This window comes from Natrix helvetica, assembly GCF_964273705.1.
Source record: "Natrix helvetica genome assembly, chromosome: 6".
NCBI lineage: Eukaryota > Metazoa > Chordata > Lepidosauria > Squamata > Natricidae > Natrix > Natrix helvetica.
This window is the reverse complement of record NC_138553.1, coordinates 57709248-57846737: the sequence shown is the minus strand read 5'-3', so window position 1 is coordinate 57846737 and position 137490 is coordinate 57709248. Positions and strand designations below refer to the sequence as shown.

Here is a 137490-nt window from a genome sequence, read left to right as displayed (position 1 = left end):
CTCCTAGCCTAACAATGTTTCATTAGTCCCATCTTCTAATTTATTCATACATATATATTGCCCCACCCTCCACCCTAACCCTCCCCCACCTCCCACACAAACCCACCCCCCTGACTTCCGCTGTATACCACTCTAACAATTCCAAACATCCCATATACTATTTACTCTGATCATCTATCGGTCTAAACATTCTTACCTAAAGGCTAGATAATAACTCCTAGTCTGGTATTTATTCTGTATATAATCAATCCATTTTGCCCATTCCTGTGTGTAATCCTCCTGTTTCTGAGCTTTTAAGAAAGCTAGAAACACTAGTACTTTTGATTTATCATAGTTAATAGCCAAATGGTTTCCAGCACAGTAGGACCCAAATGCAGAAAGTAATCTTTTCAGTCCTGGCCTTGACAATGAAAGGAGAACTGCATCGTCAGCGTAAAGAAGAAGCGGGATCTTTGTAGTTGTCAGCTTCGGGGCATGGGACTCAATATGTCCGATATAACCAGCCAGGTCAGATAAAAATATATTAAATAGAAGAGGAGCCAGAACACATCCCTGCCTTACTCCATTCTTAATCGGGATAGGATTAGAAAGTTCTCCCTGCAGACCACACCTGACCTGGCTGGAGGTCTGATTGTACAAGGACCTAATTAAGAACAGCAAACATCTGTCAATAGAACTTTTAAGTAGTTTTGACCACAACAAACCCCTAAGGACTGAGTCAAATGCTGACTTTAGGTCGATTAAAGCAGTGAAGAGTTTGCCACCTGGTATAGTGGTATATTTGTCGACCAGGTGCGCTAGGGCAAAGCAGTGATCTAGTGTGGCACAGCCCACTTTAAACCCAATTTGTTCAGCGCCAATGATATTGGATTCCTCAACCCAAGTGAGGAGTCTGCGATGGAGGTATTTGGCATACAGTTTCCCAATAATGGAGAGCAGGCTTATGGGGCGATAGTCAGCTGGGTTGTTTCTATTTCCTCGTTTAAAAACTGGCACAATAATTGCTAAGCTCCAGGAGGAAGGTACTCTGCCAGAGGAATTAATATATGTAAAGAATCTTGCCAAAAGAGGAATCCACCATTCAGGGTTGGATTTTAGCAGATCAGGGGGAATAGCATCAGGGCCAGGAGCTTTGCCTGACTTAAGTTCGGAGATAAACTCGGTGATCTCAGCATGGGTCACAGGTTGCCAGTCAGGGGCTACAGGAGATAGCTGTGGGTCAGGCACGGTTGAACTTGCTGACGCCTGGTAAATTGCCAAGAAATGGTTTTCCCAGTCTCTGTTAGAGATGCAGCATAGAGGGAGTTCCCGATGGCCCGGCAAAGAGCTGGCAGCAATTTGCCAAAATAATCAGGTGTCCTTCTGCTGGATAGAGAGGAGAAGTAAATCCCACTTCTCTCTCTCTTTAGCTTTCTTTTTCTTAGCAATTAATCCTTTGTACTCCCGCTTCAGGCGGTAGTAGTTCTCTGGCAGGCGTTGGTCCCCTTGGTTGCGGTAGAGCAGGTAAACCCATTTAATCTGGTTCCTAAGCATCAAGCAGTCTTTGTCAAACCAAGTATTACTTCGTGATTGATATAGACCACTCAGCCCACAGACGGCTCCAAGCTCCCTTTGGACACTGTTAATTAGTGATTCAAAGGCCAAGACTATCTCCGAGCCACTGCTTGCTAGTACCTGATTGTACAGATTGAGACACTCCGAAGATGATAAAAAGGAGTGAAACTTTTTTTCAATATTGGGAGACCATTTGATCCTCCTTGTGTACGAGGCCACATAGGGGTCTAATAACTGAGGGCCCCTAGGGAGATGTATATTTGAAAAAAGCTCAATGATTGTAACCAGGGGGTAGTGGTCACTCTGCGTAAGGCAATCCACATAAAAAGCACGGACTGCCTCTCTTAAGTGTCGAGATACCAGTACAAAATCAATAACACTACTCCCACATAAGGAACTAAAAGTAAATTCGCCAACCAGATCACCTAGGGTACTCCCATTAAGAATTATCTTGTTGTGTTGGGCTGCTAGAAGGGCTAACTGGATGCCAGCAAAATTTGTTAATTCATCCTTAGAATGTCTGGCTGAAGTCAGATGGCCTATGGCCTGGAGGGTTTCTTGGGGGTAGAGTGCCTCTATCGCTGGAGGGACTTGAGCTCCCAGATGGGCATTAAAGTCACCCCCTATTAGGATGTACATTGCTGGGAACTTAGTTTCCATACAGGTAATATAGTTCTCTAGCGTGCCCCATTGAGCTTGACATCGGCTTGCTTCCTCACCGGGGGAAGATAAACATTGAACACTAACAGTTTGCTACGTCCTTTCTTAATTAAAAGCGCCATAGCTAAAGAGCCACAGGAGGGTAGTTCCACTGTCTCCACTTTCAAAGAAGTAGAGACCAAACAAGCTAGACCACCTTTAGGCCTCCCTGCCGTAGATTGTCTAATAGCGGCCAATGAGATGGCCGTAAACCCTGAAAAGGATATCTTATCAACAAGCCCAGGTCTCCTGAAGCAGGATCACATCGAATGAGTGGATATAGTTGGCAAATTCTGCAGTGCCGCATCTTCGCCCCCAGCCTGACATGTTCCACGAAAGGCACTTGAGTAATACCCATTACTACTTACTAACTATATATACATACTTAACCTCTTCTACATGGTTACAATTACAATTACAGTTGCATAATGTATTGCCTATATTGCCTATTATTTCAATCTATGCATCCTTGTGCTTGCTTGGTCTGACTTCCCTTCCTTAAATCCAACCAAATCCATCTATCCCAAATCTCATAGTACTCTGTCTCTCCTTTGTTCTTCAGTTCTAGCATCAGTCTATCACATTCTGCACAGTCAAGTATTTTCTTTGTTATTTCTCTTTCTTTAGGTATGCTTCCACTCTTCCATTGCTGGGAATAAACTATTCTTGCTGTTAAGATATGCAGTGTTAAATATATTAACCCTTTGCTTAAATCCTTTTTGATAATTCCTAATAGGAGTATTTCTGGTTTGAGTTCCAATCACCGTCCAGTCATTTCTTCCAACCACCTTCAAATCTTTTGTCAATTTCTTTTGCTTTCCTACATGACCACCACATGCTGTAGTCATTGGCAAAAGACTATGGTATCGTGCTCTGGAAAGAGGTCCTAATGCAGCATCTGGTGTGGCTAAAAAGTCCAATTTGGGAGTGGTAATCTCTTCCACACTGAGGGCAGATACATTCTGTCCCCTGCCCAGCCCCCAGATTTCACTGGTTCTGGGACTGCCTCTTTGCCTCGCCTGCCAAACAAGTGCCTCTTCAAATTGGAGAAGGCCATGCTGCGTCTTTAGCCTCCAAGCTGAACGATCAGAGGGCAAGATTTCCCAGCTATTAATGTCCATTCCCAAAGGAATTATGTCTTTCCTACCAGAGGAATGCATACCATTCTGCTTGTATATCATGACCCTCTAATGTTAATAATCTTTTGTTTCTTAAGGTTATCCATTCTTTGACCCAGGTGATCACTGTCACTTGGTAATATAATTCCCAATTGGGCAAACCAAACCCTCCTCTTTCTTTGACCTCCTGAAGTAGTTTCAATTTAATTCTTGACTTTGTCCCTTACCATACATATTTAAACACAATTTTATTCAGATTGTCAAAGTACTGTCTCTCAATTTTATAGGCATATTTTGAAATAGGAAAAACAATTTTGGCAGAACACTCATTTTAATTGTAGCTATTCTACCCATAAAGGAGAGGTGAATGGCTTTCCATTTTTCCAAACCTGTCTTTATCTGATTTAATAATTTAATATAATTATTCTCCTTAATCGATATGCACCTTGCTGTCAAATGGATCCCTAAATACTTCACCTTTTTTGTTAATTGAATCTGTATTCCCTTGGTCAAATCATCTTTCTGTTTGTTAGTCATATTCTTAGCTATCATTCTAGTTTTTTCCTTGTTTACTTTTAGTCTGACTACTTCTCCATATTCCTCCAGTACCTCCATGAGCCTCAAACCCGATTGTAATGGTTCCTCCAGAATCTTCTGCAAAAGTTTGCAATTTGTAACTTTCTCCTTTAATTTCCAATCCTTTAATCTGTGTGTCTTCTCTTATTATTCTTGTCAGTACTTCCAAAGACAATATAAATAGCAATGGGAATAATGGACACCCTTGTCTAGTACCTTCCCAGATTTTAAAATTTTGTGTCACCTCTCCATTCACTAACACTTTGGCCTCCTGTTTGGAATATATAGCTATGAACATATTTAAAAATTTATCACCGAAATCCATATATTTTAATTGTTGCAGCATAAAGTTCCATTTGACATTATCAAAAGTTTTTGGGCATCTAGGAACATCGATAATGCTTGTGTCTTGCTATGTATTTCATAGTATTCTAGCGTATCAAGTATTATTCTCATGTTATTCCTAATTTGTCTTTTTGGCAAGAAGCAGTTTTGATCCACATGTATGAACTCATTTAAAAATCTTTTCAGTCTTTCAGCTATTATTACCATAAATATTTTATAATCTGTGTTCAATAATGAGATAGACCTATAGTTTTAAATTAATATTAAATCAGTATTTTCTTTCGGAATCAATATATTTGCCTCTACCCATGATAGTGGAATCTTTGCCTCATTTAACACTGCATTGTATATCTCAAGCAACACTTGTCTTAACATGTCAGAAAAATATGTTCTCTATATATTTTGTATATATTAAAGAAACGGTTGAGGAGACTATGATCAACAAAAAGCATCTATTTATTTATACTTGTTCAAGTGGATTCTCAATCCGAGAGAAAGATAATGCCTGATAAGCACAATGTTTAAGCACAATGTTCCAATAGAGTTTTTGTGGCGTTTCATCAAGGTGTTTCATAATACGGTTACATAATTGTACGTGGCTACTATGATAATAGTTTGGCTATCATTACAATAGTTAAGCTAAAAGCCAAAAAGCCCCATCTTCTGTTCACATGTGTATTTAAGATGCATGACATTTTCAGTTCTTGTTACAAACAATATAAATTTCCCATACATGACAATAACAAGATAATTAATCAATGTTTATCAAGTTCTTGAAAACATATCTGATGCCAACATCCCCTTGTTTACTTCATTTTAGGACAGCCAGGAGATTTCCAGCCTCCCATCTGGGCTATTTTTGACAAAAGTCGAAATGACCTCCTAAAAGTGCTTCTGCCCGCTAAATAGAAATGAAGCTAAGGCTTGATAATATCTGAAGTCTTATTAAAAATGGAACCTGTCATGTTCATTCCTTTTTACATGAATAATCAAATCTTATTTCTCTCATAATGTATCCTGTAGCTCTTTATACATTTCTGATGGCAACCCATCTGGACCTGGTGCTTTATTGTTCTTTTGTTTTTTTTATTGCCTCAATTCTGGCATCCTTATTTCTTTGTTTAACGTATTTTTTGTTTCTTCTGAAATTTTAGGCAGTGAGGCTTTTAAAAAACATTTTATTACTTTATCTTCTGAATATCTGTCTATATCATCATATAGTTTCTTATGATATTCCTGCACTATATACTTTTTCTGCTCATTGTGATAGCAGATCTCTCCTTCCTCATTTTGTAGTTTACTAATCCATCTTTTCTCTTTATGTTTCTTCAATTTATATGCTAACCATCTCCCTGGTTTGTTTGCATTTTCAAAGAAATTTTGGTTAGTTTTTTTTATTGAAAAGTTTTAGTAGAATTTACAGATATTTCCCCTTCCCTTTCCCTCCCTCCATCCCAACCCTGCCACCCCTCCAACCCTCCCTTCCCCCAACTTCCCAGAGCAAAATACAGGATATAAACATTTAACAATCATACACTAACATAAGCTAACTAACTATAACATCTTACCTCCCTCTTGTACTTTTAACTCCCCTTTTATTAAGCTAAATTTGGATAAACTATAACATTCCTTATTCATTCATAAGCTAATTGAAGTTCCTTAGTCCAATGTTTATTTGAATATAGTCAATCCATCTTCTCCATTCCAACTTGTGTTTCTCCTCTGAATAGTTTTTCCAATATGCTGAAATTTTAGCTGTCTCTGGTAAATTAACTACTTTTAATGTCCAATCCTGAATAGTAAGCAATTCTTCCTTCTTCCAGCAATCTTGTTGCCATTATCAAATTCAGAATCAAATTAGTCTCTATAATTGTACAGTCTGTAATTACACCTAGCAAAAACAACTGAAGAGTGAACTTTGTTCTCTTTTTGAGAATATTTTAAATAATCCACCATATTTTTATCCAAAATGCTTTAGCTTCTTTACAAATCCACCATACATAATAATACATAGCATCAACACAATCACATTTCCAACATTTAAATTATAAATTGGGATACACACAAGCTAACATTTTAAGATCTAAAGACATATAGCATCTTATAAAAACTATCAAGTTTTAATCTTGCATAAATTTTTCATTTCTTACCCAAATCTTTTCCCATATTCCCATAATTATTAGACAAAATTATCAATACCTTTCTACCATTCTTCCATATTTGCATCTTTTTTTCCTTTTTTAAAAAAATCTTGATATATTTAAAGAAAAAATATAAAATTAAACAAGACTTTCATTTTATACTATTATCCTTCCCAGCAAAAACTATTGTAAGTTCTCCCATTTATCCATCTCTATCTATATTTTATGCCATAATTGTCATAATTATACTTATGTAATCTCCCATTTAAAATTGTAATATAGAGTCTTAAGTGGATAACCTTTTTTACTATCTCACATCCTGTTATTTTTCTGATTCTTCTTTTGGATTTATCCTGGGGTTGGTGGATATCCAGCCTTTAGTACATTACTGTAAAAATATTTTGCCTTCCAAACTGAATTAAGACGATATCTTTCTTCTAAATTCTAAATAATTCACCACCAATCTGGCTGGGCCTCCCATCTATACTGTATCTGGCGATTTCTAAGTTCATCAACTAAGAATGCATAATCCTTTCTGGATCTCAATATTTTAAAAGGAATTTCCTTCAGTACTGCCACCTCCTGTCCTGTAGTTTGCTTTCGTAAGTCACTTGTAATATTCCATTCCTTGTTTTCCTAGTAACAAAGTAGATTACAATATCTCTTGGTAGTTGTCTCTGTCTGGCAATCCATGAATTAACACGATAATTTTTTTCAATCTGTCAATCATATTCTGCTTTTGGTTCACCAATTAACTGAGCGAAAGCTTCTGCAAAGATTTCTTTCAATTTTTTTTGGTTATCTTCTTTCAGGCCTCTTATTCTCAAAGCAAATTCCACCACTCTGTATTGTATCATTGTAACTTCTTCCTCTGATTTTTCAATCTTGATTTGAATCTCATCAACTTTATTCTCCAAATTCACATTAGACTGAGTAATTTCTTCCACCCTGTCGTCCAATGATGTTACAAAAGCAAACAAACCCTTAAACACATCCACTATATCCTCTCTTATTTGTGGATTACAGGTTTGAATTAAGTCCTTAATTTCAGACATTTCATCAGACACATCTTTAAGGGCAGATGTAATTTTTTCTTGCAGAAACGAGGCTTGTCCCTTTAAAGCGCCTTGGAGATCTTCAAATGTCACTGTTTGTGTATCCGCTAAAGATAATAAAGACTGCAATTTAGGTGGTGGGCGGGTGTTTAGGTGGCTGGGCCGGGTGGGTTTTTTATGTCTCTCACCAACTCTTCCTTCTCAAGCATATTCAGTTTAAGTTTAGTTAAATCCATTTGTTGCTTTAATTCCCTTTTTTAAAACAAAGTTTTTATTTATTTTTTCTTACATATTTTAACTTCTTTTATAAACAAAATGTTGTCCTGGTCCCCCCCCCCCCTTTATATCTTCTATTTATGCATAGTACATTTTACATCATATTTCCATTTTACATTTCAGTCATCTTATTTTCATTCCATATTCTCCCGCTTAATTTTAATTTCTTCTTAATATATTGACAATATCATTAGTTGCCTCCAAATTAATCAAATTTAACATAGCATTTCCATCTAATATTCTGTTTTACTGTTTACAACATATATCCTCAGATTTAATTTTATATAGTAAACATTTCATTTAGTTAGCTATCTACAAGTAATAGTTTTAATCTATTTCCCTCACATTGTATTGAATATATACCATTGGCTATATTTACTAGATTTCATTTTATTCTACTAATACACCCTTTTATTTCTTTCCTCCTTTTAACCATTTTCTCAGTCTCTTAGGAACTTCATTTCTCTTAAATTATCTTCTGTCCACCCAGTTGCCTAGCTTTTTCTTTTTCTTGATCTTGAAATTTCTATATTTTTTTCTTTCCAATCTTTTTTCTCCTTTTTAATTCTGTTGTTTTAGTACCTCTCTCCAATTCTCCCCATCATCTTTCCCCAATAATCCAAACTTTGCTATTTAACTTTCCCTTTTGGGGGCCATTTCCCTCTTGTCTCCTTTGGGTAAGTAACTGTAAATCCCAGTATAATCATCTAAGTATTTTTCTTTTTCAATCTCTTTTTCTTCTATGATATCTTTCTGTTCTTCATTCAGTCCCTTTTCTTTCTCCTTCTCTTTGTTCTAAGTGTTCCCTTTGAGTTTCCACTGTTTTTTTCCCATTTAGCGTTTTACGTGCTTCCATATTGTCTGCTTATTTTAGTTAGCAAATTTTCTTTACCTTGGGTTGATCACTCTTTCATCCACGTCCAACACTTTGTTCCTGCACCGCTCCTGCTCAAATAGCTTGGTCCAGTTGCCTCGACTTTAAAGCAGTCATTAATGTGGCCACTGCTGCTTCTGCTGTCAGTTTGAAGAACTTTATCTCAGACCTTCGAGGAATTGCCAGTTCCTCTTAGTCTACAAGATGTTTCTTCTTTTTCACCTGTTCCTCCAGAATGGGTTTTGACCCGAAGGTCCCTGGCAGCGGGTGTCTGGTTGGGTTTTCGCAGAGCCTATCAGAGCTCCGCTATTTCCCACCATTCCCATCGCAGTGCTCCTGGAAGGAAGGAAAATCAACAACTTCCACACCTTTCAGGGCTGTTTTGTGATGTTTCACTGGCTACTTGTCAGCTTTTTCCCCTCCAGCCAAAGGTAGTTTTGAGCCAGGCTTAGAGTAGCAATCGGCAGCCTGATGCCCCTCCTTCCCACATCTGAAACATGCCGTTGATTTGGGCTTGGTTCCAAGCCCCACTTTTGCTGCTCTAGGGGCCTCTCTCGAAGCAGGAGGTGGGTTTTTGCTCCAACTGCTGCCCCCACAGTATCAATTTCTGGATAGGTCAATTTCCACATCAGCAGCCAGCACATACCAGTGCTGAAGGTCTCGGGGAGCCCCCCCTGTTAACACAGCTCTGATACATGTCATCATTAAGGCCATCTCTGTAGCTGTCCATCAATACTTCCTGGGACCACCCTCGCTTGTGTACAGCCAAGTTGCAAAAGTCCTGAGTGTATTCTGACACAGATCTCCGATCCTGGGTTAACGTTTTCATCCTGGTTTTTGCCTTCTGATTTGCAAGGGAGTCTTCAAAGCGTGCCCTCAGGGCTGTCATAAACCCATTGTAATCCCTTTGCTGTGGGGAATCATCATTGTGAAGCGCTACCATCCAGTCAGCCATGGCACATTCCAACACCATAGTAACGCAGCTCACTTTTGCAGCCTCTGATGGAAGATCTTCCCCATATTCCAAACTTGAGCCAAAAAAAAAAACCCCAGCGCTTTGGGATCCCCTCTGTATTTCACTCCTAGAGGAGGAATCTTTGGAATTCAATGCCTTTGGGTGACTACCCCCCCCTTGGGGGTGCCTGAGCTGCTGTGGCGTCTGGAGCGCCCACTGCCTGCCCTGTCCCTGGTACAGCTCCCAGGACCGATTCAGGGTTTGTCAGGGTTTCTGCTTCCCCCTCAGCCTGCTCAGCTCTTCCAATCTCCAGCCTGGTGTGACTTTCACACATTCTCCGATTTCCCCAAGCTTCCTGCAAAAGTTGTAAAGTGTGGGACATCATAAGGTCCTCTTTTTCGGCTTCCTGCCAGGCAGCCTCTGGTCACCGGTGCTGGGTGGCTGTAACTCCTGGAGGACTCTCCTTGCATTCATCTGTCCCACTCCCAGCAACCATCTAGCTTGGACCCATTTCTCCTCAAGATTCAGTTCAGCCATCCACTCCATTTCCAGAGAGGAGAGGATCCAACAACCCCCAGGTCCTCCTGGTCGCTGCAGGGTTAGACATGGTTGGTGCAACCCCCACAAAAGCTTTAACTCTGGGATGGTTGCAAGGAGATCTTGCTTAATGTCAGGCATTCCTCATTCAACATCCAAGAAAGAAAATCCCCAACTCCATTTAATTAGAGAAAAGGTACTTTTACTGGATATGAAATGAAAACAGCTAAAGTGAAGCAAGATTTGAAGCAAAAAAGCATGAACTTGTACATATCAAATATTTACCAAAATCCCTCCCCCCAGTTACCCTGACCCAATGTACAATCTCCAATTCCCAAAGGTGTCATGTGGGACTTATCTTCAGGTAACCTCATTCAGCTGATATGCAGACATAGTTGGCCTTAACCAAACCCAAACACGATCGATTAGTATGCACAGAAGATGGTGAGAACAAAACTCCCTTTTTTCAGACATCTCCACCAACACATTTCCCCTCCCAAATACCATGCGCCCCCTCCCTCCCTGTTACTATGGCAGCCAATAGCAAGCATGCGAAATAGAGGTTGACATAGACCCTTTAACTCCCTTTTTTGAGCCTCCCTCTGCAACTCTGCTTCAGCTCTTCTATATTCTTCTAGATGTTTCTGTCGCTGTTTCTTTTCTTTATTTTTATTCACCATATATGATATAGAGACTCCCCTCATGCATGCCTTTGCAGTATCCCATAGGTTTTGTAGGGACGTATCTTCTTTCTTATTTTCTTTTTTTTAAGTCATTTTTTTCATTGTCAGCCTGAATTTTTCCTCTTTTAGGATTGACCTAGTTAGGGTCCATCTTACCATTTTTATGTCCTTTCCAACAGACCCTCATTGGGTTATGATCTGCCCATGCATTTGTGTCAATTTCTACTTCTTTGACTTCTGCATTCAATTCCATTGACATCCATACCATGTCAAGTCTGGACCAGGACTGATGTCTATTGGAATAATACATGTATTGTTTCTTCCCCTGGTTTCTCTCTCTCCAGGTGACTTGTAAATTTAATTCATCTACCATTTTGAAAAAGTTTTGGGCAAAATTCTTCTAATTCCTTTTTTGAATTTGTTGTTTCTTTAATCTAATTCTTTGTCTACTATCGCATTAAAATCCTCTAACATACAGAGATAGTCACATTCTATATCTCAGATAATATTATGCAGTTTGTTGTAAAACTGTTCCTGTCCCCTGTTAGGGGCGTAGATTTCTACTAAAAGGATCCACTTTTGATTTAATATTGTTTCCACAATCAAAATCCTACCCTCTTCATCTTTATAAATTTGTTTGGCCTGTATTGTTTCTTTAGCATACAATGCTACCCCTCTGTTTTTTTTTGTTGTGCCAATGATACAAACAATTTCCCTAATTTGGGGGACTCCAATACCTTTTTGTGTTGTTCTTTTATATGCACTTCTTGTAGTGCTATTATATCCAGATTGTAGCTTTGCAATTTATGAAGCATCTTTTTCCGTTTTGTGGGATAATTTAATCCATTGATGTTCAATGATAGAATCTTGCTTTCCTCTTGCATTTCTCTGTTCATATATTTCGGTCTTGTCATTCTTATTATCCTAGTCTCTCTTGGTTCTTTAGGCCTTTCCCTGTTACTCTCCGGTCTTTCCTCTTGTTCTTTTTCCTTCTTTATAAAACGTAGTTCCCTTTCTTCCACTACCGGTATTTTTTTGACCCTTTCTTCTGCTCTTTCCCTCTCTTCTGGTTGTTCCTCACACCCAAAGTATTGATTATAAAATTCCTCTGCTTTGTCCACAGAGTCCACTTTATACCTCTTCTCTCACCAGGTAACTATTATACCTTCCGGTGTCAATCACCTAAAAGTTCACATTGTATTTGGTCAATATTGATGTTAGAAACTGGAATGGTCTTCTCAGCTCCTTGACTCTTCTTGGGACTTGCTTTAGGACTGTCAGTTGCTTCCCTCGGGATTTTATTGGATCATCCCTTGTTCTATGCAATACTTCATCCCTCATTGATTTCTTCATGAACTTAACATGTACTTCTTTGGGTATATTGTGTCTCTTTGCATAGTTTGTGTGTATTCTATAGGTCTATCTCTGTTAGCATTTCCTCCTTTTCTGTTCCAAGTGCTTTCACTATTAGTTTTGCCATAATATCTAGCAGGTCTTCTCCTTTCTCCTCTCAGATGTTCTGGAAGTGTATATAATCCACCGCTTTCTCTGATTCAAGAAAAATAACTGTAGTCTCTAATTCCTAGTTTGCTTGGATTAGTTTCTCACTCATTTTATCCAATATATTTTCTTTTCTCTCCATCCTCTCTTTCATCAACTGCAGTTTTTGTTCATTTTTGGTAATTTGTTGTTAAAAAAATTCAAATTTATCATCCATCTTTTGCATTTTTTCTTTAAGTTCTCCTGTATTGTTTCTCACCTCTCCTCTCTTTTTTCATTTCATCATGTTTTTCGTCATGGCTTCTTGCATTGACTGCAACATAGCCTACAGATCTTTAAACAAATTGGACCTATCTCTTTGAACCATATCCTCAATTGATCTCTGTGTTGACGGACTAGAGTAGCCGATGATGTCTGGGCCGTTTGCTTCCTCCCTATTCCTACTTTAGTTAAATTCGAAGTACTTGTCATCTTTAAAAAATTTTCTACAAACCTGGACTCCAACCAACACTCCCCCCACTTTTTCCCACCAATGGAGCCCTCCACTGCTTGTTACTTGGATTATTAATATTAGTCATTACTACATCTCTTATAAACCATCACCTAAGCTTCATAAAAATCATTGTTTAATTTGAAATATTTACATTGACATTTGTCTTGCATTTTGTTACCCGCTCGCCCCCACCCCACACTTTTTGGCTCATGCTTATTTCTGGTTTTTTCTATCACCTATTTCTATATTACCCATGTAGGGTAATATTTTTCATTTTGCTTATGCAGTCAACAGATTTTTTATTTTGTTTTGTTTAAGCAGAAGATGCATGTGTGCATGTGCACACACACACCAATTTGAAGATTAGTTATATTAGACTATGTTTGCAAATTTAGAGGCAGCTTGAGTTTAACTTGTTTAACCTGCAATAGTCCTTTTGGGTGAACACTTAGCATAGGGCCAGTTACTCTTTCTCAGCCTAACTCAATTGGTTGTTATTGTATGGAAATAGGAACATTAGGTATGTTCACTACCTTCGGTTATTTATAAGTGAGATAAAAATAAAATTAAGCTTAGCACAGTATGCAGTTCTACTTTACAATTGTTAAGTTGCTGATTTTGGATTTATTTTTTCAGACTCTGGAGAGGAAGCTAAAGACTGAACTAAGCCCTCCTGTTGCTGGGAGGGGATGAAACCTCTCTTTTAAAAGTGCTCACTTAATTCATGGTATTATTTATCCCCTCACTTTCCTAACGCTGTTATGCTGAATGTCATATATTCCATCAAAAGCTAAGTTTCTTATCTGAACAATTCTGTGGATATTTTTAATACAAGTAGTCCTCCACTAACAACCATTCATTTAGTGATCTTTCAAAGTTATAATGGCACTGAAATAAGTGACTGATGACCATTTTCACACAACTGTTGTATCATCTCTGTGGTCACAGGATCAAAATTCACTTTTGGCAACAGGCTCATATTTTTGATGGTTGCATTGTCCATGTCAATGATCTGACTAGTGAACCCAAGAAAGGCAAAACTTTATTGGCTACACCATTTTTGTCCTAATGGTACTCCACTGCTTACTTCCCTCCATGTAGACATAGACACATTAAGGATTGCCATTAAGTATGGTTTGTTACGAATCCATCTGATGGTGATGTTATCTATCCCATATTTTTCTAGCTTACCAAGAAGTAGGTTGTGGTCTACTTTGTTGAATGTCTTGCTGAAGTCTAAGTATATTATGTCCACAGTATTTTGCTGGATTACTAACTTAGTCACTATGTTGAAGAATGAAATAAGATTGGTTTGGCATGATCTGTTTTTAACAAACCCATGCTGCCTGCTAGTTATTACTTTACTCGTTACTAGATGTTGGCAAAAAAACCATTATATTTTCCAGTATCTTTCTGGGTATTGATTTTACGCTGATTGGCCTGTAGTTTCCTGGTCTGTTCCCTGCCCTCTTTCTTCTTTTTGAAGATGGGAACCACATCAGCTCTTTACAGTCCTCCGGTAATTCCCTGGTGCTCCAGGATTTTTGAAAAATGTGGTACAGTGGTTCCGAGATGACATCTCCCAGCTCCTTTAGAACTCTGGAATATAATTCATTAGGTCCCTGTAATTTGTATTCATCAAAATCAAATAGGTGTTCTCTTACTATTTTTTTTGGGGGGGGGGGTATTTTAACTTTTATTTCTAGTGTGTCTTTTACAGTTGTATTTTTGTTAGGTTGGGCTGTAGTTTCTTTTTGCGTGACAATTGATGCAAAGAATGAGTTAAGCAGCTCTGCTTTCTCTCTGCTGCCTGTTACTTTCTTGCCGACTTCTCTCTTTAGTGAACTGACTGTTTCTTTGATTTTTTTCCTTGTTATTTATATGTTAGAAGAAACTTTTAAAATTATCTTTGACATTTGTTGCAAGTCTTTGTTCGTTCTGAGCCTTTGCTTTCCTGAGTTCGTCTTTGCACATTCTGGCTATCTGCTGATATTCTGCCAGTTATGTGTTCCTCTTTCCATTTTTTATACCTGTCCTTTTTGTCTTTCAATTTGCCAGAGAGATCTTTGTGTAGCCATGCTGGTTACTCTTGGATTTCTTGTTTTTCTTTCTCAGTGGTATTGTGTTGATCTGGGCTTCTATGATCGTATTTTTTAGAGTTTCCCAAGATTCTTGAGTTGTTTTCCTCTTTAGGATTTTCAGTCAAGGAATCTTTCCCAAGTTCTCTCTGAGTTTATTGAAATCAGCTCTTTTAAAATCTAAGACCCTGGTATCATATATGTTCTATTGCTTGTGTTTGCGTTATGTTGAATTTTAGTATGACATGGTCACTCTCTCCCAAGGCTCCTGCAGCTTCAACTCCCTCTATAACTTCTTCTCTGTTTGTGAAAATTAAGTCCAGTATGGCTGTCCCTCTAGTTCTGTCCTCTACCTTTTGAACAACAAAGTTGTTAGCTAGGTTGGTTAGGAACCTATTTGATTTCTCACTTGGTGCAGAAGTATCCTTCCAATTGATGTCAAGGTAATTGAAGTCCCCCATTACTATTCTAGTGTGTTTCCTACATATATATGTTATGTAGGTTGGTTAGCAAAAAGCATCTATTTTTTCTGTTTGATTGGGTGGCCTATAGTCAGTGGTGGGTTTCTGCCAGTCTGCACTGGTTTGGGTGGACCGGTTTGTCAATGGACCCAGAAGTAAGTTCCTGCCCCGCCCCGTCACTCACTCACTCACTCACTCACTCACTCGCCCCCCCCATCCAGAAGCCGCTCCATTGCTCGCTCCCCTGCCCATCTGCACTATCCTAGCCCCGCCCACTGCTCACTGATTGGCTACCTCACCAATCGCCCCACCAGCCTCTAAGAACTCTATCTAAACCCACTTGCCTTTTTTTCCTGTTTGGCTCTCTATTGCTGCTTGCCGACTCCGAGGAGGTAAGTAAGCTGCAACTAAGCATGGGGTGGGGGGAGGGGGCTGCTGTGGCCCTGCACTGTAAGTGAGTCCGGTGACGTTTTGCGGCCTTGCAAGGATCCCGGGCTCGCTTATATACAAAATGTTTTATCGTTGACACCTACCACCAATAAGATTGGCAAAAATGTACCCAACACTGAAACCGATATGTTGGAAATGCAAAAAAGAACAAGGGACCTACTACCACATGTGGTGGACCTGCCCGGAATCGCAAAAATATTGGAAAAGAATCTGGAAGTGGGCACTGTGGCAGCCTGCCTGTCCCTTTGAGGCACTTCAACCCCCGGGAGGGAGGATGCGGGGGGGCATAACTCTAGCCTCACACACACACACATGTTGCGCAGTAACCCTAACCTAGGTAACATCATCAGTGCTAGAAGGGAGTGGGGGGTGGTGGAGGAGAAAAGACAAAAAGAGAAAGAGAGGGAGAAAGAGGAGGTGGGAGAAAGTGGGATCCTTGCTGCTTTCTGAGCTTGGTGGTTTTCTTACAGACGTTTCATTACCAAACTAGGTAACATCAGTGCTAGAAGGGAGTAGAGTGGGGGAGGAGGAGAAAGGACAAAAAGGAGAAAGAGAGGGAGAAAGAGGACGTGGATGATAGTGGGATCTTTGCTGCTTTCTGAGCTTGGTGGTTTTCTTACAGACATTTCATTACCAAACTGGGTAGCATCATCAGTGCTAGAAAGAGTGGGATATATTGACAGGAGGAAGAGGAGTGGGGGGGAGGAGGGAGACGACAGTGGGGTCCTTGGTGTTCCCTGAGCTTGGTGGTTTTCTTGCAGACATTTTATGACCCAGCTAGGTATATCACACCAATGACAATAAAATATCTGCAAGCAAGCCATCGAGACCACAGGGCATTTATTTCTTCATTTATTAAATTTATATGCCTCCTGCCTCGTGGTCATTACGATCTCCTCATCAAGACCTTCCACAATGACCAGCCTTAGAATTACATCTCCACAATCTCAAATTTTATTTATTGTGTATAGAATATTTTAATGGTTTTATTTTAATTTATTATGTGTAGAATATTTTAATGGTTTGATTTTAATTTATTATGTGTAGAATATCTTTTTTAAAATTATTTTTAGGGAAATTTTATTTATTTATTGTTTATAGAATGTTTATTACAAGAAATGTTATTCCTTTTTGTAAATGTTTTATTTGTGATGCAATATGTTGCTTTTAAGTGTACAGGTTGGTGCATGGTTTATGTGTCTCAAAGTGGCTTCTTTTCTATGGGCAGGCCAGGTTGGTGCAAGGCAGCTTTGCCAGATTTTGTGTGTTTCTGTGTGATACCTGGTTGTTTGGGTAATTGTGAGGTGGTTGCTGGTTCTGTGAGCTTCCTGGCACTGTCCTTTATAATTTCCCACAATGCCTTGATGGTTTTTATTCCAGTGGCTTTGTCTTTCCTGTCCTTCGGGTTAGGGGGAAAAACTGGTTTCATCTGCAGTCTTTTGGGGGGAAATTGTTGATTTTTGGTGTTTTCCTGGCACTGTCATAGTTTGTGTGTGTGTGTGTGTGTGTGTAGTGTCTCGCAGTTATCTACACATTAATAATGATCAAGTACTAATAATATTTCCTTATACATTTTAGTGACCTTTCCTTACATAATTGGTGTTTTCTTTCATACTTTTAGATTTCTAATTGCTGTTTCTGTTAGTTAGCAATTGATAAAACAAATCCCACGTGAAAAAGTATTCGAAGCCTTCTTGATTTTAATTGTCAATTTATTCATTCCTGCACATTATAATATTTATTCATTTTCATATCTTTGTTTTTCCACTGTTGTGCAAACACAATTCCAGCAGCTGCTAACATGTGTAAAATTAAATATGCATTGCATTCCCTTTGAAATGCAAGTAGTAAGTAGTAGCTACTTACCTTCTGTAAGTAGCTCTTTTATTGTTTTGTGTACTTATTTTAATCTTATTTAAGTAGTAAGTGCACAAAATAATAAATTTCCTTTTTTATATCTTCTTTTTGTAGATCATCCATTGGGGCAAAGAATTCAGTGACATCGTCTTGGCCACTCCCACCCGGTCACATGGCCGGCAAGCCATTCCCACCCAGTCACATGGCCGACAAGCCACTCCCACAAAGCAGGCCACACCCACAGAGTAGGTTTCAAAAATTTTTGAAACCCACCACTGCCTATAGCAGTGATGGCAAACCTATGGCACGCGTGCCACAAGTGAGGCGCTGCCCTGTCAGCTGGCCAGCACGCATGCGCGCGCTGGCCAGCTGAGTTCACCTTTTTAAAAGCTATTTTTCGCCTTTCCCAGGCTCCAGAGGCTTTATAGGAGCCTGGGGACGGCAAAAAGAGCCTCCCTCGACCCCCCGGAGGCTTGAGGGACCGTCCCTGACGCCTTCGGAGCGCTTAAAACCACCCTCCAAGCAAACTGGAAGTGACTTCCAGGTTGCTCGGAGGGTCGTTTAGAGCATTCCGAAGGCTTCAGGGACCGTCCGAGGCTTCCCTGATGCCTTCGGAGTGCTTAAAACCACCCTCCGAGCAACGGTTTGCTCGGAGGGTGGTTTTAAGTGCTCCGAAGGCTTCAGGGACCGTCCGAGGCTTCCCTGATGCCTTCGGAGCACTTAAAACCACCCTCCGAGCAACCCGGAGTCACTTCCGGTTTGCTCGGAGGGTGGTTTTAAGTGTTCCGAAGGCTTCAGGGACCGCCCGAGGCTTCCCTGATGCCTTCGGAGCGCTTAAAACCACCCTCCGAGCAACCCGGAAGTTGCGAAAAAGAGGGCGAAAAAAGAGGGCGAAAAAAGCATGTAAAAATGGGGGGGGTCGTGCGTTGTGCGCGCATGCGCACTGGGAGGTCACGCGTTGCATTATGGGTGTGGCACGCCTGCACTCAACCCCCTTGTGCTCCCCCCACTTGTGGCACGCGAGCCAAAAAAGGTTCGCCATCACTGGCCTATAGTATACACCTATGGCATGTCATTTTCTTTTATATTGATCCATATGCATCCTAGGAATTTTTTGTCTTTGGTTTCATGCATTTCTGAAGCAATATAGTGGTCCTTTACATACAGTGCAACTCCACCTCTTCTTTTATGGAGTCTGGGGTTTTTTGAACAGTTTGTATCCTTCTATCAGTATATATTTAGTATATATTTAGGCCCCAGTTTTTTACAGGGTTGCCTTAATTTCAGGTACTTTGTGTGTAAAAATACTTTATGCCTGATCTTATATATGTGTGTGCTCCCATGCATGTGTGCACATCTCCCGCATGTGCCCCACCCCCGTGCATGCATAGCAGAGACCCGAAAACCATTGGAACCATTCATCCTCCTGTAGGGCTTCTGTCAAAGAGTCAACTCCTTGTCAGTACCTGAGGAGTGCCTTGAGGCCATCGCCTTTCGGAGGTTTTGGCTGCCAGCTGCTTAGAGGTGACGATAGAGTTAACTATTTCATCCCAAGTGCTTTTGTATTGTGGTATCGAGGAGAGTGCATCTAGTAGAAAGTTCTTTCTTCCAAGTAAGTACTTAAACATAAAATTGAATCAGTTAAAATACTGAGCCCATCATACTTGCTTCGGAGAAAGTTTCTTCGGGGTGATCAGGGACTCTAAATTCTTGTGATCCGTCCATACTTCAAACAGGATCTTGCTGCCTTCTAGGAACTGCTTCCAGGTCAGTAGTGCCTATCAGACCGCATAAGCCTCATTCTCCCACATTGCCCAACATCTGTCAGTGAGGTTACAGGACATGTAGGCACACAGCTGCAGTCTTCCTTCACATCACTGGCGTCAGCTTGTATGACAAATGATTTGTCTGGATTCGGGTGTTTTAGAATTGGCTCTGCTGCAAACAGCCACTTGAGTTTCTCAAAAGCTGCTTGACATTCCGTCAGGGCCCCTTTATATAGATGCTTGTACAGCACGTTTATTAATTGCATGAATACGGCTGGGGCTCAAATGGCATCACTCAGAATTGGTAGCATCCCAGGGGGAAATTGAAAGCTGTCTTCCACTCATCTTCCTCTTTAATCCGTACTTGGTAATATGCTTCCCTCAAGTCCAGCTTGGTGAATACCTTCCCTTTGGACAGGTATCCCAGCATGACCTGGAGGGGGTACATGTTCTCGATGCACACCCTATTAATTCAATGGAAATTCACGCACAGCCTCATGGACTCATCCTTTTTCTCCTTGAAAAGTAAGGGGCTGCCACATGGGATTTCGCTGGCTGAATAAATCCTCTAGCCAGATCCATTAAACTCCTCAGATCCTCCATTTTCCTGGGGGTCATCACGTACATCTTGGGCTTAGGCAGTTTTGCCTCCGGTAATATCTCAATTGCAGTCCATGGGACAATGGAGAGGGAGTATGTCGGACTCCTTCTCACTTCTGCCAGGTCCCTGTACTCTCTCTCTCTCTGTCTCCCCTAGCCTGGAGTTTGCCAGGGCATTCATTGGCTCAGCTCTCTCTCCCTCTCTCCTCCGCGCTTGACTCATTCTGCTCGTCTTTTCTACTAGCTCTAATTTTTTCATCCCCACCTTTAAGTGCCCCTTGGCACTTCCTCCTCAATTCACCATGGGGTTCCATTTTTTCAACTGTTCCAGTATTACTTCCTCTGACATTTTTGGGGCCACTATGAATCAGATAGTCTCTTTATGGCTCCCTGAACTCATGCTTACTAGTTCAGTCAGGCATGTGGTGGGCGGGCACACACACACACACACCATGATTGAGTCATCGGCTTGTTTGAACTTCATAGGCTGTCTTAGCTTCCTTACTCTTAGTTCTAACTTCTCTACATCTGCAAACTGACCAAGCAGAGGGTGCAACCTGAGTCTATCAGGGTAGTGAAACCCCCCTAGCCTCCTGAGTGGGGCGTCATAATCTCCACTTAGGCAGTGAAAGGGGCAATGGCTCCACTTATCATTGGGTCATCCTCCCCCTCACTGTTATTTTCATAGAAGAACAGCCTGGGTTTGATGAGTGTTGGAATTCCCTCCCCTTCAATGGATTGGGAAGAGACCTCCGCGACCTGATATGCCAGTTGCATTTTCTCTTTTGCCTTCTTCGGCACTTTCTTGGTCTTTGGTTGGCTCAGGACTCTCTGGGCTGGATTCTCTGGACATGGTTGTGGCACTGGGCAAGTCGCAACCTGATGGCCCTCCTTCCTACACTGGAAACATGCCCGCATTGTGTGCTGTGGGTCTCCCTCGGGGCCAAGGGGGCTTTCGGGGGCTTCCGTTCCAGTGTCTCTCTTGGCTCCTCCGGGGTCAGCTCTCGGGCCCAGCAAGCCATTTCTACACCACCAAATCTAACATGCCGCTTCTACTCCATCAAATCTAACAGTCATCTGTATTTAAAAAACAAAGGTCACTCTTTTGAAGACAGCAAAGCCCACATTTTGGACAGGGAGGACCACTGGTTTGAAAGAGGGGTCAAAATGGCCATGTTCGTCAAAATTGAACAGCTCTCTCAGCAAAGAGGGATACATCATCATCTATCTCCAGTCTACATCACAGTCTTTCAACAGTTCCTAGAAGGCTCCACACCCATTTGCATTCCTCAGGTGACTGAGGACACAGAAAAACCTCCAGGTGGCAAGGACTCTCTAAAAGAATGCAAATGACCAGCTGTCTGCAAGGAGTATAAATCCTTTCATTCCCTACCATCCAGTCAGCTGAAACAGCTTCTTGGATGAGAAGTAAAATGTCTTCAAAGAAAAACCAGAAAGTCCAATTGCCTCTTGAAAAACCACCTTTGCGATAATAATTACAGTGATTCACTTAACAGCTTAAATGAAAGGCAAAACTCCCTTAACTCCCTGTCTTGCTCAGCAACACAACTTTTGGGTTCAATTGTGCTGGTAAGTCAAGGACTACCTGTATGTCTGGAAGCATAAATTTAAGAGTATGTTTTATTCTAGAAGCATTTTGCCAAATGTCAGATACTACTCTCAATTTTAAAAAATAAAGCACGGGATTCAACTATGTGTGACTTGAGTGGCTATATAACTTTAATAAATAGGTCATTGTTAATACATGCCCAGCTTTATTTTATGAGCCCCCTCCTCCACGGAGAAGCAATACAAGCAAGGAGAATTCTATGCTGTGTTATGCGAGGGTTTGGTGGTTTTAAAAGCCAAGGTTCCGTTCTCCAACTAAAATCGCGTTAAGGCGATTTTATTTTGCGCAGGTTACAAACATTCAACCGCTCTGCACATCTTACGAAAAACTGTAATTGTAACCTGTGCTCCGCCCCGGAAAGCCTCCCACACTTACCCATAATGCTCCTGTCACCCTCCTCCACCACAGAGATTTTCAGCCTCGGTCCTCCCGCTCGGCCCAGCTACTATAGAGATTACTGAGAGTGGACGCTCTGGCTCCTTGAGTCGGAAAAGCTCTACGGTATTTGGGCTTTGCAGGAAGAGTCCTGAAGGAAATTGGGAGCGGCGACTGTAATCGGTATGGAAAGGAGAAGCGGGGCGATGGGGAGAGGGGAAGAGGGAGGAATTAGGTGCTGGGGGACCGTTGTTATGTCGAGGGAAAGTTTTAACCTCTCTTCTTTTTCCATCGAGCTTTTGAAAGCCAGAAAGCTCCAATGTATGCAGCCAGAGGATGTATTCCTAAATGACTCTAACGCTTCCAAAGGATATTTTTTGTGGTTGTAAAAAAACTTCATGAGGTGGGGCAAACTGTTGTCCCATTGACCTGTTGGCCATCTTGTTGCTAGTTTGTGTCTAAAACATCTTGGTTTGCCAAATGCAGTTTTTCTTTCGTGAAAATATTTGGTGACATCCCGCAAATGGTATAGGGATCTAATACTGTTTGAGTTTGATACAGCTTTTTAACAGGCTTTATTATGCTAAGCACCTGTTTCCCTAGACCAGCGATGGCGAAATTTGTGGGGCTCCCGTGCCAAAAGCGGGGGGGGGGGGAGCGCAAGGGGGTCGTACGCGGGCGTGCAATACCCATAATGCTATGCGCACGATCCCCCTTGCGCATGCTTGTGCATGCACCCTGCGTATGCGTGCGCGACCCCCCCTTTTGGCCCGCAATAGACCCATTTTTCACCCTCCCCAGGCTCGAGAGGCTTTCAAGGAGCTTAGGGAGGGCGAAAACAGCCCCCCCCCCCAGGCTCTTTGCTGTTTCCCGGACTTCACTGGGGGAGACTGAACAGCCTGCTCTTGGAAATGGAGGCTATAGGTTTGGTCCTGGGCTCTTGTTCTGCCTTCCTGGGAGACAGAGCCCAGGGAGGAATATAACGGCCGTTTTGAAGGGAATAGACCAGCACCTTTCACTTACATCCACAGCAGCCGCACCTGCCACCCCCCACTGCCTTCGGAGGCAACAGGAAACCGCTCCTCTTGGTGGGGTGCTGAGCTTGCCTGTGCCGGGTCCCAAGCCTCGCGATCATCCCTCCTAGAGCACAGACTTAGTCTCTATTGTGGCCTGCGAAGGCCCGCGCTTTGGCCAGCTGACGCCCTGGGAGACCATGTTCCCGACCTGGGTTTTGGGGCAACCTCTGGGCGTTATCCTCCGTCCCCTACAATGCTCTTGCCGCCGCTGCCTCTGCCAGGCGTGTTGCCTATGTCCATGCTGCTGCCGCCTCAAGTCCCAGTAGTCATTCCGCCTGTTCCATCAGATGCACCAGAAGCATTTGCAATCGGTGTCTGCCCTGGCCACCTCCCCACGGCAGCTTCTCCTCCTTCTGGCTGCTCCAGCATCCCAGTCAGAAGCAGCACTGACAGCCACTAAGGGCGAGGAGGCGGCGGTGGCAAGCACGGACAAGGGCTTCCCTCCCTCTCACCCAAGCGGGCTACTTGCACTTCCACCCCTTCGTCCGTTCCCCAACAGCAGCTGTTGCGCTTCTGCTTCCAGCCGGAATGCTGGCGGAGGAGCTGCTGGCGGGGAGGTGAGCTACCTGCATAAAGATGCCGCCGAGGGCCTGGCAGAATATATCCCAGCTTGAAGCTCCGGACCGCGGATCCTCATCAGAGCCGTGGGCTGGAGCTGTGCAAGAAGCCTGCTTGGGCGGGGGGTGGGTGGGTGGGAGGGAGGGAAGCCTGGGACCGCCCATCCTCTCCATTGCCACCCCTTTGCCCCTGGTAGCGGCGGCTGTTGCCCTGCTTCTTCCAGCCGGGATATATTCTACCACGCTCTTGGCCGCATCCCGGTACCAGGGGTGAAGGGGAGGCGGTGGCGAAGATGGGCAGTCCCATGCTTCCCTCCCTCCCACCCCACCTGAGCAGGCTGCTTGCACAGCTCCAGCCCGCGGCTCCAATAAAAATCCACGGTCCGAAGTGCTGCCACTTCCAGGCAGGATATATCATGCCAGGCCCTCCCGGCGTCTTGGGGAAGGGACAAAGGGGCAGCGGTCGCCTGTTCTCGCCACCGCCACCCCTTTGCCTCTGGTAATGGCGACTTGCACTGCTGCTTCCAGCTGGGATGCTGGAGGAGCTGCTGGCAGGGAGGTGCGCTACCCTCATAAAGACGCCACCAAGGGCCTGGCTCGCTGATGTGGAAGCAGCTGTGGTGGCTGCCTGGTTGCTCCTGCCCTTCCCCCTGTGGCCGTAGCTGCTGCTCTTCTGGGGTGCCCGAGCCAGCCAGGCACTCCAGACTGTGGATCCTCATCAGAGCCGTGGGCAAATAGCCCGCACAGGTGGGGAGGGAGGAAAGCATGTTCTTGCCGTTGCCGCCCCCTCGCTCCTGGTGGCTGTCATACTGCTGCTTCTGGCTGGGGTGGGATTGGCTGCAGCCCCCCCCCCCCGCCCGCTCCTGCCCTTCCTCTTGTGGCTGCCGCTGCTTTTCTGGGGCACCCGAGCTGCTTTTCTGGGGCACCCGAGCCAGCCAGGCACTTTGGACCGCAGATGAGCCACTGGGGCCATGCAAGAAGCCCGCTCAGGCGGGGAGGGAGGGAAGCCCCGACCACAGCTCTACTCCACTAAGAAACGATGGCCAAGAACCCCTCTCTGCGTCTTTTGGCACGCACGGCCATTGCTCTTCCTGTTGCTGGTTTTTGTATGTGCATGGTGCCAGGAACCAGATCACCAAATGGCTGATGCGTATGTGCACCCTGGAAACAAAAATATCATTTTTCTGGTGTGCGCATGCTCCTCTTCTGCTTTCTGGCACGCCAATGCACGTGAAGACCAGCTGGCTGCTGCGCCAGAACCCGGAAGAGGAACTGGTGATGGCTCTGCGTGCCAGGAGAAATGGCTCTGCATGCCACTTCTGGAACGCGTACCATAGGTTTGCCATCACGGCCCTAGACATTTCTCAAAAGAAAGACCCTTTTAGAGAGATTGACTGCTGTGTTGAAGGTGGATTATTTAAAAAGAATGATTTGTGCAAGAATAGGATGGAAAATCAGTATTGCGAGAAGAATTAATTGACTGATGAATGATTGGGAAGTTTTAGGGTGTTGTCAATATTTCTGAAATGACTCGGGCTAACTGTTGAGTAATTTATGTTTATTTACTTTGAATTATTCTCTTGTTCTTGCAGGCATGTGCCATGAATTTTGGATTTATCATAATGTTTGTGTGCTAAATTTCTAATTTTATTGATGCGTAGCATATCTTGCCTCTATATAAGATGCTAAATCTGAGAATCTTTTGTACTTACCTAGATAACTGATCCTGTGTTTCTGGTGATCTTTTTTATCACTATATTTTTCAGAAGAGCTTTGTAACATGACACAATTATTAATTTGATGTGTTAGATTTATATACCGTTTCACAGTGCTTTATAGCCCTCTTTAAGTGGTTTACAGAGTCAGCATGTTGTCCCCAACAATTCATTTTACCAATGGCAGAAGGATGGAAGGCTGAGTTAAAACTGAGCTGGTGAGACTCGAACTGACAAACTGCTGGCAAACGGCAGCCAGCAGAATTAGCCTACAGTACTGCATTCTGACCATTGTGCCACCTCTTTAAGCTGGTATTCTCCATGCATTGGAACTACAACTTGGGATTTGGTCAGAATGATTTGGAATTTTGACAGTTATGTCCCCAACATATGCTGTATGGTTGGAGAAGGCTTTTCTAGGTGAGGAACAAGTATATTTCTCTTAAAAATCTTTATTTACATATGGAACCTGATGTATATAATAAAGTGATGCTCTTTCTTTCTTCTTTTCTAGGTAATATTATGAACCGTAATGTTTGTTTCTAAAATAAGATTTTTTTGAGGGAAATAATTTATGGACAGTTTCTGTTTTTATAAGTAATGCCAATTCAGTTTCTTTTAGATAAATATGTGTACCTAGCATTTAATACAAAACGTCTTTGGAGTGGACAGAGAACTGGAACCCTACACTATTTTTACAGACCTGAACATTTTTGGAGGATAAGCTATGCTGCTCCTTTTAGAGTGTTACACATAAGCAGGCAAAACTATAAATGGACAAGAGGCAAAACAGAGTGGCAGAAGTACCTCTATTGCCATTACTGTTTGGATTACAGAATTTCTAAATTTAGCACTTCTAAGGAATTGACCAAAAACAATCGCATGTCACGATTGAAGAACACTTTAGAATCTGTCTCCAAGGCTGTGTCTGGCACTCACAGTGAAATAGTTTCACGGTTAGCTCGTCTAAAACCTCAATCTGCTATACTAAAAAAATTGGTTGAAGCTGATGGGAAGGAGAATAGCTTTTTCGTCAGCTCAGAAAAATACAGAGAAGTCCCAAGTGAAATCTATCAGGAGGATTATAATGATAACTTACATGAGAAAAAGGCTGTGCCTGCAGATGGAATCTTAGCATCGGTCAATACCAGTCAAGCTTCTTTGAAAGATCCCTCAGAAATCAAAAATAGTCTTTTTCATGTTAGCAAATTTGCTACAAACTTTGGGGAAACACACAACTTTGTAGCCCATCATATCAACTGGTATTTTAGCACTGTTGGAATGGATCAAGATAAGAAAAGGAGTGTTCTCCCTAACCCACACAAACAAGGTGAAGAAACATTTAAATCCACAGAAGATGACATTTTAAGTGATGAAAACAGGATGAGTGCAGTATCTGCTTTAGTACCTGCCTCACAGTCACCAAATGCTGAAAAAATCCCTTCTTCAACTTCTAGCAAAAAGAGTATTTCAAGTTTTCTTTCTTATCCTAGTAACACTGTACAGGCCTTTATGGATAGTTACATTGGAGGCCTGGTACCTAAGTTACGATCTGATACAAAATCTGCTGTGCAGGAAAAGACTAAAGAACAGGAACAAGAGGACATGTTGAAAGATGATAAGGAGGCTAAACGTGCAGAAGAAAAGGAAAAGAGGCTAAATCTTCAAAGAGAAAAGGTACATGTCTTTCTTGTAGATAAGAATTTATAGCGCACTAATTGGCAACAATACTAGAAAATTTTTTATCAACAGTAAATTGAAATCATCCTCCTCATTATTATTTCAGGGGAAACTCTCAGTGCTGTGGTGGCGAACCTATGGCACACGTGCCACAGGTGGCATAAGGAGGCATTTGTCAGGGCACGTGAGGTGTTACCCTGTTAGTTGGCCAGCACGCATGTGCGCGCTGCCCAGCTGACTTCAGACTTCTTTTGAGACAATTTTTCACCCTCCAGAGGGCGAAAAACTGGCCCTACGACAAACCGGAAGTTCAGGAACGTACTTCCGGTTTGCTCGTAGGGTCGGTTTTAACCCTCTGGAGCTGTCAGGAGACTTCCATGAAGGCTCCAGAGGGCAAAAAATGACCCTACGAGCAAACCAGAAGTCACTTCCGGTTTGCTCGTAGGGTCATTTTTTGCCCTCCGTAGCCTTCAGGGTAGCCGTCTGACAGCTCCAGAGGGTTAAAACCGGCCCTACGAGCAAACCGGAAGTACGTTGCCGAAGTTCCAGTTTGCCTGTAGGGCCGGTTTTCACATTCCGGAGGCTTTAGGGAAGCTCCTGAAGCCTCTGGAGGGCCTCCGGGTGGGCAGGGGAGGCTGTTTTCGCCCTCCCCAGGCTCCTATAAAGCCTCTGGAGCCTGGGGGGGCGGGCGGACAAAGCACGCCAAAACAGGGGGACCACTGGTCATGTGCCCAGGAACGCTGGGGTCATGCGCATAGCATTATGGGTGTGGCACGCCTGCGCACGACCCCTTGCTTTTGGCACGTGAGCCAAAAATGTTCGCCATCACTGCCTCTGTGTATAACTCGAGTAGGCAGCCAAGGCTGTCCTCTGCTGTTGTAGACTTCAAGTTCCATCAATTCAGCCAGCATGGTAGATAGCAAAAGAATATTTAGAGGACATGAGGCTACTTATTCTTGGTATATTTAGAGCCATACACCCTCTCAGTTACATTACAACATTCATGGTAAAATATATTGGCATGAATGTTTACAGTGGTAACCTAAATGTGGACAAACAATTTATTTGAAGTAATTTTGTATTAAATAGACTAGATGGGCACCATCTTACTCTACAGAAGATACTACCCATGTATATGTAAAAAGTTCATTGTTGCACATCACTATCATGGGAACAGAAGATAATCCATTGTAAATGGATTTACAAAACTGGTTTTACCTGATTATTTCAAGGCAGCCTTTAGTGATCATACACTGTTTTGGACTTGGGTAATTCTGTGTTGCAGAACTGCTGTAGACTTACTAGAATTATTATGCAATATGAATATACATTCACATTCATGAGTGCAGATGCACATACAAAAATATATGTATTGAACACTTTAAGTTTTTATTGAACAATATGCTACTGAACATCTAATTTGTAAAAAAAGAGAGCTAAACTTATGTTTCCTTTATGATGTCTATATTTTGGTCAATTCTCCCAAAGACATAGCAAAACTGTAAAGGTTGTTAGTGGCCAGAAATATGATTATTTGATCACCTTTCCTAAATTGATTTTTGTGAACCTGAGAAGAATTTTTTTTGGATAAAAATTGTGTCTGACACAACTAATGATTGTGTTACCAATCAGTTGCCAGTTAGCGAGAAAAAAGCAAGAGTACAAAATCCATGGTCTTCTCCCTGTTATGAACTACAGCTCATATTACTTAGTGTGATTAGTAATGGGAATTCAGTGGTGGGTTGCAGATCCCGGTGCAACCAGTACGGTGCAATGGGGCCGGGCGTCCACATGCATGCGCATAGCATGCACGCAATGCGCGCATGCATATTTACCACCCGCAACCCCCCAGCTGCTTCTTTGGAGCGTTGTGCAGGCGTCGTATGCTCCGTGCGCGGAAGACCCGATCAGCTCAAATACCGGTAAGGACAGGTGGGCGGGTGGGCTCTCGAGAGCACCATACCAGAACGGTACCTGGTGCTCCCAGCAGGCACCGGTATGCCCGTACTGGGGCGTACCAGTCGTATTCCACCACTGTGGGAATGCCAAAAGTTGTATTCAGTGGTATCTGAATAATTGGCATAAGCACTGTTTAAAGATGTATTTATTTCATTTTATATAGCTGCTAATCTTGTGAAAATGACTCTGGTAGGTAACAACTGTTAAAACTAGCAAGAGCATATAATAAATATGTAATTAGCAGCTGAGATAAACCAACAGACAATAAACACATTCACTTCACAGGCAAACATCTTTTCTTGAAAGATAATGTTACAAAAATAATTTGGTTTAAAATATGTTTTTGATGTATTTCAGTAACATAATCTTAATATATTTATTTTTAAGCAGTGAAATCAAGAAATGAAAGCAGTAAGGCTTTATTCACATATTTAATAAGGAGCAAACCATATTAAACTCAATAGAACCTACATTTCTGAATCCATAATCCATTTATTATTATGAAAGGTTTAAAAATTAGAATTTCTATCAAGATGCACAAAATTACTGTTTCACTGATAAAATATTTAAATATATGCTACATATTTGGAGAAGAGAATAAATTATGTGTCCATACCTTCAATGCACTTAATTATTTTGCAAACATTTCCTTGATATTTATAGGGTTTTTTTGTATTGTTTCAGATTATTGCAAAGGTTAGTGTAGATAATAGAACTCGGGCTTTAACTCAAGCATTGCGAAGATCGTCTACTAGAAGAGTCTGTATTAACAGAGTTGAAGAACTGACATATCATCTGCTGGAATTTCCAGATAGTAGAGGCATTGCCATTAAGGTAATATTTGACTTTAAGGAAGTGTGATGGCACATGGTTAAAGATGCTGGGCTTGTCAGCTGGAAAGTTGACAGTCCAAATTCAAGACCCAAGCTTACTTGCCCAACTCCAACTAGCAGTTCAAAAGCAGGCATATTGAGTAGATAAATAGGTACCACTTTGGTGGGAGGGTGACAGCATTCTGTGTGCCTTCGCATACAGTAATGCTGGCCACATGATCATGGAATTGTCTTCAGACAACCCTGGCTCCCTCAGCTAAGAAACGGAGATGAATCCTCCTAGAGTCAGACACGACTGGACACGGGAAACCTTTATCTTTGCTTTATCTGACTTTAAATAGGGAATAGCTCCTAATTGTGACAAAGAGGGACAAGAGTATTTGTTCTGGAAGTCAAAGTGAATGGGACATTTTACCCGTAGCTTTTAGATGTAATGCTAAATTTGCATGCTACTTTATACCTGAATAGGAATCAAGGATTTTAATATTTTGTATAATGGTGGGCAACCTATGAATCTTCAGCTAATTTATTTGGCCTACTTGCAGTCAGTCTCTTCATTACTTGGCAATCTAAAAGATGAGGAGAAAGAGAAAAGAATTAGAGATAATAGTGTGGATCTAATCACTTTTCATTTTAATAGCTGACCCTTTGCCAACCTGCAGTTGTCCCCACTCCAGATGAATTGACTTTAAGAAATAAAATTCTTGGCAGATTTCTGTCCTCATATCAAAATTGTACCAATCACTATTTCTAGTTTTTATATTTTTTTAAAGATATAGGACTGTAGCATAAAGCATTCTGAAGATAACTGAATTCATTTCTTTGTGATAGTAGAAACTGGCTAACTATATGTGTAGTTATAGCCGCTGTATTCTTTTTAATTCAATTGTCGACTTATACTGATCTGTGATTTAAAATGTTAGCCATAATTACCGTATTTTGGAGTATAAGACGCACCTTTTTCCCTCAAAAAAGAGGCTGAAAATCTGGGTGCGTCTTATACATTGAATACAGCATTTTTTGCCTCCCAAAACCCCGCCCCCTTCACCAAAATGGCCATGCATACCCTTATGGAGAGAGCTTCAGAGAGCTTCTGGGGGCTGGGGAAGGCAGAAATGAGCAAAAAACGGGCCTTTTTGCCCCCTCAGCCCCCAGCAGTACTCTATAAGCCTCCATAAGGGTATAAGAAAAACGGGCCCATTTTCGTGAAAAATGGGCAATTTTTTGCTCGTTTTTGCCCCCCCCTCCAGGAGCACTCTGCAAGCCCCCCCCTCCCCAAGGCTGTTCATGCCTTTTTAACAAAAAACAAAACAACCCCGTTTTCGCGAAAAATGAGCCGTTTTTGGGAGGATTACAGAGTGCAAAAACTTTTTTTTCCTTTTGGAAAGCTCTTTAACTGATTGATGAGAATTGCATTGATCAAGTGCTGTGCCAGCAGAAACAAAGTCTTAGGTGCTGCAGATTGTCAGTGATTTCCTTCTCCAGCACATGGATAAATACACCTGGAAATGTCCACCTGCCTACCTACTCTCTCTCTCCCTCCCTACCTACTCTATTTCTCTCTCTTTCTCTCCCTCTCTATCCCTCTATCTACCTACCTACTTTTAAAAAAATTTCTCTCTTCAAAACCTCGGTGCGTCTTATACTCCGGTGCGTCTTATACTCCAAAAATAGGGTACACTTTTGGCAGCTGAAAGATTCCAGGAACTTGTTAACAATATATTTGTTCAGAAGTAATCTTGGCTATTTCACCAGTGTTTATTTTCTCACAAATTGCTCAAGAGTTGAGTCAAGTGTTAAATGTCCAAGGTTATCCTTACTTTCATTTTAATCTTAAGGGATCTTGTATATATAATAGTTTCATATGGTATAACAGGATTATCAGCAAAAATCTTTATTTTTATTATAGGAAAATGTTATTCCATGCTTACTGAAACTTAGGCAGACAAAAGATGAAGCACTACAGGCTGCTGTGAGAGAGGCCTTGGCTGTGATTGGCTACACAGACCCAGTAAAAGGGTGGGGCATTCGAATTCTTTCCATTGATGGTGGAGGAACAAGGTATTTATTTAATTTAGATGCTGTCATATAAACCTTTTTCTCTTACTAGCAAAACAAATTCCCATTAAAAAAATATGGCTTGAAAGGGATAATGACTAGAGAGAAAATGAAGTTTTGGTGATTTATTTTTGCATTTTTATATTATTATCTTGTCCTTGAAACAATATATTTTATCATGCCTGATAGATGTTGGGTAACATTTGGTCAATTTGAGTTAAAAAGAAAAGATTTGACCTTGTTTGCATTTTCAGTCTGGAGGTAGGGCAGAAGAAAATTCAGATGTCATTCATCTGATTCATCTGATGCTAAATGATACATTGCTAGTATTCCTCTTAGTATCTATTCATATTATTAATTTTATTAATAATTATGATGAAATTTTGGAATATTAACTAGAGGAAATATTACGCTCTCTGTGTCTCTGTGTGTGTTTGTGTATATATTCATATATAAATATTTTTTGAAAACAGTGTATTATCCAGGCACTTCATTTTACCAAAAAAAACCATGTCTATTAGTAATAAAACTAATAATATACATAGGGCTTATAACAATGATTATAGTTATATTAACTTATTTGTAGTAGCAGGCTTATAGTCATAAATAACATTCATTTTTTACATACACATAACAATAATCTTCTAACTTCTACCTCTTATATCTAACCTCTGATAAAACCTGCCTCATGTTGAATAATACCCTGTATCTCGTTTATCTTTAATTTTTAATGTCAATCTATCCATCTCTGCGCAGTCCAATATTTTCCGAATTATGTTTTTGTCTGGTGGGATGTTCTCCTTTTTACAATATTGTGCAAATACAATTGTCGCTGCTGTCAATACACGAAGCATTAGGTATATAGTCCCTTTATCATAACATTCTAGTATCTAGTACCTAACAAAAATATTTCTGGATGTATCTATCTAATATCTATGTGCTGTTTAATCATATTTTCCAACCATGTGTGTATTTTCATCCAGTATTTTCTTGCCTTCATGCATGTCCCACCACATATGATAATAGGTACCTGGTGTCTGGTTACATTTCCACCATTTGATGGACATGTTTCTAAACATCTTTGCTAGTCTTGTCGGTGGCAGATGCCACTTATAAAACATTTTGTATAGGTTTTCCTTGTATGCAGTGGCCAGTGTCAGTTTGTAATTTCTATCCCAAAGTTTTTGCCATTTATCTAATTCTATAGCATAACCGAAATTTTTTGCTGATGCTATTATTGTTTCTCTGACTTGTTCATCTTCCATTTTAAAGCTTAATAGATAACTATATAGTTTCCTGATCAATTTTTTGTCTGTCCCTAATAGTATCTGATCAAGTATTGTTGGTTCTTTATAGAAACCCCATACTTTCACGTCTTTCTCATATCTCAATTGTATTTGTAAATGTGTCCACCATGCTAAACCCACGCCTTGATTCTGTAATTCCTGTCTAGTTTTAAATTCCCCTTCCTCATTTAAGATGTCTTGGTAGGATACAATTTTTCCAAGTTGACAATATTGGATGTATCAATGTTTCCATTGTAGAAAGCCAGACTGGTATTTTCCTATAGTTTTTTTATTTAACTTTTCCCCATACTAAAAATAAAGCATTCCTCACATAGTGCCTTTGAAAGTATCTATGTACTGTATTCCTTCCATACCACAAAAAGCATGCCACCCTAATTAAAGATCATGACCCTCCAGTAGCAATAATCTTCTATGCCTCAAGTTTATCCATTCTTTCACCCATGTAAGTACAGATGCCTGGTAATATAACTCCTAATCTGGTAACCCAAAACCCCCATTACATTTAGACTCCTGTAACATTTTCAGTAACAGGGACATGGTGGCTCAGTGGCTAAGACGCTGAGCTTGTCGATCAGAAAGGTTGGCAGTTTGGTGGTTCGAATCCCTAGCGCCGCATAACGGAGTGAGCTCTCGTTACTTGTCCCAGTTTCTGCCAACCTAGTAGTTCGAAACCATGTAAAAATGCAAGTAGAAGCAGTGTTCCGTGTGCCTTCGACGTTTAGTCATGCCAGCTATATGACCACAGAGACGTCTTTGGACAGTGCTGCCTCTTCTGCTTTGAAACAGAGATGAACACTGCCCCCTAGAGTCTGGAACAACCAGCACATATGTGCAAGGGGAACCTTTACCTTTACTTTTACCTTTAACATTTTCAGTCTTCCGTGCTGACATTGTGGTGGGATTGTTACTAGCGGGGCTCTGTGAAGCCCAGCCAATTTTTGTCTGCCTGGAGGTCCTTCGGGCCCAAAGTCATCCTGTAGGGGTGACGAAGATAGAAAGGGTTGTCTATAGATCATAAGTGGATGATGGTTCCTTTGCTGGATCTGAAGAAACCTTCCTGAGAGGTGGAGAAGAAGACAGCCATAATGGCTGAACCGGAGCTATGACAGCCGGAATGAAGAAAGCATGAAGAAGAAGCAGAAAGAAAAACAATGTATCTAATCTGGGTAAGGATTGCCTAATTTCTACCCAGAATTAAATTAAGTTCTCCAGAAGCACTTTTAAAAAGAAAGTGGGACTCCAGAGAGAAGGAGGGAAGTAATCGTCTTTCTTCCCTTCAAAGGAAAGCAGCGAGTGAAAATTTTGAGCTGATTACAAATCTGCCTGAATAGAGAGACAAGCGAATGAAACATTAATTTTAAAACGGAAAGAGAAAGACTGGACTGGCTATTTTAATAAGATAAGTACTGCCTATGATATGGATAATATTCTTTTTTTAAAGTTGTTTTTCCTTGGTTATAGTGAGTGGAAGTTTTCCTCCCTTTTTTGACTTTTAAAGCTTGCAGTAGAAATGTAGAAAGAGAGTAAGGGTGACAACTACTGGCTAAAGAAAATATACAGGGAGAAAATAGTGCAGGATAAAGGAAATATTTTGGAAGTGACTAAGTTAGATAAGAGACTGAACTTAAACACTTTATTTTGGGAACTGCTGCACCTGGTGTTTAGAGATAAACTGAAGATGGCATTTGTTTTGGAAACCAACATGGGAAAATGAGATAGGTGGCAGCTACAATGAAGAATCCCTTTTGAACTTTGTGGCTTATAAATGTCTCTGACTGACTAATGGAAATAGTGGAATTATTTGTGGCTCCCAGTGTTTTCTGTGGTAAACGGGTCCAAATGGCTCTTTTGTATTTAATGTTTTGAGAAACTAGGAAAAGATTTTGGGACTAGCTTGATATCTTGGATTATTGGATTACTAAAAGTTGGGGGATTTAGTTGGCCTTGTGGGTTACAAATACTAATTGACAGAAGATAAGATAGAATAACGGATGTCCCCAAAGACACATATCTTTCTTTTTTCTCCTCTTTCATTTTGACTTCCTTCACAAAGGATTGCCTGTCTATTATAAATTTAAGTGACTGAGACATTGAAGATTGGTTAAAATTGAAGGGACTGGACTCATGATCTGATCTTTTCGTATTTATGTCTGTATCCATCATCTCTCAGCATTTTTAGAATTTCATCATTTATTGATTTTTTTCTTTTATATTTCTCTCTTGGGATACTGTATTTATTTCTAACATTTTTACATAGACTAAATGCCTTACCCCTTATCTCCTTCTACTGCAGTGGGTCTTAACCTTCCTAATGCCGCGACCCTTTAATACAGTTCCTCATGTTGTGGTGACCCCAACCATAAAATTATTTTATGCTTTCCGTATTTTTTCGAAAATATGTGTTTGCCGATGGTCCTAGGCGACCCTTCTGAAAGGGTCGTTCGACCCCCAAATGGGTCCCAACCCACAGGTTGAGAACCACTGTTCTACTGCATCATTTGGATGCCCATCCATAACCCTTACATTATTTTGGGGAAGTCTTTCTTTTCTCTGTACTATTGTAAGCTCTTAATGAATTATCTATTCGATTCTTAGTATTTATTATTATTGTCTTTTCATTGTTTTTGTTTTCTTGTAGGTTATTTTAGTTTGTCTCTTCCACCACGCCTTCTGATTTCTCATCTGTTTTCTGAATATTTTGTTCATCTTTTCCTACCATTTGTTGAGGGTCTTCTATACTCACTTCTTTATTTTTGGACAATCACATCATCTCCTTATGATTCTTTATCACAGTTTCATAAAAATGTTTAGCCATCATTAAACTTCATAAAACTTTATTGTTTCTTGCTGAGTCATTTTGTACCAAATTAATATATTAAAAATTACTCAACATGTCTCTAATATTCCAGTATCCCAATATCTAAAAACTCCAAAAAAAGTCAATTATAAATAAAATTTATCAATCCCAAAATTGTTCCTCCAAGTCCCCTAGTTTTCTAGTCCCTAAAAGCAAAAGGGCGGACAGCCCGAAGCTGTCCCAAACCACCCAGGCGAGGCTGAAAACACCCCTGCCGGCTGCCGCCGATTCTGGGGGGCTTCAGAGACCCCTCCAAGGCCCCCTGTGCTCCTTATGGAGCCAACGGAGGAGACGAGCGGCGGACAGCACGTCTGTCGCCAGCAGGAACCAGAAGTGATCTCCGCTAGCCTAGCCTACTTTCTCAATCTCAAGTCTGGGATCACATTGGCCAATATGGGAATCAGTACCCATCTGATCAGGAATTGATTTCTGCCATATTGGACTGCATGAACGAGGGGGAAGCATCAGAATGGATAGCTGAGCTCCACGATGAAGGAGCCCCTGAGCTAGAGGATGCCGACAAGTTCATCCAACTGATGCAGGTTAGATTTAACAACATTGCCCATCGACTTCTGATTGTACTTCCGGCACCTTTGGAAGCCTGATCCGCAAACTCTGCAGTCAGCTCTGACCTCTCCCTGTCGAAGGATCCACATTCGGACCATAGCTACCCTGAAGGGGTGGTGAAGTAAAGCGGGACCGCCTGGCAGGGAGAGGAGAGCTGCATCTTCTCCCTGACTTGGAAAGCCCCCTTATCTGAAGAAGAGGAGCAGCGGGGGCCAGAACGGTCACCATGAAGCTGAGGACAGCCTGAATACCCAAGACTGTCCTGGAGTGGAGAAAGTGAATTGAGTGTGATTTGGTTGAGAAAATATTTTTATTGGAAGATGACCCCAGAAATCAAGGGGGGGGGGGAGCATATTTAAAGCTATTTGTTGAAGTGGCAACCGTGCAAACGAGAAAAATACCAGCGAATTGAAGGAGGAAAAAAATCTGTTATTTAAATGATAAATAGAAAGCTGGTTCTCAAAATTAAAAGATGTGATATTGAGAGCATTTTAAAACACTGGAATTAAAGTCCTAAATTCCTTTTTACAATTATTGCTTAATTATTGGATTTATAATTTAAAATAATTGAAATTGGATCTGTCAACAGTATTGCAGAGAGGCAGAAGCAGACAAAGCAGAGCGCCATCAGCTGATGAAAAGGGAAATACGCAAGCTTGGCAATAACTATTCAAAAAGACTAAAAGTATTTGTTGGACACAGACCTACTCTAAGACCACTAGAGATTTGATTATTAACTAAGGACTTCAGTTAAGAGACCCTGAACATTATTGAATATTATTGAACATATAAAAAAATTTGAAGAGGCGTGGATAACCTCCTGGTGAATTTAAATTGTTTGGACTGACTATTGATGAGACGTTTAAAATTGTAACTTGGAAGTTTGGCTTTTTTAATTAATTAACTCTGGACAGTGGACTAAAAAAGAGATTGACTAAACACAAGGGTTGACAAGGATCAAGACAAGGAAGAAAGAATGGAGCCACCAGAAGAACCAGAGGGAAAAGTGGAGAGAAATCAACAAAAGGTAACAAGGAGGAGATATTACTAAAACTAATAGTGATTAAGGAACTAAAAAAGGAGGGAAATAATGTAAAAGACCTAAAAAGGGAATGGGAGAAACAGGAAGAGACTGGGGAAAAGAGATAGGAGGTGGAATGGATAGTTCTGGAATTAGATTGTGGGAAAGGGTAACGTCGGGAAAAAGTTAAAAGACCTAAGGGTCAAATTTGGGAGGAAAATTAAAAAGAAAATAAGATTAAAGGTTCGGATGTGGGACGATAGATAAGGGAAAATAGAGTAAAATAATATTTTATGAATATATTTCAATAATGTGTATTAATATTAGAACTATACAGGTTGGGTTATTATTTTAGCAGTGTGATAGATGTCAAGATAATGTTTTAACATAAATGGATATGAAGAATTGGAAAAATAGATTTTGAATGACTGTACTACTAAATGTGTAAAAAAATGAACAGCAGTGGAAGGTTAGAACTTAACAATGGGCGACTAGGTAAATATATATAAATATATATTAATCTAAACCTGTGTATTAATAGAATTATATGGATTGGAGAATTGGAAATAATATGAATAGAAGTACTCTTAATGTATATGATTGTGATTAATACTTAAACTTTATAAGGAGATATTGAATAATGGAAGAATGAAGGATGAACTTTGATTTAACTAAGAAAATATGAACAAGAAAATAGGTGGAAAACACGCCTTTGAATGTTATAGCGATATGAAAGGGGGAAAAAAGTTAAAATAGGGATAGAAAATAGTAGGGAATAATAATTATTATATATTAATATGTTAAGATATACAAAAGGAGGAGGAGGAGCCAATGTCGCGACGAGACGACATGCGATCTCAATGCTCTGAGATCGCAGTTGATACTTTTGCCACTGGGTGGTCCAAATGGATCTAAACCGTCTGCAGAGACGGTGAACAGGAAGAATATGTCTTGCTGATCTCAGGTACATCGCAAAAAAGATACAAAAAGAAACAAAGAAAATTGCAACATTGCAACAATAACACTGCTACTCGTAGGCTGGAGGTTTGTGTATTGGAAACGAAACACTTTTATTTTTCTCACTGATTATCCTGGCTTGGCACTTCAAGGCCTCACTGCTTGTTTATAGAGAGTGATAAGAAGAAAAGCATACAGATGTCCCTTTGAAGTATATATTTAACTAGAGAAAGATGAAAATGAAACGTTATTGTGAATCTATGCTTAATCTTGTTAAACCCTTCTAAGCCAGAGCAGCAGTGTTTGTTAGCAGGAGATAATGGCACAATTTCAACAGCAGAAAGAAGTTTTAAGTCTGCAAAAGATATTCTCAGAAATACAGAAATTATCAATCACACATGAGAGGATAGAGAAGAAGTTGGAAGATTTAGTGCATCTAACAGCAAAATATGATGAAGAAGTTGAAGATGTTTATCAAGTGGAAAAAGTGGCGGTTAAAATCCTAAAAATCAAAGAGGAAAATGAATATAAAGAAATTAAAATTGCTGATATTTATGGTGATTGGTTTGTCTCTGAAAATGGAAAGAGTGGAATACTGAAAAAGGAATTAAATGGAGGGGAAATCTACCCCAGATGGCAAGATACAGAAGATGAAAAAACAAAAGAATTTATGGATTTAAAGAGAGAAATTTTATTAGCAATATCATTGATAACACAACCGACAATCAAAGGTAAGCTGATTATCTTCTCTAGCAGTTGGGGCAATTTTAATTGCACCATGACTGGTTTGATAATCTTCACTATTGGGAATGGCCCCATGAACTTGGGTCCCAGCTTCTTACTGGGGTGTTTTAACCTCAAGTATTTTGTGGAAATGTAGACTCCCACCCCCAGCTGGAATGGTCAATGTGGGGCTTAGTGTTTGTCTGCCTATTTTTTTATATATCTGTGCTGCTTTAGCTAGCACTTTCTTGACATTTTCCCATGCTGCTTTTAGCATCGACAGCCAGTCTGTCCAGCTAATTGAGGGGCGAGGGGGAATCCCTTGGATATTCTGACATTGGAATGAAGTCCATGCCGCTCACTACTTTGAATGGAGTTAGTCCCATGCTACTGTAAACAGCAATACGCGAACTCAGAGAAAGGCGAAGGTTGGAGACCGGACTATAGTTGGCTAAAGAAGCTGGGTCCAGGGAGGGCTTCTTAAGGAGGGGCCTCACCACTGCCTCCTTCAAGGCGGTGGGAAAGAACCCCTCTCTCAATGAAGCATTGGTAATCACCCGGAGCCAGCCTTGTGTCACCTCCCGGGAAGCCGAAACTAACCAAGAGGGACACGGGTCCAGCACACAAGTGGCAGCACTGAGTCTCCCCATAATCCTGTCCATGCCCTCGGGGGTCACAGGGTCAAACTCATCCCAGATTGTCTCCACAAGATTCACCTCCGTCGACTCGCCCGAATCTACTCAGTCAGAGTCCAAGACTGTCCGGATCTGAATGATTTTATCTGCAGATACTGAACAAATTCTTCAGCCCTACCCTGCAAAGGGTCTTTCCCAGTTCCTTGGTTAAGTAAGGAGTGGGTCACCCTAAACAGGGCAGCTGGGCAGTTATCTGCAGACGCAATAAGAGCTGAAAAATGTTGCAGTTTTTCCGCTTTTATCGCCACTAAGTAGGATTTAATATGAATTCTTACTAGTGTTCGATCAGATTCGGATCGGCTGGCCCTCCAACCATTCTCTAGGCGTCTTTTCCGGAGTTTCAACTCCTGGAGTTTCTTGGTAAACCAGGGAGCTACCCGGGATCGACACCGGGTCAGAGGCCGCAAAGGCACAACGCGATCCAAGGCCCCAGTTGCCGCCCTATCCCAGGCTTCCACTAGGGCTTCGGTCAAGTTGTGGGCAAGGGATTCAGGAAAAGTCCCAAACTCCATAAGGAACCTTTCAGGGTCCATCAGGTGCCTGGGGCGGAACCATCTTGTCAGTTCCGCCTTCTTGCCACGAGGGATAGCAGTATGGAAGTCAAACCTGATGAGGAAATGATAAGACCATGACAAGGGTTGGATAGAAATATCCCCTATATCTAGATCATTCATCCACTGCCCAGAGACAAAAATCAGGTTAAGCTTGTGTCCTCTATTATGAGTGGGGTCTTGAATTAACTGAGTTAGGTCCATAGCCATCATGGAAGCCATGAACTCCCGAGCTGATTCGGATGTCTCGCCAATGGAAGGCAGATTGAAATCCCCCAGGATTATAAGCCTGGGGAAATCAACTGCCAGTGGTCCATTAGTTTGAACTTCACTGGTTCAGTTACATGGGTGGCGTAGGCTCCCCTATGACCCATCGACCTGTTCGAATGTGATTGGGTGGACCAGTCTCTTCGCTATAATCTCCAGTTTCATCTACAGCTCCATAAGTACTACTAGGCTAGGGTTTTGACTAGCTGCTGGGCACCAATATATTGAGGAATACAGAAAGACCGATCACGTGGGGCAGTCTAATGAGCATTTCTGAAATGGCAGATACCACAGAACAAAGTCTTATTCCTTATCTACCCCCACCCCCTCTGTTATTTTGAAAAAAACAAAAGGTAGCAGTGTGTGTGTGTGTGTGAATGATCAGGCATGTACTGTATTACACAGAATTTACTGAACAGTGAAGCAGTTACTAAATTTTATTGAGTTTACTAAGTTACTACTTACTAAGGTTCTTGATAAATGACTATCAGACTTTGAAAACCTGGTATCACTGAATCATGTTCAACAATTTTGTTGAATTACATTAACTAAAAAGGTTTTTAAATTGGATTTTGAATGAATGTGCAATTAATTGTTATAGTTTTTAATTTTCCTGTTACAAACCGCCCAGTCACATGACCCCCCCCAGCCACACCCACCAAGCCACACCCACAGAACAAGTAATAAAAAAAATTTGAATTCCACCACTGGCTGGGGGGCACTGAGGATCAGTTTGTAGCACCAAGGTCGACTGAAAAAGTTTGGGAATCACTGGTTTAAAACATCCTTTAAATATTTCTTTGCATCTGAGTCTTTAATCTTTAGTCTTTCTCTTTGATTTTTAGTCTTTGATCCTTCTCCATAAATCCAATAACTGCTTTCTTACTATTTGGAGATGTTTTTTTAAATAATTTTTAACAGATTAAATCTTTAGGGTAAATGTTGGATGTTATCTCACCCAGTTTCACTGTTCTGTCCACTCACTGCTCCAATACAAGCTTTTATTGTCCCAGTTGTCCCAGCTGATGACATACCAAAATGGCTGTCGTCCCTGCTGCCGTTTGGGAGAGCTTTCTTCAGATCAACAAGGAAATTGCAGTTTCCTCATGATTGATGAAGCACCTCTCCTTTCTTCATCACTCCTCCATGGGGGCTTGGCCCCATAGGGCAGTGGTTCCCAAACTTTTTCAGTCCACCGACCCCTTGGTGCTACAAACTGATCCTCAGTGCCCCCCACCCAGTGGTGGAATTCAAATTTTTTACGACTGGTTCTGTGGGCGTGGCTTGGGGAGTCATGTGACTGGGTGATTTGCATGAAGGAATAAAAATAGTAACAGTAAAATTCAAAACTGTAACAATTAATTGGACATTTATTCAAAATCCAATTTAAAAACCTTTGTAGTTAGTTAATTCAACAAAATTGTTGAACATGATCCAGTGATACCAGGTTTTCAAAGTCTGATAGTCATTTATCAAGAACCTTAGTAACTAGTAACTTAGTAAACTTAGCAGAATTTAGTAACTATTTCACTGTTAATGTGATAGATGGCCTTGATGAAGTGATACCAGTTTCCCAATGTCTTTCCCAATTAGCAGGAGTCTTAAATCACCACGTTCAGTAATCTGGAGTCATTTTCTTTGCTTGGAGACCACACTGAAGCCATGTTCCACCAAATATGATGTTGGAAATGCAACAAGGAGCTTCTTAACCACTGTCCATAGTGCAGGATAGCGATCATTAATTTTTTTCTGTAACTAAAACTCTTGGTACAATTTCTTGAACTTTGGCTTCAGCTCAATGTCACCAAGATTTGCTTGAATTATTTGATGAGATTATTGCATGGTACCTAGGGATTCCCAATATGGAAAGTGAGAATGGGAACATTTTAACAGATCTATATGTTATTGGGTTATAATTTTCACTAAAGAACCGTGGGGATGAAAAGGGAAATATAGGCAATGGAGTCCAATCCCCCTCCTCAACAGTTTGGAAGAATAACTCTAGCAAAATGCAGCCTTTTACCTCTTTGGGGATTATTATTATTATTATTATTATTATTATTATTATTATTATTATTATTATTATTATTATTATTATTATTATTATTATTATTATTATTATTATTATTATTATTATTATTATTATTATTATTATTATTATTATTATTATTTGGGGATTATTATTATTATTAATAATAATAATAATAATAATAATAATAATAATAATAATAATAATAATAATAATAATTTATTTTTCCCAATGCAACTCATGCAAAGGGTCATCCACAACTACATTACATTTTCCACACTCATATTTGTGATTCCTTATAACTTCTTTAAACTAAACATTTTTAGTACAAATCAACGCATTGACATATATATCACTAATGCAGTTTCCTATCTCTTCCATTGACATAATTAACACCTTATGTATTGAATACAAGTATATCAAGTATAGGTTAAACATGAATTGAAAAACATCTAATTCAAATGTATAAGCTGTGAATTTATTTTATAATCACAGGCAAACATTGCACTTATGCCTAAGTCCTCTACCCACGCACATTATAAGACAGATAAAACTATCTTAGCTGGCTGTTGCAAATATTACTCTGCTAATTCAACAAGAAATGCTACTGCATGAATTCTTAATGCAGAACACAACTAAAAGTGATTTTAGCAATTTTCTTTCCAAGTTAATTCAAAATGTATATCCAAATGTTCCTCTTATTTTTTCCCCAAGCACTAGGGAGGATTATATTCAAAACCAGACACTTTTGCTGTGTGTGTGTGTGTTTGCTTGCTTCTGGTCTCCAGAGTCAGAAGGGCCGGTTGGGACCCCCAGAGGTCATCTAGTCCCACCCCAGACAGCGCCTCCCCGGCCCACATTCCCCAGCCCCACCTCCTCTGGGAAGGCTCCGGTGGGGGGGGGAATGCAGAGCCCCTGCAGAGAGTCCCTGCTGCTCTCCCTCACCCTTCACTCTTACTCCCTCTCTTCGCAGGCCGAGCGGCCGCAGCGTTACTGGGACGGTGATCATGGATGTGTTGTCGCCCCGGGGAGGGGAGGTCTGGCCGCCAGCAAAGGGCTTCCACCGAGGTACCCCATGCAGGCAAAATAGCAAGCGAGCGAAGGAGGATCAGGCAGGACACTGAGGCCCCTTCGCCTCCCACTTTGTCTTGATGAGGTCGCTGCAACTTCCGGGCGCGGACGGACGGAGATAGCCGAAGCGCCGGGCGAGTGGGCGAGCAATGGAGGATCAGGTAGCTCTCTCGCTCGCTCGCCCGCCCCCCGGGTTTTCCCACCACTCTGGCTACCTCTGTCCATCCGCGCCCGCAGCTGCAGAGACCTCATCAAGACAAAGTGGGAGCGAAGGGAGGCGAAATGGCCTCCCTTTGATCACTCGCTATCCCCTCCTGTCCGCACTATGCTAGCCCTGCTCTCACTGATTGGCTGGCTCACCAATCGTCCCGCCCACCTCTAAGAGCCCTATGTATAGAAAGCCAAGCAGAAAAAAAGTTAACTGGATTTAGATAGGGTTCTTAGAGGCAGGCGGGGTAATTGCCAATCAGTGAGTGGGCAGGGCTAGCATAGTGCTGGTGGGCAGGGGAAGCGAGCGATCGAGCAGCTTCTGGATGGGCGGGGGTGAGTGAGCAAACTGGTTCTGAATAGCTCGCTAGAGGAGGCTACCTCCAGCACTCCTTTGCCGCCCCCCCTTGCCTCTTACTGCCCCCCTGCCGCCACCTGGCCTCTTACCGCCCCCCTAAGCCATCTCACTGCACCCTAGGGGGCGGTAGCACCCACTTTGGGAACCACTGCCATAGGGTCTGCTTGCCGGCTGCATTTCACTATTTTCAAGCCGTTCCTGCCACAACATCAACCAGAAGTCTTAATTATTTTAATTCTTCATTTAGACTTTAATTGCATTGTTTTTACTATTATATTTTATATATTTAATTGTAATGATGATGCTTGTCCATCGTGTTCATAGAGGACCATGACATCTTACAGGTTGTGGGCTGTCCACAGTCTGCAGGTGGCTGATAAGGCCTATATGGGCACGAAATGTTCTGCCACATGTCGGGCAGACATGTGTGGGCACCATTGTTGCAGCATTTGCAGCTCTGGCTTTGCAGAGTACTTGCTTCTCTTGTGCTATGTTTTTTCTGTCTTTAAATGTCTGGCAGCCTTGGTAGATCAGCGTACGCCATGTCGATCAATCATGTGCCAGGGTTTTCCAGGAGGTGGTGTCAATATCCAGGGATTTGAAGGAGGCTTTCAACATGTCTTTATATCACTTACTTTGTCCCCTTTGCGATGCTTTCCTTGAGACAGCTCACCATAGAGGAGCTGTTTAGGGATGGAATGGTCTGCCATCCTTGCAACATGACCTGCTATGGTGTCTGGCACCTTGTCCTACCACCAGATCCTCAGAATTCTACAGAAGCAGATCATGTGGAAATGGTTCAATTGCCTACAGTCCAAGTCTCACTGGCATACATCAGGGTAGTTAGCACTACTGCTTGGTAGACTTTGAGCTTTGTAGCAAGGCTACACAGTGGTCCCACATATTGGTCAGTAGTCTGCCAAATGCAGAGCTTGCCTTGGCGATTCTGCAGTTGACCTCAATGTCAATTGCTATTGCCAAGGGTGCTGCCAAGGTATGTAAATTGGTCGACTGCTTGCAGCATTTGTCCCTTCACTGTGATGGTGGGCTCTTGGTGTTGGGATTTTGGAGCTGGCTGATGCATCACTTCTGTCTTCTTTATGTTGATGAGGAGGCCGAAGTTGTCCCATGCTGCTGTGAATTTGTCCATGCTGGCTTGCATTTCCTGTTCTGATCTAGCATTCAGGGCACAGTCGTCAGCAAAGAGGAGGTTACATAGCACAGTCTCCTTTATCTTGGTGACAGCCTGGAGTTTTTACAGGTTGAACAATTTCCCATCGGTCCTGTATTTCAGGCTAACTCTCAAGGAACTGTTGTGAAAGACGTCTGACAGCATGGCTGAAAACGTGCTGAATATTTAATTGTAAACAGCATTGAAAGTTTACATGAAAGCTTGACCATACTGATTTATCAATGAATAAATAAATGTTGGTATTCAAAATATTTTATCACTATTATGTTAGTACATTGACATTGGTTACAGAACACAGGAAAAAGATGAGCACACTTTGCTAGAGACAAATTCCCTGAAGATGGGCTCCAGCATGAGTCTGAAAACTCAGAAGACTAAACCTCTGGTCCCAGTGACCAACTCAGATTGGATCCTGTAAAAAATAAATGTTTGTAGGCAAATTGCACAGAATAAGAGAAAATACATAAGACCCAAATTAGTGTACGTTTGTCTTCAATATTGGTCAAAACATGTTTAATAATCTCCTTTTATCTATTCCCTGTTTATGAAATATAGTGTGGTGCATAGTTCTGGAAATTTTTGCTTCATAAAAATTTAACCTTATGGAATTTTTGCTTCATACTAAACATTTTAATTAATAAATTGTAAATCTGTGAACCCTACCTTTATTAAGGTAAACTTTAGTGGGACTTATTTTTAAGTAAAAATGTACAGTTTTGCAATGTTAGTTTCTTAGTCACTGGTCTGGGAGATAAACCACCCTATCCTATTTGAACATGCTTTGTTTGTGAAAGCCACAGTTGTGGATTATAAGTCATTTGATCACAGTCCTCCCCAGTCTGCACACTCTCTGTAGGAGTGAACTTCAACACCCAGAATTACCTAATTAGGAGAGCCACTACTGAATTCAGCTGGTAGTTGAAATTTCCTGGCCTTGGAAGATCCCTGCATTTGGGAAAGTTCTAGGTTAACACATTATACAACCCAGTTATGCACTCAACCATTCTTAACCACGGCAAAGTGCTTTGTGCAAACTGACATCATGTTATGGCAATAGACAGATGTTCAAGATTGTGGATACATTAGTTCCGTGATGGTGAATCTATGGCACACGTCCCAGAGGTGGCACACAGACCCCTCTCTGTGGGCATGTGTGCCATCGTCAGCTACTCTTCTGCATTCTGGCACGCCAGTCAGCTGGTCTTCACAGGCACTGGAGCACTGGAAAACTGCCTGAAAAATGGCCGAAAAACAGCTTGAAAAGCAGTCTGAAAATGCCCCCAAAACAGGCATGTGCATGACAGCCAGCTGGTCTTCAGGTTTCCGACACTCCAGCGCACATGCACATGCACGCACATTCCAGTTTGGGCACTCGATGCCGAAAAGGTTCACCATCACTGCATTAGTTGGTTCATCAATAAATTGTTCATCATTGTCCTCCTATCCTCCCATTGTCCTCCTATCATATCATACATCCCCAAGTCTGTTCTAGTGGATTCCCAAACTGTCTTTTGGGATGGAGTGCGTAGGACATATTGTGCAACAACACAGTGGAATATTACTGGTTTAACCCTACATAATAGATTGTAAAACTCCTAATAACTACTGTATTAAATGCTTGGTTTTGGCTTAGCAAATGATAACTTGCATAACAGCCCATTTCTCATATTCTTTAGGGGCTTAGTGGCACTTCAAACTCTTCGTAAATTAGAAGAGCTCACTGGAAAGCCTATTCATCAACTTTTTGACTACATTTGTGGAGTGAGTACAGGTAAATTTTCCTGAAATATTGTAATGAGGGAAAAAGTCAATTATTTCTTTTGGAAATATTTATGTATTGAAAAGTAAAGATGGTTTAATTTTATTTTTAGAATTGCATATTATATCTAATTTACAGGAACCCCCCCCCCCCAAAAAAAACCCCAGAAAAGTGGTAGATTAATATGGGGAGAAAGGGTATCAAAGCAATCCCTTAGGAAAATATACAACAAATGTGTTGAAGTCCTGGAAACAGCAGAACATATTCATCTGGAACTCCACTATGACTTATCGTATTTTTCGGACTATACAACGCACCAGACTATAAGACACACCTAATTTTACAGGAAGAAAACAAGAAAAAAATAGTTTTTGGCCTCCGTGTTTCATGTTTTCACCCTCCCAGGCCCCCAGAAGCACTTTTCAGTGCTCCGCACGTCTTATTTTGCCAAAATGGGCCTGTTTTTGCAAGAAACGCACTCAATTTTGTCCTGTGGAGTGCTTCTGGGGGGCCAGAAGGGCGAAAATGCAATGTGTGGAGAGCTTGGGAGACCAAAAATGGGCCAATTTTTTGCAAAAACAGGACACGTGGAGCACTACAGAGTGCTTCTGGGGGCACATGGAGGGTTCGGGAAATTTTCACCCACTTTTTCAGGTATACTCCGAAAAATGCAGTAATATTGTAGGTTATCCTTGTATGAAGCATGAGCAGCTAATGATAACGTTCTGCTCCAAAGTATATGCAAGAAGGAAGGATTAAGTGTTTGTCTGCAAACATTACATTTCTTTTCTGTTTTGTTGTTTAAGACAGCAAAATAGGGTAGCTGGTTGATTTAATACACTTTGTGTTAATAATGTATCACAGATATTACAGTGCAGACTGAATAGAGCTGGTAAGTGATGTTTCAGGTTTCACACTATTGTCTTAAAACACTAGGTGAAGCTATACATGAACTTTAATTATCATGTGTTGGTTTTTCACGGAGATACCTTCACTAAGATCTGCAAATCTTCAGAACAGATAATATTTATTCAGGTTCTATAGCCGTCCATCTCAATCAATGACTGGGTGACTTACAATTTAAAAAATATTAAAATACTAGAAACATTTTAAGAATTAAAAAATGCATGTCAGCACCACTGATAAATTCTAATGTTATACGCAAACTGCTGTATACTGTTATCAACCATCCTTTCATAAGATGGGACAGTGGTGGGTTGCTCTTAGTGTCGCTACTGGTACGCTGATTGCCGTCTGTCCGTGCACGAGCCTGGCATTTGCTGTGCACGCACAGGCTCCACACGCTGTACAGCTATAGAGCGTGGGCTGGCAGGTGGGCCTAGTACCTAGTACCACCATACCGGTACACTCTCAGCTGCTCCAGGCCGCTACCGACAGCAACCCACCACTTAGATGGGCTCTTCCAAATGTCTTGGATTACAACTCTCAAGTAAAAGAATACTACTATAAAGATTAATTAGGATAACTTTGCTGGCTGAGAGTTATATCTAATATTTTTATTCAGAAGGGCTACTGCAGTAGAAGCAACAATTATGCTTATTGGTTGAAGCCATGTCAAGCATGTAGGCTGAACCAGGATTTTTCTGAGGTCTTCCTTTTGAAACTACATCATAACATAATCCTCGTTAATTTCCTGCCTTAGAATCATGGGAATCCATGGTGCCATTTTTTTTAGCAGTGGTAAATGGAGGAATCTCTAAAGGCCACAGAAAAGAGATTCAGGTAGGCTTTATGTGGTTTGGAATCTTAGGTTGCCAATCCTTGCATAAGATGATAGACATTTAGATTGTTATTCAAATTTATAAATATTTATTTGCAGGTGCTATATTGGCATTTATGTTAGGATTATTCCATATACCTCTGGATGAATGTGAAGAACTTTACCGGAAATTAGGAACAGATGTCTTTAAGCAAAATGTCATTGTTGGAACAGTTAAAATGGGATGGAGCCATGCATTTTATGACAGTGAAATATGGGAGAAAATGCTTAAGTAAGTTAATATGAAATTATTTGCCAATCATGTTTCCTTCAGTATAATCCAAAATATAAAACAGACCTCTTTCTCTATTATATTAATTAATAAGAAGATAGTGTTTTTTTAATCAGATGTGGGCCTCCTTGTTTTATTTATTGGTGGCTCCTTAAAAGAATCCACACCTTTTCCTAGGCTTGCACAGTGATCCCTTGGAAAATTTGTATTTGAGTTAAAGAGGCAACAACAGGGCAGCAACCTAACTAACACTGTATCATATATCCTTGGTGTGGAGATCTTTTTCTTATGATTTTGTTCTGTCATCACTAAATCCATTTTATGGTTTAGAATTTTTTAGCACAAGTAAGCAGAATGTGGTAATAATTATGATAGGCAGATACTTACCGTATTTTTCGCCCTATAGGACGCTCCGGAATATAAGACGCACCCAATTTTAAAGGAGGAAAATCTAGACAAAAAAGATTATGAACCAAATACTATAGTAAAATATTTTATATCAACTGTATAAAGTTAACAGCAGTTTAAGAACAATTTTATGTCAACCATGTAACATATTAAGAACTATCTTTACTCTCATTAACAGTCAGAGCAAGAAACAGCAAGAAATCCAGAAATGAAAGAACTGTCAATATTACCAATATGTTCTTCATTTCCCCTCCCCACTTATATTTCATCTGGTGCTCTCTTATCCAGCCATATTTCATCTAGTGGTCTCATAACCCCTCATATCTCATCTGGTGCTCTCTAACCCCCATATTTCATCTGGTGGTCTCATAACCCCCTCATATGCATCTGGTTTGAGTGAATGCTGCTGGAAAGGAGATTGTAAAAACTCATGAATGAAACTCATTTAACAATGCTCTTGCTTAGCAACCAAAACTTTGGGCTCAATTGTGATCATAAGTTCTCTTCCTTCTTCTTTCTTTCTTTCTTTCTTTCTTTTTCTTTCTTCCTTCCTTCCTTCTTCCTTTCTTTCTTGTGTCTCTCTCTCCCTCTTTCTTTCCTTCCTTCCTTCTTTCCTTCCTTCCTTCCTTCCTTTCTTTCCTTCCTTCCTTTCTTGTGTCTCTCTCCAACGTTCTTTCTTTCTCTTTCTATCTTTGTCTCTCTCTCTCCCTTCCTTCCTTCCTTTCTCTCTTACTCTTTCTTTCTCACTCTCCCCCCACCCTCTCACACACACATACGTACCTTCCAGTTGGCAAAAATTTCTGTTTTGCCAGCTGGGAGGCTGGCAAAGAAGCCTCGTTTCCCTGCCGCCCGTGGCACTTCACTTGCTGCAACTCGGACAATGGGGAGGTGGGCGTAGCGCTGTCCGGGTTGCAGCAAGAAGAAGGATCAGCTGCAGGAGTCCGGCAGAGCAGCGTGCGGAGCCGCGCGGAGCCCCGGGGAGACGGGCTCCGCGCGCAGCTCTGCCGGACTCCCGCAGCCGATCCTTCTTCTTTAGGGGTCAGCGGATGATCGGCAGCCCGGCAGAGCAGCGCGCAGAGCCCGTCTCCCCGGGGCTCCGCGCGGCTCCGCACGCTGCTCTGCCGGATTCCCGCAGCCAATTCTTCTTCTTTAGGGGTCAGCGGATGATCGGCAGCCCGGCAGAGCAGCGCGCAGAGCCCGTCTCCCCGGGGCTCTGCGCGGCTCCGCATGCTGCTCTGCCGGACTCCCGCAGCCGATCCTTCTTCTTGCTGCAACCTGGACAGCGCTACTCCCACCTCCCCATTGTCCGAGTTGCAGCAAGTGAAGTGCCACGGGCGGCAGGGAAAAGGAGGCTTCTTTGCCAGCCTCCCAGCTGGCAAAACAGAAATTTTTGCCAACTGGAAGGTACGTATGTGTGTGTGAGAGGGGGGGAGTGAGAAAGAAAGAGTAAGAGAGAAAGGAAGGAAGGGAGAGAGAGAGACAAAGATAGAAAGAGAAAGAAAGAACGTTGGAGAGAGAGAAAAGGTCTTTGCTCCCTCTGTCTTGCAGCAAGCCCCGATGCAAAAAAACACCAAGGACTTGCGAGTGAGTGACAGGGGCGGAGCTTCCGGGTTCATTGACCAACCGGCAGAAACCCACCACTGCCCAGGTGGCTACATTTGGCCTATAAGACGCACCCAGATTTTCACCCTCTTTTTTGGAGTAAAAAAGTGCGTCTTATAGGGCAAAAAATACGGTAATTAACATAGGAACAAAAGTACATTAATAATAAATAATAATAATAAATTGAATTTATTAGCCGCTCCCTTTCCAAGTAGGACTCGGGGCGGCGTACAATGGAGCATATAAAACATAGAAAATGTATAAAAAACAAATAGACATACATACATACCAAACACATATACACATACACGGACACGGACACGGAGGAGGTAACAAATTACATCATATAGACAGTTAAAATTAGCATTAAAATACCCCAATTGTAAGAACTCAATATGTAATTAAAAATTTAACGTTTAAAAACAATTTAAAAAACAGTTAGGAGGAATAAGAGAAAAATTACGATTGAGCCAGGCCAGATAATTGAAAAAGGTGGGTCTTCAGCTGTACACGGAAGGAGCGGAGATCGGACGTAATCCTGATGTCACGGGGGAGGTCATTCCACAGGGCTGGGCCCATCACAGAGAAGGCTCTGCTCCTGGGTGTCGCCCCCCGACACTGTTTGGCGGACGGCACCCGGAGAAGTCCCTCTCTGTGTGAGCGAATCGGTCGTAGGGATGTGTGGGGCAGGATGCGATCCTGCATGTAACTAGGCCCTATGCCATGAAGCGCTTTAAAGATCATAATCAAAACCTTGAAACGCACTCGGAAGACCACAGGAAGCCAGTGCAGCTCACGCAGGAGAGGTGTTACAGGGGAGTATCTAGTCCTCCCCATAATCACCCGCGCGGCCGCGTTCTGGACCAACTGTAGTCTCCGAGTGCATCTCAAGGGAAGCCCCATGTAGAGAGCATTGCAGTAATCCAGGCGAGACGTCACTAGCGCATGGGTGACTGTGCGTAGGGCATCCCGGTCCAATAAGGGGCGCAATTGGCGCATCAGGCGGACCTGATGGAACGCCCCCCTTGCCACGGCTGTTACATGGTCATCCATGGACAGCCGGGCATCTAGGAGGACGCCCAAATTGCGCACCTGTTCCATGGGGGCTAGTTGGACGCCCCCAATGGCCAGAGATGGAAGCACCTGGTTGAACCGGGAGGCCGGAAGCCACAGCCACTCCGTCTTGGAAGGGTTGAGTTTTAGTCGGTTGCCATCCATCCAGACCCGTACGGCCTCCAGACACCGGGACATCATTTCGACAGCCTCATTGGGGTGGTTCGGGGTGGAAATGTATAGCTGAGTATCATCAGCATACAGATGATATCCCACCCCAAAACCACGGATGATCTCGCCCAGCGGTTTCATATATGTGTTGAACAGGAGAGGCGAGAGCACCGATCCCTGTGGCACTCCACATGTGAGTGGCCTCCGGGTCGAACTCTGCTCCCCTGCCAACACACGTTGCGTCCGATCAGAGAGGTAGGAGCCAAACCACCGTAAAACGGTGCCCCTGACTCCCAGCCCCTCTAGCCGGCGCAACAGGATACCATGGTCGATGGTATCGAACGCCGCCGAGAGATCTAATAGGACCAGGATAGAGGAACAACCCCTATCTCTGGCCCTCCAGAGATCATCAACCAATGCGACCAAGGCCGTCTCAGTGCTGTGCCCGGGTCGGAAGCCGGACTGGCGCGGGTCTAGATAATCATTTTCCTCCAGGTGACGAGGGAACTGCTGTGCCACCACACTCTCTACAACCTTCGCTAAAAAAGGAAGGTTGGAGACCGGACGATAATTGACTAGGTCCGTTGGGTCCAGGGAAGGCTTCTTGAGCAGGGGCCTCACCACCGCCTCTTTCAAGGCGGCCGGTAGAGACCCCTCACCCAACGAGGCGTTCACCAGGCCCAGGAGCCAGTCGCGCGTAACCTCCCAGGATGCCAGTACAAGCCAGGAGGGACACGGGTCCAATAAACATGTGGTGGGTCGCAGACGTCCACGCAACCTGTCCAAATCCTCGATGGCAACCGAGTCGAACTCCTCCCAGAGCGGTCCCTCAAGACTCGCCACGGGCGTCTCTACTGGACCACTGAAAGGGGCCCATCCCGTCCGGATTTGAGCGACTTTGTCCTGTAGATATTTCCCAAACTCCTCTGCTCTGCCCTGTAGTGGGGCTTCCCGTGGTCTCTCAAACAAGAGGGAACGGGTCACCCGAAACAGGGCGGCAGGGCGGTTATCTGCAGACGCAATAAGAGCGGCACAATGTTGACGTTTGGCCGCTCTTAATGCCACGAGGTACGTCTTCAAATATGCTCGTACCTGTGCTTAATCTTGTTTTAAACAGAATTACTAACTTTACAAAGTAATTGAATTATATCAATACACTAACATAATGCTGTTGCTAAACCTGTGTTCCTCACTGAGGCTAGGGCGAAAGAGGTCATTCCAGATTAGGTTTTATGAGCTTCAGAGCCTTCTACTTTCAATTCCCAGCTATCTTCTGCTTGAATATAATATGGGAGGCAAAGCTTTATACAACCAACCTTTGATTGTTGGTTCCATCATTTAGTCCTCATGTGATATCTCCTTAATTCAAACACAGATTTTCCTTTGTCTAAGGTTAATGTTATAGAGATTTAAATCAAATAATTGTGTTGATTCAACTCTAGCAAACTATATGATTATTTATTACATTTATTTACTGCCCATGTTGCTATCCAGAGCAATTTATGGAAATGAATTTAATAGCTCTGTTTTCTGAATATATGAAGATGAGTTCTTAGAGCTTGTGGGTTGGTTTCCAAATGTTTCATTACTAGGCTTGGTAACATGGTCAACAGAGTTTAGTGGATGTCAATGTCAGTGTTCTTCTGTTTATAAGGGCTTTGTGTGGTCTTATAATGGATCAAGTGAGGGTGTCTAAAGTGAAGTTCTTGTGATCGGTCTTGTGATTGGTCTCGTGATGAGACAGGTGTGGGTGTGTCATGTGAGAGTCTCGTAATGGGTCTTGTGATGGCTCAGGTATGTATCATCAGTGGAAGTCTTGTGATGGGGAGGTTACATCAGTGAAGATCATTGGGAGGTGAAGTGCTGATTAAGGGCTTACATGGATTAGTTGAGGGTCAATGCTGTCTCTGGTTAGCTGTGGGGTTGATTTGGATTGTAGGCTGGTTGCAGGTCAATATGTCTGTTGATGGAATTGTTCGTTGCGTGTCAGGCTTCTATGAGCTCATAAGCATGATGGGTGCTAGTGTGGCTGATGATTTTTGTGTTGCTCCAATTGAATTAGTGCTGTTTGGTGTCAGTGTGAGTAGAAATTAAGGATTTAATTACTGCCAGCTGGTGCTTGTGGATCTTGGGTTTTTTTCTGAATATATGTCTAACTGCTATTTTTGAAAAATTAAGATTGTAATTACTTTAAAATTTACTGTTTTTAAATAATCTGTCAAGAAAAGCTGGTAATGCTGAAAATACTTTAATGAGTTATTCCTTCTTTCTGTAAAAAAAACAAAAAACAACCAATAGTAATAGATAGTAATAAGAATAATTTTACTGAACTGATTCTAAATCCCAAAGGCATTCAGGATTTAAGTTCTTTAAAAAAACCAAAACCATGGTATTAAAATTAATAGAAATGAAGCAATAGAAATTATCCATGGAAATTATTACAATCAGTGATAGAGATACTGTGCTAAACAGACATATATCCAAGCTAATTCTCACTTTTAGCACATGCTTTTTATATGTTGATTTTAATCAAACTAGACAAATGAATGCAAAACCACGCTCCCTACATGATTGAGAACTGTAGTTCCTAAGAGGAAGGAGAGACAGTGCAAACTCTAAAATTGTAATCTTGGCAATTTATCTGGTTTGTGTAGGGAACGAATGGGATCCGATGTTATGTTTGAAACTGCAAGAAATCCTAAATGTCCTAAGGTAAGTTTATTTTCCTAAGGTGTTTACTATTTTCCTTGAATTTGTTGCTACCTGTGTTTCCCCCAAAATAAGACCGCTACAAAAGATGCATTTGGGCTTATTTTCTGGTTAGGTATTATTTTGGGGAAAATATGGTACTAAATGTTTCCATCTGGCTGACAATCTTAACTGGTCCTTCTTTTTAGGATCGGGCTTATATTACAATAATCCTGAAAAATCATGCTTATTTTCCAGTTGGGTCTTAATCTTCAGGGAAACAGGTTATTTATTTTTAATCATATCTTACAAAGTATTGATATGCATTCTTCTTCCTTCCTTTAAAAAAAGGATGAGCAGTTCAAATAGCCTAATAGCTTGTTAGTTGAGACATTCTTTTTTTCTTAGTTTATAATATAAAAAAGAAAAATACAAAAGCAAATTATAGGAAAAATAGGGAAAGGAAAAGTGTAGAAAGGAAAGGAAAAAGAAAGAAAAGGCATTGATTTCTAACTCCCTTTGGTGAAAGAGAATAAGATAATAACATTAAACATTAAAACATCAACGTTTTACTTTTAGATAATAGTATAAACTAGCCATTTCTATAACAATAAATCTATTAATCAGTAAAACCCAAAATCAACGTTTCATTGTTTTCCATCTCAAGCACAAAGTCCAGAAGCAGTTTCCAAGTAGAAATAAAATAGTTGTATTTTTTTTCTTTAATCAAAGCAATTAATTTAGCCATCTCTGCTAACTCCATCAACTTTTGAAGGCATTCATCCCTTGTGGGAATCAAAATGTCTTTCCATTTTTGTGCATAGAGTAATCTTGCTGCTTTCAACATATGTAACATAAAAGTTCCCATTTTTTCCCCAAGTCTTTTTCCATTAAACCCAAAAGAAAAGCTTCTGGTTTTATCTTTATATTCACTTTAAGAATATTCTGTATTAGAATATGAATTTACTCCAATATTTCTTTGCTTTATCACATGTCCACCATAAATGATATAAAGTCCCTTCTTTACGTTTGAATTTCCAACATTCATTGAAATACTGTTATACATTCTTGACAACTTGTCTAGTTTTAAATGCCAGTGATATATACAGTATCTTATAATTTCTTTCTTTTAAATTATAATTTATTGTAAATTTTAAACCTTTCGTCCACATATTCTCCCATTGTTCAAGCATTACATTATATCCAAAATTCCTTGCCCTCTGAATCATGCAATGCTTTACATATTTATTTTCCAAATTCAAATTCAATAATAATTTATAGACCCTAGCAATAATATATTCATCACGACCACACAGTAAGATTTCCAATTCATTTTTAACAAAGTCAAACCCATAACTCTTTTTATCTCATTTAAATCTTTCTTTCAATTGTAAATATCTGAACCAATGGCAGACATATCCTTCTGATTCTAACTCTTCCTTAGACTTGAGAATAGGATCACCAATATTAAAAGATATTATTTGACCATGAGTCTGGCTTCGCCACCGTTTCTTTTCTGAAAAAAGCTTCCTGGAGGGATGTCCAAAGAGGCATCTTCATTAAAAAACCTTGTTTTATATTTATTCCAAACTCTTAGAATGGCACGTCTAAGAAGTGATTATTAAAATCAATATTTACTTTAACCTTGTCATACCATAAATGATCGTGCCATCCAAATATTCATTCATGACCTTCTAGATCAAATAGCCTCTTATTCTGAAAGTTCACTCCTCTTTTAGCCAGACCAAACAACAAGCATCAAAATACAATTTAAAATCTGGTAAACCTCAAACTCCCTCTTTCCTTAGTATTTTACAGTAATTTGTATCCAATTCTTGATTTTTTTCCTTGCCATATAAATTTAGAAATATCCATCTGCCATTGTTTAAATGGAGTATCAATTGCAAGTATTGGTAATGTGTGAAACAAAAAAAGTTTTTCTGGTAAGACATTGATCTTAATTACAGAAATTCTACCCAATAGTAATAGATGCAGTTGATCCCATCTTAATAAATTCTTTTTGATATCATTCCAGAGAGGCACATAGTTTTGCATTCGTGTTTGTCAATATGACCCCCAAATATTTCACCTTTTTCTCAACTCTAAAACCAGACTTTTTAGTCAATTATATCAATACAATACAATAGTAGAGTTGGAAGGGACCTTGGAGGTCTTCTAGTCCAACCCCCTGCCTAGGCAGGAAACCCTATACCGTTTCAGACAAATAGCTATCCAACATCTTCTTAAAGACTTCCAGTGTTGGGGCATTCACAACTTCTGGAGGCAAGCTGTTCCACTGATTAATTGTTCTCACTGTCAGGAAATTTCTCCTCAGTTCTAAGTTGCTTCTCTCCTTGATTAGTTTCCACCCATTGCTTCTTGTTCTACCCTCAGGTGCTTTGGAGAATAGTTTGACTCCGTCTTCTTTGTGGCAACCTCTGAGATATTGGAATAATGCTATCATGTCTCCCCTAGTCCTTCTTTCTCTTAAGCTAAACATACCCAGTTCCTGCAACCGTTCTTCATGTGTTTTAGTCTCCAGTCCCCTAATCATCTTTGTTGCTCTTCTCTGCACTCTTTCTAGAGTCTCCACATCTTTTTTACATCGTGGCGACCAGAACTGAATGCAGTATTCCAAGTGTGGCCTTACCAAGGCATTATAAAGTGGTATTAACACTTCACGTGATCTTGATTCTATCCCTCTGTTGATGCAGCCTAGAACTGTGTTGGCTTTTTTGGCAGCTGCTGCACACTGCTGGCTCATATTTAAATGGTTGTCCACTAGGACATATTTAAATGGTTGTCCACTAGGATATCACAGTCTTGTGAAGCTATATTCTTAATAAACATTGTTGTTTTATTTTAAAGCTCATTAAAACCCTAAGGTAATTTCCTAATATGAGCAAATCTGGAGTTTAAGTTTTGTCTATTTCAAGTTCAAGGGTGTTTTCTTCCCAATTAATTAACTGGGCCAAGGCTTTAATTATCCTTTATCTGATATCCTCTCCAGACTCTTCAGTAACTACCCAGAATCTTAATTGTAGCTGCTTTAAGTTCTAATTCTAAGAGGGTCTTTTCATCCAAATCAACTTGGCTCTGGACCTCTTTCTTTCAATTTATGTTCCATAAGATCCATTCTATCCTTCAACAGCTTAATATCTCCAGTCAAGTGTTGCGTCTCCTCACAAAGTTTCTTTGAGAGTGTATCAAGTTTTGTTCCCATTGTCTGAATTACAGTAGTTCATGTGTTTTAACTGCCAAAAAGATTAAAAATTCTGCATCTCCAGATATTCTTTCCATTTTTTCCATCCTCTTGTGTGTAACCATCTTGTCAGAATATAACTAAAGTTTAAAATTTTAAACTAGTCAATTTATAACATTAAATCCAATGGGTGAAATGATGCTACTGGACAGTTAATAAGAGTTAATAATTCAGTCTTTTGGCTCCCTCATGTGATCAAACAACTCCACTGCAATATAAAAAAACACCTTAGTCTGTGCCTCTTTGTTTTAACAACCCACACAATATCCAATCAGAAGCAATTAAAATCCATTTCTCCCCCTCCTCACAACAGGATCAAAACACCATTTAGGAAGTCTTTATTTTAAAGGCAAAGAAGTTCAACAGTCAATTAAAGATATAAAATCCTTTAGAAGTTTCAAAAGTACAAGTAGTCCTCGATTTATGACCACAATTGAGCCCAACATTTCTATTGTTAAGTGAAACATTTGTTAAGCGAGTTTTGCCCCATTTTATAACTTTACTTGCCGCATTTATTAAGTGAATCTCTGAAGTTGTTAACTTAGTAACACAGTTGTTAAGTGAATCTGGCTTCCCCATTGACTTCGCTTGTCAGAAGGTCACAGAAGGTGATCACGTGACCTTAGGACACGGCAACCATCATAAATATGAATCAGTTCCCAATTATCTGAATTTTGATCTTGTGACCATGGGGATACTATAATGGTCATAAGTGAAAAATGGTCATAAGTCCCTTTTTTCAATCCTGTTGTAACTTTGAACAGTCAATAAATGAACTGTTATAAGTCAAGGACTACCTGTAGTTTCCACAGTGATTTCCAACTTTTTATTTTGGCTCGGATACACCAACCCCTCCCCTCCTCACCATCTTAAAGTCAGAGGGAGCCCTTTTAAAGCAAAAAGTAAATATAGAAAACACTAGTGTCTAAGAAACAGTGGAGACTTTATTGTCCATTTTAAATGCCTGGTTCTTCCACAGTGAACTTGCTTTTGTTGCCCTGCCCCCAACCAGAGACTTACTCAATTACTTCTTCAAGTAGCTCTTTGTAACCATCCAGCTATCCGGGTGAACAAAAGGTTTGATTTCCAGAGCGTCCCCTTTCCCAGGGAAGTTTCTGACTTACAAAACATTCTAAGTTTAAAATTGTGAGAATCGATAGCAGATCAAGAAAAGAATGGTATAAGTAAGTATACACATACACACACACACACACACACACACACACACACACACACACACACTGGGAAGCAGAGAGAAGGCTACCGGGTTTTTCAGAGTATAAGACGCACTGGAGTATAAGACGCACAAAAAAAGGGCATGGATAGCCCTTAAGAGGTTTGTAGAGTGTTCCTGGGGAGGGGGGGGGCATAAAATGAGCAAAAAAGGCCCCTTTTTGTCCAAAAAGGACATTAGGAAGTTTATAGAGCAGTGATGGCGAACCTTTTTTGGCTCGCGTGCCACAAGGGGGAGCGCAGGGGGGTCGAGTGTGGGCGTGCCGCACCCATAATGCAACGTGCGACCCCCCCAGTGCGCATGCGCGCACAACGTGCGACCCCCCCATTTTTACATGGTTTTTTGTGCCCTCCCCAGGCTCCAGGGGCTTTATAGGAGCTTGGGGAGGGCGAAAAGAGCCTCCCCCGACCCCACAGAGGCCCTCCGGAGGCTCCAGGGACTGTCCGGAGGCTTCCCTGAAGCCTTCGGAGCGCTTAAAACCACCCTCCGAGCAACCCGGAAGTCGGAGGGTGGTTTTAAGTGCTGCGAAGGCATCAGGGAAGCCTCGGACGGTCCCTGAAGCCTTCGGAGCGCTTAAAACCACCCTCCGAGCAAACCGGAAGTCACTTCCGGGTTGCTCGGAGGGTCGTTTTAAGCGCTCCGAAGGCATCAGGGAAGCCTCGGACGGTCCCTGAAGCCTTCGTAACGCTTAAAACGACCCTCCGAGCAACCCAGAAGTCACTTCCGGTTTGCTCGGGGACCGTCCCTGAAGCCTCCGGGGGGCGGGGGAGGCTCTTTTCGCCCTCCCCAGGCTCCTATAAAGCCTTTGGAACCTGGGGAAGGCGAAAAATAGCTTTTAAAAAGGTAAACTCAGGGCAGCGCCTCGCGTGCCATAGGTTCGCCATCACGGTTATAGAGTGTTCCTGGGGGCTGGGGGGGGCAAATTGTCCTCCCCAGCCCCCAGGAGCTCTCTGAACGCCTCCTACAAGCTATGCACGGCTATTTTGGTGAAGGGGCGGGGTTTCAAGAGGCAAAAATGCTGTATTTAGTGTATAAGACGCACTCAGATTTTCAGCCTCTTTTTTCAGGGAAAAAAGTGCATCTTATACTCCGAAAAATACGGTATGTATGGTCTATTTTGGATCATATGAACCAGGAGCAGTGAGTTTACAATGGAACAGTCAGATGCCTCTCCTATGGAATGCATTAAGAAACTTTTTCTCAATTTTTTTTCTCAATAAACTCTAGCCAGAATATTTTCAAACTGTTGCTTTTTTAAACTAGCTTCTTCTATCCTAAAATGTTTGGCCATATTCTTTTTTTTTTATAAAAGTTTTTTTTAATTTTCAAAACAAACACAACACATCCTTCTTTACATACTGTAGAAATTATATCAACCTAGGTGGTCAGGACCTACAGAGCCGGAGCCTGAGACTGATGCTATGCAACGCCAGGTCCGTTGCCAACAAAGCCCCCCTCATTAACGACTTGATCTCGGAGGGGGAGCCGGACCTGGCAAGGATAACGGAGACATGGCTGGGCCACGAGGGAGGTCTCCCCCTCATGGAAATGTGCCCGCCAGGCTACCGTGCATTTCATCAGCCGCGGGCCCAGGCTAGGGGTGGCGGGGTAGCGGTTATCGTAAGGGAAGGCCTTGAGCCAAGAGAGTTCACTGTGCCACAGATAACCAGTTGTGAGTCCTTATGTCTGATTGTATACCTGCTCCTCGCTATGCATCAGCGGCCCTGCCCGAGCTCCTCGATGTGATCGCCGAGATGGCGGTTGAGACCCCCAGGCTGCTAGTCATGGGGGACTTTAACCTGCCATCGGTAGGGGAAACATCCGAGGCGGCTCGCGAGTTCATGGCCTCCATGACAGCCATGGACCTGACCCAGGTAATTCAGGGCCCCACACACGAGGGAGGTCACACACTGGACCTTATTTTTGTCTCTGGCCAGTGGAGGAGTGATCTGGGAGTAGGGGATTTAGTTATCACGCCCCTGTCATGGTCAGATCATTCACTTCTCCGGCTCGACTTTCCGACCGCTACTCCCCATCGCGGGGAGGCGGAACCGGAATGTCCTAGATGGTTCCGCCCCAGGCGCTTGATGGAACCTGATAGGTTCCAGACGGAGCTTGGGCCATTCCCTGTAGCCCTGACGTGCACCCGGATGGAGGACCTAGTGGCCGCATGGAATAATGCGGCCGCCGGGGCCTTGGACCTCGTTGCGCCTTTGCGGCCTCTCTTGCGGCATCGAACCACCCAGGCCCCTTGGTTTACCGAGGAGCTGGGGGAGATGAAGCACCGCAAGAGATGCCTAGAGAGCAGATGGAGATTGTCACGCTCCGAGTCTGACCGAGCACAGGTGAGAGCCTATTTACGGACTTACCTTGTGGCATTAAGAGTGGCCAAACGACAATATTGTGCCACTCTTATTGCGTCCGCAGATAACCGCCCTGCCGCCCTGTTTAGGGTGACCCGCTCCCTCCTTTCACAGAGGCCGCAGGAAGCCCCCTTGCAGGGTAGAGCAGAGGAATTTGGGGAATATCTGCAGGACAAAATCGCTCAGATTAGCAGCAAATGGGTCTCTGTTAGCGGTCTAGAAGAGACGTTGGAGGTGGGTCTTGAGGTGCCATCCTGGGAGGAGTTTGACTCTGTTACTTCCGACGATATGGACAGGTTACGTGGACGACTGCGAGCCACCACATGTTTACTGGACCCGTGTCCCTCCTGGCTTATACTGGCATCCTGGGAGGTCACACGAGGCTGGCTCCAGGAATTAGTGAACGCTTCACTGAGAGAGGGGTTCTTGCCGGCCGTCTTGAAAGAGGCGGTGGTGAGGCCCCTACTCAAGAAGCCTTCTCTGGACCCAGCTAAGTTAGCTAATTACCGTCCCGTCTCCAACCTTCCGTTTTTGGCGAAGGTTGTAGAGAGTGTGGTGGCGCAACAGTTCCCACGGCACTTGGAGGAAATTGATTATCTGGACCTGCGCCAGTCCGGCTTCTGGCCCGGTCACAGCACGGAGACGGCTTTGGTCGCGTTGGTGGATGATCTCTGGAGGGCCAGAGATGGGGGTTGTTCCTCCATCTTGGTCCTATTAGATCTCTCAGCGGCTTTCAATACCATCGACCATGGTATCCTACTGCATCGCCTGGAGGGGTTGGGGGTGAGGGGCACCGTTCTGCGGTGGTTCTCCTCCTACCTCTCTGGTTGAGCGCAATGTGTGTTGACAGGGGGGCAGAGGTCGAGCCTAAGGCTGCTCACCTGCGGGGTGCCGCAGGGGTCGGTCCTCTCGCCTCTCCTGTTCAACACATACATGAAGCCGCTGGGCGAGATCATCCATGGGTTCAGGGTGGATTACCATCTGTACGCTGATGATACTCAGCTGTACATCTCTACCCCGGACCACCCCAACGATGCCGTCAAAATGATGTCCCGATGTCTGGAAGCCGTACGGATCTGGATGGGAAAGAACAGACTCAAGCTCAACCCGTCCAAGACGGAGTGGCTGTGGCTACCGGCACCCCGGTTCAACCAGTTGCGTCCATCACTGGCCATTAGGGGCGAACAGCTGGCCCCCGTGCACCGGGCATGCAATTTGGGCGTCCTCCTGGATGCCCGGCTGTCAATGGATGACCATGTGACAGCCGTGGCAAGGGGGGCGTTTCACCAGGTTCGCCTGGTGCGCCAATTGCGTCCCCTATTGGACCGGAACGCCCTCTGCACAGTCACCCATGCGTTTGTGATGTCCCGACTGGACTACTGTAATGCTCTCTACATGGGGCTCCCCTTGAGATGCACCCGAAGGCTGCAGCTGGTTCAGAATGCGGCCGCACGGACAATTGTGGGAGTCACTAGATACTCCCACGTAACACCTCTCCTGCGCGGGCTGCACTGGCTACCTGTGGCTTTCCGGGTGCGTTTCAAGGTGTTGGTTTTCATCTTTAAAGCGCTCCATGGCACAGGACCTAGCTATTTGCGGGATCGTATCCTGCCCCATACATCCCTTCGGCCGATTCGCTCTCACAGAGAGGGACTCCTCCGGGTGCCGTCCACTAGGCAATGCCAGCGGGCGACGCCCAGGAGTAGGGCCTTCTCTGTAATGGGCCCGACCCTCTGGAATGACCTCCCCCCGGACATCAGAACTACCACCGACCTCCGCTCCTTCCGTAAGAAGCTTAAAACCCACCTGTTCAATTTAGCCGGCCTGGCCTAATCCCAATTTTAGTCCCTCAAGTCTGCATTTTTAAATTTTTAGGGGTACGCTTTTTAGCTGATTTTAACTTTTATTATTCTGTACAGCTGAATTTAGGTTTAATTCGCTTTTAAGGGTATTTAAGGGTATTTATCTTTTGTATCTGTTTTTAATGAGATGCCTGTACACCGTCCCGAGTCCCTTCGGGGAGAGGGGGCGGTCTATAAATTTTGAAAAATAAAAATAAAAAAAATAAAAATAAATATCAGTTGGTTACAAAAAGACTTACATGCATTTTTCCACAGTCAACAAACATAATTCATATTAATTCAAGTATTTTAACTCAGATATTTATACATGTTACCATCATCATACCTCCATTTTCATTTGACTATAATTGTTTAAACATCCTTCATCATAAAATATACCAAGATTTAATACATAACCACATAATGGCATTTCATTTACTATTTCTAAAATCCTCCAATAACACTGAATCCTTATGTCCTATTCTAGCTAAACATCCATAATATTTAATAACAAATTTTTCTAATCCTCCTTTCCAAATCACTGTTTACATTTTACATCCAGTTTCCTTATGTTGTACCCATACATATATATACATTATTATCATTATCCCTCCTTTATTTGACTATATCCTACATCATACCACTTTTCCCCCTAATAATCAAGACTTAACTGAATCTAACTTAATTTTTTTTATTAACCTTTCTATTTAATCCAAAAGGATTTCTAATCTTCCTTTCATGGGTACCATTTAATATTCATGTCCAGTTATTACTTATCATAACACTACACATTGTATACATTATCATTATCAATTATTTATTTAACTATATCTATTGTCACTAAATTCGACTAAGTTTAGCTAGTTTTAAATTATACTCTTCCATCTATCAACCTGTATCTTTCCAGTAGCAAAACATTCTCATATCTTCTGCCATTTGTGGCGTCAGTCCTCTAATTATCTCCTTAATCAACTTTGTATGGACTCCTCTTAGCAACTCTTTGCTTATTAAATCTCTCATGTAATTTTGATGCCCTTCTTCTGTTTCCTTAATCAGCTTATCTTTGATTGTCGGTAGTGTTATCAATAATATTACTAATAACATTTCTCTCTTTAAATCCATAAATTCTTTTGTTTTCTATTCTTCTGTATCTTGCCATCTGGGGTAAATTCCCCCTCCATAATTCCTCTTTCAGTATTCCACTCTTTCCCCTTTCAGAGAAAAACCAATCACCATAAATATCAGCAATTTTAATTTCTTTATATTCATTTTCCTCTTCGATTTTTAGGATTTTAACCGCTACTTTTTCCATTTGATTAGCATCTTCAACTTCTTCATCATATTTTGCTATTAAATGCACTAAGTCATCCAACTTCTTCTCTATCCTCTCATGTGTATCTGATAATTTCTGTATTTCTGAGAGTATGCTTTGCAGACTTAAAACTTCTTTCTGCTGTTGAAATTTTGCCATTATCTCCAGCTAACAAACACTGCTGCTCTAGCTTAGAAGGTTTTAACAAAAATAAGCATAGATTCACAATAACATTTCACCTTTCTCTGGTTAAAAATATACTTCAAAGGAACATCTGCGTGCTTTTCTTCTTATCACTCTATAAACAAGACCTTGAAGTGCCAAGCCAGGATAATCAGTGAAAAAGAATTAAAGTGTTTCGTTTCCAATACACAAACCTCCAGCCTCCGAGTAGCAGTGTTGCAACGTTGAAATTTCTTTGTTTCTTTTTGTTTCTTTTTTGTATTTCAAGTTTTAAAAAAAGTCCTATTCTTAAATGAGTTAGAAAAACACGCACAGTAATGAAAGAGGAGAATTTTAGTCCATAGATTACAGAAAATAGTAAAAAAAATAAAAAATAGAAGGAAACTTAATCCATTCATTTTAAAAGGCTTACATAAATTCCATCCGTGAAGATAGCGTTTAAAAAGTAAGATAACCCAGTGTCCAAAACCAGTCCAAATTTAATTCCGCAGTTTATTTCTTCTGTTCTCCAATTTAAATTAATTTTAAGTTTTTTTATAGGCAGTCACTTTTAAAACAGTAAAAATTCCTCACCAGCTGGAAACTCTCTTTCCATATGCTTCCATTTTGTAACCACCCCAATTTAATCAGCCAAATGGCTGGATTTTTTGTCACTGGCTTGAAGAACTTCTCTTAGATCAATCAGGGACTTTGCGATGTCCCTGAGATCAGCAAGACGTATTCTTCCTGTTCACCGTCTCTGCGGGATGGTTTAGGTTCATTTGGACCACCCAGTGGCAAAAGTATCGACTGCGATCTCAGAGCATTGAGATCGCACATCGTCTCGTCGTGACTTCAGCTCCTCCTCCCCGCCATATTCCATTATGTTTGTAGAGGCTTGTAAAGTGTGTAAAGTCAAGTCACTTATTTTTTTAACATTGTTCAATTGACAGAATAATAATTCAACCCATATTAACAATCATTTTTAACACACTGAAGTTTAGTGTTTACTTTCATTAATTTTCTAAAAGTATTGGCTATCTCAACACACTCAAAACTATGCTGATATCTCACAAAAAAAAAAAAAAAGAAATTCATCATATTTCAGCTTCACACATGTATTTGATTTTAATTCCCAACTTTTTATCCCAAGGTTGTTAAAACTGCTTAGAAAATATAAGACACTGTTTGTATTTGTTAACTTAGTTGATTGAATAGCATTTTGCCTTTTGTGATTGGGTATGTGGAAACACTAGAGAGATATAACAAATGTCACTGACAAAGGCAAGTCTGTGCCCTAGGAAATATATAAAAAAGTTTATTTGCTGACTTACTAGGAGTAAGTTCAATGCAGAATTGATCAGTTTGTGTCCATTACTGTATAGAAGCCTTGAAGACCCAGTTCTCATTGTTTTATTCTGGGAAACAATAATACATTCCATTTTAATTTATAATCTCTGAAGCATGATAAAGATTTTGTTCACTTTCATTTTATGTACTGCTTTATTTTTCTTAAGAAAACTGCTTTATACTAATAGAGGGCTAGAAGGACAGAATTTCCTTCAGAAATAGTAACAGTTAGCATGCTGTGTATAGTGTGACTATCATTGTGTTAAAATAGGAAGATCTGTCTTGTTTTCAATAATGCCATGATTTCCCAGTCTGTTATATTCAACTATATCAAAAATACTTACAATGTGAATGTCAAAAGTGAGCAAATTACATGACTTTGGAAGACAAAGTCTGATCAAATGATGGAATGAGAGGCAAGGGGACTCATTTTATTTCTTCTTTAAATATGAACTCAAAACCATATCCGGCAATGCCTTCAGACATAACTCTGCCTAGTAAAAAAAAAAAAATTAAAGTAAAAGTTTCTCCTGACCAGTGGTATCCAACTCTAGTGGGTGGTTCTCATCTCCATTTCTTAGCTGAGGGACCCAGCAATGTTCAAAAACACTTATGTGGTCATGTGACTATATGCCGAGGTACACAGAACACTTCCCATGGAGGTGGTACCTATTTATCTACTTGTATTTGTATGCTTTTGAACTGCTGGGGTGGCAGAAGCTGGGGGGAGAACAGTAGCTCACCCCATCACGCTATGTTTGGGTCCAATTGCCAATCTTCCAGTCAACAAGTCCAGTGCTTAACCATAAGGCCATCGCATCCTTTTAGTAAAAAATACTTACTTAAAAATTGAAAAATATATAGCTCCAATGAAAATACTTTAATCTATCCCATTTATTCTATATATGTGTGTTGCTGTATATATGTGTTTGTATTTATAATAATATATAAGTATGAATATGAATGATGTAATCCTAGATTGATCTAACATGTTAATAGCTGATTGTTGTAAGGCAGGGATAATGATAATTGGAAAAGCAGCTATAACTGGATAAAATTTAGTATTTTTTTTTATTAGGTGGCTGCCATAAGCACTATTGTAAGCAGAGGAACACCACTGAAAGCCTTTGTATTTAGAAATTACAATCACTTCCCTGGAGTAAAGTCTCACTATCTTGGGGGTTGCCATTATAAATTGTGGCAAGCTATCAGAGCATCATCTGCAGCACCAGGTTATTTCCAAGAATATGCACTGGGTAATGATCTTCATCAGGTTAGTTGTAATATTTTATTTTAAATGCTCAAAGTTCTTTGTAGAAGGATGAATAAAACTAATCATTTATGGATGCATACCTAACATACTTAAATCATACATTTAATTAATGTTCAGTTAAACAATAAGTTTAAACAGTATCTGGTAATGATATTTCCTCATGTCACTGTTATATTTCACTCTCCGTTTACATGTACATACATGTGGGCTGATTGTCTATGGCTCCTTGCCAAAAGTTCACAAAGCATGAAGCATCTGTAATTCAAGCACTCTCATGAGTCTGAATGGCTTTAACCTGACAATGAAAGTATTAGTTGCACTGTGATCTGTGACAGTATTCTGCATGTTTCAAGATATGTTGACAAACTTTAATGGCATGGAGTCTGCTGGGAGAGTTGTGCACTGATACTCATAATTGTTTCTCTGAATATAAAAGCCCTTTTATATGTAACATTAAAAATACAGGGAAATAATATGTCCTTATTTCATTATAACATGTCAAAAATGAAGTAAATTTGAAGTCTGATATTCAGATCAGTGCATTTAATCTAGATGTCTGATTATGCATTCTAAGCTACATATCCAAACACATCAAAGAGTCATGATGAATTCTATATGATGAATTCTTGGGAAGAGAGATGCATCCTTCCAGTTAAAATAAATAAATATTTTTATAAACATGAATACTTGTATATGCATTTTACTTTTGGTAATTGACCAGCGTCCTTGGAAGTTATTGTATTAAGAAAAAATTGTTATATCTACAGAAATTAATGCAAAGAATTTTTATTCTTAAACTCTGAGAGAATAAGAGAGCTTTATAGCCTGGGGGCTATAAGGACAAGATAAAAGGGGCAAAGTTAGATCTACTTAAATTAATATTAAATCAGTATTGTTGGAAGTTACAGAATTACATGGAAAAGTCCTATGTTAGACAGATTTAATTTCAAGAGGAAAACTTGAGGAACAATGTTTTACAGTTATATTAAAACTTTCCTGGTACTTTACCTCAATAATTTCAGAGGCACTAATTTATCTCCCATTTTTAAAATTTAAAAGTATTTTACTAAAACAATGAGAATAAGGCAACTTAAAATTTAGTAAAAACTGTAGGTCCATTCTCCTTCTGTCCAAAAAACCTTTTTTGTGTGGCTCAGGGCACTGGATTTCTATATTTAAATAATACAATTTTTAACATTGCTTCCATAGCTGTCAGTGGTTTTTTTTTATTAGACCATCTGTTTAGAAGACTTTATGACTTGAAAATCTCTATATTAGGTAAATATAAATAGACTTCATTAAATTTCTTAGCTGTCCTGATCCAGAAAGTCCAAGGCAAATGACACAGATGGTATCCTGGATACATGTGATATTTGAAATAGAATACAGTAACAATAGTAAAACCTAGGCAATAATTCAGAATAGTCAGAGTGTTAAGTTTAGAAGGTAGCCAAAGATTGGACCAAGGTTTAACAGTTCAAATGCTTAAGCTGAAACAGAAGTGATGGGTAGATAGGATTTGTGATTTCTAGCATTCATTGTTTCACTTGAAGGTTTATTACATTAACCCATAACCCCAGACCTGCAGTCATAATGACCACAACAGTTTTCCAAAATGTTCGGTCACCCTGTTTTTAGAAATGAACCATTCCACTTGCGATTAGCTTTTGTTTTCCCACCAATAAGAGTGTATGCAGCATTGCGCTTGCATCAGTTATTTGATGCTTTCTGTAGCGGCATTTGAATTTGAGTTTCAGTCATTTGGACTGCAAATCTTTGTTAATGTTTTTTTAATAATGTTGGGGCCAAGTTTTCCACCAAAAAGAATGCAATTTGGTGAGCCAAACTTCGAAGAAACTGTTCTAAAATGGTATGGAGAAGCAGAGAGTGATCTGAGTGAAGTGGAATCAGATTGTAATTAAAATTTTGTAACAGACGATGAGGAAGCACCCCCCATCCCCCGCCGCCGCTGATTCTGACATCAGTGATGATGAAGCTCCCAATGAAAATGATGACCAGATACAATCCACATCATGCAATTTATATGGCAAGAACAAATTCAAATGTTCTTCTGCACCTTTTGGAAACAATAGATCCAGTACCACTAGTCACAATATTGTTGTGCAATTACTTGGTCTACAGCCAGCAGCTAGAAATCTTGGAAATTCACCTACTCCCCTAGAGATTTGGAAATTATTATTTTCTGAAGAAATTATTAGCGCCATCATTCAGTGGACCAGTGTAAAAATTAGAGAAGAAAGATTGAAATTCAAGGATGGAGAAACAAAAAGTGACCTGCCGGTGTGAATTTGATAGAGATCAATACAATTTTTTGATTTACTGCTCTATACATCATTTTTAGATCCAACCATAAAAACATTGAATGTCTTTTTGCTACAGAGATCATTATGACCTCAAGTCTGTAATAGTGTAGCCAATATAGTACATCTGTGATGAAAAGTTAATGGGCCTATATTATACAAATAGGCCTATACATTTAGATGGTGTACAATCTTGTTTAAAGTACTGGGATAGTCAGGCATACTAGCATGCTAGCTTTAATAAAACATTTCACTTGCAGCCTTTTCTGTCACTTCTGTCACATATCCTTCTCTTGAGTTTATAGGAATTAAATATTTCTGGAATATTTTTAACAGAAGATTTCTTATTTTAACATTGTGTTTTATGTCCCTGTTTCAGTTAAAAGTTTGCATATGTAGAATTATGCCTAAAATATCAGTAGAGGCTAAAAGAGCATAAGAATCATTTCTATCATAACACGGGCTTGCTTTTTGTACAAATAAAGGAAATGTAAAGAAAAAGGTGGGATTTCTTTAAAGTCATCCTTTATTAGTTGTGACATGGAGCTCAGAGAACTGGAGTTCATTTTCATTTTCTTATAGGAGTAAGTTCTCAGTGTAAAATGGATTTAAGCAATCTCTGTATAAACAATCCATTACTACATTTCCTTTTATCAGAGAAGCCTGCTTGTCTGATGCATTATAGGGTTCTGAGAAAAAAGTACATTAAGTTCTCATCCTAGTATATACATAAAGATTCTAAATTGAAAAAGAGTCACTATTTGTATGTTTTTAACAAAACTACATTTATTCTATTAACTATTGCTAAAATGAATTAGCTGGGTTTTATTGCAGGAAAAAATACTTTTTGTTCATGCCAACTTAACCTGGATATGAATTCAGGAACATGACAAGGCACATACTCCAATAGATGTCCTATTCCTTGCTGTTGAATTTCAACACTGAAATCAGCATAAACAGAAATGTGTTGCTGATTCATTATTGCAAAGGAATTCTGCATCATGTTGCTGCTCCTGTTTTTGCTGTTATTTTATAATGTATTGAAATTGTTCTTCAACTCCTAGAGTGTACATGGATTGGTATATAAATTCTATGAATGTATGAATGAATTGTAAACAACATATCATTGGAGATTACTTCTGGCAGCCGAAGGCGACGGACGCGTGCGTCCACCTTCTCGCTGCCTCGGTGGGCTCCCCTAGATCTTAGGGGAGCACAGGGTGCCGTGGAGTGGCGCCCTGCCGTAGGGGTGGCTTGCTGGGACCCCCTGGAACGGCAGCGGCCACGGGGGGGTGTCTCCAGCTTTGCCCCAGGAGCCGTGGAGCGCAGGGAGTGCGCGGAATGCCAACGCGCGCTTCGCCGAGCGCAGCCAGGAAGGAAGCAATTAATTTGAATGCAACAGCTGAAGTGCGGTGAGGTGGGGGCTCTCCCCGGATCTTTTACAGCTTAATACCTTATTGACTGATTTGCAGTTTTTTTTCTGGACTTTGTTTCAACCAGTGGAGGAGTTAAAAGTGGAGGGGGGAGGAAACTTCCACCCCCCTCGGAAAAGCGGCACTTGGAAAATCTCTCCCTTGCGAGGGAGAGAGAGAAAGTTTTAAAAAGTTTGAAATACTTTCACTTCCCTTGGTTAATGGGGAAAAAGGAAAAGAAAACCTTTTTTTCCTTTTTTTTCTTTTGACTACAACTGTGAGAGAAAGGATGGTTGAGCTGATTCTTCTCTAAGCTATGTATGTGAACTCTGACTTTGTTGTTTCCTGATCACCGGTGCTGGCTGAGCCAAGATGGCTCACCTCCTCTTTCTTCTTTGTCTCTGAGCACGAGACTCCTCCTTTGAAAAACTTTGCTACCTTGATTTAAATTCCACCCCAGAGATCTCCAGGAGCCTCTTCAAACAAATTTTTTCCTTGGATTTGGAATGTTTTGATTCACCCATCTGCTTTGGTCTTGAACTAAACAACTTACTCTCCTTTGGATCTGCCTGTTTGGTGGTCTCTACCGGCTGTGCTTTCCCACGGACACCATTCCCTGTATAGAACAATAACTATCTCTGAGTTTCATGATAGGTCCAAAAAAATTACCACCTGGAAAGGCCTCATCGGCCCCGACATCTTCTACGTCCAGCCCTATTGCCTACCAATCACAATTGGGGTCTTTTTTACAACCTAAAGCCCCTGAAGAGAGTTCAAAGGATTTGTCTACTCAGCAGATGCTTCAAGCCCTCTTAAAGGGACAGGATGAAATGAAAAAACAGCTGCAGGACTTAAAAGACCAGCTCAGAGAGACACAACAAAAACTATACAGAATGAGCAGAGGATAGGTGTACTGGAGGAGGGTGCGGTTGGGATGAGGAACGGCCTGGAGGCAATCCAAAGGGGGAATATAGAATTTGAGAATCATGTGATAAAAACGGAATTTGAAAGGATGTCTTTTTTTCTTAGGTTTCAAAATTTACCAGAAGTCGAAAATGAAGATCTTAACGAGATTATGACCACAATGTTAGCAGAATATATCAATAGAGATAAACAACAGCTTGGGTGGGATATCGACTTGATTTATAGGATCAATTCAGCCTATGCAAGAACACATGATGTTCCAAGGGAGGTTCATGTTAAATTTCTTAGGAAAACCACAAGAGATGAGGTTCTAGGAGCTCAAAGGGGAGGACCATTAAAATATAAGGATAAAGAAATAGCCATTCTTAAGCAGATCCCAAAGAAAGTAAGAGACAAGAGAAGGAAATATACCTTCTTAGCAATATATATATATATATAATAATGGGATTTGGTTCAGGTGGCTGTTACCAGAAGGCATGTTGATTTTTTGGGAGGGCAGTAGAATCAGAATTAACACAGTTGCAGAAGCAGAAGCTTTCATGAAAAAACATACTGCTCTATTAGGTGATGTGGGGGATGCTACACAAGATACAAGGCAGGGAGGGGCTGAGGCTCTGCCAGTGGACGGGGGGGGGGAGGAGACAACAAGAAGACTCAGATCACAAAAGTGAATTGAAATACTATTCTAAATGTTGTTACAATGTATTTTTAAGGAAGTGACAAAAGTAAAATGATTGAAACATACTGACAATTTGGTGTGAAACTTAAAACTGCTAATATCTATGTAAATGTTCATAGTTCTTTATTTCTTCTTTTTGTAAAAGTTGCGAGACCCGGGGGGGCTTCTCCCCCCACACACGATGTAGCTGTCAAAATGTTCCATAACCTCTTAACCTTTTTCCTTTGTAAAACTTTTAAAACCAATAAAAAAATTTAAGAACAAAAAAAAACATATCATTATTACAGTGCTTACTTTTTGGTTTTGGATTCAATCCATTTTTATAGAAATGTGCAAATTATATTAAAAATATTTCTTACATGCAAATGTATTTTCCTTTGAATTTCATGAAATTTGCTAATAATAACATATGAAAGCACTATGCATTCAAGCTTTCACAATAGCATCTTACCTTAAGTGTTCATTTACCTTATATTTATCAGGCAAAAATCCAATTTCTGAAAACTATCTATATTTAGAACCACTTGATGTGCAATATAAGAACATTATCTTTTTGAATTTAAGAATAGACAAATTCTCTAAGAGAAAATATCCATTATAAATCTTTTTCCTTTGTAATATTCTTGTGCTAATTTGGAGTTTGCACAAATACAATAAAGATAAACAACAGAGCAAGTCTGTGAAAATGAACTAGAAATGCAAAGCATGTCTGCACAGGCATTGAGGTGAAATGGTTGCTATGGAGCCAGCAAGCTCCAAGTATCAGAATTCATTTTGCTAAATCACATCTTTCAGTGCCATGGTATTTAGTTCACATAACTTTACTGTTTTTTTAAAAAAAACTATGCTTGGGAAGAAAATAGGAGAAATGCCACAAAAAGTATGACCACTGATATTTTAGATTATTGCTGGTAAATTATTTTATTTTTCAGCTTTGCTGATTGAAGATATTAATTAATAACGAACTTTAATGAGATTATCTACTTCTTGATACTAATGGCCACATGTTATTTGTGGACAAAAGTCACTTGTGCAATCATTTTAAAGTATAGAATGTAGAGATTATTTTAAAAGATGGCATGCAGAAGCCAAATCTGGAGAGAGAGATGTGTCTGGGAATGAATCCCCCTAGACTAGGTCATTCCAAAGGTACTTTCATATAGTAGCTATATATCATATCATCAGCTGCAAACTGCAAAGCTTTCTTCTCCCATACTGTGGGAGATGATAAAAAATACAATCCTTTGTAAAGGAAATAAGATGCAATGTGTAACCTGGCCATAATTTTCTTGGCAATGGGAGCATGTCTTATTTCATAGAAATTGATGCATGATTGAAATGAGTTAATTATCTTTAATAAATATGTCTGTGTCTGTCTGTCTGTCTGTCTGTCTGTCTATCTATCTATCTATCTATCTATCATCATCTATCTATCTATTATCTAAGGCTTGCATTTATGTAATAGAGAACATTATACCAAATTTCAGAAACATATGTGAAGGATATTTTTAAATGTAAAAAGAAAAGGTGATGTTAAGGAACAATGATGCCTTTTTCATAACATGGTGGAATTGATTGCCAGAAGTTTCTCTGGAAATATAATGGATACATTTGATGGAAATTTTCCACAACAGAAATCAGTCACTAACCTAGACCATATAATTAATACAGTATAGCTCAGAAAAAAATCTTACACAGCTGTGCAAGATGCGAGATTGGGAAATAATGATTGTAGACTATGAGGTAAACTAAACTCTCTCCTTGCTTTCACAATCCTTCAGCAACCTAAATGTTATAATTCTGGAAGCTTAATTGGAAGCACCACTCTTGACAGGAAAGTTGACACTTAACCAACATTCCTATTGATGGATGGATGGATATTGGTTGATTATATAGCTGTGGCTGCAAATTAAAGCTGCTATATTTTGAAATTTGACATATTTAGATACACCCAAATAGGTTCAAATTTTCCCACTTTGAGATATAGAATTATCTGTTCTATGCAATAATCTACACTATGGCTGCATATTTTTATTCTAAAATGCTACAATTTATTCTGCTGTTAAGATACAAAAATGCAAAAGAATAAAAATATGTTATTAGTTATCATAATGAAATAGTTACTATTTCCAAATTAAATATCTAAAAGAAATGTAGAAATTGTGCATATTAACCAATTTTTCCAACTACTTTCCCCCCCCCTTTTTTTTAAAAAGAAGTACCGTATTTATTCGAGTATAACGCGGAAAATTTTGTACCAAAAAAAGGAATCAAAGTGTGGGTGCGCGTTATAAACGAGGGCTGGGGTTTTGAGGGCGCAGGCGAATTGTAAATTGTAAATTTCCGGACTGCAGCCTCGATCCCGGCCTCAGGCGGCACCGCGCCGTGCTCAATAGTCGCAACTCAGCTGCCTGCCGCCTTTCCCCTCCTTTGTCTCCCAGCTATTGCCGCCGCTGCTGCCGCCGTTCACAGGACCCGCGAAGAGGGTGAGAGGAGGGTCCTGTGAACAGCGGCAGCAATAGTTGCAACTCGGCGGCGGGCCGCCCCGGCTGGGAGACAAAGGAGGGGAAAGGCGGCAGGCAGCTGAGTTGCGACTATTGCCGCTGTTGGTGCCGCCGTTCACAGGACCCGCCTCTCACCCTCTTCCTCCAGTCAGCAGGAGGAAGAGGGTGAGAGGCGGGTCCTGTGAACGGGTCCTATTTCCCTTAAATGTGAACCAATTGGGGCAATTGCAACAGAATTTCTACTTATAGCATAAATGAACGCAGATATTTTACTGGGAGTAGCAGGTACAGTGATTCTTAGAACTTATGGTAAAAGATAATTTCCCCCCATTATACTGATGTCATATTTTCTCTTCTCCATGTGCCTCTGCTTCACTACATTGTCAGTGGGATTTTTTCCTTAATAACCCATCTTCCTTCTAAGCTTTAAAAACTAGACATTTTCCAAATTTCTATTCTATACATGTATTTAATCAAAAATATTTCTTTTTGCATATGCAACAAAACCAAAAGGAAATCATTTTTTAAAAGATTCCGTGAGATATAGGACAGCAAACAAAATGATATAATACATTTAGCATATAAACAAAATGTAATGAGAATTATACTAAAATAATAGTACTTGCATTGGTTTAGTAAAAGTTAATGAAATAGATAAATAGACCCTTACAATGCTTGGTGTGAAACAAAATTTTATACCGATTTTTAATCGAAAATTAGGGGGTGCGCGTTATACACGTGTGCGCGTTATACTCGAATAAATACGTATAGTATTTATATAGTAGTATAGTATATAGAATAGAATAGTATATAGAACTTTGAGAAGTTCTACAGCATATTATCACAGCATCAGTGACCAGAAATGTATTGAATTGTTTTCAAAGGTATAATTTCAGTTTAACTTGATGCTTCTGTATCTATTTTTTTGTTTGTTTGTTGTTTCTCCAACTCCCCTTCTCCTTTTTAAGGGGGTTGCTTTTGAGTAATTTATATTAAATAGGACCTTATAAAAATAAAGGACCAAGTTGACCTGGAGGTTCTCAGGTATAATAGGAGCAGAGTTAAAAACGTCACTATTATCCTTCATGATTTGTTTCTTTCATACTTCAAAATAAATGGCCTTCATAAATTCTTCTGTCTAAAATTAAAATATTCTGATTTGAACTAGCCAGATATTTTAATATCATAAAGATAGAAATTCTGTGTTAAAAATTTCATATCCATCACTTTCTTCTTTTCTTTTCCTCTGGGAAAGAAAAACAAGTGATGCTGGAAATGGCTGAAGCATTTAATTTAAGTTTAATTTGCCTCCAGTAATAATATATGGAAAGATTGAATCTTTTATGTGTTCAGAGTGGGCTGTTAGCAACAGCAGAATGTGGAATCTATGAGAGAATGCAAGACTATAAAGGGAGGCAGGGATAGTTGAAGTCTATTTGGAAGAATAATAAAGAGTAAAGCTTCAGACTGAAATAAGAATAAATAGAGCAGATAAAGATAAAATAACGAGTAAGGGAACCCACAAGACAAAAAAGGAAGTGAAGTACTTGTCACCTTTGGCCATGGACCATAAGATTCAGTAAAATCCAAAGCTTATGTATACAGTGCATATCAATGTATACTCATCACTCAGTTTGAAGGTTCACTCTCACACTGCATAATGCGTTTTTGGTATGTTTGGCTACTTCAGGATACCATTTGGTGATTGCTTGATCTATTCTGTGAAATTTTAAATTGAGTTTTAATATTTGAGCAGCCTGTTTTGAAGAAATGCTCACTTTATGTTACCATTAAACAGTTGTTCAAGGTTATGCCCTGCTTCCAGGAAAGCAAACAGATCCTGCAGCTGTGATAAAAAAATGTATTACATGCTCAAAGGTGAACTTTGTGAATTTTATTTTTGTCCATTAGGGCACAAGGCTTTATTTAGCATCAGGAAGGGCAATACTAACGCTTAGCTCCATCAAGTTGTCGTGACTACTCAAAATATAGACTGTGGGTTGTAAAAGGGGAGATTTTTTTAATAGAAAATACTCACTGAAATATTAATATGAAAGTAAAATAATTTGAAGACAACAACCTAAGCTAGCTTACAATGCTGAGTTAAATGTCAGCTTTGACAAAGTGACACTTAAAAAACCTATAGTGAAACTGAACAAGTTGATAGTTGAATAGATAAAAGAGCAGAGCCTATGAATTTGAATTATATGTTAAATTCTTAGTACTGTTCAGACACACAAACACACACACATGCATACACACTCACACAGATAGGAACATTATAAAATAACTTCGTGACTAAGCATGATGCAAAAAGCAATTGGAATAGAACAAAAAACCTGGCTCTCTGGATGTTTCTGATTATAGCTTCCAGTAGCCACAATGGCTGATAAGCAATGTTTTTTATTAAAAAAATGTTTTATTTGTAGTTTTCTTTTCACGCTATACATATTTTGTGGACAGTGTATTGACTGGGTCAGGTTTTTTTTAAACAATGTTAACAATAATAATACAAATAGGTTTGTGTAATTCTAATCTTCCAACTTCAACAATAATATTCTCTTTTTATAATCCTTTATCATTTTTCCATTAATTCATTTAAACATAAATAACATCTCTGTACACCTTGTATTTGTTATCCCCTACTAAATACTATTATTTAATATTTTACAAATTACTTATTATTCCACCATAACTTCAGTGTTCCAAATGTGTAGGATTACTAATAATGCCAAGTATTAACAATATTTAACATATTTTTCAGAGTATAAGACACACCTTTTTTCCTCAAAAAAGAGGCTGAAAATTTTGGGGTGCGTCTTATACATCAAATACAGCATTTTTTCCTCCCAAAGCCCCGCCCCTTCACAAAAATGGCCGTGCATACCCTTATGAAGGCTTTCAGAGAGTTTTTTGCCCACCCCCCCAGTCCCAGCAGTACTCTATAAGCCTCCATAAGGGTATAAGAAAAACAGGCCCGTTTTCATTAAAAATTGGGCATTTTTTGCTCGTTTTTGCCCCCCCCTCCCCCCGCTCCCTCCCAGGAGCACTCTGCAAGCCCTCCCAAAGCTATTCATGCCTTTTATTTTTTAAAAAACAGGCCTGTTTTTGCGAAAAACGGGCCGTTTTCGGGAGGTTTTCAGAGTGCAAAAACTTCCCTCCCCTTTCAGAACGCTTTTTAGTTAGAGTGATTGATGAGAATTAGATTGATCAAGTGCTGTGCCACAGAAACAAGTCTTACGTGCTGCAGGTTGTCAGCGATTTCCTTCTCCAGCACATGGATAAATACACCTGGAAACATCTACCTACCCACCTACCTACTCTCTCTCTCTCTCTCCCTACCTACCTACTGTATTTCTCTCCCTCTCTCTCTCCCTCTATCTATCTACCTACCTACCTACTCTCTCTCTCTCTCCCTACCTACGTACTGTATTTTTCTCTCTATCCCTCTATCTACCTACCTACCTACTCTCTCTCTCTCTCTCTCTCCCTACCTACTGTATTTCTCTCTCTCTCTCCCTCTATCTACCTACCTACCTACTCTATCTCTCTCCCTATCTACTGTATTTCCCTCCCTCCCCCTCCCCCTCCCTCTCTCTCTCTCTCTCTCTCTCTCTCTCTCTCTATATATATATATATATATATATATATATATATATATATATATATATATATATATATATATATATATATTGTTTTCGTAGATTTTCATGGGTGTAGGTATGCTGGTTTTGTTGTATTCGGGTCTTTTCCCGTGTAAGGTTGAGACTGCCGAAACGTTGCAAAGACAATCTCAACCTTACACGGGAAAAGACCCGAATACAACAAAACCAGCATATGTATGTATGTATGTATGTGTATGTATGTATGTATGTATGTATGTATGTATGTATGTATGTATATATATATATATATATATATATATATATATATATATATATATATATATATATATATATATATATATATATATCCCTCTATCTAACTATCTACCTACTCTCACTCTCTCTCCCTACCTACCTACTGTATTTCTCTCTCTCCCACTCTATCCTCCTATCTACCTACTTTTTTTAAAATTTGCCTCTTCAAAACCTTGGCGCGTCTTACACTCCGGTGCGTCTTATACTCCGAAAAATACGGTATCCCAAGAGTATATCTCAAATCCTCACAATTTCAAAACCTTAATATTTTAAATTCACAATATACTTTAACACACTATTAATGTTAATAATACATAGAAATTACCTAATCCTAAATTTCCATATACTAGTCTAATTTATTTTATATATATACTACTATTTTCCCTATTAGTATTTTCCCATTTTATTAATATATTTACTCATTATCCATCATCTCTTAACCTTTTTTAAAATCCCATCATTTATTGACTTTTTAGTCAGCCTTTTATCTCTCTCTCTAGGAATCTTACAGCTCTTTTTAATATTTTTGTGCCTACTGTACGTTCCCTTTTGGATACACTTTGACTCTTTCTACTGTATTATTTGAACACCCCTCACCAAAACTTTGTCTTTTTTAAAAATAAATTTCTCTTTTTTTATTTGAATCTTTCTTTTTTTGGGGGGGGGGGTTCTCTTTTCTCTCTGTTCTATTATAAGCTTTTAAGAAGTTTTCTGATTGATTCCAACTTTTTAATCTTTTTCTCTTCTTTATATTTAGCTTCTTGCATCTCATTTTGATTTTTCCCTTCCACGGCTTCTTCTATTCTCATCTATTTCTTGGATATCATGTTCCTCTTTCCCCTCGAATTGTTGAGAGACTTCTACATTCATTTCTGTGTCTTTAAACAATCCCCTTATCTCCTTATTGCTTTTTACAGAGTCACTCACACTTCTAACATCAATATATACTTCATATTCCTTTATCATCCCCTGTAAATCCATTTTATAACAACTTAATGAAAATTATTCAGTATATTTCTATAATTCCAATATCTCAGTATTTTAAAGTTCCTTTTATAATCTTTAAAATACTTAAAATTCTTTAGTAATTTACAACCTTATATTTTCCCAATTATATATCTTCCCAATTGTCCAAATTTTAAAGTCTTATTTAGTTTTCTTTCTTTTCTCTTTTCTTCTATCATTTTTCTTCTTTTGACTCATAAGAGTGTTCTGCTGAATAACATTAATAGTCCAAATCCAAGTTAACCCACTAGATTCCTCCAATCTTCCAAATCCATAACCCAATAGCCAATTTTAATAAAGTTTAGTTATTTGCAAATTGGTTCCTTTTAAAGATCTTCAGATGGGAAAGAGGGGGGAAAAAGAAATTCATTAAACTCTCTCAAATTATGCAAGTCGTCTTCTAACAAAAAGTCAAGGCCAGGTCGTCTTCCTGATGTTATTACTTCTATTCTGTGTATTAGACTTTATGTGTATTGAATTCACTTTCACTAAGTATGCTGTGGCTATAGTACTGTAGTACTTCTCTTCTTCCTGTATTCCCAAACCCAACATTAAACAGTCACCTCTTTCTTAGTCATAGGAGTTCTTTTTTAAAATTCTTGTATTTACACCAGTTCTTTAGAGTAAAAGTTGGTAATTATCTCACCCAGTTTCAGTGCTCTGTCCATGAACTGCTCCAGCACAAATCTTGTGGTCCCAGTTATCCCAGCTTTATGACTGCCAAAAATGGCCATCATCCCTACTGCCGTTTGGGAGAGCTTACTTTGGACCTAACAAGGAAATTGCAAGTTCCTCATGGTCAGTGAAGTGCCTCTCCTTCCTTCACCGCCCGTACAAGGTAGCTATGACCCCATAGGGTCTCCTGGCAGCAGTTACCGGTTGGATTTCACAAGGCTTGGCAGAGCCTGCTATTTTCCAGCCGTTCTTGCCACAAAGTCAACTGGAAGTCCGCTGATAAGCAATGTAATGGGCCAAAGTTCAGCATCTGGAAGGCCACAGGTTTTATTTTATCATATTAAAGGAAGGGGGAAATGAGTTACAAGTATTTTATAAAATGACTAGGTAGAGTAACAACTAAAATCTTAACAAATGCGTAGTAGATACATTGCAGTTGTTGTAGTGTTGCATACGTTTCTGCAAAATGGAGCAGTCTGCTCTAGAATATTCAGATTTTTCATTCATTTCTGGAAGTACCTTTTAGAACAGGAACAGTTGATCCTTCAGATAAAATGAATGCTGCTTTCTGCCTTTGCCATACAATTTCATGAATTGTACCTTGTCAAAATTTATAGGCACTGTTGATATTTATTACCTTCAGCTTTAAAAATTAGGGTTGTAGGCAAAATTAAAGTAACACAGTGTTTAGGGATAAATCTTATTTTTGTCAAAATTAAAAGAAAGAGGACCAAAAAACTACTGTTCTTCTTAACTACAGCTGAAGGCAGAATATACTAATTGGTCCAGAAAAAGTTCAAAAAGCTTTTGTAGATTTATTGAAAGCTTAATCAAAGGACTTTCTGAATAAGCTAGTTTTGAATCTCTACTTTATCTATTGCAGCTGTGGTAAAAAGAAAAAAATGTTTTTAATGAAGAATTTACTTCAATGTAGATTAAATATAGCTGTGATTAGGGTATTATTTGGAAGGAATAAATTTAAAAGTAGAAGCAATCAATCTTCTCCCTTCTCCAACATGGGACTAAAAGAAATTGTTTATTGAAAACTTAATCAGGTTTTCATATCAAAATGATCAAGGAAGAAGTAGGCTAAAGCTGCTCATGTTTCTACAGTTTACTCTGTGTTGTACCTGGTTTTGCCTTCATTTGTCAATGGATCTCTAGTACATATTGGCATCTTAATGTGTCTAAACTCTTGGTAAAACAATCAGTGCTTTGAATAATAAAAATTAGAAACATTCTTCTAATGTTTTGAAGTCAAGTACAGACAAGATGCTAGTCTTTTTAGCACAATTATCCAATCTCAAAATGCATACTGCTTTTTACATCTGTTAGAGAATGTCTATAACTGATTGAGCTCACCGTATGGAAAAATGTGTGACATTTACTTTCTTCTGTTAAGTTTGCTTCACTGGGGACAAACAAGATACTGGTATCTTGTTATACTATTGTGATATTATTATATCTACCTTATTATTTCCAACAACTCCAACATCTTGCATTATTATTGTTACTGTTATTATTTTATTCACAGGATGGAGGGCTTCTTATAAATAATCCTACAGCATTAGCAGTGCATGAATGCAGATGTCTTTGGCCAAATGTTCCTCTTCAGTGTGTGGTGTCCCTAGGAACGGGTCGTTATGAAAACCATGGAAAAACCAATGTCACTTATACAAGTTTAAAAACTAAATTGACTAATGTCATCAGCAGTGCTACAGATACTGAAGGTTAGTTTCAGGTGATCATAGTTGTCTTGTTTTCGTAGTACAATTTTTAACTGCTTTCTTGAACTAAAAACATGAAAAGACATTTTGGTTCTGTTTTGTAACCTACATTCAATTGTTTTATTAATTCCATCACACAACATCCATAGAAGGATTAAGTGTTTAAATCATATACAAAGCTAAACCCTCTTTCAAAGTAATGAATATTATTTTTTTAATCATTTGAAGATTTGGCATTTTTGCTTTTGTCCAATTAATATCTTGTATTAGCTACTTAGAAAATTGAGATTGAATTTGCAGTTGATAACAATGATTGCCAGATTTTCAGTTAAATTAGCTACTTGAGATTGCCTATACCTCAATTTTGCCATTATTAAATCTCTGTTGATAAAAGTAGGTCTTTGTTAATGATAGGCATAATGTAGGGATAGAAAGCTCCATCTTCAAGTTTACTGGACATATGAACAATTATAGAATAATTTTATAATTTAATAATTAAGGAAAAACTGTTAATCGTGAAATTATTTAATAGTTAATAGTTAAATTATTTGCATAATAATGCAAAATGTAGAATGACCATTTTACCATGTTTCACATGAGTGTTTCAAAAATGTAGAAATAAGCATTCAATCCAAATTTGAATTACTGTATAAATTCTACATAATTATTTCTTTATCTTTGATTGATTCTAACTAGGGGTTCACATGCCAAATTAATCCTAAAATTCTTGAACTAGTTGATATAAGAATTTGCTTTTGCATAGATCAAAGTAGCTTGCTTCAAAGAAAACCTGTTAGCGAGTCAGCTTCAACACCACCACTGAAGGATGGGTTATAATGGTCCTCTCAAATCCCGTTGTTGCTTTTTACTTTGTTAAAAAAACCTGACATTTTACAGAGAAGCTTTGTAGAGATTTGCTAACTTTGATGTATCAACTTATATGTATCAAGGCTATTATTTCTGAGATTTTTTTTGTTCTAGGTCACATTTTAATTGACCAGGTGTTAATACAAAAGATGCTATACTTAAGGAAAATTAAGGTCTCATTGAAAGTTGCATCTATAACAAAGGAGCGTTGGCTTACCTGAACGGTCTTCTCTGTGTGCTGCGGAAGAGTCCAAGCATGGGTTAATTCTGACTGCCATGGATGAATTGAAAGATCTTTAGCCACGCCTCTGCTGCTTACACCTCACATTTTTCAATGAAGGCGTGGACCTGTAAGTCTGTTCAACCAGGGTTCCGTTGTATATGTCATTAAGTCAAGAATAGTTCACATCGGTACTGGAAGCAGTGAGAAACCCCAGGGCGGGGTTGAACTCTCCCGCAGCGCACAGAGAAGACCGTTCAGGTAAGCCAACACTCCTCCTCTTGTGTGCTGCTTGGAGAGTCCAAGCATGGGACATACCCAAGCTAAATGTCACTAGGGCAGGGAGCAATTGATTCAATGGTCTCTCTAGTGGAATGAATACCCTGAAGGACTCGTCTCCCAAACGCCACTTCCACTGATGCAAACTTCTCCAATTTATAATTTCATACAAACTGAGATGGTGATGCCCACGTTGCTGCTCTGCAGATTTCTTCTATGGGTGCTGTGGTTGCAGCGCTCCTCGTGGAATGGGCTGTGATGTGGCACGGCACCTGTTTGGCCTGGAGTTCAAAGGCAAGAGCGATGCAGGCACGCAACCGTTGGCCGATGGTCAAAGATGTAACTTTACATCCCATAGTCACTGGTTGAAAAGAAATGAAAAGGGATTCCGACCACCTGAATGTTGCATTACGCTTAATATACTTGCGAATGGTTCTACACACGTTGAGCTTGTGCCACTTACGTTCTCTAGGATGCCTCGGGCGAGGACAGAAGTCCGGAAGTATGACCTCCTGGCTCCGATGGAACCAAGAGTTGACTTTGGGGAGGAATGAAGGGTCCAGATGGAGGATGACTCTGTCTGGTTGGATGAGACATAGGTCCTCCCTGACGGACAAGGCCACCATCTCTGAAATCCTCCGTGCAGAGGTGAGGTTATTTCAAGCTACAGGATCAGAGAGGCTCAAAGGGTTGGCTGATCAGTCCCTTGAGAACAGTCTCCAACTCCCATGCCACCATCCTGTGATGCAACCCCTCCTGCAGAAAGTCCAAAATCTGTGGAATGGAGGCGGAAACGGGATCAATCTGCGCTTTTGCACACCACTTGGCGAAGGCTGTCCAGGTGGAATCATAAATTCTGGTAGTAGATGGTTGTTGCGACTGCTGTATGGTCTGGATGACCTTGGTAGAGAGCCTGTCCCTCTTTAGGAGGTCCTTCTCAAGTGCCAGAGGGCCATTTGGAGCCATTGAGGCTCTAGATGGAATAGGGCCCCCTGGCTGAATGACCTCGTCTTGGGGAATTCACCACGGCTTGGCGACAGACAGGCAGATGAGGTCGGCACACCATGCCTGTCTGGGCCAGAAGGGCACTACCAGAAGTACTTCCGCTTGTTCTGAGAGGATCTTCTGAATCACCCTGGAAAGGAGTGGTAATGGCGGAAATGCATACAGCAGGCTGGATGGCCAGTGGCAAAGGAGGGCATTGACTCCTTCTGCTCGTGGGGAACGGAATCTGGAGAAGAAGCAAGGGGGATGCACATTTTCTGGGGTGGCGAATAGGTTGACTAGCGGGTGGCCAAACCTCTGTGGTAGCTGGAAGAAGAGGTCCGGGTACAGGTGCCACTCTGAATGATCGATGATGGCCCTGCTCAGCCAGTCCACTTGAACGTTGCTCACCCCGAAATGTGCTCCACTCGAAGAGAGTTCAGATGCTTCTCTGCCCACTGCTCCAGCTGCTCTGCCTTCGCCACCAGCTGCTCTGCCTTCGCCATCAGCGACCTGGATCGGGTGCCCCCCTGGTGGTTGACATGGGCCTTGGTCGCTACATTGTCCGTGAGAAGCATCACATGACCCTGTATGACTGTCTGGAAGTGTAGAAGAGCTAGTCTCGCCGCTTTCAGCTCCAGCCCAGTTTATGCTGTGCTTGAGATCGTTGGCAGACCACCTGCCTTGCGCTACTTGATTGTTCAGGCTCCCCAGCCAAACAGGCTGGTGTCTGTCGTGATGGTCAGGCGATCTGGCTCGCGGAAGAGACTGCCTTTGGACAGAGCAGGAGACTGCCACCACTGAAGGAATTGTCGAACCTTCTGGGGAACTGGAATCAATGCAGATGAGTTGCTGGCCTTGGCCCTTTGGTGGGGCAGGAGACACCATTGCAGCTGTCGAGAGTGGAGCCTCACCCATAGCACAATTGACAGGCAGGATATCAATTTGCCTAGGAGCTGAGACAGCAGGACAATGGGCACGCTTTGTGAAGTCCGGACTTGGTGTACCAGGCGCTTGATGTTGGATATCCATTCTTGAGATAGAAAGACTTGGCAGTTGACAGTGTCTATTATGGCTCCGAAATGCAGCAACCTGGTGGTGGGAGTTAGGTGGCTTTTCTCCAGGTTGATGGAGAACCCGTGGTCTAGGAAGTGCTCTCATCGTGACCTGGAGGTCTCGGACCGCTTGTTGGTGGGATGACGAGGATGTCGTCCAGGTAGCATTGGAGACCTCAGAAAGGCTGCTACTGCTGCCAGGCCGAATGGCAGGGCCCTGTATTGATAATGGTGACCTGCGTAATAAAATTTCAGGAACCTGCGGTGAGCTTTGCGAACTGGGATGTGGAGGTACGCTTCTTTGAGATCTATCGATGTTAACAGATTTCCTGGTCTGATGCAGCCCAATATTGACTGGAGGGACTGCATTTTGAAGCATTTGTACGCAAGGTAGTAATTTAGTTTCTTTAGATCTAATATTCCTCTCCACCACCCCCACCACCCCCAAGTACTTTGGGACCAGGAATAGGATGGAGTAGAATCCTGACCCTTCTTGTCCCACTGGCACTGGTTCTATGGCCCGTATCTCTTGAAGGTGCAGGATTTCCTGATCTGTGAGATGTCAACTTCTAAAGCGTTGCCATGACTATTATCAAGCTGGCATGGGGATGGGGGAGGGGGAATTCCATCCATGCCTTCAGCTGGAGTCGGATCTCATGTCTACAGCCTAGTTGGAGAATATGAATTATGACGGAGGACAAAAGGGAGGGGATTACAGGGGTAAAGTTCAAACGCAATTAAGCGGAAGCAGTTTTGGCTCCACTAGAGCCAAATGTCGCCAGAATGTTGATCCTAATAAATGATTGTATTTCCTTTGAGCTATGTCTGGAGGCTCGTAAATTAATTAGGCCGTCTTCTGGGAACTTCACAGAGAGCCAATTCAATTTCAATTCAAAGTGATGCCTTTCGGGCTGCAGGGGCCCCCAGCGGTATTCATGCAGTTAATAAACGAGGTGCTGCACGAGCACCTCTACAAGGGGGTCCTCGTCTACCTAGATGACATCCTTATCTACACAGAGACCATGGATGACCACGTACCCCTGGTCCACCAAGTACTGGAGAAACTTCTGGCACCCAACCTGTCAAGGTGTCAAAATGCTAATTCTACTGTGCACGGTTGGACTACCTGGGTTACTGAGTGTCAAATGAGGGAATAGAAATGGACCCAGCGAAAGTGCAAGCCGTCCTAAGCTGGCATCCCCCTCGCACGCACAGACAGCTACAAAGCTTTCTAGGGTTCACGATCTTCTACAGGCAATTCATCCCTTCCTTTGTGAAAATTGCCGAACCCTTGACAGACCTCCTGAAGACAGGGAGCCCAGGAATGAAACCTCGTCTGGGACAACCCCTACCATGGGACCTAACCTGCCAAGAGGCATTCAAGACACTAAAAGAAATGTTTGCAAAGGAGCTAGTGCTGAAACATCCTGACCCCGAGCAACCTTTCGTGATCCAGGCAGATGCCAGCGATGTCGCAGTGGGAGTGGTGCTACTCCAAAGAAACAACCAAGGAAACTTACAACCCTGCGCCTATACCCTCCCGCAAGCTCACAGACACAGAGAGATGATGGGCCGCATGGGCTTTCACAGTGAGATGGACAGGCGGGAGGAACTTTCTAGCTGATGCCCTCTCCCGCATGCCTCAGTACAAATGCGAACAGGAGCACGTAGTGGATGCCATCATTCCCTCTACTCAAACAGCTGTCCAAGTAACCACCAGGCGGCAATGCCGTGACCGGCAAGACCAACCCGCAAACAACCTAACCACGAGACTCAAAACTGAACTCCTAGCAGACCCCTGGTTCCAAAACAACCAACACATCTTGACGAAAAGAGATGACCTTGCATGGAAGGGGACGAAACTCTATGTCCCAGAATCCCTACGTACCCTAGCTCTCCAGAGGAGTCACGACACCAAACCGGCAGGCCATTTTGGGTTCCTAAAAACTTTACACTTAGCCCGGAGGCAATTCTGGTGGCCTGGCATAAAGAAAGATGTGGATAGTTACGTGAAAAGTTGCACCATCTGCGCCACAATGAAGAGACGACTGGGAACCCCCCCCCCCCCCCCCGGACTGCTGCAAACAGTAGCAGAGCCAACGAAGCCGTGGGATGAGATCGCAATGGACTTTATAGTAGAGTTGCCAAAAAGTGGGGGAAACACAGTGATTTGGACTGTAATAGACCTGTTCTCCAAACAGGCACACTACATACCCTGTAGCGGACTACCCTCAGCTCACAAGCTGGCTAAACTGCTCGTGAAGCATATCTATCGACTGCATGGAGTACCTCAAAGAATTATCTCAGATAGAGAGGTCCAGTTCACAGCTACGTTCTGGAGGGAGTTCCTGCGGTCCATTGGGTCATCTCAGGGTCTTAATTCAGCTTTTCATCCGAGCACCAATGGGGCAGCAGAGAGACTGAACGCCATGATAGAGTAGTACCTGAGGTGTTACGTGAACTATCAGCAGTCCAATTGGGCAGACCTTTTGCTGAGGTCACGTACAATAATGCTGTTCTCAGTAGCACAGGATTCACGCCGTTCAACATAGTAGTATGGACTTCATCCCAATGCCTGAGTATCCAAGGGATCCCCCCTCCTCAGTCACCTTGACTGTTTGGATGTCGATGCTGAAATTAACCTGGGAAAATGTCAAAAAGGCACTGGCTAAAGCGGCACAAACCAGAAGAAACAGGCAGATAAACACCGGACTGCGCAACAGCCATTCCAGGTAGGAGAGGTTTACCTCCACAAAATATTTGAGATTAAAACTGCCTAGCAAGAAACTGGGGCCAAAGTTTATGGGACCAGTCCCCATAGTAAAGATCATCAACCCAGTCACAGTGCAATTGAAACTACCTCGATTATTGGGGAAGATACACCCAGCGTTTCATAGTAGCCTCTTAAAACCTGTGATCGGATACACTTTGAGACCGCTACCACGGGAGCCCCAGGCCCTATGGTCATGGGCCAAACCCATTATGAAGTTCAACGAATCCTCGATTCAAGGTGGCACAGGAGACAACTCCAATACTTAATCAAGTGGAAGGGCTTCCCATTATCGGAGGCATCTTGGGTGAAAAGCAGAAATATCCAGGCTGATCGCCTCATAGCAAAATTCCATGCAGAAAATCCAAGCAAGCCTGGGGGAGGGACACATCCTTAAGTTATATACCTGTACTCAAATTGTCTTTGTGTCATACAGGTCACTTTCAGGAAGTGAGGGGAGCCGGATGTCAACTTCTAAAGTGTTGCCATGACTATTCTCAGGCTGGAATCGCGGGGGGGGGGGGGAATTCCATGCATGCCTTCGGCTGGAGTCGGATCTCAAATGCAAGTAAGTGAAAGCAGTTTTGGCTCCACTGGAGTCCACACCAGAATGTCGATCCTAATAAATGATTGGATTTCCTTTGAACTATGTCTGGAGGCTCGTAAATTAATTAGGCCATCTTCTGGGAACTTCACATGAGGGCTCTCTTGGCTGGGGAGAAGTGGGTGGGACAGCAGATGAAGTGGCGGGGAGGAGAGGAGACAAATTCCAGGGTCAGACCTAGCCGGATTGTTTGGAGTACCCACTGTTCTGATGTGATCTGCTCCTTTTAGGCCTGGAACAGCTGCAGGCGACCTCCAATGGGAGCCGTCTGCTGGTGGTCACTTATAGCGCCGGAAGGGCCTGGAGCCTGTTCCAGGGCTGCTTAGAAAAGGACTGTTGTCGGCCCCTATACCAAAAGGGCTGACGGTTCTGGGACCAGTCTGAACCTTGCACATATGGATGGTGATACAGTCCTGTGCTGGAAGATGGTTCTGGGACTGAAGTAAGTGGAAGCTCTACACTCCACCCTCTTGGTCACAGAAGACATGACCTTTTTATCTTTATTTTTGATAAGGACGAGGTCCAAGGCCTCCCCAAAAAGTTTCCCTCCCTTGAAGGGGACTGACGCCAACTTCCACTTCGATCTCATATCAGCGTTCCAGTGGTGAAGCGACAGGAGCATCCTTGTTGTGACATTGGAGGCCCTGGAGGCAAATTTAGCAGAATTAAGAGTGGCGTCCACCGTGCACTCTGCCACTGCTATAATTTTATTCAACTCCTGTCTCAACCTGCTATCTCCCGCCGGGAGTTTAGAAGAAAGCTGGTGGAGCCAGAGGAGGGATGCCCTGGAAAGGAAGGATGCAGCAGGCGGTAAGATGGAGGAAGATGTGAGGGCTTGCACCGGTGGATCCACCTGAGGCAGCTTTAATAGGTCCTTCCACTGTGGAATCCACAGTGTAAAGTTTTCTATTGCTGTTGCTAGGTGTGGCTAGGGTCCCCGGTTGTACCCACTGGCGCTGCACCACATTCAGAAATAGTTTTGGGAACGGGCACAATTTCTTGGGGCATAACAGGCTCCTCAAAGAGCCCGAGGGATCAGTAGTGGCCTGGTCAGAAGCAGAGACCCCCAGGTGAGTGGTGGCATTGGCTTTGTTTTAGATGGTCTTGAAGGAAGTATGCTTAAAGAGTCCGGTGAGTGTGGGCTTCTCTGGAATGGCTCCCTCATCCCCAGAGAATTCTGGCTCGGGTAGGACGTCCTTGACCACAGCCAAGTCTTTGCTGTCCAGCGAAGAATGAGGAGAAGCCAACCCCTGGGCCGCCTCCTGAGGGGGCCCCTACTTAAGTTAGATCTGTGTGGGTGTTTATATCGCTGTTTGAGACCATCTACGATGCCCTGGGAGATGGCCCTAGCAATCACCTCCTGCATTTCCAGGGATAGGGCAGGCCCTTGATCTTCTGCAGGCCTAGCACATTTTGCGGGCTGGGGCAAGGGATGCTGAGGAGCCAGGGGCATGACTGGAGGAGGAACCTCCTCAGCTTCCAACGGGCAATGAAACAAATCTGCATTGTCCATCATGGATGGCCTTGGAGACTCTGTAGAAACTAATGAGACATTAGGAGAAAAATCCTGTCCCTAATCCTCACTGTCAGATATGGGATGGCCGTGACTGGCAGGGGCTGGCGACTCAAGTGAGGCACCTTCACCCTTGCGAAGGATTCCAAGGGAGCAGCTGCTGATTGGTGTTGAGCCTTTTCAAATTGTTTCTCTAGTGCCTTTTGGTGCCTGAGAGCCACCTTGTCCTGTGTCTTGGCCCACTTTTTACCCCCTGCCTGATGATGCCTGCTGAAGGCCTCTGAGGCTGCCTTGTTAGCCTGCCTAGAAAAATCCCTACTGGTTGAGGGCCCTGGCTACTCTGAGTCATCAGAGGCATGCTCTGCCATGGTAGGATTGTTCAGGTACCCTGGATCAGGCAGGCGTTGCTCCACTCACCATCTGGATGTTACTGAGGACTGTGCAGGAGCTCTTCAATGCAGAGCGAGAGCTGGGAAGAATAGGCAGTGCTGGCAAGCAAATGTCCTTGTGGCACGAGCTTAATACCAGCGCCCTGCATATGTCAGTAACAGGAGTATGGCTGAGGGAAGGTCACAAACTCCACTGCTGCACCAAGGAAGAAAGGCCCCTCTGCTGGACTATGGAGACAACCTGCTGGATGATCGAACAGAGAAACTCCATGCAGCAATCTGAAACGCGAGAAAGAGTCAATTCAAAATGTCTGCCGCATCCAAAAAGGTGAAAATAAAATGGCCGCCAGGTTGGAAAAGCAGCCTGAGGTCTCGGCGCTTGACACTTGATAGGGAAAAGTCGATAGCACGAGCGGCTGGGTCCTCACACCACTGACTGCTGCGCTTGAAGCTCGGTGCGATCTCAAGGGTATCGGCACTCCGACCTGCTCCTGTCGCCTTTTGCCGTCCCGACAACTGGGCATGCCCAAGCAGCACCCGGGACACGTCGGTGAAGAAATCAATGAGGAAAAGGAAAAAAACGCTCACTGGACCTGCTCTCTATGAAAGGGAATGGAAAGGAACAGAAAGTGGTAGGTTGGAGAGTCCAAGTTAACTGCTAATTGCAGGAACCACATTGAAAAATGTCCACTGGGCTAGACTGAATTGAAAAATCTGAGGTGTCAGCAGCAGAGGCGTGGCTAAAGATCTTTCAGTTCAGTCCAGGGCAGTCAGACAGAATTAACCCATGCTTGGACTCTCCAAGCAGTGCACAGGAGAATGTCATTGATTCCAAAATGACACCATTCACACAATGACATCAACACATAATGTATATGCTGTAATTACATATTTGTGTCAGCTTGTTCAGCGTCAATATGTAAGATAGCAAGTTAATGTAATTACAACCTAACACCATTACCCTTTTGCTAAGTCTTCATTGTTCCTGCAGACATTTGTATATGCTTATTTAATACTAGAATCTTAATAAAATGTCTGAATTTAGACAAATTAATTTGAAATCTTATTCTTTAAAACTTTATTTTAAACCAAATTCTTTCCCATTTCTCTTTTAAAACTAGAAGTTCATATTATGTTGGATGCCCTTTTACCTCCAGACACCTACTTTAGATTTAATCCGCTGATGAATGAAGATATTCCTCTGGATGAAAATCGTAAAGAAAAACTGAATAAATTGCGGACAGATGGCATCCAATATTTAGAAAGAAATGATGAGAAGTTGAAAAAAGCTGGCAAAATATTATCACAGGAAAAAAATATTTTACAGAAACTGAGTAACTGGATGAGATTAAAAGGTGATATGTATGATGGCCTTCCAATTCTGTCAAAATTGTGAATATTTAAAATGTTACGCATCGTAGGTGCAAAGTTGTATATGAAAAAGGTTCAACATTTGTTAGTCATTATATAATTTTTTTTTAATTCAATGAGCAAACAAGCTATATAAAATGCATTTCTATCTCAGTAGCTCCTCGGTACCACACAGGATCTGAAAGTCCTGCATGCAAACAGAAGGAAGACCTTCCAGTCTATTTCTTCCTTGTCTCCCAGTCTGTCACCCTCACACTTAGTGTTTCTTAGGGTCCTTCAAGCCAATTTCAATAGGACATGAATATGCAGATCAGTAATTATGATCAATGCCAATGCTTTTTTTTTCTATAAACAGAACACTTGTGAAATTTGGGATTTTATGATTTCTTGAAGTATATGAGTATTAGTTTTCAGAACCTCGCATCTCTACCACTTATATTCAAGTGCTGGTATATATTTTTTAAAAATGATGTCTAAATTTGTGACAATTATGGTACAAAGCGTTCAATATATTATGAATGCACATAAAAAATCATGCAGTTTACAAAATCATATTGTGCTTATGTGTTAGTGGAAAATTACAGCATGAGAAGAACCATAGCAAATATGTTGCTCTACAAATAATTGAGCCAGAATAAATCAAAACAGTTTAATTCCCATTGAGATTAATGACAGTAAACAATTTTAAATCCATTGGGAGTAGTTCAGCTAGTTTGCTGATTGAATTACTGTATATTATAGACTTGCAGGATATTATACTGCCATTAAATGTTATGAAAATTGTCTGATGATAAGATTTGTGCATGTAAACTGTTTTGTTTTAAAATGTTACCAGTGTTTTGTAGTGTGCAATGTTTTAACTGTTTTACTTTATCTAATTCAGTATTTGACATATTGCAATAAAATCCGTCACACTTAATATCTATTTATTTTTCCAAAAAAATATTTTGGGTGGTTCAGAACAATTACGTTGCTGTTTGAAAAGCAAATCACTAGAATTGAGTCTTGTGTAAAATAAAATAAATATTGAAATATCCTCATTGATCTCATTGTGTGATTTTATTCATTTAGTTATATAAAATCATCATGCCAAATTATGTTTTCATATTTAATATATATACCTTCATATACATGTTATTTAAGTCAGTAGCAAAGTAAGTCTTTCCAGTGAGGAAAGTTTTTGGGCAAACTAATAGCATTTTCAGTTAATAAGGAAGCCATACACTAAATTTCGAAACTAAGTTGGCAGCTGAGTGTCAGAAAGACAAGTCAGCAAGTTTTGGGTACCCTACCATTGTGTTTTGTAAAGCATAGTTTGTGGTTGACATGTTAGTCATTTGTGGTTTGATAAACCATGTTTCAACTGTAATTTAGTGAAATATAAGAAACAAATAAATAATTTGTCTGTGATAAATGTTCCTCTGTGATCAGTAATGACCGAAGTCACAATTACAGTGGGGCAAAAATGTATTTAGTCAGCCACCAATTGTGCAAGTTCTCCCACTTAAAAAGATGAGAGAGGCCTGTAATTGGCATCATAGGTAGACCTCAACTGTGAGAGACAAAATGAGAAAACAAATCCAAACAATCACATTGGCTGATTTGGAAAGAATTTATTTGCAAATTATGGTAGAAAATAAGTATTTGGTCACCTACAAACAAGCAAGATTTCTGGCTCTCACAGACCTGTACCTTCTTCTTTAAAAGGCTCCTCTGTCCTGCACTCATTACCTGTATCAACGGCACCTGTTTGAACTTGTTATCAGTATAAAAGACATCTGTCCACAACCTCAAACAGTCACACTCCAAACTCCACTATGGTGAAGACCAAAGAGCTGTCGAAGGACACCAGAAACAAAATTGTAGACCTGCACCAGGCTGGGAAGACTGAATCTGCAATAGGCAAGCAGCTTGGTGTGAACAAATCAACTGTGGGAGCAATAATTATAAAATGGAAGACATACAAGACCACTGATAATCTCACTCGATCACCATACCTACTGTGAAGCATGGGGGTGGCAACATCATGCTTCGGGGCTGTTTCTCTGCAAAGGGACCAGGACGACTGATCCGTGTACAGGACAGAATGAATGGGGCCATGTATCGTGAGATTTTGAGTGCAAACCACCTTTCATCAGCAAGGGCATTGAAGATGAAACGTGGCTGGGTCTTTCAACATGACAATGATCCCAAACATATCGCCCAGGCAACGAAGGAGCGGCTTCGTAAGAAGCATTTCAAGATCCTGGAGTGGCCTAGCCAGTCTCCAGATCTCAACCCCATAGAAAACATTTGGAGCAAGTTGAAAGTCCGTGTTGCCCAGTGACAGCCCCAAAACACCACTGCTCTAGAGAAGATCTGCATGGAGGAATGGGCCAACATACCAGCAACAGTGTGTGTCAACCTTGTGAAGACTTACAGGAAATGTTTGACCTCTGTCATTGCCAACAAAGGATATATAACAAAGTATTGAGATGAACTTTTGATATTGACCAAATATTTATTTTCCACCATAATTTGCAAATAAATTCATTCCAAATCAGCCAATGTGATTGTCTGGATTTTGTCTCTCATAGTTGAGGTCTACCTATGATGCCAATTACAGGCCTCTCTCATCTTTTTAAGTGGGAGAACTTGCACAATTGGTGGCTGACTAAATACTTTTTTGCCCCACTTTGCAAAATAATGCAAAATCAATTGAGTTCATAAAACCCACCCAGCTTATTCTTCTGAATGTTGTTGCCCTTTGTATGTTATTAGAAATTGGAACTTAGCAGTATTTTGTGGTTATAAATCAAAAAAAGAATACTGGGCTATGATGAAAGTACTGCAGGCTCAATTACTGCCTGGTCATGTGTTACTTATTTAGATTAGTATAAATGGAATCAATAACACTAGGTGTGAAATATAATATGCAGCAATATTACATAATTTAGATGTTTTATATATTAATTCAATGAACCCATAAAAAGTGCTGCTTCTAAAATACCTTATTTCTAAAAACATTGGCTAAAGTGAAGGATCTGAACACAACTTCATTTGATCAGGGTTCTGCATCTTGTTTCAAGGCCAAGAGCCACTTAGCAAGCATCCTGATTGTTCATGCCTGATAGCTGGGCATATTTTCAAGAGGCAGCCCCCCTTTCCCAGTCCAGGCAGGTATTTCCAGGTTAACCTGCTCCTCATTTATAAGGTCACTAGTAAGAGGAATCTTGTTGACTGATCTGACATTAACCAGCAATCAAAAAATGTAGGCTCAATTGATCGGCTGAGTAGGGTCCAGCATAGAGAGCCAGAATGTATAACTGGTATTAAGTATTGGTGGCATCTTCCCTGTTTGAGGCCTGCCCTTTGACTCCCATCAAAATGTCTCCTGGCCATCATGACATAGATATGGCAACCCCTCCCCCCCAATCTCCCAGAGATTATATTACCTCCTAGACCTGGCCTAATGGTTTCCCTACCTTGGGGGCCCTCCATCAAATCACATGCACCCAGACACTTAACCTAAAAGTAGTGGAGCTCTCCAGACAGCTTCGCTTCTGACAGTACTAGCAATAGCATTTAGACTTATATACCACTTCATAATGCTTTGACACCCTTTGATTGGTTTACAACATCAGCATATAGCCCCCAACAATCTGGGTCCTCATTTTACTGACCTTGGAAGGATGGGTCAGTCCTGAGCTGGTCTGGCAATGGGCAGAATTAGCCTGCAATACCGTCTAACCACTGTGCCACCACAACTCCTATAAGGGGGTAAACTTCATTGTCCACTCCACTATATAGGGGACCTTTGGCTGTCAGTCCTTAACTGAAGCTGGGGTAGATCTGTCCTACCAACTTCCATGTGGTCTTGGCACCATCCAGGTATCTGCCATCCGACTGCTCTTCATGATTCTTGCAGCTGTGTAGCATTCACTCTGGCTGGTTAGTTGCCCCTTGTGTCAGTGGCCCAGCTCCTCCTGCCATATGCCAATTGATCTCATCCCCTCAACTGGTCTTCTGGCCATCCTCTGGTCTGAGCTGCTCCCCGCTGAGCTGTGCAAACCACTGTTGTATCTGGATATGTCTCAGCTGTTGTGATGGATTCCTTGGATGCTAGCTCAGATGAGGAGGAGTCGGCTTCAGGGCCATTAGAGAGGCAATGTCAAGGAATTGGAGCCTTAGATGGCTTCGGTGGGCAAATTAGGGGAGCCAAGGTTGGAAACAGTAAAGATGGGCAATCAAGGTGAAATGGCTCAGGAGGCACCAAGGACAACCAAGTTAGAGCCACCAGACAAGTGGCGGGCTGCATAGACTGGGAAGGAGATGCAGTTGCAACAGGTCAATACCGACAAGGAGTTGCTGCCCCTACTTGATGCACAATGCGCAGGACAAGGCTATGCCTTGTTCTGCCTTGTCTCCTTGTCATGGCTTTGTCTAGCTCAGCCATTGCTTTTTATCTCACTGTACTGCAGGCCTGTCAAACTGGTGGCCCACGGGCAGGATACATCATGCACAGGCCACACCCATCCCGGCTCCATAAAGACAAAAAGCGTAATACGTCATGATCCGGCCCGTGACGCGATCGAGTTTGATACCCATGCTCTACTATCTGCTTGGGCACTTAATAACAGACTTGAATCTACTGGATACAGATGTATGGTAAGTGTTAATGGAATTCTGGCCCCCACACTATAATGTTAACAATTGGTTTTTTTTATTCAGTAGACTTCAATAGGAAAAACTGCAGTCGCTTCAGGAAGAGTTCTCCAAGCTACTGAAAATTAAACAGCATTGGACTTGGTTAGCCTAGAAGCGTTAAGTTATCCAGACCTAATAAGTTACCCAGATCTAATCCACATATCAAAGGATAAGGTCTGTAAACACAGAGTTAAATTAGGTCTCCCAGAGCAGCTGCATGTTTACAAGAACATACATACACACACATAGACCTTAAGTGTCACCCTAGAATCAGCACGTGACACCCTTGACATGCTCCCCCTATAAAAATATACTGCTGCACCCTATTTTTTTTGCAGCCTGCCCCTAAAGGCAAACTGTTTTGCTTTTGGGAATAAATATTTCTTCTTTACTTACAGCTGTCTGTATCTCATTTTTATTTATTCTTGCATAGTCCCAGCTCCAGTTGGAACCCCAAATTATTCTTCTGACATATGGGTGGCTTGTGACTTGAGGGAACTTTTGCCATGCCGCCCTTGAACAGGACTTACCATAAGATGTTTACATACACAACAGGGCCTGGGGAATGATTAGGGGTAGTTGTACTGATAAACACATTTAACACTCTATGATGTGTATGTGCCAGGTCTGGAACAAGACAGCTGTCTGCCAATGAACCCAGAGTCAGGCCAATCACTTCTGCAGTGCGCCAATAGCTCAGTTGTTCACACCTGGTTTTGGGCTGCAGTTGATTAATTGTTTCCCTATTCTGCCAAAGCACAGCTGTTTGTTTGTTTTGTTTGTTTTATTGGATTTATATGCCTCCCTTCTCCCAAAGGACTCAGGGCCACGTACAGCATTAAAAAACACATTACAAAACTTAAAAGAAAATTAGAAACAATTGCCACCATCACAGAGCTGTTCCTGGTGTCCCATAGTAGGCTCACCAGCAAGTCTCACAGAGATCCAGGGACTCAACTTAGGGTCCAAGCTGCTCTATGCCTCCTTGCTCTGGCACTGTCCATTTGATCAGCAGCTGCTCCCGGATTTCATTCTGGCAGTTTTCCATGGAGGTCCCAAATCCTGGGGTCTCAGTTACCAAGCAACAACCTCCTGCTCTGCCAGCACTCAACTGATCACCACTGATCAGCTCTCCTGGCGACTTTTTTATTCCCTTTTATTATGTTACTTGTCTTATTTATAGCAGGCCCCATAACCCTTGGAAGGCCGAAAAAGCATCTCCTACAAGACAGCACCCCATAAAGTAGCTTCAGTAGGCAAGAAAGAACTCACCCCCAGTTTCTAGCAGTCAACTTCAGGTGCTCCACAACATGCATCCACTCCCAGCTACCATTAGACTGCATATTGATTCTCCTAGATGAGGAGTGTCAAACTGGCAGCCCATGGGTTGGATGCATCATGTGCAGGCCACACCCATCCTGGCTCTGCAAAGGCAAAAAAATCACGTCACTATATGCCACGTGTTGCAATCGAGTTTGACACCCAAGCCCTAGACTGCGTATTGATAAATAGGGGAGAGGTCGCAGCTCTTCTACTGCAATGTCACCTACATAGAAAAGGAGTAAGACAGGGCTGCCCACTATCACCTCTGCTTTTTATTCTGACGCTAGAAAGCCTTCTGATATGAATTAGAAAAAACCAGGAAATAAGAGGAACCAAAATTAAAAATGAAGAATACAAAATACAGGCCTTTGCAGATGACAGTATTTATTATAGAAGATCCATTAGAAACAGGGAACAAGTTAATGCAAGAACTAGAAAAATATGGAGATGTGGCAGGACTAAAAATTAATAGAGAAAAGACCAAAATAATAACCAAAAATCTGAAGGAAGAACAGAACAAAGAATTAGAAAAAACAATAGGACTCCAGGTAGTAAAGAAAGTCAAATATTTAGGAATATGGCTAACTGCAAAGTGCTCAACCATAAAAGAAAATAATTACACAAAATTAGTGCAACAAATAAAAAAAGAACTAGAATTATGGAGGAAATTACAACTATCGCTATTAGGGAAAATGGCAACTATAAAAATGAACATACTACCAAGAGTCCTATATCTATTTCAAACGATCCCCATAAAACTAGAGAATTTATTTTTTACCGAACTGAACAAAATAATACTAAAATTCATCTGGCAAGGGAAAAAAGCTAGGATAAAACTGAAAGCATTACAGGATGATAGAAGCTACCTGACTGGGAACTCTACTATAATGCAGCAGCACTAATTTGGATTAAAGATTGGATAAATTTAAAAAACAAAAGAATATTAGCAATAGAAGGCCATGACCTGCAAACAGGATGGCACTTTTTCTTATGGGAAGAGAGTAAAAAGAAGCAAAAATATTTCCATACACACTACATTAGAGAAGCATTGATTCAGGTCTGGAACAAAATTAAAGCAAAACACTATATGAAAATACCAGCATGGCTTTCCACCATGGAAGCCATGACACACCCCAATACGCTAGATATATCAAAAATGGTTAGGTATAGTGAAATTTTAGATAACCATGGGAATCTGAAAACGAACCAAGAACTAAAAGAGAACAACATCAATATAGATTGGTGGCCATACCTCCAATTACAATCAAGATATAAAAAAGATATAAAAGAATATGGAATATATACGGAACTGCAACAAATAGACAAAATCTTAATTGGCCCAGAAAACAAATTTATCACGAAAATGTATAAATATTTGTTAGAAATAAACTTAGAAGAAGAAATAGTTAAAGGATGTATGATAGCATGGGCCAAAAATTTTGGTTATAATATAGATCTAGCGGATTGGGAAAAAATTTGGAATATAAATTATAAATTAACGAGATCAGCAACACTGAAAGAAAATATATATAAAATGTTTTATCATTGGCACCTACCACCAACAAGATTGGCAAAAATGTACCCAACACTGAAACCGACCTGTTGGAAATGTAAAAAAGAACAAGGGACCTACTACCACATGTGGTGGACCTGCCCGGAATCGCAAAAATATTGGAAAAGAATCTGGAAGTGGGCACAAGAAATTACGGGGGAACAAATAAAGTATAAACCCGAAACCTTCTTACGAGGAATAATTAAAGGGAACTACACAAAAAAAATTAAATATCTACTAACACATATATTAACCACAGCTAGAATTGCCTTTGCCCAATGCTGGAAGCAAAATAATACACCACCAGACGAATTAGTGATAAAAAAAACCTTGGGTTGTGCAGAGATGGACAAATTAACCCTAAAATTAAAGGACAAAGAAGAATTGGAATACTACGAAATTTGGAATAAGTGGTATGAATGGTTGGATAATAAGAAAAACAATTAAGCTGAAAACAATATACATAAATAAACATAGAACTGTATATAAAAGTAGGTAAATATGTAAAATATCATAAAATTGTATAGATAAGATGACATAATGATTGTAATATATGGTAAAGAGAGGAAAACATACATAGATACGACGATGTAACATTGTACAAACTGTTGATATAAAGATTGTAATATGTGATAAAAAGACAAAAACAATAAAAAATTATTACAAAAAAAAAGGAAAAGAAAAGATGGGAAAAAGACAGTAGGGAATTTGGCAAATGGTAGGGAACTCTCTGCCTCTGAACAAAGTGAGAACAACTGAAAGACACAGAGATATTGAAATTCAATGTGTTTGGTACAGAGCTGGAAAACATACAGATAGTTCTCAATTTACAACAAAACTGAACCCAAAATTGTGGTCTTAAGCCATTGCAGTTTTAAATCAAGTCACCATGTGATCAGACTCAATTTTACAACCATTTTACAACAGTTCCTAAGTAAATCACATGGTAATTAAGTTAATTGCCACTTGGTCATGAATCCAAATCCAGATTGTGCACTGGATGTTTTTACCATTTTTTGCTAAAAAAAATACCATCATGATGGTTCGCTTTACCATTGCATGCTGCAACTGGTTGTAAATTTCAGCTGCTTGCCAAGCACCTGAAATGTGATCATGTCAGGCCTGCCTCCATTCAAAACCCAAGAAAGAAAACCTCCAATTCTATTGAAGTAGAGAAAGGTACTTTTACTGAGTTTAAAATGATAGTGGCGAAAGGAAAGCAAGATCTGAGCCAAAAGGCGTGAAAGTTACATATTGAAAATTTCCCCAAATCCCTCCTCCCCCAGGGACCCAGGCTGAATGTCAAATCCACATCCCACATAGTGTCATGTAGAACACATCTTCAAGTGCTTTCGTCCAGCTGGAGTTCTAGGACGATTGGGCTTGACTGGGTGTAAACAACTCCATTCAGCAGTGCAGTAATTCTTTAGAGCAAACCTCCCTTTTAGTTCACATGGGCCTTCATCACACCAGCCAATAGCAAGCAAGCATCAAAGGGAAAAACCATGCTGGAGATCCTGCTGACATTCGGCCCTCCTGCAGTGGACGCATTAGCCCTAAGGAAAAAAATAATAAGACAAAATAGGCAGAATAGAAGCAGTCTACCATACAGGGGAGTAAAATAACATTTAAGGCTTATTAGGATATTTAGAGTCAGCCCCTGGCCAAGCCAGGGCTACCACTCAGGTGGGGAGGAAGAGCCACCAGCTGGGATGGGCATCCCACCTACTGAAGACCATGCCTGCCAAACGTCTGCTGAACACCTGCATGCTGCACAGCCAAGCCAAGCAGAGGGCATACATGCCGCAGGGCCCCTGGTAAGCTACAGGAAGGGCAGGCACATCTCTGAGATGCTTGCCACATCTATGAGGTTCTCAGAACTCCCTTAGGTGCCATGTGGGATGCATCTCCAAAAGGCATAATCATGTTGGTATGCAGGACGGTTGGCCTTGACCAAGTCCAAACATCGGCCACCAGCAAGCGCAGAAGACTCCTTTTTTCATATCACTCCTAAAGCCTCTGAAGAGAGTGCAAAGGATTTGTCTACTCATCAGATGCTTCAATTCATCTTAAAGGGACAGGACAAAATTAAAAAACAACTGCAGGACTTAAATGACCAGCTCAGAGAGACGAATCAGCAAACCACACGGAATGAACAGAGGATAAGTGTGCTGGAGGAGGGGGTGGTTGGGATGAGAGACGAGATGAAGACAATCCAAAGGGGGAATGTAGAATTTGGAAATCAGATGTTAAAAATGGAATTTGAAAGGATGTCTTTTTTTCTTAGGTTCCAAAACTTGCCAGAAGTTGAGAACGAAGATCTTAAGGAGATTATGACCACGATACTAGCAGAATATATTAATAGAGATAAACAACAGCTTTGGTGGGACATTGATCTGATCTATAAGGTTAATTCAGCCTATGCAAGAACACACAATGTTCCAAGGGAAGTTCATGTTAAATTTCTTAGAAAAACTACAAGAAATGAGATTCTAGGAGCTCAAAGGGGAGGACCATTAAAATATAAAGATAAAGAAATAACCATTCTTAAACAGATCCCAAAGAAAGTAAGAGATAACAGAAGGAAATATTCCTTCTTAGCAAAAAAAATATATACAATAATGGGGTTTGGTTCAGGTGGCTGTTTCCAGAAGGCATGTTGATTTTCTGGGAGGGCAGTAGAATTAGAATCAACACAGTAGTGGAAGCAGAGGCTTTCACTAAAAAACACAGTGCTCTCTTAGGTGAAATGGGGGATGCTACACAAGAAACAAAGGAGGGAGGGGCTGAGGCTCAGCCAGTGGATGGGGGGGGGTGCAACAACTAGAAGACTCAGATCACAAAAGTGATTTGAAACATTATTGCAATTGTTGTTACAATGTACCTTTATGGAAGTGATACAAAACAAATGATTGAAACATACTGATGATTTTGTGTTAAACTCAAAACTGCTATTACTTATGTAAATGTTGATATTTTTCTATTTTCATTTGTAAAAGTTGTAAGACCTGGGGGGGCTTCTCCCCCCCGCACGATGTAGCTGTCAAAATATATAACCCTATAACCCCCTTTCCTTGTAAAACTTTTTAAACTAGTAAAAAATCTGAACAAGAAAAAAAATTATCTTCTTAAATATTCTGATTTCTTTAATGTGCTTTTTCCACTGCTAGCTAATAGTTTCCATATGCTTCCCCCTTGAATTTCTTGGAGTCACTTTTCAATAAAAAATAGTCTCTTACCTAGTTCACAAGTCTCTCACTTTCTCTACTCCTGCACACACTTAGGTTTGCAGGCTGTGTTTGGTTTCATGGTGGCCATGTTTGCTGCTGCTGCTCCCTGTCGTCGGGTAAGGGGGCTTTCCTAGTCAGGGGGGGAGATGCGGCTCCCCTCTACCTGCTAGGCTGTCCCCCTTTGATTCACCACTCCTTCAGAGTGGCTATGGTCCAAATTTGGACCCTCCAATAAGGAGAGATCGAAGCTGAACCATGGAGTTCACAGATCAGGCTTCCGAAGACATTAGAAGTGCAACTGGAAGTCGACATACTATCAGTTTTAGATGGTTGACTCCAGAGGGATTTCACGGCAAGAAAAAAAGATTCAGAGTGTAGATAAAGCGGAGGAATTCTTATAAACAGAATTTTGGCAGTGAGGATGAAATACAGGAGAGAGAAGTAAAAGAAAAAGAGGTCCAAGACCATTGATCATAGAAGAGAAAGAACTGCTGACCAGAGAGAAGGAGAGTGGGAAAGGAGGAATAATGGGAAATGATGAGGAAAGACTTAGAGAAGCTAGATCAACAAAGGTGACAAGACGTAGATACAGGTAGAGAAATGCAGGAAGAAATTAAGATCTTATACTTAAATATCAATGGATTGCATCCCCCCCCCCAAAAGAAAAAAAATCTTCAACAAACTTAATAAAATGAATTTGGATATAATAGTGATGCAGGAGGTGCACATAAAAAAATATGAACAATTATTGGCCTACCCCAAATTGAGAAGTATGTTTGCATCGCTATTGCAATATAAGAAGGGAAGTGTAGTGTTATATATCAATGAGAAGATCCTGACTAAGCAAATTTATAAAGATTGATGAGGATCTTAATTGTAGAAGTAATATTAAATCAAAAGTGGGTCGTATTAGTAGGAATTTACGCCCCGAATGAGAGGCAAGAACAATTTTATAAGAAATTGCATAATATTATTGGGGAGATAGAAGGTGACAATATTTGTTATTATGGGGAACTTCAGTGCAATAGTCAATAGAGAACTAGATCATAAAAGTAGCAAAGTAAGAAAAGGAAATACCTAAACCTTTTTTTAAAATGGTAGAGTAGTTGAATATCCAGGATAGTTGGAGAGAGAGAAACTAAGGGGAAAATCAGTATACATATTATTCGAGCAGACACAAATCATGGCCAGAATTGATATGGTTTGGATATTGACAGAGTTAAACTCAGAAGTGGATAAAGTGGAAATAGATACCAACCTCTGGGCAGACCATAATCCAGTTAGAATAAGATGGAGGGGACAAAAGAAAGCAGTAAGATGGACTTTAAAAAGATCAATCATAAAACACGAAGAATTTAGATTGAGGCTGAAAGAACAAATGCATTTGTTCTTCCACGAAAATAAAAGAGAAGACACAAATTTACAAAATTTATGGGACACGGCAAAGGCCTATATGAGAGGCATCACAATTGTTTATATGGTAAAAAACAACAACAACAGAAGAGTTTGGATGAGGAACTCAGGAGATTAGAGGTTGGACTACTCAAGGACCCCCAAAGAGGAGATCTCAAACAACAAATAAAGATCTCAAACAATAAACTAAACATAAATTGAACATTCTCGAGAAGGGAGATTTAGCACAACAAATAAAACAGAGTAACCAAAACTTTTTAGAAAACACAAATAAACCAGGGAGATGGCTAGCATACAAATTAAGAAAACAGAAAGAAAGAAGGTAGATTAACAAACTGCAAAATGAGGAGGGAAATATGTTTATCAAAATGAAGAGAAGAAAAATATAATTCATGATTTCTACAAGAAATTATACAAGAATGATGAATGTAATATTGAAGAAAAAGCACTACAATATTTTATGAAAGCTGAATTACCCAAGGTGTCAGAAGGTAGAAAAGACATACTGAATGAAGATATAAGAATGTCAAAACAATGCAAAAAGAGAAAAATTCATATTTTTTAAAAATGATCTGTTTTATAGTCTTTGTTTGGTCTACCACTGCATTAAAGTCCCCTAATAAACATATGTTGTCCAGTTCCAGTTCTGCAATCTGCTTATGTAATATACTGTAGTACTCTTTCTGGTTTGTGTTTGGTGCATATATGACTGCAATTAGTACTCTTTTTTGTTTTATTGATACTTCAATTAATAATGTTCTTCCCTCTTCATCTGCATATACCTGTTTAGACCTTTATATATACTGCAATTCCCCTTTACTTTGTTTCGGCTAAGACTAGATGTAATTTCCCTGACTTTGGAGATTCCAGGATACTACCATTTCCTTTTTTAATATGAATGTGATGTCCATGTTTTGTTTTTGGAGTTTAGAAATTGTTTGTCTTCTTTTTATAGGTGAATTTAGTCCATTTATATTGACCGATATTAATTTCACTTCTTCCTCCATCCTGTTACTTGTTTGTCGCCTTTGTTCCTCTACTTTGTTTTGTTTCCCCTTGGTTTCTTGTCCTCACACCTTCTCTTTCCTGAATTTCTGTATCAATCCTCTCTCACTTCTTGGTCTAATTCTTTTTACTCCATCTGCTGCTCCTCTTGGCTTTTGGTTTCCAACTCCTTTGTGCTGTCTGATTCTTCTCCTATGTAATGTTCATAGAATTCCTGGGCTTTATCTATGGTGTCAATCCTTATTTTCTTATCTTGCCAGGATATTAACATGCCTTCTGGTATCAACCAGTGGAACATTATTTTATATTTTATCAGTTGTGTGGAGAGAAATTGGTAATTCCTTCTTTGCTCTCTGATTCTCTTTCGTATCTGTTTGAAGGTTATAACTTCTTTTCCTTTATAGACTAGCTGTTCATCCCTTGTTCTTTTATAGATTTAATCTCTGACAGCTTTTTTTTGCAAATCTTATATGTATTTCATGGGACAACCTATGTTTTCGTGCATAATTAGTGTGAGATGTCCAAAAGGCTTTTGATAATGTTAATTGGGATTTTATGTTGAGACAGCTAAAATATATGGAATTCGGTGAATATTTTATAAATGTGTTCAAAGCTATATATTCCAAACAAGAGGCTAGAGTTATTGTGAATGGGGAAGCAACACAAAATTTCAAAATCCAGAAAGGTATGAGGCAAGGGTGCCCGTTATTGCCATACTGTTTATATTAACTCTAGAGGTATTAACAAGAATTATTCGAAAAGACAAACAAATTAAGGGATTGGAAATCAAGAAGGAAGTTTATAAATTGCAAGCTTTTTCAGATAATCTTGTATTTATCATAGAAGAGCCATTACAATCTAGCTTGAGGCTTATGGAAGTACTGGGAGAATATGGGGAAGTAGCTGGATTGAGAGTGAGTAAGGAAAAAACCAAAATGATAGTTAAAAACATCTAAAACACAGAAAGACGATCTGACTGAGAAAATAAACATCCATACAGCAAAGAAAGTGAAATACTTAGGAATACAGCTAAAGGCAAGATGTATAACAATTAAAAAATGTTAATTATAATAAATTAATTTACCAAATTAAGATGGATTTGGAGAGGTGGAAAAATTAGCAGCTTTCCCTCATGGGGAGAATTGCAACAATAAAAATGAATATCTTACCAAAAATACTCTTCCTATTCCAAAACATCCCCATAAAATTAGAGGAGGATTTTTTTTTGAAAATATGAATAAAACAATATCTAAATTTATCTGGAAAGGGAAGAGACCTAGAATTAAATTAAAATTATTAGAAGAGTCTAAAGAAAGAGGAGGGTTTGCCTTGCCTGATTGGGAAAGATATTATCAAGCTGCTGCATTCACATGGGTGAAAGAGTGGATAAGCTTAAAAAATAGAAGGCTATTAACATTGGAAGAGTATGATATGCAAATAGGATGACATGCTTCCTTGTGGGATGGTAGACACAGGGCTCACCAGTACTTCTAGAGGCACATGGTTAGACAAGCTCTTCTCAAGGTTTGGATAAAAGTAGAACAACAGAACTATATGGAAATTCAGACTTGGCTTTCTACGTTGGAGGTGTTGGTACACCCAAACTTTATTAAATCAGGGAAAGTAGTTACATATAAGGATATATTAAATTAAAGAGGGGAATTAAAATCTAGGAAAAAATTACAAGAAGAAGGAGTAGAATTGAAATGGTGGGCATATCTGCAAATTCAATCACACTACATGAAAGATGGAAAGGAATGGGGTATAAAGAAAGAATTAACACTAGATAAAATTTAGATAAAAGTTAAGGACACAAATGGTCCATTGCTTGGAGAAAGTGGCAAGAAGGTGACAAGCAACAGGGAGAAAGCAGAACTATTTAACTCATGTTTTGCATCTGTCTTTACACAAAGAGATAAAACAGTCCAACCTATCAAAAACAGCACCACAAAAATCAGATTAGGAACACAAGTTGAAATTGGTAAGAAAATGGTAAGTGAGCACCTGTCTACCCTAGATGAGTTCAAATCACCAGGACCGGATGGATTACATCCCAGGGTTCTGAAGGAACTGGCAGACGAGATCTCAGAACCACTGAACTATATCTTTCAGAGATCCTGGAGCACCGGGGAACTACCAGAGGACTGGAAAAGAGTTGATGTGGTTCCCATCTTCAAAAAAGGGAAAAAAACAGATCCAGGAAACTACAGACCTATCAGCCTGACCTCAATACCAGGAAAGATTCTGGAAAAGATAATCAAGCAATGAATTAGCGAACACCTAGAAGCAAATAAAGTAATAGCCAAAAGCCAACATGGGTTTGTCAAAAACAGATCATGCCAGACTAATCTTATTGCATTCTTTGACAAAGTGACAAAATTAGTGGATCAGAGGAATGCCGTCGATATAGTTTACTTGGACTTCAGTAAGGCTTTTGATAAGGTAGACCATAACCTACTACTAGATAAAGTAGAAGAATGTGGGTTGGACAGCATCACCACCAGATGGATTCCTAACTGGCTGACCAATCGCACTCAACATGTAGTCCTCAATGGAACTGCATCTACATGGAGGGAGGTATGCAGTGGAGTACCTCAAGGCTCTGTTTTGGGCCCAGTACTCTTCAACATCTTCATCAATGATTTGGATGAGGGAATAAATGGGGAACTCATCAAATTTGCAGATGACACCAAGCTGGCAGGAATAGCCAACACTCCAGAAGACAGGCTTAAGATACAGAAGGATCTTGACAAACTTGAACATTGGGCACTATCTAATAAAATGAAATTCAATAGTGAAAAGAGTAAGGTTCTACATTTAGGCAACAAAAATGAAATGCACAGGTACAGTATAGGTGGTACCTTGCTCAACAGTAGTAACTGTGAAAGGGATCTTGGAGTCCTAGTGGACAACCATTTTAATATGAGCCAGCAGTGTGCAGCAGCTGCCCAAAAAGCCAACACAGCTCTAGGCTGCATCAACAGAGGGTTGAGGGCTGAATCAAGATCACGTGTACAGTTACTAGCACTTTATAATGCCTTGGTAAGGCACCGCAGGGCATGGATGGGAGAGTGCTAACCTTGCCATTCCTGAGCGCCGGATTCTGCTGTTGCCATCGCCCCTGCCTGGTTCGTCCCCGGCTGGCTCAGAGGCAAGCACTTCTCTTGGTGAGGCAGCTGTGTGACACCCCACCTAGCCAAGCATGGCTCACCTGCGCCGGGAGGCACCATGCGGTTCCAGTGGTCTCCCTGGCAATGGGCAGGTGTTCGCGGAAGCTCCACCAGCCAGGGCACAGCCAGAGTCACATGGGCTGCTCTGGGAGCCCTGAAGCCTCGGCTTGAAGGCATGTGCCCGGGCTGGAGGAGCACTGCAACCAACTGCCCATTGCTAAGGAGACCCAAGGAGGCCTCCTGGCACAGATGAGCTGCACTTGGCCCAGTGGGATGGTGGTGGTGGTCACTAGGCTTCAGGCCAGGAGCGCATGAGCATGGCCATCCCACCAAGAGGAGTGGTTGCCTCTTTTGCCTCTGAAGACAGTGGGGAGAGGCAGGCGCTGCTGCTGTGGGTGCGAGTGGAAGGTGCTGGGTCCATTGCATCCAAAATGGCTGTTATCTTCCTCCCTGGGCTCTGTCTCCCAGGCAGACAGAGTGAGACCCCAGGGCCAAGCCCATTGGCGACAGCCGCCACTTCCAAGAGCAGGCTGCTCAGCTTGCCCGCAACACAGCCCGGGAGACAGCAAAGAGTCCCAAAAATTTTCACCACTGGTGGGCATAGCTTGGTGGTGGTTGGGTCATGTGACTAAGTGTGTGTGAGTGATGTCAGGTTGGCCACACCCACTCACCCACATGCTCCCACTATCCATGCCTGTTTATTCAATTTTTAAAAATGTATGAAGAGAATAGGAACAGATGTTAAAACATATGTATTTATTGTTTTATTTAACTGCATACTGCCAAGAGTCACTTTTGGAGAGATGGTCAGCTATATAAATTTGATAGATAAATAAATAGGCAATTGGGTATAATCACATATATCATATATAGGAACTCTCTGGAAGAATAAATATAAATATATGAAATAAAATAATTATACAGCGTTAATGGCAAACAATATAGGGGTTGTTGTTTCTTGCAAGAGTGGAAACTTTTTTCTTTAAAAATGGAAGGGATATTAAGGATCTTAATCCTCTATTCCTATATATATATTCAACTATAAATAATTAAAGAATAACTGATTTCCTTTCTCCTGAATCTCCTTGATTCATCCTGTCCCAGAACATGACTTTAATTAAAAGTCATGTTCTGGGACAGGCTGAATCAAGAGATTTCAACAAAATTTTATCCCCCTTTTTAATAAGACACCAACATAAGTTCACATTAAATCCACTGGATACATGTGGGGTGAGACTGGCATTTTAGAAAACTTCTTCAAGCCCATTCTGGAGATGCCATGGACTGAATAACATTATATGTCCAACTATTAACCAGATACTTCTGCATTAGGATCATTCTACCCTGGCAGGATGTTTCAGAATAACAATAACAAAGTTGGAAGGGACCTTGGAGTTTTTCTAGTTCAACCCCCTGCTCAAACCGGAAACCATACCATTTCTAACAAATGCTTGTCCAATCTCTTTAAAAACATCCAGTGTTTAAAAACTTCTGGATGCAAGTTGTTCCACTGTTTAATTGTTCTATCAGGAAATTTCTCTTTAGTTATGGTTAACTCCCTCTTTATGGCAACTCTTTAGATATTGGAGCAATGCTATCATGTCACCCCTAGTCCTTCTTTTCATTAAACTATATATACTCAATTCTAGCAATTGTTCTTTACATGTTTTAGCCTCTAGTCATTCCTTCCAGGGTATTTCCTTTTTCAATGCACAGTAAGCTTTGCTTACCAAATGCCTCATTTAATGACTGTTAGAAGTTTTATATTAGACTTATAGAAGTATAAGAAAAACAGCTTTGTGACCAATTCTCACCTTTACAATTGTCACAGTGTCCTAAAGTCATGTGATCACAATTGGGTATTTTGCAATGAATAAAACGAGGTCCTGTAGTCATGTGATTGCCATTTGTCTGCTTTCAACCAATTAGTGACAAGCAGAGATAAGGAAGAATGTGGAAATAAAATTGTAAGTCACTAGCATGTAATGTTTTATGTAAGGGCTCCTCTCCTAACTTAAGAAAGTGAAGACTCTTGAAATTGATTATTTCAAAAGGAACCTTTAATTAAGAAGAATGGAAGCCATTAGAGGCAAAGCAACATCTGAATCCCCTTATGCAATGCAAGTAGAATTAAAGCAGTAGAGATCCCTCCCATTTGTTAGAATGCAGATTCTAGCCAATACACAAATGTGAAGATGTTTCCTTTATCAACTTTCCTAAGAGCCGAATAAACATACATTCCCATGGCTATCTTCCGTTACACAGTAAACTGCAATGTCCCAGATGGCTATCATAAATGTTTCCCCGAAAGGTGATATGGATCTCAGACATTTTGGCACCAGGAAACCAGTTCTAAAATATCAGTTGTCACAGGCACTGCTCATAAATTGACTCCAAGCCCCTCCCCCTCCCAATTGAATGGCAGTATCACTTTTAGGGATTTGACATGCTGTCATTCTTTAGAAAAAGGAGAGATCCACCTGTGAAAAGATAGAAACAGAAATTCTATCATACTATTTTGTCAGGGTATTGGGAGTGAATTTTTTTCAGTAGGGCAGGGGCCCTAACATGGTGTTTAGCTACCCATTCATTTTGGGATGAAGGTAAATGCTTACAAGCAACTAAGTATTGGGTTTTCCCCCTGTGGGTCCTAGAGTCAAGGATTTCCTTAATTTCAAGGTGTTGTTCACCTTCTATCATGATAGGAACAGTTGGTGTAGGTGCAGGTGGTCTGAGTTGTGAGATTACTTCTCATTTGAGTAAACTAATGTGAAATGCAGGGTGGACTTGCCTGAGTGTCTTTGGAAGGAGTAATTCTACTGTTACTGGGTTGATAACTTTAGTGATAGGGAAAGGTCCAATGAAATTTGGCCCTAATTTATTTGATGGCTGCAACGACCTCAGGAATTTTGTAGATAACTCTATATCCAACACAGAAAGGTTTGGGTTCCACTCTTTTCTTGTCAGCTTGAATTTTAAAAGCTGCTCTAGCTTCCTGTAAAGCTAATCTAACTACTGGCCATGTGTTTTGTAACATGTCTATCCACTCTTTAAGTGAGGGGATAGTGAGTTCTCCTGTGAGTAGTTCAGACATGGGGCTGAAGTTCTGGCCTGTTGCTACTCTAAAAGGGGTGAAACCAGTGCTTGAGTGCACAGCATTCTTGAAGGCCACTTCCGCAAAAGGTAAAAGATCAGTCCAGTTATTCTGTTGAAAATTAACAAAACATTTTAGATATTGTTCTAGGACCGAGTTCAATTTTTCAGATTGCCCGTTAATTTGAGTGTGGTGACTTAAGCTCAACCCTTGGGTGATGTCAAGTAAAGTTAAAAATGCCCTCCAAAATTTTGAGGTGAATTGGACCCCTCTGTCAGAGATGATTCTCTGTGGGGCTTCATGAAGGCAATAAATGTGTATCAGGAATACCTTGGCTAGACTTTTGGCAGTTGGGATCGTTTGGCAAGGTGTAAAATGTGCCTGTTTTGAAAACAGGTCTGTTATGACCCAAATGACAGTATTTCCCGCACTTTCTGGTCGTTCAACAATAAAGTCCACAGCAATCTCCTTCCAGGGTGCTGAAGGTTCAGCTACCTTCTGTAATAGTCCTGGGATTTTCCCTTGGTGTCTTTTAGCTGCTGCACAAACAGGGCAGCTAGCTACATAGCTCTCTATGTCCTTTTTTAGTGATGGCCACCAAAATTGCCTTTTAATTAAGTGTAAAGTTTTCACAAAACCAAAGTGTCCAGCTAATTTAGAGTCTTGGCACCTTGCCATTAAGTGCAGTGTTTGGCTAGCTGGGACATACAACTTCCCTCCCACCCAAACTAAGTCATCTTTCATTAGGCAGCTGGATTTGTATTGCGGTTTCCTGGATAGTGCATCTGCCAGAAACTCCCCCCCCCCCGGGAGATATTTGAGCATAAATTCAAACCGTTTAAAGTACTGAGCCCATCGTACTTGTTTTGGGGAGAGTTTCCTTGGGGTCTTTAGGGCTTCTACATTTTTATGATCCATCCAGACTTCAAAAGGGATCTTACTCCCCTCTAGGAAATGCCTCCAGGTTAAAAGAGCCCACCGAACTGCATAAGCCTTTCTCCCAAATGGCCCACCTTTGCTCAGATTCATTCAATTTTTTGGATATGTAAGTGCATGCTTGTATGACGAATGGTTTCTCTGTGTCTGGGTGCTTTAGAATTGGCTCTGCTGAAAACAGCTGTTTAAGTTTTTCAAATGCAGCTTGGCATTCCATTGTCCAGTTCAAAGGCTACTTCGGTTTCAGGTTACCCTCCCCCTTTGTTTTCAAGAGCTTGGTGATGGGGAGAGCAATTTGGGTGAAAGCGGGGATAAACTGGCGGTATAAATTGGCGAATCCCAGGAAGATTTGTAACTGTTTACGTGTTCTGGGTGGATCCCAGTCAAGTACTGCCTGCACTTTTGAAGGATCCATTTCTATGCCCTGGTGTAAAATGCGGTACCCTAAGTAATCAATTTTTTCTTGGTGGAATTTGCATTTGAAGAGTTCTATTGTGGAAGTCTGGATAACACATCAGCCATGAAATTCTTCCCCCCGGAGATGTACTTGAGGGTGAAGTTAAAATGGTTGAAATGTTGCGCACAGTGCATTTGTTTAGGAGATAGCTTACGAGGGGCCTTTAACGCTTCCAAATTTTTATGATTAGTCCACACTTCAAAAGGGTGTTTAGCCCCTTCCAGGAAATGTCGTCAGGTCATCAAAGCCCATCTGATTGCAAAAGCTTCTTTCTCCCATATAGCCCATCGCCTCTCCGTCTCTGTCAATTTTCGAGAGGTGTAAGCGCAAGGTTGAAGCTTCCCATCAGCATTCATTTGAAGTAATACTGCCCCCACCGCCACATCACTGGCATCATCTTGAACGATAAACGATGTATCCCTATCCGGGTGTTTCAAAATGGGTTCCGCTGCGAAGAGTCATTTCAATTTCTCAAAAGCAGCTTGACACTCCATAGTCCAATTTAAAGGCTTGACCGGTCTGGGCTTGGCCTCTCCTTTCAACTTTAGGAGATTTGTAATGGCCAGAGCAATGCTCGCGAAAGAGGGGATAAATTGACGATAAAAATTCGCAAATCTCCAAAAGCTTTGCAATTGTTTGCAGGTGCAGGGGGGCGCCCACTCAGTGACAGCCTGGACTTTTGCTGGGTCCATCTCGATGCCATTGTGGGAAATGCAGTAGCCTAAGTAATCAATTTTTAACCCCATCCCTTGTCCAATCTGTAAATCCCTCAGGTGTCATGTGGGATCCATCTTCAAAAAACATCATCAGAAGAGAAATGTGGGTATGGATCTGGTTTACAGGATTAATTCAGTATATGCTAGAACACCCAATGTTCCAAGGGAGGTACATGTTAAGTTTCTTAGGAGGACCACGAGGGATGCGGTGCTAGGGGCCCAAAGGGAGGGACCATTAAAATATAAAGATAAAGAAATCTTAAGCATTCTTAAGCAAATTCCGAAAAAATAAGGGAAAAAAGGAGGAAGTATTCCTTCTTATCAAAGAAATTATACAATAAAGGAGTTTGGTTTAGATGGTTATTGCTAGAGGGAATGTTGATTTTTTGGGAGGGAAATAGAATTAGAATTAATACAGTGGAAGAGGCAGAAGCCTTTATTAAAAAACATAGTTCTCTCCTAGAGGACAAAAATAGGGGAAGTGGTGAAAATGGTAGTAATGTGCAAGACATGAAGGAGGGGGGTCTGTGGCTCCATCTGGGTACAGGGAGGAGGGAGCCACAGCCCCCCTCCTATTAGATTGATATAATCTAAAACAAGATTCTGTTTATGCTTATCTTTTATACGTTATTTTTAACATTGTAAAAATTGTGAGATTTGGGGGGATTTATACCACCGGCACGGGAGCTGCCAAAATTTTCTATGTACCTTTCTTACTTTCCCTATAAATGTTTAAAAACCAATAAAATTCTTTAAAAAAAACATCATCAGGTTGGTATGCAGAACAGTTGACCTTGGCGGCTCATCCGCTATCTCCAACATGCGCAGTAGATGGTGAGAACAAAACTCCCTATTTTCAATCTCTCCTGTACTTAAAACTTCCCTTCCCAAATACCATGCTTCCCCCCATTTCAATGGCAGCCGAAAGCAATTGTGAAACAGAGGCTGACAACAGAGTAGACAGAAATTTTGTTAGGCTTGTAAGATTAATTATATCCGGCAACAATAAAACCCTGCTGCTCTTGATAGTGACCACCTCAAAATGGATCTAAGTACCAAAATGTCTTCCACTGAGCTGCAAGTTTTGCTATTAGTAAGTTTCATATACAGGTAGTCCTCGAGTTACGAATGCAATAGAGCCTGCCCATTCCATTCGTAACCCAAGGATTTGTAGGAGTCAATATCATACCTTGAATGCGATCACTCCCTCCTTTCCATCAAACATTTGCTAATTGAATGCATAGTTGGTTAAGTGCACATGAGGTATTTCTGGGTGGGGAAGGCCATGGAGGGGCCTAGTGATGGAACAGCTTAAGACTACCCAAGGCCTCCCTGACCCACTAAAATACCTCATGCTCCCCACAATTGTTTCCCCCACCCACCCAACCTGCCACACCGGGTCACTTACCATGCAAAAATCTAGCAAGCTGTCTCCTCTCCAGCCTCTCAGCCATGCAATCCCCTCCGGAGCTCTGTTTTGCCATGTGCAGGCCTCGTTCTGTTGCGGCAGACTGTGGCAGGAAACCTCAGTCAGCCAAACATAGGACGCGAGACCACAAGGTAAAAGAGAAACAGGTTTTTAATGATGCATCAGAGTTCAGAGCGTTTAACACTGCAAAGTCTGAACTGTCCTGGGTAGGCCAGGACAGAACTTTAATACCCCTTCAGACGTTTTGGGGGTTCCATAGGCGTGTTTGTCCAAAGGAAAAAGGAAGGTCAAGGGGAGGTACATTCGGTCAAGGGGAGGTACATTTTGGATTCATCATCATCACAACTTTTACAGTAAAATGTTACAAATGTTCTCCTTGACATTTAACAGAAACAGAAGTGAATTTGTTGACTGCAAGAAAAGAGAAGTAGAAAAATGCTAACATTATACAGAAAAACAGAAATGATGTGTTAGCCTAGGCGATCTCTACATAAAGGTGATTGAAATGCTAAATGCCACTTCCTTATTTCTTATCTTACAACATCTGTTTTTCTGTGCCCTTCCATAAAGCGTTTCCTGAGCTCTGTGTCACTAAAATGTGTAATATCCTATGCCAGCTACAGAAGTCCTTTTAATATGCAGACTTAATCCATGTTTTTATCAAGGAGTTTTATCAAGGAGTCTAGGGGCTCCTATACCCTTCAAATGAGGGGGTTATTTACCTGCTGCCTCATTCCCCCCTGTTGAAACTTCACCTGTATGTGATAGCTTACTGGGGAGTTTCATAAGCACCGTTGGGATCATCCCAAGTACGCCAGAGAGGGGGTTCCTCCTTTTCTTGCCGGAGCAAGGTGACATACTTACCTTCCAAGTCACACAGAGCCAAGGCCTTTACAGAGGCCTTTTTGTCGACCAGAAGTGAGAGACTGTTACTAATGGTTCTCACAAAAATGGGGAGGATGCAAGGCAGAATAACACATCCAGCGGCAATTAGGCCAATCAAAGCCACTATTGCCTGCAGTCCAGGGAGTTTGGGAAACCAAGACCCAAAAGCTGAGGAGAAGTCAAACCCTTTCCAATCCTGCCCCTCAAAGTGGGTAAGTTGCCTCATTTCAGTAGTCAATTGCTTTTGTCAAGTTCCTTCGTCTCTTGCACGTGTTTGCTCATGAAATTGGTCAACCAGGCTGACATGTGTTTCTGAAGGGTGTGGAGGTCCTTTTTAGTGGATTCCTTACTAGTAGGTGTGACTTTGGCTCGTTTATGTCTGGTATGTCTGATACCAGAAATTGGTACCTGAGTGGGCCTTAGCAAGTGACACATGATGGATGAGTTGTAAATATCATTGGGGGCCCATTTTGTACCATTGGGGTCTATTCTGCATTGCCAAAAGTTAGTCTTTTCATACTCACAAGGGGAGAGCCCTTCCTCCTTATGGCATTCGGGGAACCAAGAATCACTATGAAGGAACTGTTTTCCCCCTGGACCGTACACGAAACACTCCTCACAGGGTGGAAAGGGGCCCGGTCCCATAGTTTCGTATACGGGCCGTGTCCCATTCCCCCCTGTTGGAGGATCAATCGACTCGGGGAATCTCTCCGGCAGGACCAGAGGAGGGTCCTGGGCACGCAAAAGTCGGTACAAATACATAGAGTTAATTACAATAGAAATTAAAAGAAGGACGACTACCACCCAGACGGTGGGCATAAGGCCTCGTCTGATCCAGGCCGTTTGGCGCAGGCGCTGGGTGGCCTCCATTGAGCTATTTGGAGCGCCGGGATGAGCGAAGAGTCCACGGGAGACGTCGTAAGTTGCCCGTGCAATGGGTGACCGTGCCCGGTAGATCACCTGCAGGGGGTGGAGAGCGTTGGTCACCTGTCCGTAGAGAGACAGCGTCCCGAGTGTCGTCAAGAGAGGTGACAGTCCTCAAGCCGGGGTCCCGATGACGACGCAGAGTGAGCTTCAAGGGATCGTGTGGGTCGCTGGCAGCGTGCCACTGGGAAGGTGCTGCCAACTTAACTCGTGACCAATGGATCCACGATTTGATTTCAGCAACCTTAACAGCAAGGGGAGAACATATGACAACAGTATATGGTCCTTTCCACTTGGGGCCCAATGGTTCCTTTTTCCAGTCCTTGACCCAGACCTCCTGGCCAGGGTGGAAGACATGGACCGGAGTGGCAACCACATATGGCCGACAGGCCAATACATATTTTTGCAATTGGAGGACTATGGCATTCAGGGCTTGTAATTGTTTAATTTTAATGGAGTCAGCTATCTGAGCGGTCGGGTGCAAATTAGGGGCCAAGAGGTTGGGGACCCGCCCATACAACAGTTCGAAGGGCGAGAGACCAAGACCCTTGCTTGGAGCACAACGAACCGCCAAGAGAGCCATAGGCAGGGCATCTGGCCACTTAAGGTGGGTTTCTTGGCAAATTTTAGTGACCTTGTCCTTAATAGTGCGGTTCCGTCTCTCGATAAAACCGCCAGATTCAGGATGGAATGACGAATGCAGCTTCCAGGTGATCCCTAAGATAGAAGCCACCTGTTGAGTGGCCTTATGAATAAATTCTGGGCCATTGTCAGAAGAAATACGAGACGGGAGGCCATAACGAGGGATTATAAGACACATGAGGGCGCGTGTCACCTCGAAGGCCTTCTTCGTCCTAGTGGGGACACATTCAGGCCAGCCAGTGTAAGTGCATGCTAAGACTAACATGGCATTGTATGGACCTGACCTAGGCATGTCTGTAAAGTCAATCATTAAGGAGTCAAAAGGATAGGATCCCCTTGGTTGGTGTCCCTTGGGAAGAGAAGGACCTTGTCGAGGGTTATTGGCAGCACAAATTTGGCATCTGGCACATACACTAGCTGCCATGCTAGGAAGGTGCTCAATGTAGACTTCTCTGGCCAAAGCATTTTGTAGGGCAGTCTTCCCCAGATGTAGGTTCCTATGAAGGGAGGTAACTGCTTCCCATGCCAAATGTTGAGGAACAAAAACTCTGTTGTCAGGTAAGACCCACCATCCTTCCTGAAGATGGGCTCCTATGGCTCTGGCCTGTTGGATTTCTTGGTTCGTATATGAAGGTGGATGGGATGAGTCTGGGGTCCACAAGGTAAGGCATGTAGCTTGCAATTTCATAGGGCGGAGAGCAGCGGCACGGGCCGTGCGGTCGGCTTTATTGTTGCCTCGCTCAGTGTCCGTGGTGCCTTTCTGATGTCCCCTTACATGCATAACGGCCACCTCCTTAGGTGCCCAGACACTGTCCAATAACCTCAGAATCTGTGGGCCATATTTAATATCTTTTCCTCCTGCTGTGATGAGCCCCCTTTCTTTGTAAAGGGCCCCATGGACCTGTACAGTGAGGAAGGCATATTTGGAATCTGTGTAAATGTTGACTCGGAGGCCTTGAGCTAATTCCAGAGCCCGTGTGAGAGCATGTAGTTCAGCCAATTGAGCGCTGGTGCCTGGGGGAAGGGGCTCTGCTTCCCATACCTCCTCGAGAGTGACGATTGCATAGGCAGCCTTGCGGGTTCCCTCATGGAGAAAACTGGTGCCATCTGTGTACAGAGAAGCATCGGGGCGAAGGAGGGGCTCATCCTTCAAGTCGGGGCGACTGGCATAGGTCTCAGCAATGGTTTGTAAACAATCATGGGTGGTTTGGGCATCTGGTTCAGGTAGAAGAGTAGCTGGGTTGAGGGCGTGCGATTGGATCAATGTGACAGCAGGATTGTGAGTAATCAGGCCTTGGTATTTGAGCATCCGTGGATTTGTGAGCCATTGATGGCCTTTTCGGTCCAAGACAGCCTTAAGGGCATGTGGGGTGTATATGTTCAGGTCCTGGCCAAAGGTCAATTTATTGGCCTCGTGGGTAAGGAGGGCCGTGCCAGCAACAGCTTTAAGGCAAGCAGGCCATCCTTTTGCTACAGGGTCCAACTGTTTGGACAAATAGGCCACAGGACGGTGCCAGGTACCAAATTTCTGAGTTAACACTCCCACAGCCATATTCTGTTTTGTGTCCACAAACAAATGAAACGGCTTGTCCAAATCCGGAAGGCCCAAGCTGGGTGCTTGGGTAAGAGCCTGCTTAAGCTGCAAGAAGCTGGCCTGTTCCTCTTTTCCCCATTGCATAGGTTCTTTTTCATGTCCTCTTGTGGCATCATACAATGACTTAGCTAATAGGGCAAAATTAGGGATCCAAATGCGACAGAAGCCTGCTGCCCCCAGAAAGCCTCTCAGCTCCTTGCGATTCTTGGGGATTGGTAATTGGCAAATGGCCTCTTTCCGTTCATGCCCCAATGCCCTTTGGCCTTGTTGTATATCATAGCCCAAATATCTGACCTCTGTTTGGACTAACTGAGCCTTCTTCCTAGAAGCCTTGTATCCCCTCTCCATTAACAAATTCAACAGAGCTGATGTGTTTTTGTGACAGTGCTCCTGGTTGTGTCCGGTGACTAATAAGTCGTCTACATATTGAAGCAATACATCAGGCCGAGGGATTTGTAATGACTCAAGGTCTTTTGCCAGGGCTTCTCCAAACAGAGTGGGGGAGTTCTTAAAACCTTGTGGGAGACGAGTCCAGGTGTACTGTTGCTTGCGACCCGTGACAGGGCTTTCCCACTCAAAGGCAAACAAGTGTCTACTCTTGCGATGTATGGGGATGGAAAAGAAGGCATCTTTCAGATCAATGACGGAAAACCACTTAGCAGTTGGAGGAATCAGACCCAACAGTACATATGGGTTTGAAACAGTCGGATGTATGGTAACTGTAGCCAGGTTCACGGGGCGTAGATCCTGCGCCAAGCGAAAACGACCCTCACCCTTAGGGATAGGCAAAATCGGGGTGTTCCATTTGGAGTCAGTGGGAACCAGAATATGGTTGTCCAAATACAGATCAATGACTTCTTGGATGGCTGCCACTATGGGTCTGGGGTAGGGTCTTTGACGAATCCTGACAGGGTTTTTAAAGGGGAGCTCTTCCACTATGATAGGTGGGTGATGAGCTGCAAAGCCAGGGGGGTTGTCCTCTGCCCATAATTCGGGAACCTTGAATTCACGCCACTTTTCTCCTGGTACTTGCATGATGGTCATAATTCTCCAAGCCTCCTCCCGGGGCACTTCCAAATTCACCCGCCCATATTTGAGATCCATCTCCCCATCTTCAGTAAAGAAGATCTGAGCACGTAGTTTGCAAAGTAAGTCTCGGCCAACAAGGGGAGTGGGCATTCGGGCAAATACACAAATTGATGAAGAATGGACCTTCCTCCCGTTTTACAAAGCAGGGGCTGTAGGAGTGAACGCTTCTGAGGGCCTCCTGTGGCCCCTTGGATGTTGATAGATTGACTAGAGAGGGGGCCCAGGGGTTTGGTGAGCACGGAGCGGGTAGCCCCTGTGTCAACAAGGAAGGGAATTTCTGTGCCCCCAATTTTAATACGGACCATAGGTTCAGGGAGGCTGCTGGAACCCGGTCGGTTTCAGTCCTCCTCTTCTAAGTGGCCCAACTGCATAAGGGGGGCAGGGGGAAGGAAGCCTCTTCTGCCTCCGCGCCCCCGGTTAGTGGGGCAGAGACGAGGGTCTCTGGGTGGTCTGGGTCGTCCAGATCCTCTTGCTGGTCCCTCTGCGCCATCCCTAGCCTTTTGGGGGCACTCCTCCCTCCAGTGTCCATATTGATGACAGTAAGCACATTGATTGCGTCCCAAGGGCCCTCCACTCTCTCTTCCTCTCATTCTTCCTTCTCCTGGTGGCAGTGTCATGAAGGCAGCTGCCAGAAGTTCAGCCTTACGTTGCATTTTGGACTCTTTCTTCTTCTCCTCCACAGCTTCTCTGTTGACAAACACCTTGCGGGCCACTTCCACTAGCTCACTCATGGGCTTGCCCAAGGCACCTTCTAGCTTTTGAAGCTTCCGACGGATGTCTGAGGCGCTTTGGGAAATGTAAGCCATAGCCAACATGCGAGCATTTTCAGGCGAAGTGGGGTCTATGGGAGTATACATTTGGTAGGCATCAATGAGCCTGGTATAGAATGCCTCGGGGCTTTCATTTGGTTCCTGATGAACGAGGGAGGGCTTTGACATGTTGGTAGTTGGTTTGCCAGCCATCCGGATGGCCCTGACAATTAACTGCTGGAGTTGACGCAATTCTGCCATCTGGCGGGGCTCATAAGGGTCCCAATGGGGATCCTGAGATGGAAACCGTCTCTCAATAAACTGGGCCAAAGTGGTATGAGCAGGGACATCAGGCTTCAAAATCTGGCCAATTGCTATTCGGATCTTTTCCCTTTCTTCTGGGTTGAACAAAGTGGCAAGCAGCTGTTGGAGATCCCTCCAGTTTGGGTTGTGGGTGTCCATGATAGTTTTAAACAGGTCAGCCACATCATTTGGCTTTTCACTAAAGGGTCCATAGTGGAGCTTCCAATTAAGGAGGTCTGATGTAGAAAAAGGAACGTGCTGAAACAGGGGACTGGTCAGCACTTTGGTAGGGTCATCTCGATCCACTAGGAGCTGATCCACCCTTCTCAAGGGGGCTGTAAGGGCTGTTTCAGTTTTTCTTGCCCTGGTACGGGTAGAAATGGGGGGGTCCTGACTTTCCCTCATGGGTATGCCTCCACTTGCTTCCATCCCTTCCCCCTCTCCTGCTTCTTCTTTTGCTTCTGGGGATACTGGTCTTTCAGAGGGAGCCAGATCCTGGGAGCCTTTGAAAGAGCTGGTAGCTGAGAGTAGGGGGGCTAGGTCATCCAGCCTTTCTTCCATCCATGTAACCCCCGAGGTTCCGCTTGAGCTTACGCTGCGTGGACGGGCACCTGAATGGTGCACTTGGGGCACTAACGCAGGCACCGGGGGTGGCCTGGCCACAGCCAATCGAGGTGCCTCCACCTGAGAGACTTCATAAGGTGGGGGATGGGGCACTTCTTCTGGAGCACTGGCCACTATGGGAGGAACCACTTTTATTTTCGGGCGTTTTAGCGTCAGTGTACGAGACAGCATAACGTTGACTGCTTTGGCTTGGCATTTTTTCATCCAGGGAGGGGGTCTTCGCACCAGGAAATACCACACATCTATGTAAGGAGCCTGGTCAGGGTGGCCTAATTCGGGATGAAACACCAACTGGTGGACTTTTAAAGTAATTTGGGGATCAAATGTGCCTGTGGCTGGCCAATCAAAGCCAAAAGTGGGCCATTCGGAAGTGCAAAATACCCTGAGTTTGTGCCTACTCCACCTGATGCCATAGTCCTGAGACATAAATTCAGCCTTAAAATGGTCTAACATGCATTGGAGGGGGGTCTGGGGTGTACTTTCACTGCCACCCATGGTCCTCCCGGGGGCCCAGACAAAACAAATAGCTTTCACTCACACGTCCGACCCACGGTCCCGGTTCACCACGGCCACCAATGGGAACTGCGAATGTAACACCTTTACACACACACAAACAATCGTCCGACCCAGGGAGCCCGATCACCAGGGTCACCGTAGGGAACTGCGGACGCTCACGCACCTGCTACTGGCCCAGGGTGCCCGATCAACAGGGTCACCGTAGGGAACCGCAATAGCCTCAGAAAGCACTCATGCTTAGACAATCCACCCAGAGGTACCTGTTCAGTTAGCGTCGGGGGATCAGCCCGCGCCTCCGGTTCACTAAGGAATCCGGGCGTTCTGGTCCGGCTCTCTAACGAGTCCGGCTCAACTTCAGGGGAGAGGGGTCCCGCAATACTTGCCTGTCTGAATCCCCTTGTCCCAGCCGGCCGGCGTCTGTGAGCTCCTGGTCTCTGGTCCTTTTCTCGTGGTTCTTGGAGTCGTCAGCCGCAGGTGCCGCGGCCCCCCCAGTCCTCTGGAAAGCCCCTCGGAACAAAGGTCCGTTGGCGCCAGGGGGAAGTCCCTAGGAGCAGCCGGGCGAGCGGCACCGGGGCGACACACCAGAGGGTCCCCAAAACCCCTCACAGTCCCATCTGGGTTGCCAGAAATGTTGCGGCAGACTGTGGCAGGAAACCTCAGTCAGCCAAACATAGGACGCGAGACCACAAGGTAAAAGAGAAACAGGTTTTTAATGATGCATCAGAGTTCAGAGCGTTTAACACTGCAAAGTCTGAACTGTCCTGGGTAGGCCAGGACAGAACTTTAATACCCCTTCAGACGTTTTGGGGGTTCCATAGGCGTGTTTGTCCAAAGGAAAAAGGAAGGTCAAGGGGAGGTACATTCGGTCAAGGGGAGGTACATTTTGGATTCATCATCATCACAACTTTTACAGTAAAATGTTACAAATGTTCTCCTTGACATTTAACAGAAACAGAAGTGAATTTGTTGACTGCAAGAAAAGAGAAGTAGAAAAATGCTAACATTATACAGAAAAACAGAAATGATGTGTTAGCCTAGGCGATCTCTACATAAAGGTGATTGAAATGCTAAATGCCACTTCCTTATTTCTTATCTTACAACATCTGTTTTTCTGTGCCCTTCCATAAAGCGTTTCCTGAGCTCTGTGTCACTAAAATGTGTAATATCCTATGCCAGCTACAGAAGTCCTTTTAATATGCAGACTTAATCCATGTTTTTATCAAGGAGTTTTATCAAGGAGTCTAGGGGCTCCTATACCCTTCAAATGAGGGGGTTATTTACCTGCTGCCTCAGTTCGGCACTTTGCAGCCCAAAATGGAGTTTCAGAGGGGCACCCCCACCTCTCCGGAGCCCCGTTTTGTGTGTGCAGGCCTTGTCACATATTTGTTTAGTTAGTGTATACAATCCACTATAGCAGTGCATGCCACAAGTGGGGGGAGCACAGGGGGGGCATGTGAGGGCATGCCACATCCATAATGCAATGCACGACACCCCCAGTGCGCATGCCTTAAGTCAAGCTTTAAAATTCATTTGAAGCTCGAAGCAATAATTTAGCTGACTTGGAAGCCAAATCACATGTTGCCTTAGTCCCCCCAATGACTACCCTGAAATAGTCTTCCCAAAATCAACATTTGCCTTCCATCAGGTTCTATCCATTTACCTCCTCCACTTTCTACTGCTCCCACTTTCTCTGACTCCTTCTTCTCACCTAACATTCCTTCTGCTGCTGCTATCCTGGCTTCCAAGTCAGCTAAATTATTGTTTCGAGCTTCAAATGAATTTTAAAGCTTGACTTAAGGCATACAATTCACAAGATTGTGCAACCCAACTTAAAGTAACTTTCTAGCTTCTACCAAAACTCACTCGCTTCCTTTCTATCACTTTCTCTTCCTATCATTAAACTGCCTCATGCAAGCCTCCTGAGCTCTGTTTTTGCTAGAAGAGAATTGCAGGAGGCTGTCACATCCAAAAACGGAGCTTGGGAGCCTGTTTTTGCTGGCAGAGTGCTCAGGCTGCCAAAGGCACCCCCAACACGAGTGACATTGAGCTGGCCATGCCCTCCCCAGCCACGCCCACCCCGGCACCCCAAGGTCAAACACAATTCTGATGCAGCCCTCAATGAAATCGAGTTTGACACCCCTGGTTTTTAGACATTTTAGACAAAAATGCCACTGGCTGGCTCTTTTCTCCCCACTTCTGGGGTAAAACTCTCAAAGCCATTTCTTTATCCGTGTAATATTAGGTTCTTCTAATAGTTTTGCATACCGTCTTCATTCAAAATAGCATAATTATCTATTCACAGCCTACAATATCCAGTCAATCCTAGAAATTTCCTCAACTCCTTCTTCATTTCAAAATCATTTCCTTTATATATGTTTAACTAAGCATTTTAAGCCTCAAAGGCTTCCAGGAAAGGAAAAATCAAAATCAAAATTGTAACAGAACGGGGGGGGGGGGGAACAGTGAAAACCAAGAGTGCAAGAGTAGGTATCAAATGTCACCCTTTTACCACGCCTTTCTCAAGCTAGCTCAGTGTTTCAACTAAGGAAAAAAATGGTTAAAGGGAACAGTAAATGGCATCCCCTCCTTTCTTGCTTCTCTTGCTCTTCCAAGACAAAAAGTCCTTGTGTAAAAGAATGAACCAGCAAAGAGAATACAGGGAGGGAAAGAAAAAAATATTTAAAAGACTACCTCACTTCCTTTCTCCACTCAGCATCCTTTGAACAAAATAATTACCTCTCCCTCTCCCTCCCTCCCTCCCTCCCTCCCTCCCTCTCTCTCTCTCTCTCTCTTGTTTCAATAAATCACACACATTTTTTCCACAAATTTCTCTCCCACATTCTCCATGGGATGTTTCTCATTTCTTTTCCTTGCAAACACTTGCTATTGCATTTTCACTTACTTCACAACAACCACAACAACAACAAAAACCTTGCAACTTACTGTTTTTTATATGAAATGGAATCAAAGTACTAGTCCCTTACTTTCTGGGGGTGGGGGTTAACACACAAGGATTCACACCAATTTTTCACTATCAACATACTCAGACGTTTGTACTGCAATCAAATTGCTTGTGTAAAGCAATTTCACATTCCAAAAAAATATTTTATGCTTTCTCCATACAAAGTAACCATTATAATTATTTCAGGGAGCTTTTTCACAAGCCAATGAGGTCCATTTTTAAATAACCTTTTGTGTACTATTATTAGAGGGTCTTATTCTCCCTCCAGGTTTGGAAATGATTACACACATACACATACACACACATCCCATTAAACAACATTTCCAGACCTGTGGAGGTTTTGTCCCTTCAAATTTCCACTTTTTCTTTTTTCCAAAGACAATTTTTACTGCCACAACAGGTTTTTAAAGTGTTCCAGTGGTCTAACATGCAGCCCAGTGGAAAACATGATTCTATTCTTGTTGCCTATCATTCCTAAGGGATTCTCAAACCTTTTCTTCAGTTCGGGGTTGTCAAAAGCCTTCCCTTGTATCTGGGATCACCAGTCTCCAAACTCACTTTGTGGGCAGATCTCTAGCAGAAATTTCATGCACACAAAGCAACACTCCCCTATTCTTCCCAAAAACAATTTCTATTTACCTAGAAGAGCTCAGTTCCACAACTCCCGATGCAAGCCTCTTTGATTAAGGCATTCAGGTTCAGCTAAAATCGGAATCTGCCAACAAATGACCAGGTCGAAGTCACCAACTTGCCGGGAGCGCTCTTGACTTCACCGCTGGTCCCAACCGGTTTCCTCCATCCACTGTAGTGAAGGCCACTGAACTTCAAACATGAGGAGCTGAACGTGGCTGCATCGAAGGAACAACACCTTTGAGCCCCACATTGGGCACCAGAAAAATGTAAGGTCCAAAATTGCACTTGAGTCACCAGAATGCCAAAGAGAGACTCTAGAAGAGGCTTGGAAAATAACAGCTTTTATTTGTACAAAGAAAAATCTGGGTGGACAATTTTCACCCCATACAGGCAGAAATCACGCATTGAAAAAAGCCACCTCTTGGGGAAAATATGACATCTTTTTATATCTTCAGAGCAGTGGTGGGTTTCAAATTTTTTTAGAACCTCTTCTGTAGGTGTGGCCTGTTTTGTGGGAGTGGCTTGCCGGCCATGTGACTGGGTGGGAGTGGCTAGCCAGCCATGTGCCTGAGTGGGTGTAGCCAACTTGTAAAATGTGGTGAAACTCACTTAACTCTCTTGCTTAGCAACCAAAATGTTGGCTCAGAAACTCTGGCATTTGAAGCACGCAAGTCTTAAAGCTGTCAAGTCCAAGACCCTTGTACCCCTAATCCTGTAGAAAAAAAACCCAGGGGTGTTTAAACTTGACAGCTTTAAGACTTGTGGACTTCAACTCCCAGAATTCCTCCTCTCTTTCTTCACCTTGATGTGCAGACTGGCGGGGGGAGGGAGCTGGAACCGGTTCTAAACAGCACTGTAGATTTGTGGAACCTCTTCTATAGAAGAGGTTAGAACTGGCAGGAACCCACCCCTGCTTCAGAGACATCAGCTTAGTACTGAATTCTGGCCCCTTGGTCCTGGCCTTCCTTTGGCAGTGCAGCAAGGAACAGGGGGGATGGATGCTTAGCAACACAGCTATTTGCCTGATGACCCCCCCCCCCACTTGTTTGATATATGCACCAGACACACAGGATCATACAGAAAAATAACCAAGCAGAAGTGGTGCTTAATTCTATTACTTGCAGAAGCAAAGCAATTCTTACGTAAGCGAAAAAGCAGTTAAACTAATTCTACTGATCCTGTTATTATGTCCCACTAATTACACCTATTCTATTATTATTATGTCCCTTCACTACTATAGGTGGATAGGATGTGTTTGTTTGTAAGTGTGTGTGTGTGTGTGTGTGTGTGTGTGTGCACATGAAAACCAAAACACCCATAGTGTAGGACTTAAACTCAAATAGTGGGTATGACCCAAAATTACTCTTTCAGGAAATATGTGTGAATACTACATTTATTTGCTGAATGTTGATATGCTTAATAATAAACAATAACGGTCAATTTATAAAGATACTTTATTATTGATAATCTAGAAAATTTACTTTAAAATAATATGCCTTGCAGAGGATGTTATATTAATTATAGTCAAAAGCATAAAGACAATGCATTGGAGTAACTATTACAATCAGGATCAGGGACCCTGAACTATGATAAAATTTTAAAGTAAATTAAAGTAATGTTTCACAACAGGATATTGATCCCCGAAAACAAGGGTTTTTCTAAGATAACTGAGTTACAGTCCCTTGCTTCTCTGCTTCTCTGTTACATATGATTACGATATGAAAATTTGCATAAGATCAGGTGCAACAATAGTTACAGTTAAGCTAATACAAAAAGAAACAAAAATACCTATTCCAATGTTTCTGAACCGTGGCAACTTTAAAGTATGTGACTCCAACTCCATCAATTGAATTGAATTGAATTGAAATGACTTGAAATGAATTCTGGGAATTGATGTCCAAGTTGCTAATGTTGAGAAACACCGGCCTATTGATTTTTCAGATGAGCAGGACACATTGACCCTAAGAAGTTTTTATTTTCCACCTAGGTTACCTGCAGAAAAATGGGAGAAAGAGAAACATGGAAATGCTTTAGTCTAAAGTTCAAGTTTTATAAAGGAAATTAAAAATAACATACAACAAAATGTAAACATTACTTTTAGTTAGGTGATGGCATAATCAAGAAAATCTAAATAATTAAAAGCCCAAAATTATATAGGATTGGACTGTTAAGCTTGGTGTCAGGGTAGAAGCAAGTGAATTCCTCAAAGAATAGCTTTATCAGAAATATCATATTGGCACAGATCTGGTGAAAACTGACTCTGAGGGTTCCTGTGGTTTTCACCTAATTAAAACAGAAAGTTCCCAAGACTTCGCAAGTGAAGCTCCACGAAATCCAGCCAATTCATACCTGCCAGGAGGTCCTCTGGGTCCAAAGTCACCCTGGAGGGGTGACAAAGAAAGGAGGGACCCTTCATTGATCATGAGGAGATGGCAGTCCCCTCACTTGATCCGAAGAAACTTTTCTGACCAGTGCCCTCTACTATGAGGCAGGAGAACTGCATGCCTCATCTAGTCTGACTTTAGGCATTTTATGATCACTCGAGCAGAGTTAAGCAAGGGTTAAAAGCCTAAAAATTCCTGACATAGGTGAGGCACGCTGTTCTCCTGCCTCATAGTAGAGGGCGCTCGTTTGGGCGAGGCTTCTTCAGAGGACCCGACGGCTGCGACCCACCACATGTTTAACGGACCCGTGCCCCTCCTGGCTGGTACTGGCAGCCTGGGAGGTGACACGAGGCTGGCTCCTGGGCCTGGTGAACGCCTCATTGGGTGAGGGATACTTACCAACCGCCTTGAAAGAGGCGGTGGTGAGACCCTTGCTCAAGGGACCTTCGCTCGACCCAATGGAGCTAGCTAATTATCGTCCAGTCTCCAACCTCCCCTTCTTGGCGAAGGTTGTTGAGAATGTGGTGGTGCAGCAATTTCCACGACACCTAGACGAATCCGACTATCTAGACCCACGCCAGTCCGGCTTCCGACCCGGGCACAGCACTGAGACAGCCTTGGTCGCGTTGGTTGATGATCTCTGGAGGGCCAGAGATAGGGGTTGTTCCTCTATCCTGGTCCTATTAGACCTGTCGGCGGCTTTTGATACCATCGACCATGGTATCCTATTGCGCCGGTTGGAGGGGATGGGAGTCGGAGGCACCGTTTTGCGGTGGTTCGGCTCCTACCTCTCCGACCGGAAGCAATGTGTGTTGACAGGGGGGCAGAGGTCGTCCCTGAGGCCACTCACTTGTGGGGTGCCACAGGGGTCGGTCCTCTCGCCTCTCCTGTTCAACGCATATGTGAAGCCGCTGGGTGAGATCATCCGTGGTTTTGGGGTTGAGTACCATCTTTACGCTGATGATACTCAGCTGTACATTTCAACCCCAAACCACCCCAACGAGGCTGTCGAAGTGATGTCCCGGTGTTTGGAAGCCGTCGGGGTCTGGATGGGGGACAACAGACTCAAACTCAACCCCTCCAAGACCGAGTGGCTGTGGGTACCCGCACCTCGGTTCAGCCAGCTGACTCCATCGCTGGCCATAGGGGGCGAACAACTGTCCCCCGTGGAGCGGGCGCGCAATTTGGGCGTCCTCCTCGATGCCCGGCTGTCAATGGAGGACCATGTGGCAGCCGTGGCAAGGGGGGCGTTCCACCAGGTCCGCCTGGTGCGCCAATTGCGCCCCCTACTGGACAGGAGTGCCCTGCGCACGGTCACTCATGCGCTGGTGACGTCTCGCCTGGACTACTGCAATGCCCTCTACATGGGACTTCCCTTGGGACGCATCCGGAGACTGCAGCTAGTTCAGAACGCAGCCGTGCGGGTTATTATGGGAAGTACACGTTACTCCCACGTAACACCTCTCCTGCGCGAGCTGCACTGGCTACCTGTGGCCTTTCGGGTGCGTTTCAAGGTATTGATCACCATCTTTAAAGCGCTCCATGGCATAGGACCTAGTTATCTGCAGGATCGCATCCTACCACACACGTCCCTGCGACCTATCCGCTCACACAGGGAGGGGCTCCTCCTGGTGCCGTCTGCTAGGCAATGCCAGCGGGCGACACCTAGGAGTAGATCCTTCTCTGTGATGGGCCCAACCCTCTGGAATGACCTCCCCCCCGACATTCGAACTACCACCGACCTCCGTTCCTTCCGGCAAAAGTTAAAGACTCACCTATTTCAATCAGCTGGCCTGGCACTTTCTTAGTTTTACCTCCCGGGGATTTATTTTATTTTAATTGGGTTTGGGGTTTTAATTGGGATGTTTTTAGGATTAGAATATATTTATTTCTTAGTACAGCCTATCTCCCCCTCCAAATGTATCTTAAATGTATTTTATTATTATGACCGATTTTATTTGTATTGACTGTACACCGCCCCGAGTCCCTTTCTGGGAGAGGGGCGGTCTAAAAATCTAAGAAATAAATAAAAAATAAATAAGAGCAGAGTTGAAATCCCCTCTGAAGCAGCTGGAAAAGGTACGTGTGGGTCAGAGAGAGCGGGAGGAATTCAAACGTCATCCCCCTGGTGTGGGGCTTTGGGCAAAGGCTGGAGGGAAGGACCCTGGCTCGCTCCCCAAGTTTAGTTTGATTGCAGGCAGAGCAACGTTGCCTTTTCAAACCTGCAATCACTGAAGCTGGGCTGGATCCTTCCGGGACTGGGGGAAAGTGTGTGTGTTCCAGTATGGCTCTTTGACTGGCTTCCTGCCTCCTAGGACTCGGCATCTGTGGTCTCCTAGCTGGTGCTCTTCCCTCCAATCCAACTGTGTGTGTGTGTGTGTGTGTGTGTGTTTGTTTGTTTGAGAGAGAGTGAGTGAGTGAGAGAGAGAGAGGGAAGGGGGTAGGAGAGATAGTGTGTGTGTGTGTGTTTGAGAGAGGGGGGAGGGAGGGAGAGAGGGAGGAAGGAGGGGAAGGGAGAAGAAAAAGAAAAAGAAAGAAGGAAACTTCTTTCGCAAAGGAGAAAAACAAATGCTGTCACTTTAAATCGGAACTGAGCAAGCCTGGCTGTGGAATTCTGGGAGTGGAAGTCCACAAGTCTAAAAAAATTTGAAACCCACCACTGTGTCAGTGCCTCACCAGCCATAAACCTCACCGCACGTCACTGCTTATATATTTATTATTTCATTTAATCATTTAATCGGTTATAATATATAGTTTGAGTTGCTTTATTTACCATCCCTTCCTCCTGTTGTAACACCACCTTATTTTCCCTTTCTTTTCTCCCTCCCTCCTTTCTCTATTTTCTTCCTTCCTCCTCTCCTTTGCCTTCCTTCTTCGCTTACCTTTCTCTTACTCCAGCGATGGCGAACCTTTTTTGGCTCACGTGCCACAAGTGGGGGGAGTGCAGGGGGGTCATGTGCGTGCGTGCCGCACCCATAATGCAATGCACGACCCTCCAGTGCTCATGCACACACAACAGGCGCTCCCCCCTGATTTTTACATGTTTTTTTTTCACTCCAGAGGCTTTATAGGAGCCTGGGGAGAGCAAAAAGAGCCTCCCCCGCTGCCCCGGAGGCCCTCAGGGACCGTCCAGAGGCTTCCCTGACGCCTTCAGAGTGCTCAAAACGACCCTCCGAGCAAACCAGAAGTAACTTCCGATTTACTCAGAGGGTCATTTTAAGCGTTCCGAAGGCTTCAGGGAACCCTCCGGACAGTCCCTGAAGCCTCCGGAGGGCCTCCGGGGGGGGCTCTTTTCACCCTCCCCAGGCTCCTATAAAGCCTCTGGAGCCTGGGGAGGGCGAAAAAAGCATGTGCGCTGGCCAGCTGACAGGGCAGCGCCTCATGTGCTCTGACAAATGGCTCCGCGTGCCACCTGTGGCACGTGTGCCATAGGTTCGCCATCACTGCCCTACTCCTATACTTCCTCTTCCCCTTCCTACCCTCTCTCCTTCTCTTTCTCCCCCTTTCATCCTTCTTTCTTTACCTCTTTCTTCTTTCATCTTCCTCCCTTTCTCTCCCTTTCTTTTTCTATTGTTGTATTGTTTTAATCTCAGTTTATGTTTCCTTGGTATGGTATTTCCACAAACCCAAATAAAATTTGGTATCATTTCTTATTCCATTACCTTCGCTAATCTATCCTAACTATAATTCCCCCCTTTATGTCTTGCTCTTCGATATATATTTATATATTTAATATTTTCTTTTCTGTTTTCCCCTTCTCCCCCCCCTTTCCATTTAACAGTGCATCGTCTGGGTTCTATATCTTCTCCCTGCTTTCTTTTCTAGTTTCCTTTCTCTAGCCAATCATAAAATCTTCCCCATGTCTTGAAGTACTCTGATTCCTCTTTATCCTTTATTTTCATTGTCAACCTATTCATCTCTGCACAATCTAATATATTTTTTATTATCTCTTCATCTATTGTAGCTTATTTAATTTCCAATTTTGGGCAAATACAATTCTTACTGCTGTAGTTACATGTATAATCAAATAAGTATCCTCTTTCTTGAATTTCTCTGAGATAATACCTAGTAAAAATATCTCTGGTCTAAATTTCTTATAACATTTTCTTTAACCATACTCTTATCTTAGTCCAACATTTCCTTGCTTTTGCATATGTCCACCACATATAATAATAGGAACCTATTGCTTGTTGACACTTGCAACATTTTGCTGATTTGTCTATAAACATTTTTGCTAATTTTTCCGGTGACATGTGCCACCTATAAAACATTTTGTATAAGTTTTCTTTGTAAGCTGTAGACATGGTTAATTTATAGTTCCTTTCCCATAGTTGTTGCCACTTTTCTAACTCAAAATTCTTTGCCCAAGTTACCATTGTATCTTTAACCACTTCTTCTAATCTAGTTCTTAATTGGTAGCTTTACAGTTTCTTAATTATTCTGTGAAGGTTCCAAAAGTTGCCTAATTAATTTACGAGCTCCGAGACGAAATTCAAAGTAAAACCATTCGTTTATTAGGACCAACTTCTTGGCATGGACTTCTGTGTAGCTGAAACTAAATCACACTTAATGGCGTCTGACCTTTACTCCTGTGCTCCCTCTCTTCTCGCTGAGGTCATCAATCACATTCTCCAACAGGATGTTATGGCAGGGTTCTGGACATGCACATTCACATCCCAGTACAGAAATATGAGACTTTTACTCTGGCCAAAAGTATGCATGGAATTTCCCTCCCCTTCTCAAGGTGATAGTAGTCATGGAAACGCCTTAGACATTGACATCCGGCTCCTCTCACTTCCTGAAAGTGACCTGTATAAAACAAAGCAATTTGAGTACAGGTGTATAACCTAGGGATGTGTCCCTCCCCCAGGCTTGCTTGGATTTTCTGCATGGAATTTTGCTATAAGGCGATCAGCCTGGATATTTCCACTTTTCACCCAAGATGCCTCTGATAAGGGGTAGCCCTTCCACTTCATTAAGTATTGGAATTGTCTCCTGTGCCACCTTGAATCAAGGACACGCTGAACTTCATAATGGGTATGGCCCCCTATGACCATAGGGCCCGGGGTCTCCCGGGGTAGTGGTCTCAAAGTGGATCCAATCATGGCTTTTAAGAGGCTGCTATGGAATGCTGGGTGTATCTTCCCCAACAATCGAGGCAGTTTCAATTGCACTGTGACTGGGTTGATGATCTTTACTATAGGGAGTGGTCCCATAAACTTTGGCCCCAGTTTCTTGCTAGGCAGTTTTAATCTCAAATGTTTTGTGGAGAGATAAACCTCTCCCACCCAGAATGGCCATTGTGGAGCCCGGTGTTTGTCTGCCTGTTGCTTATAGATTTGTGCCGCTTTAGCCAGTGCCTTTTTGACATTTTCCCAGGTCGCTTTCAGCATCGACATCCAGTCAGCCAAGTTGACTGAGGAGGGGGGGATCCCTTGGATACTCAGGCATTGGGACAAAGTCCATACCGCTCACTATTTTGAATGGCATGAATCCTGTGCTACTGTGGACAGCATTATTGTATGCGACCTCAGCAAAAGATAAAAGATCTGCCCAATTGGACTGCTGATAGTTCACATAACACCTCAGGTATGGCTCTACCATGGTGTTCAGTCTCTCTGCTGCCCTATTGGTGCTCAGATGAAAAGCTGAACTAAGACCCTGAGATGACCCAATGGACCGCAGGAACTCCCTCCAGAACTTAGCCGTGAACTGGACCCTTCTGTCTGAGATAATTCTTCGAGGTACTCCATGCAGTCGGTAGATATGCTTCACAAACAGTTTAGCCAGCTTGTGAGCTGAGGGTAGTCCGCTACAGGGTATGTAGTGTGCCTGTTTGGAGAACAGGTCTATTACAGTCCAAATCACTGTGTTTCCCCCACTTTTTGGCAACTCTACTATAAAGTCCATTGTGATCTCCTTCCACTGCCTCGTTGGCTCTGTTACTGTTTGAAGTAGTCCAGGGGTTTTTCCTGGTCGTCTCTTCATTGTGGTGCAAATGGTACAAATTTCCACGTAACTATCTACATCTTTCTTCATGCCAGGCCACCAGAATTGCCTCTGGGCTAAGTGTAAAGGCTTTAGGAACCCAAACCAGGAACCCTGGTTTGGCATCATGACTCCTCTGGAGAACAAGGGTATAAAGGGATCCTGGGACGTAGAGTTTTGTCCCCTTCCATGCAAGGTCATCTCTCTTTGTAAAGATGTGTTGGTCGGTTTAGAACCAGGGGTCTGCTAGCTGTTCAGTTTTGAGCCTCGTGGTTAGGTCACTTGTAAGTTGGTCTTGCCAGTCATGGCGTTGCCATCTGGTGATCACTTGGGCAGCAGTTTTATAGCAGAGGGAATAATGGCATCCACTATGTGCTCCCGTTCACATTTGTACTGAGGCATGTGGGAGAGGGCATCAGTTAGAAAGTTCCTCCCACCTGGAATGTGCTTTAAGACAAAATCAAAACGGTTGAAGTATTGAGCCCATCGGACTTGTTTGGGTGATAGTTTCCGTGGGGTCCTAAGCGCCTCCAGATTTTTGTGGTTGGCCCAGACTTCTAACAGTTTCTTGCTCCCTTCCAACAAGTGTTTCCAGGTTAGCAGTGCCCATCTCACTGCGAAAGCCTCCTTTTCCCATGCGGCCCATAATCTCTCTGTGTCTGTGAGCTTGCGGGAGATGTAGGCACACGGTGGTAAGCTTCCTTGGTTGTTTCTTTGGAATAGCACCTCTCCCACTGCCACATCGCTGGCATCTGCCTGGATCACAAAAGGTTGCTCGGGGTCGGGATGCTTCAGCACTGGCTCCTTTGCAAACATTTCTTTTAGTGTCTCAAATGCCTCTTGGCAGGTTAGGTCCCATGGTAGGGGTTGTCCCAGATGAGGTTTTGTTCCTGGGCTCCCTGTCTTCAGGAGGTCTGTCAGGGGTTTGGCAATCTTCGCAAAGGAGGGGATGAATTGCCTGTAGAAGTTCGTGAACCCTAGGAAGCTTTGTAGCTGTCTGTGCGTGCGAGGGGGATGCCAGCTTAGGATGGCTTGCACTTTCGATGGGTCCATCTCTATTCCCTCATTTGACACTTGGTAACCCAGGTAGTCTAACCATGCATGGTGGAATTCACATTTTGATACCTTAACGTACAGGTTGGCTGCCAGAAGTTTCTCCAGTACTTTGCGGACCAAGGATACGTGGTCATCCATGGTCTCTGCATAGATAAGGATGTTATCTAGGTAGACGAAGACCCCCTTGTAGAGGTGCTCGTGCAACACCTCGTTTATTAACTGCATGAATACCGCTGGGCCCCCTGCAGTCCAAAAGGCATCACTTTGAATTTAAAGCTCCCTAGGGATCAGTTGAATGCTGTTTTCCAGCTGCTGTTTATCTCTTTTAATATAATCTGCTAGCATTGTTATCATGGTCTCTCTTATGTCTTCACCCTCTGTTTCAGGTATATTTTGAAATCTAAGAAAAAAAGATTTTTTCCATGTAACTCGAAAATCCAACATTTTTTTGTAAAGCCTTCATCTCTTCTCCCACCCCACAGCACCCTCCTCCAGAGCATTTATTTTTTGACTATTTTGTAAAGTCTGTTGTTGATTCTGTCTGAGTTCTTCCTTTAAGTTCGCCAGCTGCTTTTTTATTTCGTCCTGTCCCTTTAAGAATGTCTGAAACATTTGTTGGAACGTTTCTTGAGACTGCTGTTCCCCCTCGGGAGCTTTTGGTTGCAAAAAAGAGGTTAATTGCGTTTGCGGGGGAACCGGGTTTGAGACAGCAGAAGAT

The 137490-nt window shown here is 41.9% G+C and overlaps 1 protein-coding gene across 4 annotated transcripts; it reads left to right on the top strand.

Moving 5' to 3' along the window:
* Positions 1-22035: 22035 nt before the first annotated feature.
* PNPLA8 (patatin like domain 8, phospholipase A2) lies at positions 22036-94448 on the top strand. 4 transcript variants are annotated; one of them, XM_081957213.1, is made up of 10 exons: positions 22036-22206; positions 25886-27048; positions 29695-29844; positions 31753-31904; positions 47380-47474; positions 49303-49474; positions 55363-55420; positions 67999-68193; positions 83168-83363; positions 93163-94448. In XM_081957213.1, the coding sequence occupies exons 2-10, from the start codon at positions 25972-25974 to the stop codon at positions 93435-93437; spliced, it is 2370 nt and encodes a 789-aa protein (XP_081813339.1). In that variant the 5' UTR covers positions 22036-22206; positions 25886-25971; the 3' UTR covers positions 93438-94448. The 4 variants fall into 4 exon arrangements, with proteins under 4 accessions (XP_081813339.1, XP_081813341.1, XP_081813338.1 ...); XM_081957215.1 differs by having other exon boundaries at positions 22037-22206; positions 25994-27048; XM_081957212.1 differs by lacking the exon at positions 22036-22206 and adding an exon at positions 24013-25791 and having other exon boundaries at positions 25994-27048.
* The last annotated feature ends 43042 nt before the right edge of the window (positions 94449-137490 follow it).

Bases quoted from the DNA above. Each gene is read 5' to 3' on its own strand.
- PNPLA8 (XM_081957212.1), top strand. From the start codon at position 25,749: ATGTCCCCAACATATGCTGTATGGTTGGAGAAGGCTTTTCTAG. The intron at 47,475-49,302 runs GTAAATTTTCCT...ATTTATTTGCAG, and splicing joins CATTTGTGGAGTGAGTACAG to GTGCTATATTGGCATTTATG. The intron at 83,364-93,162 runs GTTAGTTTCAGG...TTTTAAAACTAG, and splicing joins CAGTGCTACAGATACTGAAG to AAGTTCATATTATGTTGGAT.